This window comes from Pseudorasbora parva, chromosome 7 (assembly GCF_024679245.1).
Source record: "Pseudorasbora parva isolate DD20220531a chromosome 7, ASM2467924v1, whole genome shotgun sequence".
In the NCBI taxonomy this organism is placed as follows: Eukaryota; Metazoa; Chordata; class Actinopteri; order Cypriniformes; family Gobionidae; genus Pseudorasbora; species Pseudorasbora parva.
This window is the reverse complement of record NC_090178.1, coordinates 25,875,896-26,020,074: the sequence shown is the minus strand read 5'-3', so window position 1 is coordinate 26,020,074 and position 144,179 is coordinate 25,875,896. Positions and strand designations below refer to the sequence as shown.

General features: G+C 42.2%; 2 protein-coding genes and 2 long non-coding RNA genes across 4 annotated transcripts; 1 reads left to right on the top strand and 3 right to left on the bottom strand.

Annotated features, from left to right (window-relative positions):
• The first annotated feature begins 15,162 nt into the window (after nt 1-15,162).
• LOC137083915 (uncharacterized) lies at nt 15,163-35,471 on the top strand. The gene is made up of 24 exons (XM_067449853.1): nt 15,163-15,611; nt 18,433-18,553; nt 18,975-19,137; nt 19,414-19,606; nt 19,893-19,964; nt 20,146-20,217; nt 20,397-20,468; nt 20,648-20,719; nt 20,901-20,972; nt 21,152-21,223; nt 21,405-21,476; nt 21,656-21,727; nt 21,907-21,978; nt 22,160-22,231; nt 22,411-22,482; nt 22,664-22,735; nt 24,761-24,866; nt 25,068-25,138; nt 25,225-27,268; nt 27,407-27,496; nt 27,576-27,620; nt 29,439-29,510; nt 31,196-31,294; nt 34,956-35,471. Exons 2-24 carry the CDS (start codon nt 18,436-18,438, stop codon nt 35,204-35,206), a joined length of 4,116 nt encoding a protein of 1,371 aa, XP_067305954.1. The 5' UTR covers nt 15,163-15,611; nt 18,433-18,435; the 3' UTR covers nt 35,207-35,471.
• Nucleotides 35,472-43,261: 7,790 nt separating this feature from the next.
• On the bottom strand, nt 43,262-44,763 carry LOC137083753 (uncharacterized). The gene is made up of 3 exons (XR_010906594.1): nt 44,636-44,763; nt 44,129-44,191; nt 43,262-44,056 (listed from the first exon to the last, which is right to left on the bottom strand). It is a non-coding gene; the product is annotated as an uncharacterized lncRNA (long non-coding RNA).
• Nucleotides 44,764-71,906: 27,143 nt separating this feature from the next.
• On the bottom strand, nt 71,907-133,786 carry LOC137083752 (uncharacterized). The gene is made up of 5 exons (XR_010906593.1): nt 133,686-133,786; nt 77,710-78,039; nt 77,312-77,632; nt 74,645-74,848; nt 71,907-71,955 (listed from the first exon to the last, which is right to left on the bottom strand). It is a non-coding gene; the product is annotated as an uncharacterized lncRNA (long non-coding RNA).
• Nucleotides 99,157-105,469, bottom strand: LOC137083478 (butyrophilin-like protein 2). Its single transcript, XM_067449430.1, has 6 exons — nt 105,378-105,469; nt 104,236-104,565; nt 103,833-104,135; nt 100,181-100,510; nt 99,778-100,080; nt 99,157-99,161 (listed from the first exon to the last, which is right to left on the bottom strand). Exons 1-6 carry the CDS (start codon nt 105,442-105,444, stop codon nt 99,157-99,159), a joined length of 1,338 nt encoding a protein of 445 aa, XP_067305531.1. The 5' UTR covers nt 105,445-105,469.
• Nucleotides 133,787-144,179: the final 10,393 nt, after the last annotated feature.

Sequence of the window (144,179 nt, the reverse complement as noted above, 5' to 3'; positions counted from 1 at the left end):
TTTGGAGTCGCATGAACAGAATCCAAACTTTTACACTCTGAAACCAGAGTAACACAGTAGGACTCATATTATGAACAATATATGGCTCTTCAATGAGGTTAAACCTTTAGGTTAAATTGAGTTGCTTTAAGGCAGTTCAAACCATTGTAGACCTGACAGTCATAAAGGCCATCATCAGATAACCTGATGTCTGTCAGATCAAGTCTAACATTTCCAGCATCATTTCTCACAGACCATCTCTGATGATCTGATGTTGGAGAAGTGTCTGAATACTTTAGGATGTCTGTATCCGGGTCGGTTCTGCGTAGTTTCACTGTCTGAGTCTCCAGCGGGTGGGTTGTGGTTAGGCAAGAAATAGACATATTGTCACCCTGAACATAGTTTATGCTTAACTGATGGACCCGCTTGCAAGCTCTCTCTGTATGAGCTAAGGGAAATTAAACAGAGAAATGAGACATCCTGAGAGAACTGATACATGGATAGGAAACCAGCACAGGGTTTATAGTAAAAAAAAAAAAAAAAAGTAATTTTCTGAAATTATCCTTTTGATTGCTTGTGTGTAAAAATTCATAAATCGACTTGGTAACACTTTACAAGATGTTCCATTTGTTAGCATTAACAGTTAACATGAAGCAACAATGAAAGATGCTTCTAAAGCATTTATTAAATATCATAATTATCATTTAAAAAACATACCAATACATTGTGTGACAAGCGTCCCAAGCGCTCATCAGCGTCGCCCTGGAAACAAGGCGGGCACACCTGCACCCGCTCATCACAGGCTGAGCCGTCACACCTGCAGCTCATCAGCGGGCGGCTTTATAAGCCTGCCCGCCGCCCAGAGAGGTGAGAGATGTCTCCAGAAGACTCGGCTAACTGTTGTCTCCATTTGCCCTCCAGCGAGCAGCATGTGACGGCCAGCACTCACTCTGAGCACGGATCCAGATCACCGCGAGCACCGAGGACGCAAGAGAGAGAGACCACACCGAGCACGGTGCACCCCACTCGACGCACTTTCACTTTTGTCAATAAATCCACCCTTCGGGGAAATTCACCTGCCCTCCTGTGTCGTGTACTTCTTCACCCCGTCACACTGGTGGAGAATGCGGGCAAGAGCGTGAAGAAGTACCGACATCAGGTTCACGTGGAGTGGTTCCCGTTTTCCCGAGACTTTTTCCTGGATTCATTTTTCCCCACACTCATTGATTTTTCCCTCTGTTTCCCCAGGTGGCGCTCCTCCCTGCGACGATGGAGGAACTGTTGAAACACCTCACCGAGGTGAGCATCCGCCAGCAGCAAATTATGGAGCATATGGCCTCTCGACAAGACACTGCAGAGCAGGAGCTGCTCACACTGCGGGCAGCCGCTGCCCAACGCGCTCCGCTGCCTGACCCTCGCGCCCAAGCAACCCAACTCATGCCTCGAATGACTGATCACGACGATGTCGCCATGTACCTCGAGATGTTTGAGACCATCGCAACCCGCGAGGCGTGGCCGGAGGACGAGTGGGCTCGCATCGTCGCCCCGCTGTTGACCGGGGAAGCACAGCGGGCGTACTTCGCGCTTCCCCCTGCACAAAGCACTTCGTATTCGGTGTTAAAGAAAGAGATCCTGGGCCGCATCGGGCTCTCATCGATCAGCGCTGCACAACTCTTCCATGACTGGTCCTATGACCCACGGCGCCCACCCCGACTCCAAGCCGCGGATCTCTCTCGTCAGGCACAACACTGGTTGCTGGCAGAGGGTTCCACCGCCATCCAGGTAGCGGGGCGCGTCGTCATCGACCGCCTCCTGCGCGCGCTCCCGCACCACCTCCGTCAAGCCGTGGGGATGCAGAAACCCACCACCAAGGATGAGCTGGTCGAGGCCATTGAGCTGGCGGATGCCACCTTCCACCGGGAGGTCGGGGAGCGAGCGTCGCCTTTTCCCCGAAGGGTGGTCCAGGAGCGACGCACGCCAGAGGGTACCTCGCAACCAGTAGGCAGGCCGGCAGTTCCCGGGCCTCCGGACGAGCCCATGCCCACCGAAGCCCCGCGATCCCCTGGACGAGCATGGCTGGCAGGCTGCTCAGTGCACACCGAGAACGCGCCCCGGGCGGAGGTGAAGATCAACGGCCGTCCCTTCCTGGCTCTACTGGACTCCGGCAGCGCCATCAGCCACGTACAGGCGGCCATCCGGCCGCCGTGAGTGGATTCGAAGACCTCCGTCCCCATTGTGTGTGTGCACGGCGATACCCGAGAAGTCCCCGCACGTCGCGTGTCCATCGAGGCCGCCCCGGGCACCTGGGCCATCGAAGTTGGAATCGTCAAGGATCTGCCGGTCCCCGTGTTGCTCGGAAGGGACTGGCCGGGGTTCGACCGTCTCCTCACCGCCGCCACTCAGCCTGTCAGCCAGCTCGGGAGCCGCCCAAAGCGCCGGACTGCGCGGAGACCCCACACCCTATGGCAGGCCACCTCGGGGCTCAGAATACCATCCAACGGATCCGAGATCGCTTCCACTGGCCCGGCCTGGAGGCCGAGGTAAAGCGCTTCTGCCAAGCCTGCCCCACCTGCCAGCGGACATCGCCACGAGTTCCTCCCCCCAGCCCGCTGATTCCGCTGCCCATCATAGAGGTACCCTTCGAGCGAATCGGAATGGATCTGGTGGGACCGCTGCCGAAGTCCGCCCGGGGGTACGAACACATCCTCGTCATCGTGGACTATGCCACCCGCTACCCAGAGGCCATTCCCCTCCGGAAAGCCACCACCAAGGCCATCGCCCAGGAGCTCTTCCTTCTGTGTAGCCGGGTAGGCATCCCCGCCCAGATTCTGACTGACCAGGGCACCCCGTTCATGTCCCGGATGATGGCCGATCTCTGCAGGCTCCTGAAGGTCCAACAGCTCCGCACAACGGTGTACCACCCCCAGACCGACGGCCTCGTCGAGCGGTTCAACCAAACCCTCAAACAGATGCTGCGGCGGGTGGCCGCCGAAAACCTGCGGGACTGGGACAAGATGCTGCCCTACGTCCTCTTTGGCATCCGGGAAGTCCCCCAAGCGTCCACCGGCTTCACCCCGTTTGAGCTCCTCTTCGGCCGGCAACCCCGCGGACTGCTCGACGTGGCCAAGGAGGCCTGGGAGCAACAACCGGGGGTACACCGTTCCACAATCGAGCACGTGCGGCATATGCGCGACAGGTTCGACCGCGTGATGCCCATCGTCCGGGAGCACCTGGCCAAAGCCCAGCAGGCCCAACGGAGGCACTTCGACCGGGCCGCCCAACCCCGAGAGTTCCAGCGCGGGGACCACGTCTTGGTCCTGGTCCCGACAGCCGCCATTAAGTTCTTGGCCACCTGGCGCCATTAAGTTCTTCACAGTCGCCGAGAAGGTCGGGCCCGTCACCTACCGGGTCCGGCAGCATGGGAAGAGGAGAGCCGACCAGCTGTACCACATCAACCTCCTGAAGCGCTGGGTCGGGACCGGGCCCCAGCTCTCCGCATTCACGGAGCCCCCACCCGTGATGGTAGATGTAGATGGTCGGCGGCCCAAAAGTCAGAGTTGCAACACCTGGTCAGTCAGTTTTCTGCGGTGTTCTCCCCTCGCCCCGGGCGGACTCACGTCCTGGAGCATGACGTCCGGACGCCCCCAGGAGTCGTCGTTCGGCAGCGGCCCTACCGTGTTCCAGAGGCTCGGCGACACGCCATCGAGGCAGAGGCACAGGAGATGCTGAAGTTAGAGGTCATCGAACCATCACGCAGCCCGTGGTCCAGCCCGATTGTGATGGTCCCAAAGCCCGATGGCACCTTCCACTTCTGCAACGACTTCCGCCGGCTCAACGAGGTCTCGGAGTTCGACGGCTATCCCATGCCCATGTAGATGAGCAGGCTGAGCCGTCACACCTGCAGCTCATCAGCGGGCGGCTTTATAAGCCTGCCCGCCGCCCAGAGAGGTGAGAGATGTCTCCAGAAGACTCGGCTAACTGTTGTCTCCATTTGCCCTCCAGAGAGCAGCGTGTGACGGCCAGCACTCACTCTGAGCACGGATCCAGATCACCGCGAGCACCGAGGACGCAAGAGAGAGAGACCACACCGAGCACGGAGCACCCCACTTGACGCTAGGGATGGGTATCGTTAAGGTTTTAACGGTATTACTACTCTTACCGATACTGCTTATCGGTCCGGTACTTTAACGGTATTCTTATCGGTACTTTTTGAGATTATATATATATATATATATATATATATATATATATATACATACATACATACATACATACATACATACATACACACACACACACACACACACACACACACACACACACACACACACACACAATTAACAAATTTACACAGCCTACACCTGCAGTGCTTTCATTTCAGGAAGAATTCTACTAATCAAATGTAAAATAACACTGTTCATCATAAATAGCCAAATTAATGCTTATTAAAGCTGAAGTTATTCATGCAAGAGCTGTGAGTGATTTTCTCTTTGCATTTGGTTGTTTATTCGCAGTAATTCGTCAGCATGTTTATTTACACTGCTGCCTCTTTAAGACAGACGTGCAGATCTATAGGCGACTGATAATAGGCAGATGGACTATATTTTCTCCTGACTATATCCATAATAACTACGTCCATTTTAGACACAAACTGTGTTGTGTTTAAGAGACTCTCCAAGCCGGTCATTTTGACATAGATGTTTGTGTACATTTGATCGTTTAGACGCGAGTGTGAAACCGAAAGTGTAATTTGCTCGTCTCGTTGCGGCTGTTTCAGAGCGCGCGCGTCGACTTGGGAACAATCTCTTGCGCACATTTTTGTGCATTTAATCGCTCTTTTTATTATTAAACGCGTCCCACAATTTACCAACAGTGGCTAGACTGTATTTTACAACAATCACTGATCGTGCTGAACTGCTGATTCTGTCATTACGTTTTAGTTTTATGGAGAAATGACAGCTTGGCTACTGCTGCAAAGGGAATCAAGTTGGGCTAGACATAAATATTATTATTATAATCTTTGGAAGACAAAATCTAAAATAAAAGCAGACTATCACAGATCTAAAGTGTAACCAGGCTATGTTTGCGGAGCTCTCTCTCTCTCTCTCTCTCTCTCTCTCTCTCTCTCTCTCTCTCTCTCTCTCTCTCTCTCTCTCTCTCTCTCGTCACGTGTATTTTCAAAAGTACCGACAGCAGAACCGATAACGTCCGAGCTTATCGATACAACGGTCTTTCAAAATTCAGCCCCGGGGCCCGTTTAATACCGGTTTTCGGTACCCATCCCTACTTGACGCACTTTCACTTTAGTCAATAAATCCACCCTTCGGGGAAATTCACCTGCCCTCCTGTGTCGTGTACTTCTTCACCCCGTCACAATTGTTAAAATCAACATTTGTATCTGTTAATACTGCTTAATGTACGCGAGCAAACAACAAACAGATGTATTTTTATCAACTCTCACAAAGATGAATATATAGTGTAACAAATGCATAGCTCATTGTTAATTTTAGATAATGCATTAACTAACGTCTCGGTTACGTATGTAACCCTAGTTCCCTGAGGGGAATGAGACGCTAGGTCGAAACACTGTGAGAACGCCTCTGCGTGATTGCGTCGTGAAGTGTGTGTAGAACCAGTCCATTCAGGAGATCGAACGTCATCGACGTGGTGACGTCATCAACCGGAAACTATAAAGCATCCGCGAACACAAACAGAAACTAGCTTCTGAAACAGCCTGAAGTAAGTGATCACGGGCATGCCGGGTGTATGGCCGAGTGACGCAGCATCTCGTTCCCCTCAGGGAACTAGGGTTACATATGTAACCGAGACATTCCCTATCTGGGAACTCGAGCTGCGTCAAAACGCTGTGAGAACGGTTATACCCACATCGCCATGGGACCAAGTGCTCGTATGTGTGAAACCGTAGCGCACACGACTACGATAACACCTGTGCCCCAACTGTAGATGCAAAATCCAATTCGTAGAATCTTACGAAAGTTAGCAGCGAAGACCAGCCTGCCTCGTTACAAATGTCTTGGAGGGAAGCCCCCGACAGAAGTGCTTTAGAAGCAGCCATACCCCTGGTAGAATGCGCCTGGACAGCCAGAGGAGACGGCTCTCCGACCGCTTCATAAGCAAGTGAGATGGCCTCGACCAGCCACTTGCTCATTCTCTGCTTAGACACTGGTGCTCCTTTCTTAGGAGCCCCGAAACAGACAAACAGTTGGTCAGTCTTTCTCCACAGGGCAGCTCTGTGGACATACGCGTCAAGTGCCCTAACCCGGCAAAGCAGATTTAACTTTTCCTGGTCTGACATCACGAAGGGAGGAGGACAGAAGGCTTGCAGAGTGATGGGACCCCTAGGGCTCGTAGGAACCTTGGGGATATATCCTGGTCTGGAGTGAAGGAAAGTCTTTACCATGCCAGGCGCAAACTCTAAACATGAGGGCCCTACCGACAGGGACTGAATGTCCCCAATTCTTTTAAGGGACGAGATGGCCAGTAAAAGATGGTTTTAAGAGTGAGGCATTTCTCTGATATTTCCTCAATTGGTTCAAACGGAGGCTCAGACAGGCCCCGTAAAACAATGGCCAAATCCCAGGTCGGGACCCTCGAATGTACCACCGGCCTCAACCTTAAAGTGCCACAGAGGAAACGTGTAACTAATGGGTGTCTTCCCAAAGACACTCCACCCAAAGGAGTGTGGAAAGCAGCTAAGGCCGCCACGTACACCTTTATTGTGGAGGGGGTCAACCCTGCCGAGAATCTCGAATGCAGGAACTCCAGCACTGACCGGGCAGTTAACTGGGTCCAACTGGCATTCTCTGCACCATGCTGAGAACAATCTCCATTTCAGAGCGTACAGTTTCCTCGTGGATGGAGCTCTGGAGTGAAGGATGGTCTCTACGACCTCAGTCGAGAGACCCTCCTCTAGGAGCCTAGCCCCCTCAGAGGCCAGGCCCACAGTTTCCATAACTCCGGGCGGGGATGAAGGAATCTCCCGCCCGCTTGAGAGAGGAGATCCCTCCTGGTCGGAATCTCCATGGGAGAGCCTTCCAGGAGAGATATTAGGTCCGAGAACCAGATTCTGGTCAGCCAGTACGGAGCCACTAGTAGTACACAGACTCCGTCCCGGCGTACCCTCTCCAGAACTCCCGGAAGCAGAGCAATCGGGGAAAATGCGTAGAGGGGCAGCCTCGGCCACACCTGTACCATGGCGTCCAGCCCCAGTGGGAATTCTCTGCCGAAGCAAACAGGTCTATTTCTGCTTTCCCGAATCTTTGCCAGAGGAGCTCCACCTCCTCGGGGTGGAGTCTCCATTCCCCGGGCCTCGGCCACTGCCTCGACAGGATGTTCGCTTCCTGATTTAGGACCCCCGGGATGTAAACTGCCCTGATGGAACGCAGTTTCCCTTGGGCCCACAGGAGGATCTGACATGCCAGTTTGTATAAGGGACAGGAGCTCAGACCCCCCTGATGGTTTATATAGGTGACCACCGATGTGTTGTCTGTCCTGACTAATACATGATGGCCCCTGAGGTCGGGCAGGAACTGTTTCAATGCAAGAAACACAGCGAGCATCTCTAGCTGATTTATGTGCCATAGCCGCTGATGTTCCTGCCATAGACCCTGGGACGAACGACCACTCATGGTCGCACCCCACCCCGTGAGGGAAGCATCTGTCGTTAGCGTGACGCAACGAACATGAGCTCCCAGCACATGACCAGAGCACGAAGGCATCGCCGCGTGACTTTGATCGTGCAGAGTGGATTTCCCCTCGGGGAGAACCCTTTTGTTCTGAGCCACCACTGTAACGGCCTCATGTTCAGCAGGCCAAAAGGCTTTACAGTGACACCACGGTCTAGCTTCAGTTCTTTGACTGTTACCAGGATCGGTGCTATGCGTGTCGGCGATAATTGCGCCCGCATAATTACCGAATCCTAGTTCACGAATAGAAAGGTGGTTCTCTGAGCCGGAGAAAGCACACTCTTCTTGGCGTTCAATCTCAACCCCAAACTCGACATGTGTGCGAGAACAGCATCTCGATGCCGAACCGCCATCTCCTCGGTGTGAGCTAAAATCAACCTATCATCGATATATTTGAGTATGCGGATGCCCTGCAGACGCAACGGCACCAGAGCTGCATCCACACACTTGGTGAAGGTGCGGGGTGACAGTGCTAGACCGAAGGGAAGTACTCGATATTGTATGCCTCTCCCCCGAAGGCAAACCTCAGAAAATTCCTGTGATGTGGAAGGATGGAGACATGGAAATATGCGTCTTGAAGGTCTATGGTCACAAACCAATCCTCTGACTTGATCTGAGATACAATCTGTCTGAGTGTAAGCATCTTGAACTTGAGCTTCACCACAGAGCGATTTAATAGACGCAGATCTAATATCGGGCGCAACCCCCCATCCTTTTTCGGCACGATGAAGTAACGGCTGTAAAACCCTGACTCCCTGCCAGGAGGAGGAACCCTTTCTATAGCCCCCTTTCGCAGGACCCTCGGGTGGTCCGCGGGGACCATCTGCGCCCCGGCATTGCGGTGGGGTTGGCAGCGTGGCCCCCAGAGGGCACCGCAGGAATACGGGTACCGTGTGCTGAGGTAAGCACCGTCTTCCTGCGGAGGGGACTACCCTTAGCGTCCTGAAGCTTCTGGCGTCAGGAACGCTTCGACGAGGCCTTCTTGCCGATGAGGACTGTCCTCAGATCAGCCCTACCCCTCGAAGGCCTCGTCTGAGAGCGCCGCCCCGCCTCCCAGTCTCTTTGCGGGTGAGTACGGGTGGCGACGCTCTGCCACTGTTGCGCCCTGTGCGAGGAGCTCGTACTCGGTTTGGGCTGCTGTTTCTCAGCTGCAGCCCCAGGGACTTGGATCCGGAGAGGGAGAAACTGCTTTAACGCCGCTGCCTGTTTCTTAGACACGTGGAACCTCTCGGTGACAGATTGTACTGCGTCACCGAAGAGGCCCGCAGGGGACAGCGGCGCATTGAGCAAAAAGCTATTCTCCCTAAGGCTGGGCCTGTCTCAAACCCCTCTGCAAGGTCCATTTGTGAACCCCACGACTGAAGCCGCCACTCTGCCTCGGCAACAGCGGGACCCGAGCCGCAGGGAACACAAGCTGAGGCACCCTCCTCGAAGAGTGCCTGGCTGGAGCGCAGCGTTCTCAATGGAAGCTGCTCACAAGCAGCCCCCTCAAGGGCTGCCTGGGCATGCTGCGCTCCCAAACAGATAACACATGTAACGTGGGCAGGGAGAGACGGATCTCACGAAAATGCGTATAAATAGTACGAGTTTGCAATCTCGTAGAATGAGAGATGCCAAAAATGCCAAAATGAGTTTTGGCGTGCTTATGGTACGTGGTTTTTCGCGTGCATATGATAAGCACTTTATGGCGTATTATGCATACGAACCCCCCACACCCCACCCTAAACCTACCCAAGAGCGTGTCATATGCCCGCCATAAAGTGCGTATCATATGAACACGAAAAACCGCGTACCATACGCACGCCAAAACTCATTTTGGCGTATACATTCCAAGAGATTGCAAACTCGTACTATTTATACGCATGACCATGAGATCGTGTTGGCAGGGATGAACACACCTCTTAAACTGTTCGCTCGCCATTAGATCTCTTTTTTTCTTCTTTTTTTAAATATATATATGGAATATTTATGAAGGGGGGGGGATTTTGAAATCCACTGCCGCTTCAATATACCTGTATATATTTATAGCCTAATTAACTTCATAATCAAAACTTTAATCAATATTTATCCTATATTATTATAATGATTCTATCCAGTTATGATTTTGCTTTGTTTCTTGTTTTCTAAAGTGTGTATTTGGTCTCTGAGGAGTGACTGAGGGTCTGGCCTAGAGATGTGTGATGTGTCACTAAACACTGGCAACAAGGTTATGTGTTTGGATTTGAGGTATCACACACCCCTATCATGTCAGGAGTGCAGTAACAGCGTTTGCTGCTCCGTGAACCATCCAGACCATAGACCGTTAAAAATCCAGACGCAGCTCCTGGACCACTACGTGATATTCTTCCCGTTGTCGGCGCTTTTTCAGGATTTAATGTACTTAACAGCTTCGTGCACCTGTGCAGTGCGCTGACAACAACTACACGGGCAATCGCACTCGCACATACAACCAAAAAAGGCGCTTTTTTGTGTTGTGTTTTGGTCCAAGCGGCAAGTTAATGTGATTGGCTGTTGTCACTATGACGATCGCGTCAGCACCCAGCTTCAGCCACGCCCTCCGTCAAGCGTTAACGCCTACGCCCCATGTGAATGCGGCGTAAGAGATGGGTGGACTTGTTGTTCTGGGCAAGCTGGCACCTGCTCCAGATCTGGAAGGTCACTACGGGCCTGATTCTGGGTGAAAGCGTCAACAAGTGACACGTCAGTGGAAATGTGCATCAGATTAACTGACATGAGTGGAAATTTACCATGACTGTGCATTGTCTCTGAGCCAATCAGAACCATCCACATTGCAGTAATGACGTGGATAAGACCTTGAAAACGGTATAACTGTTGGGACAATTGTATGTACGATAGGGCGAGGCAACGAGACGGTGAGAGAGGGAGCGCGGCCTACGAACTCCTTGTGAGACTTGAAGCTGGCTTCTGCTTTTGAAACTGCAAACTATTCTTAAGTAAATTTTTCTTTTAATTAATTGCAACCCTGACTCTGTCTTCATTTCTTCACTACTGGTCCTGGGTCATAAGCTGTTAACCCCTAACATTTAAAGGGGGGGGTGAAATGCTGTTTCATGCATACTGATCTTTTTACACTGTTAAAGACTTGGAATCCCATACAAAACATGGACAAAGTTTCAAAAGTTAAGGTGGACGTTTGATGGGAGTATTTCTTTGTCAAATATACTACTTCCGGTTAGTCATAAGTTTCGGCAAGTTTTTTTCGATCATGGGTCCACTTGACGTTAATAGGTCGGAATTTCCTTGTATGGGCCTTACGGACAATTCTACCGGAAGAGCGTGAGAGAGAGAGGGAGAGTGCGAAAGCAACAGGCTGTGCCCATCAAAGCGCTGGCTCGTAGGCTGCTGCACAGGTGATGTGACTTCAAGAAATTAACAATGTCACCAAAAAAGTGCGTTTTTGGTTGCCAGACCAAGACAGCCCTGTACAGATTGCCAAAAAAACCAGCGTAAAGGCAACAGTGGATGGAATTTGCTTTTCCGGATCAGCAACTGAGTTGCGCAAAGGTTTATGTCTCTTCACTGCATTTCGGTGCCGACTGTTTCATAAACAAGGCCCAGTTCGACGCCGGATTTTCCGATCGCCTAATGCTGAATGATGGAGCAGTCCCAACGATAAAGGTCCCAACGTTAGAACCGCAGGCGGTGAGTAAGACTGCTTCAAATGTCTGTGTTTTTGCCTACCCATATGAAAAAAACCTATATGGTTCATATATAGCGACCATATATGTTCCTTACTTAAATCAGTCAGAATTATCTTATATGTTTAATGTAAGTCCCATATATGTCATACACAAAATCAGACCGTTTATGGCCCATTTCATACTAAAAAGCACACAGAAAACTTTTGGGTCATGTATGAATACTGCAAAAATCTTATATGAGTTTTACATGTAAACTGTATGCAATGGTATATGGTATTAGTAGAAAACACATGATATTCATATACAAATCATATAAAGTTCTTATACTGAATCATATGCTAGTCATATTAAAGTCATATAGGATTTATTTATATTTTGTGTCATTTGTTTATATGCTTTTTATACAGATTTCATATTTTTTTAATAGGGAAATGGTGTGTTAGCTCTTCAAGTTTATATAATATACATATAAACTACATATAATAATCATACATGATTTCAGCTAATATTACAACATCTCTTCATATACTAACCATATATGATTTCAATCAATGACATGCACAAATTTGGGATGGAAAAACTTATTTCAACACAAAATGAAATAATCAAATTATACTCCACGTGAGTAATTTACAATTCCAACTTGATAGCAAACTGAACTTTGCTCAGGAAAAAAACAAAACCCAAAAAACAACAACAAAATACATTGAACACAGTGTCATGGCCATCAGTCAAAGATAATTAACGGATTAGTTCACCCCAAAATAAAAATTGACTGATAATTTACTCACCCTCATCTCATCCAAGATGTTCATGTCTGGAAAAGAAATTACGTTTCTTGAAGAAAACATTCCAGGATTGTTTATCATATAATGCTTTTCAGTTGCAACCAAAATGTTGAAGGTCCAAATCAACGCCGTTTCAAAGGGCTTCATAGCCTCTGCGTGATCCCAGATGAGGAATAGGGTCTTATCTAGTCAAACGATCAGTCATTTAAAAAAATGAATATACATTTCAACCTTAATTGTTCAACTTGCTCAGCTCTGCGAGGTGCCAAGGATGACGTAATCACGTGTAAATGGTCACATAGATGTAGGCAGAAGTCCTGCCCTCATGTATACAAAGCGCTCCTGTGAAGACTAATAAACGCCCTTTAGCAAAAACACTCAATTTTCAACTTCAAAATCATCCAATATCTTTGTTTTATCTTTTTTTATTGGCTAGAGGGCATTTGTATTAGTCTTCACATGAGCGCTTTGTAAACACGAAGGAGGAACTGCATTGATTTGGACCTTCAGTATTTTGGTTGCAACTAAAAACCATTATATGATGAAAAATCCTGGAATATTTTCTTCAAAAAACTGAATTTCTTTTCGACTGAAGAAAGAAAGACATGAACATCTTGGATGACATAGGGGTAAGTAAATTATCAGGCAATTTAAAAAAAAATATTTTAATAAAGGCCTTCTGAAGAGAAGCTATGCACTTTTTATTAGAAAAATATCCATATTTTTGACTTTAGACTAAAATATCTATCTTCCGGCAGTCAACCGTGCGGGTCTACTTACGCCAAAAAAGAGTGACCTCTGACCTGAAGCATGATGTTTTGACGAATGCGGTTATGCAAAGAATAGAGGAAAACAAAACCCTGGTCACGAATTTGAATTTAAAGAGGATTCGATAAAAGAGAAGCGCTTGATTTTGTTGCCCAGAGACGTTGAAGCTTACGCTACTCCTACATCGCATCACTCAGGTCACTCTCTGGTCGCAAGTCGTCTGCCATGAGCTGGTTATTTTAGTCAATAAGGTTATAAATATGGATATCTATATCAGTATCTATATCAATTACTATATTAACTTATTTCACATAGTAATTATAGTACACATATTAAAGCTTTATCTGTTGTGTTCTGAAAATAAATGAACGTCTTATGGGTTCGGAACGACATGAGGGTCATTTTAACATACATTTTTGGGTGAACTAAACGTTAAAAATTGACAAAGTTTAATAAATACTGTAATAATGTATTGCTCATTGTTAGTTAATACATTACAATAAAGTCTCATTTGTTAACATTAGTTCAAGTCTTACAACTCACATTACATAAACTTCTTCAACACTTCCCCTTCAGAACTGAACCAGTCCTCATGGGATGAAACAGTCTGTGGCTGAACCTGTTCTTCTTGCGTGGTCTTCAAATGTTTTCATGAAGATCTTTCTGTGGAAGAAAAAGAAAATCTTTTTGACCACCACATTTACATACAGGAATATTAGAAACATGTTTCTATATAATATTTTTTTCAGTATAACAATATTCTTATACAGTTACTTACTTTCTATTACAAAATTGTAATATTGTACATCATTTAGATTCATATATTGCAGTTACATGAATGCAAATTATAGAAGTTTATATTTTAGCTATATTTTAACTACATTAGAGCAATTTGCAAACTCAAGTTCCCTAAAACATTAACTCTTTTAAAGTGAATTGGCACAAAATTGACTATTAATGATGAAAAAAGGAATACCGGTAAACAAATCACATTACATTTATTCTAACTTTTTCTTTTTGTCAGTGTCACACAGCTTTCACTGTGTCACACAATCGTTGTATAACGTTATCTATGCAAACCATGAGCTTTAGGGTTTAACTTAGTTATCAAATGACATAGTTAAACAACTAGAATAGTCGTTTTTTACATTTGATAATTTAGCAGATGCTTTTATTCAAAGGGACTAACAAATGAGGAGACCAATCACATAGTTTAATAACTTTAATACAAATATAATCATTTTTCACTTGTTTTTGCACATTAAATACTTGTAATTTAATTTTTGCACGTGTGCAGCATAATTAGGCTTAAAGTTACCTGTACGTTACCTAACACTAAGGCTGTGGCACCGACATGATAACAGAAACGAACAATTTACAAATCTTTTAGCAAATCTTGCCATTAAATAAGTTAACATTTGCATTGAGAACGACATGACAAACACAAATCTTACCTGGAGCTCGACACTTCACGGTCCCGCTGGGAGGCAATCACATCACGGAGACAAATCAGACAATGAACCCGCGATTGATTTCCGCCTGGCCGCGGCGCGTTGACGCATGCGCAGTTTGCGATGACAGAACTAAGGCTATTTTTGAGTGTTTAATTATTATTTTTTAAATATTGCTGATATTACTGTTAACAAATAGTTTGTATGGGTAGAACATTACGAAACAAATATATGGGAATAAACTGAAATTATATGCAAAATAGCCTATATTAAAGGAAATATAAAGGAATAAAGGAAACTAAAGCCTTTTTTGATTTAGCTACTGCAATGTACGCATATTGACTATATTTATAAAATATGGCTATATTTTAACACATGCAATTTTCAGTAATTAAGATATAAATAGTATTACATGTAATATCCATTAAGTTGTATCCTTTATTGTGTAGCCTTACTGTATATTGAATTTCCCATATTAATGTGAATGCATACATGTACACATATAAACACTTTTACAGAATGAGTTACAACAAATTTCTACTTCCCATCATGCTTTACTTCTGATTTAAAGGAGGTTAAATGTTAAAATGATTTGTTACTTCATGTGTTTTTGCTCAATTTAATAGAGTGAGATAGGTTGAAATAGCGGAGATAGTGAGGTTGACTTTTGGCCAAAAAACAATAAAACTGTTACTTTTATTAAAAATAATGTCGGTGCACTTTTCAGCAGTTATAGCTCTTTGCTAAATATTTGAGCATGCCGGTGTGCTTGACTTGTGTTATTGTTAACTGTATGTGTGTGTGTGTGTGTGTGTTTGTACATGTGTATTAGCAGGACAATTGGTCAGAATACACACCACACTAGAAGGACATTTTGTATTAGCAGGACAGGAGCAGTGTCCTGCTAATTTTTTAAAAATTCTAAAGATGTAGAAGTGTTTCTATTGGTCCATTGACCCTAAAAAAAAAAAAAAAAAAAAAGACCATTTAATGCACATAAACCAGATTTTGTGTTAAATCTGTGTATCACCACAGCGCCCCCTTTGACCGGTGGTGTAATAGCAGGACCTCATGAATATTCACACAGTGTGTATTATTCTAAGCCTCTGATTGGTTGTCTGCCGGAACGTCCTGACAATTCTTACACTGTCCTTCTAAATCACTTGTGGCTAAACCAGGAATGCTCGTCCTTTTCTCATACCCCCTGTGGAGTTTTAAATCAACACGTTTTATCCTGCTGTCGCTGTGGAGGATACGGTAAGACCTATACAAAACCTATTACACATTGCATGTATATAAATATTGTCAATTAAGCAAAATGGTATAGTCTACTTGATGACATTAGGATACGAAGCATCTGAGCTCGTGGTTATTAGCAAGCATGCTCGTTAGTGCAGCAGAGTTTAAAGGAGTCATGGTAACTTAGTCTGCTGCACATGCATTAAAAGGACTTGGAGGCATCAAATCTTTGAAAAAAACAACTCTATCAAGCATCAAAGGTACACTATATATGATATTTTTTATTTGTTTTGTGCCGTTCTTAGTGCTAGCATAAATATAGAGACACCACGTGCTTTAACGTTATCTGCCCACATGAGCACATACCAAAGTAACATCACATTTAATATGCCAAACTTTAGTGCTGCTTAAAAATCATCAACGTGTAATTATTCTTTCACTGGCACCAATTATCCTCAAGCTGGATACTAATCCTTGGAAATAAGTTTTTTTTTTTATTGAAAAGTTGTGTGACACTGTACATCAGTGATGGGCAAGTTGGCCTAACCTTAACGTTACGTAACTTCCAAAATGTAATTATTTAATATTATTATTAGTTACTTGTATTTGAAAGTAATACGTTTTTTTAAAGTTTTTTTTTTAAATGTTTTATACATTACCTTAATTCTGTGTAGAGTAATATGTTACTTTTTAATATTTAGTTACTTTCACACTATTAAAGTCTAATGATGTCTATACTGCATCTGCAAGTTGTGGCTACGATGAATAGCTGAATTACAATAATGTATAGGTATAATAGCCACCAGACAGGGCATGTTTTGTAATTAAATATTTTAGAACCTGAGCATATATCCTGCCCTGAAATAGCAGTAATAAAAAAAAAGACCATGAGAACAGCATAAATAATTAATCACATTCAATATTTCAATAAATAGCTCATTTAAGTCAGACTTTGGAACTTATTCTTGCGGAGCTTATTAATATTTTGGTTAGGACCAAACAACAACAAGCCTTAATAAACAAAAAATACATTCAAACTAGGGCTAAATATACAGTACAACTGAGGGAAATATATAGCTGAACTAGGGCTAAATATACAGTACAACTGAGGGAAATATATATCCGCACTAGGGCTAAATATACAGTACAACTGAGGGAAATATATATCCGCACTAGGGCTAAATATACAGTACAACTGAGGGAAATATATATCCGCACTAGGGCTAAATATACAGTACAACTGAGGGAAATATATATCCGCACTAGGGCTAAATATACAGTACAACTGAGAGAAATATATATCCGCACTAGGGCTAAATATACAGTACAACTGAGGGAAATATATATCCGCACTAGGGCTAAATATACAGTACAACTGAGGGAAATATATATCCGCACTAGGGCTAAATATACAGTACAACTGAGGGAAATATATATCCGCACTAGGGCTAAATATACAGTACAACTGAGGGAAATATATATCCGCACTAGGGCTAAATATACAGTACAACTGAGGGAAATATATATCCGCACTAGGGCTAAATATACAGTACAACTGAGGGAAATATATATCCGCACTAGGGCTAAATATACAGTACAACTGAGGGAAATATATATCCGCACTAGGGCTAAATATACAGTACAACTGAGGGAAATATATATCCGCACTAGGGCTAAATATACAGTACAACTGAGGGAAATATATATCCGCACTAGGGCTAAATATACAGTACAACTGAGGGAAATATATATCCGCACTAGGGCTAAATATACAGTACAACTGAGGGAAATATATATCCGAACTAGGGCTAAATATACAGTACAACTGAGGGAAATATATATCCGAACTAGGGCTAAATATACAGTACAACTGAGGGAAATATATATCCGCACTAGGGCTAAATATACAGTACAACTGAGGGAAATATATATCCGAACTAGGGCTAAATATACAGTACAACTGAGGGAAATATATATCCGCACTAGGGCTAAATATACAGTACAACTGAGGGAAATATATATCCGCACTAGGGCTAAATATACAGTACAACTGAGGGAAATATATATCCGCACTAGGGCTAAATATACAGTACAACTGAGGGAAATATATATCCGAACTAGGGCTAAATATACAGTACAACTGAGGGAAATATATATCCGCACTAGGGCTAAATATACAGTACAACTGAGGGAAATATATATCCGCACTAGGGCTAAATATACAGTACAACTGAGGGAAATATATATCCGCACTAGGGCTAAATATACAGTACAACTGAGGGAAATATATATCCGCACTAGGGCTAAATATACAGTACAACTGAGGGAAATATATATCCGCACTAGGGCTAAATATACAGTACAACTGAGGGAAATATATATCCGCACTAGGGCTAAATATACAGTACAACTGAGGGAAATATATATCCGCACTAGGGCTAAATATACAGTACAACTGAGGGAAATATATATCCGCACTAGGGCTAAATATTCAGTACAACTGAGGGAAATATATATCCGCACTAGGGCTAAATATACAGTACAACTGAGGGAATATATAGCTGATCTAGGGCTAAATATACAGTACAACTGAGGGAATATATAGCTGATCTAGGGCTAAATATATCATCTTCCACCGGTTTGCTAGAAAGAGGTCGTTTAGCCGCTAGCTTAAAGTTGCTGTCCACTCTCTCCAAGTATTTCTTGAGGTTACTTGTACTGTTTTTAGCCGTAGACAGTTTTTTTTTCTTTCTCCCCAATATGCATAAGTTTTATCTGTCTATCAAATTGTATACAGTAATGTGTTGTTGCTCAAGTCACTAACATCTGATCTTTGCAGGAGATGGCAGCAACAAGGCCAAAGAGAGCTAAAAGGAATCCGAAACAAGATGCTTCTTATTATTGCTCCTTAGGTGAAGATAAGGAAGGATTTGATGTTAAATATATAAATTCATTTAAAGGTGAGTTGGCAGAGTATATTATGCAATGGTTTCTTTTTTCTTTTTTTACTGCAATTTAGGAACATAGATCATATTCTATGATCATTATCATAGAAAATATTATTGATCCCAAAGCAGCTGCTCAAAATAGAAGCTGTTATGTTGGATCATTCATTTTTTAGGGAGGATAATTCATTGTATATCTACCTAGATACTTTAATTATAATATAAAATGTTCATGGATTAATCCATAGAAATAATTTGGAGAAGCCATTCCACCACCCAATTGACAATTTTTTTTAAATAACCACAAAAAACAAAAACAAAAAAACATTATATTAATTAACTGATCCTAAAAAGTTAATAATTTCATTTGCTACTATTTGACAGCTCTGCATCGTTTAATGTTTATTACTCTCCTGATTATTATGTGTGTCTTTAGGTCGGGGTGTGTTCAGCTGCCGGCCCTTTGAAAAAAGAGATTTCCTCATTGAGTACAGAGGGGAAGTCATTTCTAAAAAGGAACAAGAAAACCGAGTGAAACTGTACCATGACGCACTCAAAGTTTTTATGTTTGATTTCCAGTTCAATGGACAACAGTTATGGTATGTAACAGTTTTAAGGTGTATTTTCTAAATGTGTATATAAACACAGAGATGCAAACTCTGCTACCTCATCACCTCATCATCAGTTAAAGTAGTTTTAAATCATGAAATACAGTGCCAGACAAGCATTTAAATTGTTACTGTTTGAATCATATTTTGAATTGTTGGAGGGATATTCTTCCGACATGCTAACACTAAATATGCTCAATCCGTTCCCTTACAGTACATGGTATCACCTTTGTATACTTATTGTATATTGTATACTTGATATTTTAGTGTTGATGCTGCCAGAGAGGACGGATCACTAGGGAGACTGGTAAATGACGATGAAGTGAACCCAAACAGCAAAATGAAAGTTACAAGAGTGGATGGAAGACCCCATCTGTGTTTATTTGCACTCAGAGATATTGGTCCAGGGGAAGAAATCACTTATAATTATGGTGATTCCGACTGGCCATGGAGAAGCAAGGTAGTCAGAAATAACAGCATAGAGTGCTTAAGAGAGCAGATTTTGCAAGATGAGACTTAATCAGACTTGACTTCAACTTGTTAGAAAATGTTAGAAACTATGACAAGTAAATAGATTTCTGTTGACCTTACCTTTATGAATATAAACTAATATGAGATATATTTTGAAGTGTCTAAACACACAGGTCCTGTGTAATCCTCACCATGTGAGGTTCAGACATTAGCAGGTCTGTTAGTTTTGTGTATTAGAAACAAACCCTCATTGAGTGTTCATCTTTTCATTTTAGACTTCCAAAGAGATGCCGTGTCAGGCTGCTGACATGGACAAAAGCGGTTCCTTTGCAGACATCATACCAGAGGTAATTTTGATCTCCAATGACTTTACTGTAGAAGTATGAACTCATGAGAAGGATGTGAAGTAGTTTTGAGACACACAGGTCCTGTGTAATCCTCACCATGTGAGGTTCAGACATTAGCAGGTCTGTTAGTTTGTGTGTATTAGAAACAAACCCTCATTGAGTGTTCATCTCTTCATTTTAGACTTCCAAAGAGATGTCATGTCAGGCTGCTGACATGGACAAAAGCGGTTCCTTTGCAGACATCATACCAGAGGTAATTTTGATCTCCAATGACTTTACTGTAGAAGTATGAACTCATGAGAAGGATGTGAAGTAGTTTTGAGACACATAGGTCCTGTGTAATCCTCACCATGTGAGGTTCAGACATTAGCAGGTCTGTTAGTTTGTGTGTATTAGAAACAAACTCATTGAGTGTTCATCTTTTCATTTTAGACTTCCAAAGAGATGCCGTGTCAGGCTGCTGACATGGACAAAAGCGGTTCCTTTGCAGACATCATACCAGAGGTAATTTTGATCTCCAATGACTTTACTGTAGAAGTATGAACTCATGAGAAGGATGTGAAGTAGTTTTGAGACACATAGGTCCTGTGTAATCCTCACCATGTGAGGTTCAGACATTAGCAGGTCTGTTAGTTTGTGTGTATTAGAAACAAACTCATTGAGTGTTCATCTTTTCATTTTAGACTTCCAAAGAGATGCCGTGTCAGGCTGCTGACATGGACAAAAGCGGTTCCTTTGCAGACATCATACCAGAGGTAATTTTGATCTCCAATGACTTTACTGTAGAAGTATGAACTCATGAGAAGGATGTGAAGTAGTTTTGAGACACACAGGTCCTGTGTAATCCTCACCATGTGAGGTTCAGACATTAGCAGGTCTGTTAGTTTGTGTGTATTAGAAACAAACCCTCATTGAGTGTTCATCTCTTCATTTTAGACTTCCAAAGAGATGCCGTGTCAGGCTGCTGACATGGACAAAAGCGGTTCCTTTGCAGACATCATACCAGAGGTAATTTTGATCTCCAATGACTTTACTGTAGAAGTATGAACTCATGAGAAGGATGTGAAGTAGTTTTGAGACACATAGGTCCTGTGTAATCCTCACCATGTGAGGTTCAGACATTAGCAGGTCTGTTAGTTTGTGTGTATTAGAAACAAACTCATTGAGTGTTCATCTTTTCATTTTAGACTTCCAAAGAGATGCCGTGTCAGGCTGCTGACATGGACAAAAGCGGTTCCTTTGCAGACATCATACCAGAGGTAATTTTGATCTCCAATGACTTTACTGTAGAAGTATGAACTTATGAGAAGGATGTGAAGTAGTTTTGAGACACACAGGTCCTGTGTAATCCTCACCATGTGAGGTTCAGACATTAGCAGGTCTGTTAGTTTGTGTGTATTAGAAACAAACCCTCATTGAGTGTTCATCTCTTCATTTTAGACTTCCGAAGAGATGTCATGTCAGGCTGCTGACATGGACAAAAGCGGTTCCTTTGCAGACATCATACCAGAGGTAATTTTGATCTCCAATGACTTTACTGTAGAAGTATGAACTCATGAGAAGGATGTGAAGTAGTTTTGAGATACACAGGTCCTGTGTAATCCTCACCATGTGAGGTTCAGACATTAGCAGGTCTGTTAGTTTGTGTGTATTAGAAACAAACTCATTGAGTGTTCATCTCTTCATTTTAGACTTCCAAAGAGATGCCATGTCAGGCTGCTGACATGGACAAATGCGGTTCCTTTGCAGACATCATACCAGAGGTAATTTTGATCTCCAATGACTTGACTGTAGAAGTATGAACTTATGAGAAGGATGTGAAGTAGTTTTGAGACACATAGGTCCTGTGTAATCCTCACCATGTGAGGTTCAGACATTAGCAGGTCTGTTAGTTTGTGTGTATTAGAAACAAACTCATTGAGTGTTCATCTCTTCATTTTAGACTTCCAAAGAGATGTCATGTCAGGCTGCTGACATGGACAAATGCGGTTCCTTTGCAGACATCATACCAGAGGTAATTTTGATCTCCAATGACTTTACTGTAGAAGTATGAACTTATGAGAAGGATGTGAAGTAGTTTTGAGATACACAGGTCCTGTGTAATCCTCACCATGTGAGGTTCAGACATTAGCAGGTCTGTTAGTTTGTGTGTATTAGAAACAAACTCTCATTGAGTGTTCATCTCTTCATTTTAGACTTCCAAAGAGATGCCGTGTCAGGCTGCTGACATGGACAAAAGCGGTTCCTTTGCAGACATCATACCAGAGGTAATTTTGATCTCCAATGACTTGACTGTAGAAGTATGAACTCATGAGAAGGATGTAAAGTAGTTTTGAGACACATAGGTCCTGTGTAATCCTCACCATGTGAGGTTCAGACATTAGCAGGTCTGTTAGTTTGTGTGTATTAGAAACAAACTCATTGAGTGTTCATCTCTTCATTTTAGACTTCCGAAGAGATGTCATGTCAGGCTGCTGACATGGACAAAAGCGGTTCCTTTGCAGACATCATACCAGAGGTAATTTTGATCTCCAATGACTTGACTGTAGAAGTATGAACTCATGAGAAGGATGTGAAGTAGTTTTGAGACACACAGGTCCTGTGTAATCCTCACCATGTGAGGTTCAGACATTAGCAGGTCTGTTAGTTTGTGTGTATTAGAAACAAACTCTCATTGAGTGTTCATCTCTTCATTTTAGACTTCCAAAGAGATGCCGTGTCAGGCTGCTGACGTGTACAAATGCGGTTCCTTTGCAGACATCATACCAGAGGTAATTTTGATCTCCAATGACTTTACTGTAGAAGTATGAACTCATGAGAAGGATGTGAAGTAGTTTTGAGATACACAGGTCCTGTGTAATCCTCACCATGTGAGGTTCAGACATTAGCAGGTCTGTTAGTTTGTGTGTATTAGAAACAAACCCTCATTGAGTGTTCATCTCTTCATTTTAGACTTCCAAAGAGATGCCGTGTCAGGCTGCTGACGTGTACAAAAGCGGTTCCTTTGCAGACATCATACCAGAGGTAATTTTGATCTCCAATGACTTTACTGTAGAAGTATGAACTCATGAGAAGGATGTGAAGTAGTTTTGAGACACATAGGTCCTGTGTAATCCTCACCATGTGAGGTTCAGACATTAGCAGGTCTGTTAGTTTGTGTGTATTAGAAACAAACTCATTGAGTGTTCATCTCTTCATTTTAGACTTCCAAAGAGATGCCGTGTCAGGCTGCTGACATGGACAAAAGCGGTTCCTTTGCAGACATCATACCAGAGGTAATTTTGATCTCCAATGACTTTACTGTAGAAGTATGAACTTATGAGAAGGATGTGAAGTAGTTTTGAGACACATAGGTCCTGTGTAATCCTCACCATGTGAGGTTCAGACATTAGCAGGTCTGTTAGTTTGTGTGTATTAGAAACAAACCCTCATTGAGTGTTCATCTCTTCATTTTAGACTTCCGAAGAGATGCCATGTCAGGCTGCTGACATGGACAAAAGCGGTTCCTTTGCAGACATCATACCAGAGGTAATTTTGATCTCCAATGACTTTACTGTAGAAGTATGAACTCATGAGAAGGATGTGAAGTAGTTTTGAGACACACAGGTCCTGTGTAATCCTCACCATGTGAGGTTCAGACATTAGCAGGTCTGTTAGTTTGTGTGTATTAGAAACAAACTCATTGAGTGTTCATCTCTTCATTTTAGACTTCCAAAGAGATGCCATGTCAGGCTGCTGACATGGACAAATGCGGTTCCTTTGCAGACATCATACCAGAGGTAATTTTGATCTCCAATGACTTTACTGTAGAAGTATGAACTCACGAGAAGGATGTGAAGTAGTTTTGAGACAAATAACAGGCATAATAGCAATTAGAGATGCACCGAAATCTAAATTATTGACTGTGTAACTTTATTAAAAATCAAGGCATTGCAATTGCATAAATTAATATTAAGGTTTCAAATAATAAATCAGTTACGAATTATGCAAATATTTATTTAGCACATTGCACAGTATAAAATAAAATTTAAACTAAAATGTGTAACTTAACCTCACTCGTGTACATTAAATGTACAGGCCACAAAAACCATATACTGTTTATGCCTACTGGCCTGCAGAAAGGAATTGAATAAATGCATATGTAACTGTTTAAATTAAAGATTAATCCTTATTAAACTTACAAAAGCTATTCAATCAAGAGCAGTGAGTGATGTTCTTTTGTTTGACATTAAACAGAGCGGTAAAGGTTACTGCCCCTTTAAGACCTAATCCACGGTTATTTGTCGTCTTTATCGACTGTATAAAGTTCACTTAAGGCATATACTCATCAAGATGGACATGTTGACATACTTTTTGTGTGAGATTGTCTGTTCAAGCGCAAGACTTGGAAGATAACTCAATATGTGGATGATGCACAGAGACAGATCTTCTCATTCACGTCTTCTGGCTCTACACCTGGGTGATAACGGAGATCGGTTTATTTCTTTTATTATCGCTGTTGTTGTGTATCACTGAGGAGCCAGCACGTGGAGGTCGCGGTTTCTGTTTGTCATCATAACATTTCGGCCGTATTGTTTCAATGATAAATGTATTTCGACCGAAAACCGAAAATGCGCTTTCGGGCCATTTTAGGTGGCTGAATATTCTGTGCATTTGTGCATTCCTAATAATAATTTCATCTTTTACTCATTTTCAAAGAATACAAACCATTTATTGGTTTTGATATTTTACCCCACACAAGTGTCAGTTAGGATCAAATTTTTATCTTTTAAATTACACTGTTTTTTGGTCAACAGGACTGTGATCATGATCTTGTCCCTGAAGAAATGTCAAGTTTAGAAAAATGTGTCACATGTGGAGGACCCTTTTCGCCTCTGAAATGGTCAGGTGTGAGGTGTAAAGGTAAATTTTTTTGAGAATGGAAGGGGTATCCATCCATATCTTTTGAACATGATGTCACAGGAACACCTTTTAAAAACTTTTCCATGTGTAACTCTGCTATATGTTCAAGATGAGCCTTTTGCAGCTGCACTTACTTTTTAAGTACTTACCATGACATTATTAACAATCTTCCTTTATTAATTCTTAATTTTCTCTGTCTAGTTTGCTACGAGTCCTGGCACAAAAAGTGTTATTTAAAGCACAAGGTCAACATAACTGAACCTCTGCCAGTGGTAAGTGTTTTAGTATAATTATTTTCAGTGAAATGCTTTCGGGATACACAAAATATAAATGTATTTTTTTTTAAAATTATTATCAGGTCTGTGAAGAACAAAGTTCAAGTGAGGTGGCATCATCAGAAGAGGAATATGTGCCTGATTCCACAGCTGATTCAGACAGCTCATGGGACGGCATAGCAGAGCCTTTAAAAACAAGTCGTAGTCAACATTTAGAATTACAGAATTTTGAGGTGTCCACCAGCAAGTCTGTTTCGAAAAAGAGAAGACGCCATCAAGACATTTTTGTAGAGGAAGAGAGAGAGTCAGTTTCTGAAGCTGCAGAATCATTATCTGAAGATGCAATCAGTGCAAGCCAGCTTGAAGTATCAGGAGTTACTGCCAAAGTAGGAAATACTGATGCTAAAGGCATCATTGTTGATGATAGCGCTGATGCTGGGGCTGAACAGGTCTCAAACACATCCTCCTCTCTCAAAAATAAAACTTACTGCTACATTTGTGGAAAACTGCAGACAAAGTTTACGCGTCACCTAAAACGTCATGAGAAAACACATGCAGATGTTGCTCAAGTTTTAAGTCTTCCCAAGAAGTCCAAACAGCGCCAGAAAATGCTTATAAAGCTACGCAACAAGGGAAACCACATCCATAACTCAGAAGTCTTAGCAAGTGGAGTTGGATCCCTAAAACTAAGACGCACGGCTAAGACAAAATACAATGCCAAAGACTATATTCATTGCATGTACTGCCAGGCATTTTATCTCCGAAGAGATCTGTGGCGACATGTTAAAAAATGTTCTTCAAAACCAGTAGAAGCCAATTCGGAGTTTGGAAGAAAAAAGGTCTTGTCTTTAGCCTCTATGAATGAGTCAGCTCTGTCTCAGCATATATCCCCAGGTGTTTGGAAGATGTTATCTGTTATGAAAGACGACGAGATAACTGCTACTGTACGAAGTGACTATTCCATTCTTCAGCTGGCCCAGTCGTTTTTTAACAAGCATGCACAAGATCCCAACAAATACAACTATATTCGCCAGACACTCCGAGAAAGTGGAAGACTTCTGCTTACGCTTCGCAAGGACTTCTCAATACATACACTAGAGGATGCTGTGAGACCTGCAAATTTTAATGTGGTGATCAAAGCTGTCAAGAAAGTGTCTGGGTACGATGACGAAAAGCACTGCTACCAAACACCGAGCCTTGCATTAAAGTTGGGTCACTCACTGCAGAAAGTCAGTGACATTTTACATTGCAGAGCACTGATGGCACAAGACAGTAACCTGATAAAGTCAACCCAGAGTTTCAAAACCCTCTATGCTACAAAGTGGTCTGAACTCATCTCCCACACCGCTTTAACTACGCTGAATGACCGCCACTTTAACAAGCCTTGTACTCTTCCTTTTACGGAAGATGTTCAGCGTCTTCATAGATATCTGGAGAAGACTACAGAACAAGCATTGAAGGACTTGGAGGACCACAGTTCACCAAAATCATATAGTGAACTTTGTAAGGCCACCATGGCAAATGTAATACTTTTTAACAGGAGAAGAGGGGGAGAAGTTTCAAAGATGACGCTGAATGGCTTTCTGGAGAGAGACACAAGTGCCTTACACAAGGATGTCGCTTTTGGACTGACACAATTTGAAATTCACCTCTGTCAACACTTCAGTCGTGTTGAATTAAAGGGTAAAAGAGGCCGGAAAGTTGCGGTGTTACTTTCACCAGACATGGTGAAGGGCATAACACGCCTCATAGAGAAAAGACAAGACTCTGGTGTTCCGGCAGAAAACCTGTTCCTGTTTGCCAGACCTCATTGTCTGACTCCCTACAGAGGACAGGACTGTTTGAGGCTCTATGCGAGTGAATGTGGGGCTGAAAACCCTGAGCTCCTCAGGTCAACACTATTACGCAAACATGTTGCAACTTTGTCGCAGATCTTGAACCTCAAGAATCATGAGTTAGACCAGGTCGCTGACTTCCTCGGCCATGATATTCGCGTTCATCGCGAATATTACCGGCTTCCAGAGGCTACTACCCAGCTGGCCAAAATCTCAAAACTACTGCTCGCCATGGAGAAAGGGTCTCTCAGAAGCCTTCAAGGCAAAACGCTTGAGGAGATTGAAATCGAAGGTAATGCCATTTAAAATCAAAACTAAAAATCAGAACTGTTTCTAGCAAATTTGTTTTATTAAAATGGAACATAAATTATATGTAGGCAATCTATAGCACTTGAATCTCATTATTCATCAAGGTAATACATTTTCTTAGATAATCTACAGTTGACCGATTCAAGTGCAGAGAGTGAGGTCGATGCAGAGAGTGAGGTTGATGAAGAAAATCTCACAGATCCACAGACTGGTAAGTGCAGTGAGATTTTTTTTTTCTTGAAATTGTTTTATTTATGAAATCACATGACTGATGTTAAACTTTATTACAGATTCTGCAGAGATGAAAAGAACGACACAACCTGTTGAAGCTCCAGGTACGTATTTATTGTCACCAGATGGTTAGACTGTTAGACTGTAACTACTTGCTATGATGTATCCCTAACCAATTGTAATTTCACTGTCAAGTCAGTAACCGTATAATCTATTGTAATTTCGGACACAATTCAAGGGGATGTTAAATTGTGTCTGAAATACAAAAAAAACGTCTCGGTTACGTATGGTAACCCTCCTTCCCTGAGTGAGGAAACGGAGACGTCACGTCTGTAGGAATTACCAACGAATTAGGTCACGCTAGGAAAACCAATTGCCTTTGAGTGAAACTAAAACGAGCCAATGAACATTGGCCTGCAGGATCTGCATTCCGTGCCCCGCCTGCAAGTGCAGGTATAAAGGGGAAGCAAGCAGGCACACATATTGCTTTTCATCGAGGGAAATGACATCTCCAGTTCCCTTACTCAGGGAACGAGGGTTACCATGCTTAACCGAGTGATTTCTCCCATCACTAACAAAACGCCATATTGCTGACCGCTTCTAGCGCCCAGCTAAGCTACCCGCCTGAACAGTTTATTTTCCGCCGTAGAGACCGCTGTAAGAACACCCAGTCTCATAGAAACTCCTAGTGAGCTAATAGACAAATGGGACAGAGAAAAGCCAGGGCTGGGAAGAGGCAAAGATATCTCATTATATTATTATCAGGAGAAACGAGATACGGGGGAGTAAACAATACCATTGTCTAATTTGCACATGGCAAGTTAACCAAACTCATTCTGTAATACTTCTGGGGTCCGTTCTTCATACCTTGCTTAATAAATCTAGAAGATCTGGGATCTGTCAAATCATCTCAATCGTGATAACTGATCTCTGGCTAATTTGGTTCTTCAAACGAATTTGTGGATTGGATTAAAATATTTGGAATAAATTATCTAAGATCACTGTGTGTTTTTGTGTTCACTGAAGAGGGCAGATGATCGATACTCGAAACCACGATCAATAAAGCAGCCAGGTTGGCTGGCGTCAAGACAACGTAATGACATCATATAATTACAAAAGACACCTGGCAGAAAACTTGACAAATTACACATAAAAAACCCCCGCAAATGTATTGCCGTTTTTAAGAAAAACAGTCAAACGACCAAACCAACATAAGTTATAATGGATAAATGATATATATATATTTTTTTAATATTCCAATTATTAATATTCAGATTTATAGTATTTGTACACACTTTATATTTTTATTTTTTTTTAATATTCAGATTTTATAGTATTTGTACACACTTTATATTTTTATTTTTAATGTTGTAATTAGCAATTAATTTAATTTAAGTAAATTGTAAGGATTTCTTAAGCTCCTGCTCTGCATCAAGCCATCCCATAATATCCGTCATCACTGACATTAATGCATGGCTCAGAGTAATGTTACAGCATGTGTGTCCGGCTCCAATAATATTATAAAGTTATTCCATCACAAATAAATCTTTCAATCAAGTGGCTCTGTCTACAGTATAATACACCTTTTACACAACATTAAAATATATTTTTATTTATTATTATTTAAATTATTATTGCCTTTGGTTCAGTGATAAACTCTTGTGATAAAGTAGCAGTGGCTGAGACAGATTTTAAGCATCGCCTCAAGATGCGATCTAATCCTGTTTCCATGATGAGCCTCTCCCGAGCAGGCTTAGGAGTCTATGATGAGCTTTGAAGAACTAAACAATCCAAGATTGTGCCAAATCATCAATAATCAAATCCAGCTAACTGACTTAGTGACATATGAAGAACGGATCCCTGCTCATCTTTTGTTAATTGTGTGTATGCATTTAATTTAAAGTACATTACATTTGATTCAGGTTCTGCAGGACTGCTGATTGCTAGGCAACCTGTCGAGGAACCTCCAGGCATGTCTGCGTCATCATCACAAGGTTAGCCCTAATCCTGAGTCTACTAACATGTCACATTTTTTTGATTGCTTTTAGGTTATGAAATAATGCACAATGCATTAAGACCTCCTTTCATGTGTTTCAATTCCGATCTTTCATGTATTCATGCTCTTGTGTAATCGCCGCACCATCCTAAATAAATCTGTCTCTTCCGGGATACCCTGAAATTTTGAATAATCCGATCTAATATGATTTCTGACCTGTAAGGATGCCAGAATAATAATCATACACGGTGTGTTAATAGGCCAGAGGAGAACTGGCACCCCGACTGAGTCTGGTTTCTCCCAAGGTTTATTTTTCTCCATCATGCCCTGATGGAGTTTTGGTTCCTTGCCACTGTCGCCTTTGGCTTGGCTTGCTCAGTTGGGGACACTAAAAATATGATTAAAGTTATTCAACTTATTATACAAATAAAATATATGAATTAGGTCTTATTTAATTCTATAAACTATAATACTGATCTGCCAACATTGTCTCTCTATGATAGATTAAAATAAGCTGATAACATCACTGTTTACTCCAGAACGACTGTACAGCCAAATCTAATTCTGCTGCAGTATTGTCCTGTTTAACACTGAAGCTGCTCTGACACAATCGGCGCTGGAGAAGAGCGATATAAATAAACTTGATTGATTGAATTTAGTTGTCACAGCAACAATTGAGATAAATGGGAGGCACGTGAGGATCCCAGATCTTTTAATCGTGATAACTGATCTCTAATTTGGAAGGCTAATTTGGTTCTTCAAACGGTTTTGTGGATTGGATTAAAATATCTGAAGTAATTTATCTAAGATTAATGCGTGTTCTTGTGTTCATTAATTCAGACAGTGAGTAAAATCACTGAAATTCTGCTACCCAACAGGCCCAACGTTGCAATATTACAACATTCCCCTAAAAACATACTAAAATGGAGCAAAGTCTTTGGTGGTAAGGATGCAAGTATTTTTTCGCATCTGAAAGTGAGAAGGTTGGAGTGACATCAGCATGGCCTCCACCTCTGTAAGCGTGATTGTCAACTCCTTGAAGTTTAGTGAAATTCTCACCAGGATCCTCTTCAAGCATGTTTTCACCGACCTCACAAGTGTCCCCCAGAAGCTGGCCCACCAAGCAGCTCTTTAAACGATAAACTTCCAGAAGATCCCCTTGTCATTGAAGGACTCCGTAAGCTCTGATCTTTTGAATGCCACTGGATTTGACATACAAGGGCTGTTCATATCTATCCATGTTACTTCAAAGGGAGGGGACCAGAGTGTGGTGGGCTGATCTACTACAGAATGTATTATTTGGTGGAATGTCTCTTTGTTAGTTACTTGGTTTGCTCAGCTGTAGTGCTCTTTCTGCTCTCAACCTCGTTTTGCGAGACCGGATGAGCTGGTTGACTTTCCACTCCCCACTGGAGTCTTGTCAGCTCCGTGTCTTTTGGTAAAAGCTACAGTAGCACTGGACACAGCACACATCCATATGTCACCGTGAACTAAAAGTCCAGACTGTAAATCTGGATTTTACCTTACAAAGACTAAATTCATGATTTAAAGGGTTCATTAGTTGCTTGAACCCATGAAGGAACATCTTCTACTTCACAGTATTAAAGAAATCTACCTACAACAAATAAATGCTTATAGTGACTGTTGTTGTTGTTTTTTAAATCTTTTCTTTCTTCTTTTCAGCGCAAAGTGAAAATGCAGATGGTAAGGGCAAAGAACCCAGCAGAAAACTAATGAAGGACAAAGAGCCCAGCAGAAAAAAGAAAACTAATAAACAATCTGGTAAATGCTGCTACACATACATAAAAGTTACTAAATGCCAAGTTACTTAAACATGAAAGCATAATTGGGTGGGGGTTATGCTACTAGTTCTGTAGACGACATGCGAAACATTGTCGGATAATTTTTATAACTGACATTTCTCTGGGCCAATCGGAATCCTAGCACTTCCACCATTGAATGAGACGCCTGGCTACCACGCGAGTCTGACGGATGGAAGGAAGCAAGCTTATTTTCATAAGCAAGGGGTATTTTCATCCCCCGCTCTTTTACTGGGTCTCCCCGATCCTAGTCGACCCGCTCTGAGCGGGATTCGAACCGGCGTTCCCTGCGCGAGGGCGGGCAAGTTAATAGGGACGCTAAAGACAGCTTTCTCTAACCTCGGTTGATAGCGTGCTTCTTGAGGTCACGGGCAAGTGTATTTATACATAGAAACCAATGTGAATACATCAAGATTTAAATTCAGAGACAAAAAATAATCTATGCACAACCTGTCATTTTATTCGCCTCTAAATATGAGGAGGGCGCTCTCACAGAAAGTCCAAAAGCGGATTCGTAGAAACTTACTTTCGCGCTGGAGCGGCAGCTGAAGGAAAACAATCGTTATGAGCTGAAGCGTGACGACGACAATCAGACGAGTGCGACAATATATGCTTTATGTGTGTTTTTCAAGCCATCTCAATGTAGGCTATTGATTGACAATATTGTAGGCCTATATCATATGAATAATGCAGTGCTAACTGACAGCTTTTGAAATGTTTATCTTCTGCTCACCAAAGCTGCATTTATTTAATCAAAAATACAGTTAAATCAGTAATATTGTGAAATACCATTACAAATGAAAGCAGCCTTTTTCTATGTGAATATAGTAAAGTGTGATTTATTCCTGTTATCAAAGCTGAATTTATCATTATTACTCCAGTCTTCAGTGTCACATGATCCTTCACTAATTACTCTCATATGAGGATTTCATAATCAAGAAACATTTTTGATTATTATTTGTGTTGAAAACAATTGTGCTGCTTTAAAAATGTTTTGAAAACCATGATACATTTTATTTTTCAGGATTCTTTGATGAGAGTTCAATGGACAGCATTTATTTGCATTTATTAAATAAATTATTATCTTTTGTAATATTAAAAATATCACTTGTGATCAATTTAATGTAGCCTATGTCTGATCAACAAAAGTTCTAATTTCTCTCTTTTTTTACTTTTACCACAAATGTGTGAATGGTATGGTGGTTTTCACAAAAATGAAGCAGCATGATCATGAGCAGCAAAACTGTTTTCAACACTGATAATAATCATAAATGTTTGTTGAGCATCACATTTTAATATGAGAATGATTAGAGACACTGAAGACTGGAGTAATGATGATAAATTCAGCTTTGATCACAGAAATAAATGACACTACTATATATTCACGTAGCGAACTGATGATTTACATCATTTCACTATATTACATTTTTACTGCATTTTTAACTAAATAAATGCAGCATATATGACAACTAGACTTAAATTAGACTGTAACCTTTTCTACTCTTAGGAGTTTGCAGGTCTGGTATTCAGCTGTTAAGTTTGATTTTTTAAAGGAGGGTTCTTAACCACATCATCTCCACACTTAGGGAGCGTTCACACTTGTCATGTTTGGTTGGGTTAAAACGAACCCTGGTGTGATTGATCAGTTAGTGCGGTTCATTTGAACATATGTGAACGCTGCCATCCGAACCCTGGTGCGCACCAAACAGGCGGGACCTAGAGCGCTATAAAGATGGGTCTCGGCCCGCTTCCAAACGAACTCTGGTGCGTACAGGACGTAATGTCACAAGATGCGATGCTACAAGCTGGTTTTACGACGCAGAATGATCAGTGTATCCAAAATGAGTAGACGGCAAAGGTGGAGCAACGAGGAGGTAAAGTGCCACATCAATATTTGGTCTGACAAGCATGTCTCTTCACACAACGGAGGAAATCCTGCAGCTGTTTTGAATGTTTTGAACATTTTATGAGCTCTTCATGAGTTCTCAGCTGGTAAAAATAAAACCATATGTACACACATAAAATGATGGCGTTAAATCAGCACACAGCATTGTTTTAAATGTTCTGTAAGCAAGCTCAGTCACAAAATATACGCCATAGAAGCCAGCCAATCAGGTTGTGGCCAAAAACCTATGCCTTTGGTTTCGGTAACTAAGTTTGCTGTTATAAATGCCCGTGTGAACGCTAAGTGGACCAGGAATATGTTTTGTTTTTGGTCTGGACCAAACAAACCAAACTACAAGTGTGAACTTAGACCACAATATAAGGGTGCGTTCACACTTGTAGTTCGGTTAGTTTGGTTTGTTTGGTCCGGACCAAAAAACAAAACATATAGTCCTGGTCCGCTTAGCGTTCACACTGGCATTTTTAACAGAGCACCTAAAGTTACCAAACCAAAGGCATAGGGAGACAGTCACGACCTGATTGGTCGGCTTATATGACTCCGGAGCTGCTTACCGAACACTCAAAACAATGCTGTGTGCTGATTAAACACCATCATTTTATGCGTGTACATGTGGCATTATTTTTACCAGCTGAGAACTCATGAAGAGCTCATAAAACGTTCAAAACAGCTCCATGATTTCCTCCGTTGTGCAGAAAAGAGACGGCCGTTCTGTCGTCTGTACCGACTGATGGGTAGCAGTTCTTCTGATGAGAAGAACCAGGTGTGCTTTTTGTGCATTTTTTGTAGCCTTTTTTTAAACATGCTCGTCAGACAAAATATATTGATGAGGCACTTCCTCGTTGCTCCACGTTTGCCCTCTGACATTAATGTTACTCATTTTGGATACACTGATCTTTCCGCGTCGTCAAATCAGCTGACCTGTAGCGTCTCATCTTGTGACATCACGTCCTGTTTTTGGTTCGTTTGCATGTCTTTGGTCCGTGTTGCGTTCATATATCAATCGAACCGCACCAGAGTTTGGATGGCAGCGTTCACATGTGTTCAAATGAACCGCACTACACCAGGGTTTGTTTAAATCTAACCAAACATGACAAGTGTGAACTAAGTGCCATAGGCAGAATCTGGACCAGACAGGCCCATTTTGGCTGGTTTGGCTACACATGGGCTGGAATCTGAACTTGTTGTGGAACGTTATGTTCAGTGATGAGTCGAGATTCTGCCAATGGCAGTTGGATTGTAGTCAAAGTAAGGAGATGATGTGAAGAGCACTATGCTGATGCTGCACCTGTAGAGAAACATCTTTTGGTGGAGTGAGTTTGAAGGTGCTGAGCGGGATCTCCCTCACTGGAAAAACAAGGCTAGGGACCAGCATGAGGAGCAGGGATTGTCTAATGAATACATTTTTTAATTAACTTTTCTTCAGAATTCAATCATCTAATCAACCAAATTTGCCAAGCAGGAGTCAAAATAAGCTCTTTGGCATTGGCAGAAATTAATCTTCATTGATGCAACCCACATACTCAATTCAGCAGTGTCCCACTAATGTATGTTCTTTATGAATGCACATTTTAAAGGGGGAATAAACCGCCGTTACATCAGTACAAGATTTATAACCAAGAAACAACAAATACATAATTTACCTAACACAAATTTCCTTACTTTAAAAAAGGTTTATTTAAAAGTGTGTTTTCATTGATTTCTTTGTCTTTTTTTCTAGTTTCTCTGGAAAGTGCTAGGAGAGCAAAAAAACATCAATGGTCTCCCATGGAGGTTGCCGCAGTCATGAGACATTTTGGCGAACACGTCAAAAAAGGAAAACTTGCCACTATGATTGAATGCCAGCAATGCAAGGAGGCAGAAGATCCTGTTCTGGCTGGTCGCTCTATTCTAAATATAAGAGACTTCGTAAGAAATCGTGGTGTGACTTTGAAAAGAAAAGAAAATCCTGGCTTAAATATGGAAATGTGATGAATTGTCACCAGATAAAGATAGGTGTTTGTCTCTTGAGTTCTTCAAGAAGACGCGTTAGTTTTATTTAATTTTTTTCAAGCCAGACACGTGTTGACATGCATAATATTATTTTGCCATTCATTTTAATTTCTGTTCACAAATAGTGTGGATTATGTTCACCCAAAAATGTAAATCCTGTCATTAATTCCTCCTGTGGTTCATCTTCAGTCACAGATGAAGAATATTAGTGTTGAAATCCTAAAGACGTCGTTACAAAGGCCATCTCACTACAGTGGCTCTACAATCATTTTACGAAGAGACGAGAATAGTTTTTGTGCGCAAATAAAAACAAGAAATAACAACTTATGTAGCGATGGCTGATCTCAAAACAGCTGATTTGGAGTGTTATGAATCAACCACCAAACTGCTGAAATAACGTGACAGGCGATCTGAACAGCTGATTCGGTACACTGATCCGATACGCTCCGAATCGGCTGTTTTGAGATCAGCCATCACTATATAAGTCGTTATTTAGTGTTTTTGCGCACTAACTCTATTCTGGCCTCTTCATCAATGATTGTAGAGCCGCTGTAGTGAGATGGGCTTTGTAACGACGTCTTTAGTGCCTTTATGGGTCTTGAGAGAGGAAATGACATTGGTGTCAATGAAGGCCTTTCTGAGCCATCGGATTTCAACACTAATATCTTCATCTGTGTGTGAAGATGAGCGGAGGTCTGACGGCTGGCCAACCACAGGAGGAATTAATCACAGAGTTTACACTTTTGGCTGAACTAACGCTTTAAGAGAAGGCACTGTATCACAAAGTCCACTTGTGTCTAAAGATCCATTTATTCATGTTTGACCCTTTAATACACAGAGCTTACATGTTTGTGTATGTGTATGGTCATGGTCCTGACAAATAAAGTTGGCCCTGGTAATTACTATTTGTGTCATGGGCGGAGCTAAGTACCTCATTATCGTTTGTCCTTTTAATACACCATGGTCTCAGGTTCTTGTATTTTGAGTTCTGATGTGTTTATTCAGATTTTTAAGTGAGATTTGGGTTGTATAGCTCAAATTGGATTTTTTAAGATTTACTACATCTTTTTAGCACAAGTGGAAAGGGGTGACTGTTTAGTGTTGCAAAAAACTGGTTTGAAAAAATAGTCCTCTTAATTAACAAAAACCAGTATGTGTGTGTGTGTGTGTGTGTATATATATATATATATATATATATATATATATATATATATATATATATATATATATATATATATATATATATAATAGCACTTTCTCAGTAACTGTAACGGACTACAGTTCCTTTTATTTTGTAATATATATATTATTTTGTTAAATATATTTTTGGGAATATCATCACATGCACATCAAATAAAATTACATACATTATGATATATAAGTAAATATATTGTCACATATTTTTCTAATTGAAAGCAGCAATTCCTCATGTATTATTAAATATTGTAATATATTTATCCTGTATATTTTTAATATGCAGTTAAATAATTTAATATATTTATCATTCACATATATAAGGAAATATTTTCTTTGTGTTAGGGTTACCCATTTTTATTCGTTTTACTTGCTAATTAATTTACTAAAGTAAAATCTCACTGATTTGCAGGGGTTGTATTTAACACAATCCAGCATTTTTTTTTTTTTTACAGTGTAGGACATATATGATTGAAAATACATGAATATTGTACAATTTGTATATGTGGTTTTTGCAGCATATATGATCCTTATAGTTTTCTGTTGGAACATATAAGAATCACACATGTTTTTAGCGAGACTTTTCCATATGGGTATGCCCATCAAGTAGCCCAAACATGATCACGTATAGTTAATTGATCAATGGAGCATGTGTAGTGCGTGTACATTTGTTTAGCTGGCCACTAACGTTATATGTGTAACTTTATGTTTGTGTATTGTAAAAGCGCTCCAAACAACAATACACAAAGAGTGGGGAAAAATGATATACTAAATAAGCGCGCTTCTTCATTCAAATGCGCTACTATTCCATGTCTTTCTATGTAAACACTAGCCTGCCGTGCAAAACCAGTCCGCTTACTACAATTGTCTACACAAACCACGCGTAAACACACACACACACACACACACACACACACACACACACACACACACACACACACACACACACACACACACACACACACACACACACACGTGCACAACTGCACTTCCCACATGTACACCTTCAAAGAAAAAAAATACGATGATATAATTCAAGTATAAATATGTAAATAACACAAGCCGCTAAGCATATTAGTGTATAACTTGTAACACATAGAGACGTCCTGCTCTAGTCGTTTTTGCTGCTGCTCCTGTTCAACTTCAGCCTCTGGGTCTGATTCCGGATCATAGATGTATGGCTGTATCTGATTAAAAGCCATATTTTTATTTTGAATAAAGTTTTTCCCGCTGTTAGGGATGACCCCAGCTAACAATTTTAGGTTATAAGAACGTTTCCCTAACGTTCCCATTAAGTTCTAAAAACGTTTTTGAACGTTCTAGGAACGTTGAAATGTCCAGTTTGTGGAACGTTGTATTAACGTTCTCATTAGGTTCTAAGAACGTTAAATAACGTTCTAATAAGGGTGTGGAGTATGAGCAAATAAAATATTCCTGTTTTCTCCTTTAATGTACTTGCTTTTGTTTATTGACATCTTATTCTTTCTTTAAAAAAGCTAAAACCACTTTTATAATTGACTTTTATATTTATATTACATTTATATTTAATACATAATTAGTTTACTAGATTTTTCTTCTGATTGTAAAAAAATAAATATATACACGAAAATAGCATTTAAGTGTCATTAAGTTGTCTCTGGATATACAAATTATGTATCTGAAGTTTGAGAAAAAAAGCTGTATGACTAATTTGTAATGACTAATACTTTTTTAATATAGTAACGTTTTTAAAACGTTCCACTAACAATGTAAGAATAACGTTTTATAGCTAACGTTTTTAGAACGTTTCTCAATAGCAAATAACGTTGGAACAACGTTCTAATAACGTTACTGGAAGAACGTTTTTTGATAACTTTGAGAGAACTTTCAGATAACGTTAGCCAACGTTCTGAGAACGTTCCCTGTTAGCTGGGACACAGCTTTACGACGCACTCAACACCATGACAGCGGCGCGCACACGTCATTATTTAGCTCCGCTCACACAATACGCCCCCACCCGCTCGGCTTTTTTCGGAAAGACTCGGAACAGCGCATCTTTCTTATATAATTATAAAAAAAATAAAGACTTTTCGGAGATATGCAGGATGCAATGCTACTCTATAGGTACTCAAGATTGACATGACACTGACTGAAAGTGATTTTTTCACCCCCCCTTTAACAAAGGGTGGAAAAATTCTCTCTCATAGAAAGACAAAAACACCAAATAGACAGACAGGTTCACACAGATCGCTTACTAAAGGCACAGAAGCTAGTTTCTGCCCATCCTAAACATAGACAAAGTTTCAAAAACTAATGTTGGACGTTTGATGGAGTATTTCTGTGTCAAAAATACTCCTTCCGGTTTCTCACAAGTTTCGGAGAGTTTTTTTCGAGTATGGGTCGACTTGACGTTAAAGGGGTACTTCAGCGCTGGGAAGATGAATCTGTATTTAACCTGGATCATCAATGCAGTAGAAATGTGAAATTATTTTTGAATTTGGTGTCTTCTAGACTGAGAAAAGACAGAGAATGTATTTTTGTCCCATGGGGATGAAAGACTACAATTCCCAGAATGCTTCGCTGCCCTGTGCCATTCCCAACGCCACCAACTTGATTACAGTGACTGAGTTAGAGAAGACATTACAATTAAAAACTGAACGTGTGTGTTCAATATAATGAGTGAGTCACCGCGCGAGTCTCACAGCACTGAGCACTAACTGCACGAGTGATGAGAGCTGAGGTAATCGCGACTACACTCGCGGCATACATTCAAAACGCGAGTTCAGTCTGGCGCGTTTCAGTTCATGCCTTTGCAAGCTTAACTTTCATAGAAATGAATTTGAGAACCATAGCTCCGTTTAAATGAGTGCCTGCCAGCTGAGCTCTCCCTGCAAGCTGAGTGTTATCTCCCATCCCCCATGCGCAGATTCAAAACATGCGGAAATGGCTCCCTCTGCTGGCTGTAGTCTTTAGCCTCTGGGCAAACATTCCTCCTATGATGCAAAAATCGTCAATTTGCATCATAGGAGGAATTTTTCCAGAAATAAAATGCATAAATCTCTTGTCTCAGGGAGATATGAGGGGGGAAAGCACATTAATTTGAATATACTCCAGGGTTTCTACTGATACAAAGCCATATGCTAATCGCTGAAGTAACCCTTTAATAGAACGGAAGGTCCTTGTATGGGACGTACGGGCTCTTCTCCCGGTAGGGTGCGCGCGCCCGTGACTAGAGGGAGAGAGGCAATGCACGGCCGTAAACACTCTCTCAGCTGCAGTTCCAGTCTTCCGTGAACACGCCGGTTATAGTCCGCGCCGCGCTCCACTTCATTCCTCCACTTTGACATCAAGCGACTTCAACGCTTCAGCACAGCATTCCGGGAAGGCAGCGCTGCATTTGAACCGATTTGAACGCAGAAATGACGGGAAGCTTCACAACATCGATTCAGTCGCATCGCAAAGTGGATCTCCACACTCCAAGAAGTGTGTTTTTGACGGAGTGGTCCCAGCAATAAAGGTTCGGTCCTGCTTTGGAAGCAGCCGGTGAGTAAAACTGCTTCAAATGTCTATGTTGTTGGCTATCGTCACGTGAGTAAACTTCAGTAAACGACACGATCGCGTGCTTCGTCATTCAAATGCGCTAACGGACTCTATTGTTGTTCTCTGTATAACGTTACACTAGTCTGACGTGCAAAACCGTTTTGCTTGCTACTGCTAAGGTTTAGTCGCATACAATAGTCCATAAACCGAATCATGTCCTCATAAACTGCGAGTAAAGACACACAAATGTTGACAGGCCACTAAATACAGTACATACCACAGAGACAGACGTCCTGATGTTGCTGTTTCTCCTTTTCAATTTATTTCAGCCTCCGGATCTGATTCTGGATCATATCTATTAGCTGAGATCAATAGCAAGGGTTTCTCCACGCTTGAGGACGTCATCGCTTTGCGTCATCAATTCTTCATTCTTTAGCTCCGCCCACACGATACGCCTCCAGAAAGACTCGGTACAGCCCATATTTCTTTTAGAAATATAATAAAACTAAAGACTTTTCGGAGATATGAAGGATGCAATACTACTCTATAGGTACTCAAGATTGACATGAGATTGACTGAAACTGAGTGTTTCACCCCCCCCCCCTTTAAAGTGACATGTTATTTCCCCATTTTATTGATTTATACAGTAGTTTCACTTCAGACTTTATTGAATAATGATTGCTATTATTTTAGTTAATGTGGCGTAGCAGTTAAAGCTCAAGGGAGGAAACAAGAAAAGTTGGAGATTCAGTAACTATTATTTATTTTAGAGTTACTCTGTATCCAGGAATGAAGCTCCAATTATTTTTCTTGTATGCATTTAATCAACAGCTCTTATTCACACCCATTCCACAGATAAGATTCATCTCTCGGCTTCAGCAGCAACTTGTCTGCAAATTGCTCTTGGTGAGGATGGAGGTTAGGCTGGAATGATCATACAATCCATCATCATTATCATCCTCACATATAGTGGGTATGGAAAGTATTCAGACCCCCTTACATTTTTCACTATTTGTTATATTGAATTGGTTTTATTTCTCATAAATGTACACACAGCACCCCATATTGACAGAAAAACACAGAATGTTGACATTTTTGCAAATTTATTTAAAAAGAAAAACTGAAATATCACATGGTCCTAAGTATTCAGACCCTTTGCTGTGACACTCATATATTTAACTCAGGTGCTGCCCATTTCTTCTGATCATCCTGATATGGTTCTACACCTTTATTTGAGTCCAGCTGTGTTAGATTATGCTGATTGGACTTGATTAGGAAAGCCACACAACTGTCTATGTAAGACCTTACAGCTCACAGTTCATGTCAGAGCAAATGAGAATCATGAGGTCAAAGGAACTGCCTGAAGAGCTCAGAGACAAAATTGTAGCAAGGCACAGATTTGGCCAAGGTTACAAAAAATTCTGCTGCACTTAAGGTTCCTAAGAGCACAGTGGCCTCCATAATCCTTAAATGGAAGATGTTTGGGATGACCAGAACCCTTCCTAAAGCTGAACTGAGCTATTGGGAGAGAAGAGCCTTGGTGAGAGAGGTAAAGAAGAACTCAAAGATCACTGTGGCTGAGCTCCAGAGATGCAGTCGGGAGATGGAAGAGCATCACTACAGCCCTTCACCAGTCGGGGCTTTATGGCAGAGTTGCCCGACGGAAGTCTCTCCACAGTGCAATACACATGAAAGCCTGCATGGAGTTTGCTAAAAAAAAAAAAAAAACACCTAAAGGACTCCAAGATTGTAAGAAATACGATTCTCTGGTCTGATGAGACCAAGATATAACTTTTTGGCCTTAATTCTAAGCGGTATGTGTGGAAAAAAAACAGGCACTGCTCATCACCTGTCCAATACAGTCCCAAAAGTAAAGCATGGTGGTGGCAGCATCATGCTGTGGGGGTGTTTTTGAATGTGGTCAAGTACAGGGATATCCTGAACGAAAACTTTCCCCAGAGTGCTCAAGACCTCAGACTGGTCCGAAGGTCCCCCCTTCCAACAAGACAATGACCCTAAGCACACAGCTAAAATAACTAAGGAGTGGCTTTTACCGTAACGTTTACCATCCAACCTGACAGAACTGGAGAGGATCTGTAAGGAGGAATGGCAGAGGATCCCCAAATCCATGTGTGAAAAACTTGTTGCATCTTTCTCAAAAAGACTCATGGCTGTATTAGATCAAAAGGGTGCTTTTACTAAATACTGAGCAAAGGGTCTGAATACTTAGGACCATGTGATATATATAAATGACAAACAGGATGCGACATTGATTTTTTCACCCTATAGCAGGGATGAGCAATGTGTGTGAGCTTATTTGAGGAAAGATCATTTGTGAGTGAGGTTTGGAAAGCCAAAGACTTCAAGAGATTAGAGATTTGAGCAGTCTGGTCAAGCCAGTATTTTAAGAGGAAAACAATGCCCTCTGCAGGCCTCAGTGAGCATTATCTTATTGGCATTATTCTGAATATTGCACAAAAAAAAAAAAAAAAAAAAAACAACATAGTAAGCCTTAATTACTTTCTATTTTAAAAATTAAGTATTCCAAACATTAAATTTTATTTATATGATAAAAAAACATGAAATACTTGACCATTATCACTTATGACTTATCTCTCAGTCAAACACACTCTTACTCTGTTATTGTTGTTAAAACAGGGTTAGTTAACTCACTATATATATATATATATATATATATATATATATATATATATATATATATATATATATATATATATAATGCTGTCAATTACTCAACATCATGTTTTTCCAAACCCGTAAGATTAGTTTTGCCATCATTTTCAGAACACAAATTAAGATATTTTTTCTGAGATTTCAGTGCATCCGCTGAATTTCCACTTTACCAAACTTTTTATAAAGTTTATAAAGAAAGAAATGTATATGTATCAAGTGATTTAATCCAAATTTCTGAAGAGACAAATTACTTTGATGAACAAATGTAATTTAGGCTTTTATTTACATATAATCAACAGTAGTCAACACACATAGAAATAATCAAATATGGCAAGCAAACACATTTAAAGGTTTAGTTGACCAAAAACGAAAATGTACTCAAGTCATGTGTATATGAGAATCTTTGTACAGACAAATATAGGGTTAATAAAGGCCTTTTGAAGTGAATCGATGCGTTTGTGTAAGAAAAATATCCATATTTAAAACTTTATAAAGTAAATTATCTAGGTTACGGCCGATTGTCACTTATATTCACTTTCGAGTGTAGTGTCTCTCTTAGTTCAAAATGCTTACACTACATGGGACGACATTGCACACCAGTTACTCTCATCAGACTATATAGCGTAAGCATTTTAAACTGAAGAGGCACTACACTTTTTCCATAAGTTAAATACGAAAGGACTTTATTAACCCCCAGAGCCTTGTGGAGCACTTTATATGACAGACAGATGCACTTTTATGGACTTTTAAAACAGAGTAACAATCACTGCCATTATAAAGCTTGCATTAGCCAGGTTTTTTTTAAATATAACTCAAATAATTGTATCCATCTAAAAGAAGAATGTCATATACACCTAGGATTTGAGGGTGAGTAAATCATGGGCTAATTTTCATTTTTAGATGAACTAACCCTTTAAGCTTCTGTTTACCAAATTTAATGTGCTTATGTAAGTTCATAAATGACATGACTCACTAAAAAAGTTTGCATGCAGTAGCCTCTGTTTGCTCACACTAACTGTTGTGCCATAAAAGAAAAAAGAAAAAAAGCTAACAATCAAAAAATAGTTTGAATCATCCACATTTATGAAGGCATACTGCATTGATATGTGTGGCCATGCAATGAAGTGAGATACATTCTTTGAAACTCAGCAATGCAAGCTAAATACAGCATATCCTGTCAATTGTTTTGTAGAATTATTTCAGTGTAGACTGAAAAGGACAAGCAGTATACATTTAGCACATTTCACATGTGTTATGAGTGTGTTTATATGAACTGCCTAAAATATTGTTTTTGTGATGCATGTAAATTAGTCCAAACCAACTGGATGTATTTGTGTAGTTCAGAAAAGTTGTGTATTATATTCAACTACAGGGTCATGATTCATGTACGTTGAATGAAAGAATACAATGGGACATCGAACCCTGCAAGAGAAAGACTTTTATTAAAAACACTATTAAAAAACATATTTTATTACATATTTTGTATGGACTTACCATGAATGTCACTACCTCCTGAAATTTCGGAATAATACGCGGAATACCTGCAGTTCAGTTCAACTACAAGAAACAAAAATAAGTACTTTAGCGTCTGATCAACACAATGTTGGCCTGATAAGCTGTATTTCACATCTCATTTCAACACACTCAGAAGACGTAAAGCATTAAAATCCTACTCTGCGTTTAGTTCTGGTTGCTTTCCCTTTCAACACACTGACATAGTAACATCACATTTTACAAATGTATAAAGAATGTCAATTCGGTGTCAGTTGTTTGAAGAAAAAAAAAACATCTGCAAAATGAACAAATGTGCAAAAAGACTCTGCAGTGCAACTGAGACAGATTTTTGTTTGAAAAACTGGTCTGTAGAGTAGATGACAAATGATCTGGTGACACACTCTATTTCTTTACTTTACAATAAGCCATTAATATGACTTAAAACATGCTGTTCAGGAACAATTCAACAGTGTTAAACTTTTTAGAACCCCATTATTGTGGACTTACTTTGGCTGTTGATTGTGCTCCTTCGTTTTTTGAAATAAAGAATCAGACAGATGATCAGCGATATGAGGACACACAGAGACACTATTGTGGCCATCACTGCTGCGGTCAGATTAGTGGTCACTACTGCACTCTGGTCAGTGTTGCCTTCAGTCTGAACAACAGGACTGTCAGCTGAGGTTGGAGCATCTGTGGTCACTAGAGAAACTTAAATAAACATCATCATATGGGTCAGTTTGATTTAGCTATTTTAATCACTCTTCAATATGCACTTGCCTACCCGTGGCTAACAATATTTTGGAGATTTCATTTTTAAGTGGTTTTATTTTTTCCACATTTTGTTGTTTTATCCTTATGCTAAAATTCATTTATTCCTCTTTTTCACATCAATCTATACTCCATACCCCATGATGATACTGAAATAATGTTGCATGTTTTGTGATGTAAATTTATTAAAAATAATAAAACTGAAATGTCACATTGCACAAGTATTCGTACACTAAACTCAGTACTTAGCACCTCTGGCAGCAGTTGCAGCCTAAAATAACCATAATCTTTTTGGTTAGATTGGAGCAAGATTTGCACTCTAGGGGCCTCGTTTACAAAATGTTGTGTAGAAACCGACGAAATTACGATCATTTCTCAAATGTGCGTATGTGTGATTCATAGAATGAACGTAATCGTCTGAAACACAAATGATCTTGAACAGTTGTTTGATGGACTGGAAGAGAGGGAAAAAAGACGGTAAGCCCGAATGAAAAGTTAACAAGCCAGTAAAATGCTAATGTGTTGTGCTATCGATATCTTAAAAGCGATCTATGCCAGATTAATACAATAGACAATATCAGATATAGGGTAATGAGTAAGTTACACCGATCGGCATATGACCACCCTATGTTATTATGAAGTCACGTGTGGAGCGAAGGCTGGCCAATGTGGTCCAATTAAACAAACAAACTACTGTAGCTCAAATTGCTCAAGAAGTTCACTGAACATAGGAACTGGACCACAGAGCAATGGAAGAAGGTGGCCTGGTCTGATGAATCATGTTTTCTTTTTCCAGGTACATGTTGCTTACCCAGGAACACATATGGCACCAGAGTGCACTATGGGAAGAAGGCAAGCCGGTGGATTCAATGTAATGCTTTGGGCAATGTTCTGCTGGGAATCCTTGGGTCCTCCCATCCATATGGATGTTACTTTGACACGTACTCCCTACCTAAGCATTATTGCAGACCATGTACACCCTTTCTTGGAAACTGTATTCTCTGGTGGCTGTGGACTCTTTCAGCAGGAGAATGTGTCCTGCCACAAAGCAAAAATGGTTCAGGAATGGTTTCAGAAGCACATCAACGGGTTTGAGGTGTTGACTTTTCATCCAAATTCCCCAAATCTCAATCCAGTTGAGTATCTGTGGGATGTGCTGAACAAACTTCTGATCAACGGAGCCCATACTGTCCTCCTCTGAAAAACGACGTTTGTGCATGCAGCATATTAGGACCTATAGTTATGTTTTAAAAGTAAGCTCCCTCTAGCAGTCTGATAAATAACGTGTGTCATAAGGTGTCATCAACAAACGAACTTTAACCATCGCTGTCAATAAAAAATGTGATGAGACGAAGGAGAGTCCCTGAACCTCATAATCCAGGTGGGTTTTATTTTGTTCTTTTTAAGTTATCGTTCTGATTGTCTGCAGGTCATGTGTAAGAATGTTTGCAAATTTACTTATAATCGAGGGTGCGCATAACCGGTGTGTTGGTGTGCATGCATGGTAAAAAATAACCAATGCACAGCAGAAACAGTGAAGGGAAGCGATTTTGAGTACCAATATTTTTGGGGACAGGGATACGTTAACTTACTGGAGTAGGAATTTTCTTCACATCTTTGGTAAGATAGAAATCCAAAAGATAAGTGTGTTCATTAAATATTAGGGTTGCAATGGATTCAGCACGGTTCAGCACGGATGTTATTTGCAGATTAACTGCTAAGTTTAACCATCACATGATTTTAAACGCCGCAGAAAGAAGAGGCGAAAATCGGGACTAGCACACTGTTATGTGAGCACAACCTCATACACCTGCGGGCGCACACACACATACACACATACAGAGAGAGAGAGAGAGAGAGAGAGAGAGAGAGAGAGAGAGAGAGAGAGAGAGAGAGAGAGAGAGAGAGAGAGAGAGAGAGAGAGATTACACACAGCACTTGAACACCGAAATGGATTCCTCTTTCCCGCTTACTTGCACTTGAATGGGCACATACATACAAAATTGTCAAATTACCCATCTCGGCAAGTATTCTCTCGATGATATCATAAGTGAACTGTTGGGAAAGAAACTGGATGTATGGCAGTATGTCTGTGCATTCAGTCTTAAAGTGACAGCAACCTAATATTCCTGCTACTGTCTGTGTCATTAATGTTATAAAAACATTAAATACAAAATTAAATAAAAACATTTTTATCATCATCTGCTATGTTTGAGAGAAAATAAGATAGTGAGGAGAGCAGTCCAGAGGAAAGTGATGATGTCAGCTTGTAGGATAAGTGTGGTGCGTAAAGTTTGAGTACCAAGCAGCATCGCTGGAGCTCCATTGAAAACCAGACCAAAAAAGTTATGTGCCCCCTGCTTATGGTCAGTAGATTGTTTGTTAGGGAAACATAGTCTTTCTGGATATTAAGCAGACAGTCTGATAATACTCTGATGTGAGTTAGTTGACATGTAGGTGCAATGTTACTTATAGTCAACAGAATGTCAAATAAGGACCATCAAAATAAAGTGTTACCCAAATCACTTTTTTTTTTTTTTTGCTTTGACATATGAGGTATTGAGTGTAGATTGATGTGGGGAATTTTTGTAAAAGCTTTTTAGCATAAGGTCGCAAGTTCGCCACACAACAAAATGTGGAAAAAATTGAAAGGGTTTGAACACGACCATTAATATGACCCTTCTAAAAGCTTGTTTAAACATTCACATACTGTATTACCAAACAGATATTACAAAAACATGCTATAATCACGATATTGTGACTTAATTTGAATCCATAATCAAAAATTATAAACTTTAACCCAAGCATAATTCACTATATTTATATTATCTGTTATATTTATTGTGATCCAAAAATAGTTTTGACCGACCCATTGCCACGTCACATTTTAATATAGCTTTACTTAAAATTGTTAAATGTCAATGTTTGTCAAAGAGTATGCATTGAGACTTTAGGGTTAGAAATATTGCATTGATAACACAAACCTTTTATCACCAGTCTGACATCATAGCAGGTTTTTTCACTCACTCGGCACTGATACCATGATTCATCAGTGTCCACAGTATCCCTTATAAGCAGAGATCCGTTTGGTAGTATTCTCACTCTCTCATACAGAGGCCTCGGTTCTCTCTCTGTGCTGTCTGAGGGCTTGTGTGGAGGACGGTATTGGTCTATTTCTGTTGGTGTGTGACCTGTTATGATTTTCCAAGTGACTTGTCCAGTTTTGTGCTGTAGAGGATGTTCAGAGCATGGCAGCAACACGGAAGAGTCTAGAGTCAATTGGACAGGATCCAACGTTTTACACTCTGAAACATGAGTAACATATGTTAAACTATGTTTGGGGATTATTTGTTTTATTTGTTTCAGAAATTGTCATTCTCACCTTTGACCTTCAGGTTAAAAAGAGTTGTATTAAGGCAGTCTGAATCTTTGTAGACTTCACATTCATATCGTCCTTGATCAGATAACCTAATGTCTGTCAGAACAAGTGTAACATTTCCAGCATCATTTCTCCCAGACCATCTCTGATGTTCTGATGTTGGAGAAGTGTCTGAATACTTTAGGATGTCTGTATCCGGGTCAGTTCTGCGTAGTTTTACTGTCAGAGTCTCCAGCGGGTGGGTTGTGGTTAGACAAGAAATAGACATATTGTCACCCTGAACATAGTTTATGTTTAACTGATGGACCCGCTTGCAGGGTCTCTGAGTCGCCACTGAAAGGAAATAAAGAGCAAAACGAGACATACTGAGAGAGCCAAGACATGGAAACCACAGCATTAATAAACAGCCTTTACTTTTTACCAAGTAAATGTATTATGACATATTACAAAAAAAAAAAAAAAAAAAAAAAAAAAAACAACAACCTCACAACCTGGAGAACTACTGTCAGTATTTCCTGAAAGTGTCCTTTTGAAAGTCAGTGTATACATTTTTTTTAAAATAAAAACATAAATAAACTTTGGAAACACTTTACAATAAGGGACCATTTGTTAATGTTAAAGCATTAACGAGGAATACATTTGTTTCCATATTTATTTAACTCTGTTAACTCTTAACAACTCTTAACAATAAGGTTGCATTAGTTAAAATGAACTAACCATAAACAATACCTGTAGCTTTACTGTTTTTGTTAGATTATCTTACAGTACATATTTATATTAGTTTACGTAGCAGTTGACACACACTAAGGCTGAACATTTCTAACTCCCCATCTCACTCTAAAGGTAAAAATGCTTTTACTTATCAACATTATTTTATTAAGCCATTGATTTTGGGCTGTAAACATAATTCCAAAGTAGAAACTATCTGAATATCAATGATAAGTTGTTCATGTTTATACACACTAAAATGTACACAACATTACCTGATGTGTTAGTAACATTTGTAGACTTTTATTAAAATTACTTTTAATTACCAAATAATTTATTATTATTTATTGCTTTGTAATTAACCTATAAATGTTAACACATCGGTTAATGTTGAAATAGTTTACACTTGATAATAAGTGTATATAGTGTAATAATAAGTTCATAAGTTTCTCAAAAACCATTAATACATGATTTGTTTAATAATGTTGATAAGGTACACAACAGCATTTTAACCTTTAGAGTGAGATGGCGAATTAGAAATGTTTATCCTCAGTGTGTGTCAACTGCTACGTAAACTAATGTAAATATGTACAGTAAGATTATCTTACAAAAGCACTAAAGCTACAGGTATTGTTTGTGGTTAGTTCATGTTAATTAATGCATTTACTTATGTTAACTAATTGCACTGTTAAAGTGAATAGATGCATTAATATATGTGTGAGAAGATTAATGCTGAAGAGGTGTTGTTAGTTATTAAAATTATTTAGAAAAAACGTTTCCTGCGGTTGTCTTAAAATTTTGAGTTCATTGAAGTTATAATTTTGAGTTAATACAATGAACATTTTTTTTGAGATTCGAAAACCTTTATTAAAATATTATTAAAAGTATAATATAATATAATGAATTATTTTATGTGGTTCAGATACAATAATATTTTTCTATTTATTAAAACAAATTTCCTTCATTGTATCAACTACATTACTTTTTTAAGTAAAACCAACAAAAAACAACATTTTTTTTTTAACAGTGTGTTATATAATGCAGTAACTAATGTTAACTACAACCTTATTGTAAAGTGTTACCAAATAGGGTAACATCAATTGAATCAGAAAGCCACGGTAAGAAGTTGTATATACATCTGCAAATGTAATTGCCTGAATTCCTTTTGAACCAAATCAACTGCGGTTGTCAGTGAAATCATAATTCATTGGTTGAGTCAACCTTTGCAAACCAACATTTACTGTGGCCTCAGTTAAATATTTTATATTTATTTAAAAAGGGAAATTCTTGCATATTTTTACACAAATCAAAACAAACACGTTAACATTTTCAAATTGAACACCATCAAAACAATTACAGCAATATTTTTCTATAAAGATGATTTAAAACCATATCCTCTGCGAAAAGTGCTATATAAATGAAAGACACTTGGCTTGACATTGATCATTATGCATGTTACACCTATGCCACATTTACACACAAAACATGATTATGCATATTATGCATTTCTCTCATTTGTTTGTTTGTTAAAGGAATTTGATTTAATTTAATGACACTTACCTTTGCATTCTAATAAAGCTGCTATTAGAAAAAAAAGAAGTTGAACAAATGAAGGCTGAAATCTCCCCATCATATACAGATGCTCACTGCAGGACAGCTGAACTCTATATGAGCAAAGGCCACATCACTTCATGTTCGTTGAGTTGTTTTCAGTTGCTCTAAATTTACCACGGAAGTTAATAAGCTCGAATCCTGTGCTCAGGCCAACAGTGAGATCTGTATGAGATCGTTTTTAGCTGTCAGACTTGCAAACATTTAAATATTCTAATAGCAGCTGAATTAGAAAGCTGCTAGAAGATTTAGTAGTTGGAAATATGAAGCATATAAATAAAAATAACTCCATCGCATCGACAGTTTAAAGCAGCTCACTACAAAATGACTGAATAGGACCACAAGTCACAAGACTTTTTTCCATTTACTCAGTTCATTTCAAACTGTCAAAGTAGGAAATGTGATCTATGCAAAATTTCAGAGAAAATTTCTAATGTTTATTATGTGTTTACTGTTGATTTGGTTGTAAGAGTCATATTAGAGTTCAGTCCAGCAGGCACCCATAGCAACTTTATAGGAAGATCCAGTATCCAGCAATTAATAAACTAACTTTTCCACTAATACACTTTTGGTGGAAACAGAAAAACTGGTTGTGGTTTCATCTGAAAAATATTCAGCATCAGGCGTAGTGGTTGGCAGGAAGACAAAGACAGGCAGGTTCACAATCAAAATGAGACTTTAATATCAATGTTGCTCAGGTGAGCTATAACAGAGTTTTCTCAACAAATGAATAGCATGGTACAGACAAAGACTGGGGAAACAGGGAAAGCTAAATAGGGCACCCAAATGAGAATGATGACACAGCGGGGAGGGAATAAACTCATAATGACGGTGACCAAACAGATGAGAGGCGGGAAACAGAACAAAGAATCAAGTGACAAATGAAAACACATTGAAAGTTCATGAATAAAACATAACTGTGACATACAGTCTATCTTTATCTATCAATCTAGAAAATCTCTGTATTATAACTTTAAATGACATTACAGGTGAACTTGAAGCTCATTCAAGTTATTTGTTTGTGTGGAACAATGAAGCAGCTAAAATGTAAATGTCTTAATTGTGATTATGTTGTTGTTATAGATTGCATTTTAACATCACTAATGCATCTGTGTTGATTCACAGATTAACAAAGAATGTTTTGTGAAAATTACAAGACCCATGATAAATTTTATATAGTGCATTATGTCTGAGAAAACACACACGCTGCCCCCAAAGACTTTTACAGTAATACAAAAATATAACAGACAAAGTCTTAAGTCTGGAAGGACAAATTGTGTCAAAATTGGGTGTAAATGCTGTGAGTTCTTTTAGTTGTCCATGGTTATAAAATTCACTAACAATTAAAGTTGTATTTACATTGTTTATTTGTTAAAATTATGTGTAGGAAAAGCATTTTTATATAATATTAAGCCATTCTAGACTGGGTAAACCCAGCCTGATCTGTCGGCGATTTGATTTCGCCCGGCAACTCAGTCTGGAAACCTGTACGTTAATTTCTACTGCTTCTGTTACACTTTTGCAGGAACCAATCACAGACCGGCTTATCCACCTGGCGCGCTACTGGCAGGTGTAACATGAGGACAGAATAGAGAAACGATGGGTCATTGCCCGTTGATCACGTCTCTTGTGGTCTGATTGTTTTAAGGACTAACCATTTACATACCGAGTCATTTGAACTATGCCCATTGATCACGCCTCTTGTGCAGTAGAAAATACAGAGCAGACTCCCCAGACCAATGTTCAATCTTAAATTGAGCTTGGTCTGATAATAGCCAGACAAAAACCATTCATGAAATTAAAATTAAAATACACAAAAAACAAAAATAAACAAACAAACAAAAACAGTTATGCATTAATACAGTAGCAATTTGACATAGATATTAAGCAATAATTTGCTTGGATGGATCCCTGTGTGTGGATTCTGACTTCTCATTGTCTGCTATGATAAAAAGATAAAGAAAAAAAAAGATAAAGTATGATTAAAAGTTCAGATAATCATAATAAATAAAAAATAAAAAACACACATTACACAATAAGATTATCAACCCCCAAAACAAAAAATGTATAACTGATTTTCCCCTGTAATATAATTTGTGACAGATGGCTAAATTACTAAATTAAACTAAATTACTAGAAAAAAAAACAGTGATTATTAATTAATTTATATCATCATACTTCTCATCTGGTTTGCATGCAGAATCTTCTGTTTGTTCAGACCAACTGTTAGAAGATAAAGTTCAAAAATGAATTTGAAGTAAATGTATCCATTGAATTGTGTGCACATTTGCAGATGCGTGCATATCTCGTTTATATGTGCGGCTGTGTTATGAAGTGAGTTAAAAGTTTACAAAAATGGCTATTGAAGCTACATTCAGCATATCTTGAGACGTGATTTACAAAATTGCACCAGTCATCATGTGTTGCAGTAACTTACAGGTGGTCGAGTATAGCATGTGACATCAAACCCTGCAAGAGAAAGACTTTTATTAAGTACACTTCATAAGTACATTGTAGATATTTTGGACTTACTATAAATATCACCTACCTCCTGAAATTTCAGAATAAGATACAGAAGTCCAGCAGTCCAAATCAACTACAAGATACAAATATAAGTAGTACTGAGCAACTTCTATATTTGCATTTACACACTCAGAAGACTCAGTTTCTGTTTGGATTGCTGGTAAGCAGAGTATGACATTATAAACATAAAATGTACGGTATGTTCGGGTTCTCTTCTTTCCAATAAGCCAAAATGATTTAAAACATGCTGTTCAAGAACAATTCAACAGGGTTAAACTTGTCAAGACCTCAGTTGTGGACTTACTTTGGCTGTTGCTTTTGCGCTTGCTCCTTCCTTTTTTGAAATAAAGAATCAGACAGATGATCAGCGATATGAGGACACACAGAGACACTATTGTGGCCATCACTACTGCGGTCAGATTAGCTGTTACTTCTCCAGGACTGTCAGCTGGGGTTGGAGCAGCTATGATCACTAGAGAAAAGATAAACTTAAATCAACATAAGTCAGTTTGGGTTATTTTTATCACACACCTTTACTGTATTTGCATATGTCTTGCGCTGTGGTGAACAATATTGTATTGAAAGTAATGTTAATATTGTAGCTGAATAAAATTATAATTTTTACAACATGAAATGTATTTAGTTCTGAATTTAAACATAAATTTCAACCCACTTTTTCCAGCTGGCATTAAAAATGAACGTTTATAAAGCTTGTTTAAACATTAACACTGTATTACCAAACAGATATTACAAAAACCTGCTATAATCCCCACAACATGACGACATTTTAATCTATACCGTTACCCAAGTGTATTTAATCATATTTATGACCATAATTAACTCATTATCACAACTCCAATGGAGTTACGAGGTTTAGCCACAAGCTTTTTTAATACTGTTCATTGGTTAGATATTTGTAAAACCCACAAATAAACATACAGGGTATACAATAATGAGGATTTATGAAGATAAATTATGAAAAAAGGAGATACGAGGTTTCCACCCCATATGAATAGCACAGTTTAACTTAAAATGTTTAAATGTGAATGTTTGGCAGAACGTCTGCATTGAGGTTTAGAAATATTGCATTTAAACACACCTTTTATCACCAGCTTGACATCATAGCAGGTTTTTTCACTCACTCGGCACTGATACCATGATTCATCAGTGTTCACAGTATCCCTTATAAGCAGAGATCCGTTTGGTAGTATTCTCATTCTCTCATACAGAGGCCTCGGTTCTCTCTTTGTGCTGTCTGAGGGCTTGTGTGGAGGACGGTATTGGGCTATTTCTGTTGGTGTGTGACCTGCTTTGATTTTCCAAGTGACTTGTCCAGTTTTGTGCTGTAGAGGATGTTCAGAGCATGGCAGCAACACGGAAGATTCTGGACTCGCATGGACAGGATCCAACGCTTTACACTCTGAAACCAGATAAGCAAATTTATTACAATAGTTTTCAAGACGATCATTTGCTTGTTTCAGAAATTGTCATTCTCACCTTTGACCCTCAGGTTAAAAAGAGTTGCATTAAGGCAGTCTGAATCTTTGTAGACTTCACATTCATAATGGCCATCATCAGATAACCTAATGTCTGTCAGAACAAGTGTAACATTTCCAGCATCATTTCTCCCAGACCATCTCTGATGTTCTGATGTTGGAGAAGTGTCTGAATACTTTAGGATGTCTGTATCCGGGTCAGTTCTGCGTAGTTTTACTGTCAGAGTCTCCAGCGGGTGGGTTGTGGTTAGACAAGAAATAGACATATTGTCACCCTGAACATAGTTTATGTTTAACTGATGGACCCGCTTGCAGGGTCTCTGAGTCGCCACTGAAAGGAAATAAAGAGCAAAATAAAAGAGATGAGACATGGAAACCACAGCGCTCAAAATAATAAACAGCATTTACAGTTTACCAAGTGGTTCTACCTCTAAATTTATTAATATCTTGTAAGAAATGAAAACCCAAAAAATTCACAACCTAGTGAACTACTGTCAGTATTTCCTGAAATTATCCTTTTGAAAGTCAGTGTATAAAAATATAAAATTTGCTGCAGTTTTTATTCAACTTAAATACAACTGTTCCTTGCTAGTTCATGTCAGCTCAGGTCCAATTAATTATATTAAAGATACAGAACAACTTATTTTTTAGAATGTAGGTAAATATTAAATTTAATTATCTAAAAATTAACTAAACATATCTGGTAACACTTTAAAATAAGTTTGCATTAGTTAACATTAGTTAATGTGAACTAACCACGGACAACACCTCTGTTATCTTTCAGTCGGTCACGTTCGACGTACGTCTCCGTTCCCTTCTTCAGGGAACGAGGGTTACATACATAACAGACGTTCAGCATTAGTTCGTCTTTGTTAAAGTTAACTCATATATATTTATGCATTCATTCACATTAAAAATGCAATTAGTTAACATTAGTTAATGCATTAATTAACATGAACTAACCACAAACAATACCTGTAGCTTTAATGCTTTTGTAAGATTATCTTACTGTACATATTTACATTAGTTTACATAGCAGTGGACACACACTAAGGATGAACATTTCTAATTCGCCATCTCACTCTAAAGGTTAAAATGCTGTTGTGTACCTTATCAACATTATTAAACAAATCATGTATTAATGGTTTTTGAGAAACTTATTATCAAGTGTGCACTATTTCAACATTAACTTAGGTGGTAACATTAGTAGGTTCATTACAAAGCAATAAATAATTATACATGCTTTGTTAATGGTAATAAAGAGTTTAGAAAGGTTAGTAACACATTAATTAATGTTGAAATTGTACACTTACAATAAGGTTCTCAAAAACCATTAATGCACGCATTTTTTTGTTGGTAAGTCATGTTAATAAAGAGTACAAATGTTAATTTGTAAATGTTAGTTAATGTTGAAATAGTGCACACTTAACAATAAGGTTCACACATTTCAATAATACATGCGTTGTTAATGGTAAGTCATGTTCATAAAGAGTAACACATCAGCTAGAGTTCTCAAAAACCCTTAATACATGCTTTATTAATGGTAACTCATGTTAATAAAAGTTTACAAATGTTAGTAACACATTAGTTAATTTTTAAATTAACAAATGTTTTGTTAAATGTAAGTAATGGTAGTAAAGTGTGTATAAACATGAACAAATGGTTTCCACTTTAGAATTATGTTTACAGCCCAAAATCAATGGCTTATTAAATAATGTTGATAAGGTAAAAAACAGCATTTTTACCTTTAGAGTGAGATGGTGAGTTAGAAATGTTCAGCCTTAGTTTGTGTCAACTTCTACGTAAACTAATGTAAATATGTACAGTAAGATAATCTTACAAATGCACTAAAGCTACAGGCATTGTTTGTGGTTAGTTAATGTTAACTAATGCATTAACTAATGTTAACTGTGCTGTTAACGTGAATAGCTGAATTAATATGTGAGTTAAGATTCTGAACAGAGGTGTTGTTCATGGTTAGTTCATGTTAACTAATGCATTAACCAATGTTACCTAATACAACCTTATTGTTAAGTGTTACCAGTTAACTAATAAAATAAAATAAAATAAAATAAAATAAAATAAAATAAAATAAAATAAAATAAAATAAAATAAAATAAAATAAAATAAAACATGCTTTAGAAGTATTATTTATTGTTATAGTTCATGTTAACTGCGTAAACTATTGTTAGCCAATTGAACCTTATTATAAAGTGTTACTTAGACTTTTATGTATGTTTTCTACAAATGTATTGTCTGGAGTAATGCAATTTAATCTTTGCACACCAAAGTTTATTAAAACTGTCCATCATGATTTCCAAATTGTCTAATATGTAAACCACGAATGACAACATGCAAATTATTATTACTGCAGTATTTGTCTATAAAGCTGCTTTTAAACAATGTCCACTGTGAAAAGTGCCAGTTAAATACAATGCGCTTGACTTGACATTGATCACATGCATGTCACTTATGCCACATTTACACACACAAAGTACACTGATATTATTCATATCTCCTGTTTGTTTGTTGGTTAAAGTATTTTTGATTTCATAAAAGATACTTACATTTGCATTCTAATAAAGCTGCTATTAGAACAAAAAGAATTTGGAGATATGAAGGCTGAAATCTCCCCATCATATACAGATGCTCACTGCAGGACAGCTGAACTCTATATGAGCACATAAGTCCACATCACTTCACGTTCACTGCGTTGTCTTCAGTTGCACTAAATCTAATACGGAAATAAGATCGAATCCTGTGCTCATTCTGGGGCCTTTAGTGATATTCTGTATGTGATGGGGAGTTTTCATCATATTTGCAACTTTTGAATCTTCTATAGTTGCAGCGCTAAAAAGCTGCCACAAAGCTGCTATTAGTAGATATAGAAGTTGGAAACATGAAGGCTGAAAATTCAGCATTGCATTAATAGTTTAAAGCAGCTCACTGCAGAATGACAGAATATGAGCACAAGCCACAAGACATTTTATTTTCACACAGTTGTGTTCCATTGTCAAGTGGTTCCATTCTCATGAATCAGATGTGGTGTGCATATTGTAGATGATTGATGAGAAAGGCAGCTTGCTTAGAGATGTCAATTATCTGTCTTTTGTCCCTGCCAGTTAACAATTAAGAATGGGTTATGTCTTCATCTTAAAAATACACACCAGTTGCATAACAGAAAAGACAGAATTTCAGAGTGCAGTTGAGTAAGAAAGGCTCTGCTAGAGTTGGAGACTGAAATGACTGAGAATGAAATACAAACACATTCTTGATACTAAAACTGAGCTCTATATTTCTTTACGCCCTGACAAAATTTACCAATTCACAAGATTAACGGAATGCATAGCTGATATCAAAAATTGGATGACTAGAAATGTCCTGCAACTTAATTCAGAAAAAAAAAAAGAATGTTTAATTAATGGACAAAAAAGCTCTACAAGTAACGGCTCGGGTTATGTATATAACCGTGAACGAGCACTGCGTCGAAACGACGATTTGGGGATACTCCCTAAGCATGAACGCGTCTGAAGTATGAATGAAACTAGTCCAATCCTTATTGGTCCTACGTCATGACGTAGATGTGACGGCATACCCGGAAGCTATAAAGGGGAGCGCATTGTAGCGTCAATTATCGCGATGAAGCATAACGCTCTCAGGCGATACGCGGTGTGGCGACGAGACGCAGTGCTCGTTCCCTCTCAGGGAACAAGGGTTATATACATAACTCGAGCCGTTCCCTATATCGAGGGAACTTCGCACTGCGTCGAAACGACGATTTGGGGAACGAGTGTCCACTAGGCCACACCAACAATACGCCTGCCCTATTGTGAGCTGGAGACCAGGCACAATTAGGACTGGAGTACCCTGCCACCGGGGGTCACAGGGAGGTGTAAGCTGTAAAATCTTATGAATGTGTGCTGAGTAGCCCAGCCGGCCGCTTCACAGATGTCCTGCATAGGGACTCCGGACAGAAGGGCCACCGAGGAGGCCATGCCTCTAGTCGAGTGGGCTCTCAAGGCAATAGGTGAAGGCAGATTGAACACCTGATATGCCAAAGCTATTGCCTGCACAATCCAATTACTAATAGTAGGGGTTGATGCAGGCAGCCCTTTTTTGGGTGAGCCAAAACACACTAACAGCTGGTCTGATTTCCTCCACTGAGCTGACCTTTCCAGATAAATCTTTAGGGCCCGAACTGGACACAAAAGGAACAATCTCCCTTCTTCCGCCGTCACATGGGGCGGAGGATGAAATGCCTGAAGAACCAACGATCTGACCGTGCTGGACGGAACCTTAGGCACATAACCTGGCCTAGGGTGCAGTACAGCCTTTTCTCCTCCCAGGGCAAACTCCAAGCAGGTTGGCGTGATGGCCAAGGCTTGAAGATCTCCCACTCTCCTGAGAGAGGTAATAGCTAGGAGGAACTCTCCTAGCTGAAATCTCACTTAAGCATGAGATTTTTAGGTTCTGCTGCCTCTAGTGGTTCAAAGGGGGCCTCGGCCAGGCCTTCGAGAACCACTGCAGATCCCAGGTTGGTATGCACTACAGGTCTCATTCTACGTGCCCCACGAAGGAAACGTACAACCAAATGGTGCCTACCCAAAGGCCCATCACCAAACGGAGCGTGGAAAGCTCCAATAGCTGCCACATACACCTTAAGTGTGGACGGGGTAAGCCCTGCAGAGAAACGATTTTGGAGGAACTCCAATACTGAAGCCACTGGGCAGTTAACTGGGTCCACCTCACGCTCTCTACACCAAGTGACGAAGACATTCCACTTGAGGTTGTACAATCTCCTAGTAGACGGGGCCCTAGAGCTAAGTAAGGTCTCTATAACATCCACTGGCAATCCCTCTTCTCTGTAACTGGCCCCCTCAGGGGCCAGACCCAGAGGTTCCAAATTTCGCATAATAGCATAATTGCTATTATGTCCGAGAACCATACTCGAGTCGGCCAACGAGGAGCTACCAGAAGGAGACCGACTCCTTGTTGCCGAACCCTCTCCAGGACCCCTGGGAGCAGAGCGACAGGGGGAAATGCATACAGAAGCCCCCTCGGCCACGTCTGTACCATGGCGTCCAACCCCAGCGGGCCTGGGTGCATGAGGGAGAAGCACAGTAGACAGTGGGACGTCACTCGAGACGCAAACAGATCCACTTCCACTGGGCCGACTCTCCTGACAATCGCCTCCACCACCTCTGGGTGGAGCCGCCATTCTCCGGGGCTCAGCCCCTGTCTCGATAGTATATCTGCCCCCTGATTCTGTATCCCTGGGATATACATTGCCCTAAGGGATAACAGTTTGTCTTGTGACCAGCGAAGAATAAGATGCGCCAGTTTGCATAGTGGGCACGATCTCGACCCCGCCTGGTGGTTTAAGAATGCCACGACTGCCGTATTGTCTGTACGGACTAGAACGTGGTGCCCGCGAAGCTCCGGGAGGAAACTCCTGAGAGCCCTGTAAACCGCCATCATTTCCAGGCAGTTTATGTGCCAGGTCGAATGACGGTCCTCCCATGGACCCCTCGCAAAGCGGCCTTTCATGACCGCGCCCCAGCCAGTAAGGGAGGCATCTGTTGAAACGGTTTTCCGGCAACATGATGCTCCCAAGACTGACCCTTGGGACAGAAACCAAGCTTTCTTCCATATACCTAGAGCCCGAAGGCATTTGCGCGTGACTCTGATCATACGGAATGGGTTCCCTCTGGGGGAAAACCCCTTGGTCTTCAGCCACCACTGTAAGGCTCTCATATGTAGCAGCCGAACGGAATAATGTTTGACGCTGCTGCTAGATGCCCTCACACTATCTGAAAGTGTTTCACAGTGATACTTTGGCCCAGCTTTATCCTTGAGACTATCGCCAGAACGGTCTTGATTCGTGCGGGGGAAAGTTGCGCCCGCATCGACACCGAATCCCATATTACTCCCAGAAAACTCGCTTTCTGAGCTGGCGTCAACACGCTCTTTTTCGAGTTGAGCCTCAACCCCAAGTGTTGGATATGTGCTAGAACTACATCTCGATGTTGAACTGCCATCTCGAACGACTGAGCTAGTATTAGCCAGTCGTCGATATAATTTAGTACCCGGATGCCCTGAAGTCTCAATGGAGCCAGAGCTGCATCCATGCATTTGGTAAATGTGCGAGGGGAAAGAGCTAGACCGAAGGGAAGCACTCGATATTGGTACGCTTCGCCCCCGAAAGCGAACCTCAGAAACTTCCTGTGGCATGGAAGGATGGAGACATGAAAATAGGCGTCTTTTAAATCTATCGTGACGAACCAGTCCTTGGGCTGGATCTGACTCACGATGGTGGGGATGGTCAACATCTTGAACCTGAATCTCCTAAAAGACCGGTTCAGATACCTCAGATCTAAAATCGGCCGAAGCCCTCCATCCTTTTTTGGAACTATAAAGTACTGGCTGTAGAACCCGGCCTCCTTCTCCGACGGCGGGACCCACTCTATGGCCCCCTTTGCCAGCAAGGATTTTACTTCTTGTTCCATTACCCGAACCCACTCTGGCACCTCTGTAGTCCATGTCACCCCATTGATCTTTGGCGGGGGGTGATCGAACTGCAGTCTGTACCCTATTTCTACAGTACACAGGACCCACGTGGATATATTCGGAAGGCATTTCCATGCACCGAGATAATCTACGAAGGGAATCAGCCTCTTGAGGCTGGTCTCGGGTGTTACTTGAGTCTCGTTTTTCGATCCCTGAAGCGGATGCCCGGCAGGGAACGAAATACGTTTTTCGGTATTTGGACACTCGTCCCGCCCAGTCGCAGGTCTTACTCGAGGCGACTGGAACGTGACGTGTCCGAGGGAAAACGATGTGGCCCGAAGCGTCTGTGACGGTGGGCTTACCACATCGTTTTCCCTTCGAGAGCGTCGCGCGAGAGACAACCTCGGTTGTTCTCGCTCGAAGGGGACCACTCTCAGAAGTCCTACCGCAGCTAGGACTTCTTCCCAGCAGCCTTCTTAGCAAGAAGGACGTTCCTTAGATCGCCCTTCTGCACAGAAGCCTGCTGGTGAGAGCGCCGCCTCTGTTGCCAGGCTCCCGGAGGAGGGGCTCTAGAGGTGACGCTCTCTTTTTGCACCTGGCGGTGCGAGAAGCTGGCTGACGGCTGAGGCTGCCCACTAGTGGCAGCCTTTCCTGATTTTGGCCGATGGTGGAGGAACTGTCGGAAGGCCGCTGACTGTTTCCTCGCCTCCTGAAACCTGTCGATGACCGAATTAACGGTGTCGCCGAACAGGCCAGAAGGCGAGAACGGGGAGTCTAGGAGAAATGTTTTATCTTTCTCCTTCATCCCCGACAGATTTAGCCATAGGTGTCTCTCCACCGTCACCATTGAGGCCATGGAGCAGCCGATGGCACGGGCCGTCTCCTTGGTGACGCGGAGAGACAGATCAGCAGCCTTCCTGAGCTCTAAGATATCCTCAGGGGAGGGACCCTCTCCCTCGTCTAACTCTTTTAGGAGGTCGGCCTGGTACGCCTGCAGAATCGAAAGTGTGTGCAGAGAGCTACCAGCCCGACCCGCCGCCATATAAGCCCTGCCCACCAATGCTGATGTGTCCTTGCATGGTTTAGTGGGCAGTACCGGGGCTTTTAGGGACGATGCCGATTCGGGTGACAGATAGCTCGCGAGAGCATCTTCCACCCGCGGCATCGTCCCGTAGCCGGCCTCACGCGCACCCACAACATTTGCATAATCTAATACTGGGGGGTTGGATATGTGCACGGAGTATGGTCTGTTCCAGGACCAGGAGGCAACTGAGCCCGGCGCGAGAGAAACCGATCGTCCAGCCTACTGGATGGCTGGACTTCCTGTCTCTCTTGTGGCCAATCGATGTTTAACTTGGCCACGGCATGAGTCAGCACCTCAATAAGCTCCTCTTGGGAGGGTGGATGCGGTGGTGACATATATGCGGCTCCACCCTGGGGGAAGAAGCCGCTTCGCGGGCTTCTGCGCGAGGTGGAAGAACCTCTGAACTATCAGAGGAAGATTGAGAAAGTGCCTCGGCAGTCTCAATCTCCGCTGATAAGTCCAGCCCCATGATCTGCGACGCCGTGCCGCCTCGGCGGATGCAGGCCCAGAACCCCGGGGCTCGCGTGGTTGGCCGGCCTCATCAAAGAACGCCAACCGAGACCTTAGTACCCTGAGCGTCAGCAGCTCGCAATGATTGCAGGCGGCTCCCTCGAGAGCCGACTGAGCATGCTGAACGCCCAGGCACTGAACACATAGAGAGTGCATGTCCGCTCCCGAGATGTAGCGGGGACACGGATGCACGCACCTCTTAAACTCGGTATTCGACATTTTACTTTCTTTCTTTATATGTACGAATACTAGGTCTCTTTTACTGAATATATTTATTTTCTTTGGGACAGACAACAATAAATAGTCAGACAATGTTCAAACACACACAGAGCGTTATGCTGAAGAGCGATAACTGATGCTACAATGCGCCGGGCTCCCCTTTATAGCTTCCGGGTATGCCGTCACATCTACGTCATGACGTAGGACCAATAAGGATTGGACTAGTTTCATTCATACTTCAGACGCGTTCATGCTTAGGGAGTATCCCCAAATCGTCGTTTCGACGCAGTGCGAAGTTCCCTCGATATAGGGAACCTAGAATACGGTCTAACACTCGATGGCTTCTCTGTCAAGACATCGTCTTCAGTTAGGAACCTTGGTGGGCTCTTTGATACCAATCTTTCATTTGAAAGCCACATTTCTAGCATCTGTAAAACAGCATTCTACCGTCTTAAAGGGGTAAGTTCACCCAAAAATGAAAATGCTCTCATTAATTACCCTAATGTCGTTCAACACCCATAAGACCGGCGTTCATCTTCGGAACACAAATGAAGTTATTTTTTTTATGAATTTCGATGGCTCAGAAAGGCCTTCATTGACACAAATGTCATTTCATCTCTCGAGACCCATAAAAGGCACTAAAGATGTCGTTACAAAGCCCATCTCAGTTCACTACAATCATTTTACAAAGCGACGAGAATAGTTTTTGTGCGCAAAAAAAAAATTTAAATAATGAATTATATAGTGATGGGCCGATTTCAAAACAAAGTTTCGAACATTATGAATCAGTGCATTGATTCATGATTCGGATCGCCAGTGTCACGTGATTTCAGCAGTTTTGCAGTTTGCCACGCGATTGAATCATGAAGCGATATGCTGATTCATAACCGTTTGAAACTTTGTTTTGATATCGGCCCATCACTATATAAGCCGTTATTTAGTTTTTTACGCACAAAAGCTATTCTCGTCGCTTCATAAAATGATTGTAGAGCCACTGTAGTGAGATGGACTTTGTATCCACGTCTTTAGTGCCTTTTATGGGTATTGCGAAAGGAAATGACATTGGTGTCAATGAAGGTCTTTCTGAGCCATCAGATTTCAACAAAAATATCTTCATTTGTGTTCTGAAGATGAACAGAGGTCTTTTAGGTGTCGAACGACATTAGGGTAAGTAATTAATGACAGAATTTTCATTTTTGGGTGAACTGACCCTTTAAAAATATATAAAAATTTTGGCACATGTTTTCAATGCAAAATGCTGAACAGTTAGTGTTCATGATCTCAAGGCTAGATTATTGTAATGACCTATGGGTGGTTGCCCTGCTTGCTTAATAAACAAACTCCATCTGCTCCAAAACACAGCAGCTTGAGTTCTTACTAGAACCAGGAAAAATGACCATATCAGCCTGGTTCTTTCAACACTGCACTGGCTCCCTATTAAACATTGCATACATTTTAAAGGTGTCATGAACTGGCTTTTTACATTTTTTTATACTGTTGTTTGAGGTCAACTAATGGTGTTTGTGTGTTTTTTTACATTCAAAAACATCATAACTAATAAGTAATAGGCTATTTTCTACACTGGTTTTGAGGCTCTCTCCAAAACGCTGGGTTTTGATGGGTGTGCAGCACTGGAGACTTGAGCCCCTTTTACACTGCACGTCGGACCCGCAATATTCCCGGAACATTGCCGGGTCGCCTTCTGTGTGAAAGCAACCACGTCCCGGGATTGATTACCAAATTCGACCCGGGTCGGGGACCTAGTAATATTGCAGGATTCGACCCGGGACGAGCACCGTGTGAACAAAAGCCGAAACTAATGCCGCAACGTGTACGTATTTATCGTGCGACTCCTAGAGCTTGTTTTTTCAATAATACAACCCTGCAGTGCCAGAAGAGCTAGTCGGTCTTTTAAACGCAGAGAGTGTTCGTATACAAAAGAAACTAAAATTAAGCAGAAATGTGTGCAAACTGGACCCAAGTCGAGACCACGGAGCTCCTTACTATCCGCGCTGAAGCTGAGATCTTCCGCCATTATACGTCACATCTGGATGTCATGTGTCAACTCGATCCGAGACCGTTAAGCGTTGTGTGTGAAAGCGCACATATTACGGTATTTCGCTGGCAGTGTGGATGGACCAAATCTAGCGGCCCAGGAACAAATGCCGGGTCGCATTATCCGTGTATTTGCCGGAATCGCAGTGTGAAAGGGGCTTTGGAGGTAAATGCCCACGGCTAGGATTGGAGAAGATTTGCCTATTTAATGAGCTTAAGCTCCCCTGTCAGTTCAGGGAGAGGAGAGAGTGAGGGAAAAGCAGCAACCAGAATGATTCTCTCGATCACAGGGCTCGTAAACGTCTTTATCAAACAAACACAATGATTTATTTCTCATCAACCTGCGATTAATTGAACTATTATTTTTATATCAACATCGCAACATCAGACTATATAAGCATGAACCGCACACACACACACATACACGTTCGTTACGTGCGCCGTTCTTCAGATGTCAAAACACATTTCTTTACTATGCATACACATAGAACATTGTCAATTTCTATTTTTCAAATCAGTTAAATGATTGTTAGGCTGCAATTACTAGGTCAGCCAGAACCGGGAACACTTCCCATAATATCTGATGTACTGTTCCATTATAAAAACAGTGGCATCTATATGCTAATGTTAGTCTCTCTGTTTATCTCGAGGTTCACTGCATTTCCTTCACTTAATTTCTCCTCTCCTCTCCACACGCTGAGATCACCAGGAATTTAAAAAAAAGCGTGCTTCTGTAGCCAGATCAGCCCGTAATTTATTTCTTAGGTGTCAGGTATACATCTTTTACTCTTTATTTCTGAGCAATATTTTATGTTTTGAATTAATTAGCTTCCTTTTGATTATAAAGCATTTACCTGACTAATAAACAATTGTTACATTTAAATTTATTCTGGGCTTGTTATGGACCAGATGCCCATCTGGTGTGATTCCCTCTTAGTAATCCCATATGTGTATTTGTAATGATAAATAGGAAGGAAGCAAATGCAGTGCAAAAAGGCAATGTTTATTGAACAGATACTCAAATAGTAATGAAAGATCGTAGCACAAACGCTCCTGCACAAAAGCAGTAGAGTTGGAACACAGACAGCAGGAGAACGTGACACAGGGACTGAGATGGGATCCTGAAGACTGTGTGACGGTGAAGGTAAATCCATGGTGAGATTGACGAATGAAGAGTCCCAAATCCAGAGTCCACAGTACACAAGGAAACACCAGGAACAGGCACGCGACATGTGAGACTCAAACAACGATCTGACAACATGGAGAGGGAGAGAAGGCATTAAGTAGGCTGATAAGATGATGTGCAGCTGCCGCTGATCAGGCTAATAAGTGACCACACCCGTTAGAACAAACAACGTAACGAGATGCACCCACACAACATACACCAGCACCACACACACACACACACACAAGACTAGAATGAGACACCGGATTTACCAACCGTGACAGTATTCTTCCATGCATGGTACGGTTTCCCTGTTGGTAAACCTGTGTCTTTCCTTGGGCAGATTCTGATCTGCCCCATCTCTGTGTCGGTATAGTAGTTCCATTCCTGTCTCAGCAAGACCTACCACAGAGATCATCCATATCTAGCACTGCCCCATATCAGTCTGCATGGGAGACCAACTGGGAAACTAGGTAGCTACTGGTAGAGGTGTTAGTGAGGCCAGCATTGGGTGCTCACTCTGTGGTCTGTGTGGGTCCTAACATCCCAGTATAGTGATGGGGACACTGTACTGTAACAAGCACTGTCCTTCAGATGAGACGTTAAACCGAGGTCCTGACTCTCTGTGGTCATTCAAAATCCCAGGATGTCCTTCGGGGAAAAAAAAGTAGGGTGTAACCCCAGCATCCTGGCCAAATTTGCCCATTGGCCTCTGTCCATCAGGGCCTCCTAATGATCCCTTACTGATACTTATATAAATCATCCTAAGTGCACATTGGTGGTGGTTGAGGAGATTCCCCCCCCCCCCCCCCCCTTCCATGTAAATCACTTTGAGTGCCTTAAAAAAGTGCTATATAAATGTAACAAATTATTATTATTATTATTATTAGTAGTAGTAGTAGTAGTAGTACACTCTAAAAAATGCTGGGTTAAAAACAACCCAAATTGGGTTGGGCATGGACAAACCAGGAAATTGGGTTGTGAATGGAACCATTCCAATGCACCCAGTGAATGGAACCATTCAAACAACCCAATTTCTGGGTTTGTCCATTTCCAACCCAACTTGGGTTGTTTTAAACCCAGCATTTTTTTTGAATGTAGTAGTAGTAGTAATGACAGAAATAACTTATTATAATAAGTTATAATATTATAATATTATATATTATAATAATATTATTAGAAATAACAGCAACTATGACCATCTCCATGGTAAGCCTTGACCCTTCCATCCCAGTGGAGGACTTGGGTTTATGCTGGGTAGGTTTTGGCTCTATGAGGGCAGTTGCCAAAGGGGCATGCTATGGCTTCCCAGTATCTGCTCGTAACACATTTCAGTGGCCGTGGTGCTTTTCATTGGGACCCCAATACATCAGTATCGATGTAACATTGAACGTGACTGACTGAATGGGAATTCCCGTGTTCATGTGGGTTTCACATTACTTCTACGATGTAGATTTTGTTGTCTATAATATCTACTGTATTATTTACTGTTCTACTGTTTTTCTATATGTGTGTGTTCATGTGTGTTCTTGGTATTCCCTAGGTTATTACTAGTATAAGAGCCATTATTTGAATAATTAAATTTAATATTAAAGTTAGAAATGCATGAATAAGATTTTAGGTTTAGATTTTAAAGTGTTTGGATTTATATAACACCCCCTATATTTATTCTGTAATGGTTTGCTCCGTTTTATTATTGGACTGGTTGAACCGCTTCGGCGCCTTTTGTTTGCGCCCCTTAGTAAGAAAGAAAGAAAGACGGAGTTTTTTGACTGGAGTTTTATTTCTGTTTATTGTACAAGAACATTCAGTAAAACATTGAAATTTGAACGAAGACCCAAAGTCAATTCTTTGCCCATGAACAACACAGATTATTGCTATTACAACTAGTATAGTAATACTAGTAAATTGTTACCTTGTGGGGAAACATGAGAAGTTTATAAATCATATGATCTTTTTTGAAAATCTAAAATGGTGTAAGGGGATAGAATATGCAGTATAAAAACCATATCACCTTTGGAATGTCCCTATAAAACATGGAACCCCAACATGTGTGTGTATGTGTATGTTTATATTTCTTGCACTTCTTTAGAAGTTGATACTTTCTTTTGTATTCTGGTTAGATGTTAACTTTTTTCATTGGCTTTGCATTCATACTTTGCTTAATGACAATAAAGTTGAATTAAACAGTGTAACTTGATGTCATGATGGAACACAATTCTAAGTACAAGTCTGTTAAATTGTTTACTGCAATAAAAACAAATTAAAGTATGAGTAGGAAAAAAGAAGGAAAGTCATTCAACAATACAGCTGAGTGTATTGGGTGTAAATACAGCAAGTTCTTTTAGCGGTCTATGGCTATAAAATTCACTGACAATTTGAGTTGCATTTAAGTTGATTTATTTGTTAAAATTATACAAATATACAAAGGAAAAGAATTTTCAAAGTCATTGTTACGTCCAGAGTCGTAAGGTTCTTTTGTTGGGCAAAACTCTGCATTTGTTGTTTCTCTTCATGTCTTTCACCTACTTATACTTCGTCCTAAAAGTAATATGGTAATAGCTAAGTATAAACCACATATAGCTAGCTAATCGATTGCAATGTATTTAGCTATATCAGTATAACAAGTTACCGGCTCACTCATTAAAACAGTGAATCTCTGCCACCTACTGGCGGTTTCAATACTTGATTTCTTTTTTTTTATAATCTCTACTATGTTAGAATTTTATGAATGATTACACAAATTTCATAAGGTTATGAGGTGTATAATCTCTTAACATGTTTTTAACATGTTTTTTTCAACAGATTCGAGGTAAATATACCAGCAAGCAGGGTAGAAAAGTCAGCAGAGGGAGATCGGAGCAGGTGATCAGGTAAAGAAAAACAGCAGCTTTGTAAAGTTAGGCTGTACGTATGTATGTACGTACAGACAGACAGACAGACAGACAGACAGACAGACAGATAACAGGCAGCATACCAACGTTCAACCCCCCCAATGTTCAAACCAAATCTACGCCCTTGGGCTGAGGTCTTGTCTTCATCACCAGACTGGCTTTGGCTGTGATCAAGCTTTTAGTTTGATCTGGTGTATCTGTCTCCATTGTGTTGGGCCTAAGTAGAACCTCTGTCCGTTGTCTTATTGCTTACATCTATGATTGCTATTTCAAAGAGAGAAGTGACCCTTAATTTGAGTTGTCTAAGGTAAATACTGATCTAGCCTTATTAAACGATGACTCTGTTTTCTTTTCCTTTGTTGGGGTTAGTAGGAAGGTGGGTGCCATTTTGTTTTGTATTACCTCTTTTCAGTTTGGCCTTCTGTATTTTGTAGCAGTTAGTTGATTTTTAGGTATGTGTTAGCTTTAATGTTTGTTGTTTTGGCCTTGTCCCCTTCTGAAGCTGATACCCTTTTTATTATTATTTTGCTTGTTTAATTATGTAAATAAACTTATCTTATGTTACACCTGACTGGTTGTTGGGGCTTATTGTAGTCATTCTGGGCCTGGAGATGGGGTTTTCTTTTCTGCACATTCATTTACCACCAACCATATCTATTTCTGCTGCGATCCGCCCCTAGACCAATTGGGTTCGTAATAGTCATACTATGCCAATCATGAAAATAAAGATAAAATGCAAATAGTTTTAGCCATTTGTACATTGCATCAGTTTGACAGTTGATATTAAACAATATTTTTTCCCAAATTTAGGAAAGATCAGTGATTTACACCATTGGCCCTATTTTAACAATCTGAGCTAAAGCGTATGGCGGAGATGCACTTAATCACAGAAAAAATGTTCTGCATGCCAGTCGCATGGTCTAAAAGGGTTGTACCTAGTCTCTTTAATGAGTCATGGGTTTGTTTTGGGCATAACGTGCAATAAACCAATCAGAGTCTCATCTATTCATCATCTCATTTAAAAGCCAGTTGCGCGTGCGTCATGGCGGATTAAAAACACAAACGTTTTTGAATTTAGAGGTGTCATGAACTGATAATTTTTTGACATATAAGATTGACATATACTGGTTGCCATTTTTCAACATCAGATGTTTTCAAAGCAATTCCTGTTTCAAAAAGAGAGTCATAAACACAAAGGACAATAGCCTATTACTTCTAAATTCTGATGTTTTTTATGTACAAATTTTGCTAACATAAGTGAACCTCAAAGAACATCATATAATATAAAAAAATACGTAAATGACCTCTTTAAAGAGTGCTTAATATATTTATAATTCATAAAGTATGATTAAAAAGTTTACATGGAATCATATCTAAAAACATCACACAGAGTAATACCCAAAACATTTGTATATAACTGACTTTCTCAAAGATTCATTTATATCATCATACATCTCATCTGGTTTGCATGCAGAAGCTTCTCTTTGTTCAGACCAACCGTTAGAAATAACATCAAAAAATGATTTGGTAAAAAAATTAAAAACCCTGTAAATGTATTATTTTGAATCGTGTACATATTTGCAGATGTCTGCATGCATTTATTTGTGCAGCCATGTTATGAAGTGAGTTAATAAAAGTTGGAAGCTTTTCTGAAGCATATATTTTGATTTGATTTACAAAATTACACCTTTCATCATGTGATGCAGTAACTAACAGCAGGTCATGATTTATGCATTACGTTTATCTGAAGGAATGAATGGGACATCAAACCCTGCAAGAGAAAGACTATAATTAAAAACACTTGATCAAGTATACATTTGTTGTATATATTTTGTATGGACTTCAGGCTTGTGCAACATTCAGAATTTCAGAATTGGCCACCATTCGATTCATGAATTGGAATTTGAATTGAATTGACTCCGCCCCACAGGAAGTTTGAGGTCAAAACTTCAACAAACAGAAATTGTTTCAAATGTCAAACATAAATGAATATTATAAATGAGCAGATGTTTCCCTTCACTCAAAAACACATTAAACAACACTTCATTTGAATATTTCCAGCCATATGCAAAGCATGCTGGGAACTAACTATGGTGTCTCTAAATAAAACTGCACAATTTAGCTAATTCTCTTCATATAAAGAAGTAACCTTATTTTCCTTAATTTTATCAGCTTAATCGGTTCCTCAATTCAAGCCTTAAAATTGATTACATTTCCTTAAAAAAACTATGAAAGTGTATCTCTTGGTTTTATTTATATTCAACGCCGAACCACAATTTTCTTAAGAAAATATACACACTATTTTTAATGATCAGCCCATGATTTGTTTTTTTTTACAGTGTACTCCTCAGCCCTGCTTACCTTTTGTTCTAAAATATAGATAATGATCAATTTAAATAAATTGCCCCATCAATGTTGTTGAATTAGTTTTGTTCCAATGTTATTTTAATTTCAAAGCAATCAAATAACACAAAGTTGTTGTAAATGCAGTTATCATTAATTCCTGTGCAAAACTCACTGAGCAACACTGAAGCATCTAATTCTCGATCACTCCTCAAAAGTTTTATCATTGAGTCTGCAGCGTTCTGGTCTGAAGATTTTTCCTGCAACACTAAAGATTCTCTCAACACGTGCAGAGGAAGCTGCTGGACATGTATATGAATTTTCTTGTTTTTTTCCCCTCAATTTTAATTCTGCTTACTTTAATTCAAATTCAATTTGTAATTCTAGATCCTGTTTTTGACATCAATTCAAATTCAATTCAAATTCAAGAATTAAATTGGAATTTAGGAGTCATTCTCAATTGAATTCTGAATTGTGCACAAGCCTGATGGACTTACGCATGAATATCACTTACCTTCTGAGATTTCAAAATAATATACAGAAGACCAGCAGTTCAATTCAACTACAAGATACAAAAGTAAGAACTTTACCATCTGATCAACTTCTAACATCAGGATATGGCATAAAAGTTACAATATAGTTTTTCTTTTCAACATGAAGATTTTCATCATTTTGGCATAATATGGGCTGTAAATCACGTCTCATTTCAACACATTAAAATCATAAATACATTTACTTTGCTTTCCCTTTCTGATACAGTAACAGCAAATCTTGCAATAAGAATATATTTAAATTCACTCATAAAAAAACACTGCAAAATAAACAAATGTAAGTTCAGTGTAGCAGATCTATATCTTTATAATTTGGACCACATGTGTGTTTAGCCTCTCGTCTTTCCAATAAACTATAGCAATAGATGCTTATTTACACCAAGTGCAAATAACGTTTTTTCTTAGCAATAGATGATATTTACACTAAGTGCAAATCATTGTTTATGCTATTTACTAAGTGAAAATAGTGATACATTCTATTTACACCCTGTAAAAGTGTTTGCAATATGTTTAAATAGTAATTAAATGCTTTATTTGGACAGATACACTATTACACAGATACACAGACATACTATTTGCACCTCACTATTGTTGTACATAAACAGGATAAAATAGTGTAAATGATTATATTTATTCAAATTATTAAATAGATGCCGCCTTAATGGGACAATAAAAGCCCTCCCTACACCTACCCATATACCCAAAATATGCTTTTATTATTATTAAACATTTCGTTTGGCACTTTATTTCCATTTTTAGAACATTTTCTTAATTTTTGTTGAAAGTAAATGCCTTTCTGATGTGATATGTAGCGAGCTCTGCAAATGCGGATTCGATCACATCAAGAATATCTTATGCTTTACTCACTACGCCACTGAAACATTAAACAGCACTTGCCAACAAGACATGCTATTTGCACTTGGTGTAAATATATGGTCCGTAAACTATTAGTATGACTTAAATTATGCTGTTTAAGAACAATTCAACAGTGTTAAAGGGATCCCCTGGTGTTGAGACTTGTATGGCTTAATATAACATAAATGATGTCTCTTACTGAATTATGTAGTAGAAAACCCATGGAAGATCTACGTTATTTAAAAAATAGATTTTATATTTGGACCATGGGCGGCGCCATTTTGTTTGCGTTCTAGGTTGATGACGTAGATTGGTTGAACTCCTCAATCAGCTGGCGTTACCCGTAGCTATTTTTACCACAACGCAACTCGAAAATTGTTTCAGAGTTTAAACAAAACCAATTAATTGCTTTGTAATTGTACTTAAAACACACTCAAACATACATGTGCACACAAACTCACCTACACAAACAGATCGGCGTCCGGGCACACACACTGACAGACTGCGTTGTCTCAATCGAGATGTTGGGCTGCTCAGTCTCCATGACAGGGGCTGAATCCGAAATCGACCCCCTATACCCTGAAATAGGGCATTATTTGAAGGGACGGCCATTTGTAGTGTTGTCCGACACCATAGTGGACATGTTCGAGTGCAGTCATTCAGTCTCACGTTGCACCGCAGTGTACAGCCGATTTACAACAGCTGTCCGACTTCACGCACCCAAACATACATGTGGACACAAACTCTCTCGCTCACACAGACTCACACACACCCCAAAAGATCGGCGCGAACACACACACACACACACACACACACACACACACACACACACACACACACACACACACACACACACACACACACACACACACACACACACATATGAGGCGCGAACAGATCGGCGCGAACACACACGCACTGCGTGCGCGCATACATCACTATTCCCTGTGTTGATATCATAGATAGACTGTTGATATGCAGTAGATTAACTGTAATGCCTAATGTATCCAGCAGAGGGAAATATCTAGGTAGGATGATGGGATAAGTTAACGTGAGGAAGAGAGGCAGGATGTTTTTGGTGATGATGCATGGGATTGGTTTGTGCATTAAAGTTTGAGCACGCTCAGTGAATTAACCTCAATCTTTAAACTTTCACTTTTAAGACACAAATTACTTTCGCTACTTTTGTTCACTAATACAACTTGAAGGAGTGAATGAAGACGATCGAGTGCGTGAAGTCGGACAGCTGTTGTGTGTAAAACGGCTGTACACTCGTTATTGCGGTGAACTTGAGACTGAATGACTGCACTCGAACATGTCCCTATGGTGTCGGACAACACTACAAATGGCCGTCCCTTCAAATAATGCCCTATTTCAAGGTATAGGGGGTCGATTTCGGATTCAGCCCCTGTCGTGGAGACTGAGCAGCCCAACATCTCGATTGAGACAGCGCAGTCTGTCAGGTGTGTGTGCGCGCCCGCCGATCTGTTTGTGACTTTGTGTGCACATGTATGTTTGAGTGTGTTTTAAGTACAATTACAAAGCAATTCATTGGTTTTGTTTAACTCTGAAACAATTTTCGAGTTGCGTTGTGGTAAAAATAGCTACGGGTAACGCCAGCTGATTGAGGAGTTCAACCAATCTACGTCATCAACCTAGAACACAAACAAAATGGCGCCGCCCATGGTCCAAATATAAAATCGATTTTTTAAAATAACGTAGATCTTTCATGGGTTTTCTACTACATAATTCAGTAAGAGACATCATTTATGTTATATTAAGCCATACAAGTCTCAACACCAGGGGATCCCTTTAAACTTTTCAGGCCTCGAACTGTGGACTTACTTTGGCTGTTGATTGTGCTCCTTTGTTTTTTGAAATAAAGAATCAGACAGATGATCAGCGATATGAGGACACACAGAGACACTATTGTGGCCATCACTACTGCGGTCAGATTAGTGGTCACTGCTGCACTCGGGTCAATGTTGCCTTCAGTCTGGACAACAGGACTGTCAGATGAGGTTGGAGCATCTGTGGTCACTAGAGAAACTTAAATAAACATCATTTCTGTCAGGTTTATTATGTTATTTTCTATCACTTTATTTTATTCCTCTTTTTTTCTACATCAATCCATACTCCATGCCCCATAAGGACATTGAGAAAACAATTTTGTGATATATTTGTAATAAAAAATAATAAAACTCAAATATCACAATGTCACATTGCATAAGTATTCATATACTAAACTCAGTACTTAGCACCTCTGGCAGCAATTGCAGCCTCAAATCTTTTTGGTTAGAGTGAAGCAAGATTTAACTGCCATGTTCAATGTTTTGTTTCCTGGTTGTCATATGATTCCCATGCCTTTATGTCATTGCAAGCCTGATTTTGTTTCACTTCATGCCTGCCCTGCAACAGCCTGTCCACGTTCAGAGCCAAGCAACGTCTCCAGCCTGTGACCAGCATCCATAGATGGCTCCAGACCATGACCCTATATTTCCGCCCAAGAAATATATTTGGGGGGCAGTGGGTACCTTGATAAGGCCACGAAAGCCATGCATCTGTGGCCTCCTGAACTGCACGAGCTGCCATGGCTCCATGTAATGTCTGCACTGGCAGGAGGGACAGCCCAGGGCGGGACAGACAAGAAAGGAACAGACAAGAAAGGGGTAAACAAGGGAGGGAAAGCAAAAAGTTCAGGCGACAAAGATGGCTTGCAGAGTTGAGGTTGCCAGGGTGGTGCGGTCAAAGCAGGGCGCCGGAGTGGCACATCTGGCACAGTAGAGTCCACCGGCACAGGGACCACCGGAACTAGATCCACCGGAATTTAGACGCTTGGAACGGTCCCGGGTGGAGCCTTCCTTCTCCTTCTCCGTTTCGAGACCATGGGAACGGAGTCCCTCGGAACTGGGACCACCAGAACCGGCACCACCGGAAAGCGATCCATCGGAACTGGGACCACCGGAACACAATCCACCGGAACTTGGACCACCAGATTATGATCCAACACAAGGAACCGGAAGACGTAGACAGTACAACAATCTGACAAAGGCTGACAAACACAAGGAGCTTATAAAAGGGAACAATGAGGCAGGGAATGAGGGAACACAGGTGGGGCAAATTAAACCAATAATGAAATAACAAGGGGGCAGGGATCAAACAATGACAGAAGCACAATGGCCATTCTGACAAAACCCACATGTGCACACAAGACAGGACAGGCATGTGACATTACCCCCTCCTTAAGGAGCGGCTACCAGACGCTCCACTAGGGACGGGAAGGACAGACCAGGGAGGGACAGGAGGGACAGACCAGGGAGGGGTAAACAAGGGAGGAACAGGGGAAACAAAAAGTTCAGACAGCCCAGGTGGCTCACAGATTTCAGGTTGCCAGGGTGGCACAGTCAGAACAGGATGCTGGGATGGCGCGGTCAGAGCAGGGCGCCGGGCCGGCGCGGCGTGGACAGAGCAGGGTGCCGGGGCGGCACAATCAGAGTAGGGTGCTGGAGTGGCACATCCAGCACAGCAAAGTCCACCAGCACAAAGTCCACCGGCACTGGGACCACCGGCACTGGGACCACTGGGACCCTCGGAACTGAGACGCCCGGAATGGTCAAGGTGGAGCCTTCCTTCTCCTTCTCCGTTTCGAGACCACGGGAATGGAGTCGCTCAGAACCACCGGAACACGATCCATCAGAACTGGGACCACCGGAACACGATCCACCAGAACTGGGACCACCGGAACACGATCCACCAGAACTGGGACCACCGGAACACGATCCACCAGAACTGGGACCACCGGAACACGATCCACCGGAACTGGGACCACCGGAACACGATCAACCGGAACTGGGGCCACCACACAGGGACCTCCGGAACTGGGACCACTGGAACACTGTCCTCCGGATCTAAGACCACCGGAACACGGATCCATCACCGAAGGAGCCCTCCTTCTCTTCCTCCTCCTTCTCTTCCTCCTCCTTCTCTTCCTCCTCCTTCTCTTCCTTCTCCTTCTCCCCGACGAGGTCATCGGAGGACTGTGGACCTGGCAGTCTGTGAGGATAAGTGGAGGAAGACCAAGAGGAGGAAGACCACCCTTCCATTACTCTCCTCCACTACCACAATTGTACATGTATCCCACAAACTGCCAGAATGATAAAATGATAACTCACATGCAGAAAATGATAATTTATTATTACCAAATAAAACATAAACACAAAACAAAACCCACGAGGTTGAAAAACATAAACTAGAAAACCATAAAACTGAAAACATACCAACATTCCACAGGCCATAATCACCACAATCATCTAAACTTTAACCTAAGCATAATTCACTTTTATGTTATTTGTTATATTCATTGTGATCCAAAAATACTTTTGACTGACAAATCACCATGCACATCTCATATTTTATTAGCATAGCTTTACTTAAAATCTTTAAAAATGAATGTTTGTCAAAGAGTATGCATTGAGACTTTAGGGTTAGAAATATGGCATTAGAAACACAAACCTTTTATCCCTAGTTTGACTTCATAGCAGGTTTTTTCACTCACTCGGCACTGATACCATGATTCATCAGTGTCCACAGTATCCCTTATAAACAGAGATCCGTTTGCTAGTATTCTCACTCTGTCATACAGAGGCCTCGGTTCTCTCTCTGTGCTGTCTGAGGGCTTGTGTGGAGGAAGGTATTTGTCTATTTCTGTTGGTTCGTGACCTGTTATGATTTTCCAAGTGACTTGTCCAGTTTTGTGCTGTAGAGGATGTTCAGAGCATGGCAGCAACACGGAAGAGTCTAGAGTCAATTGGACAGGATCCAATGTTTTACACTCTGAAACATGAGTAACATTTGTTAAACTATGTTTGGGGATTATTTTTTTTATTTGTTTCAGAAATTGTCATTCTCACCTTTGACCTTCAGATTAATAAGAGTTGCATTAAGGCAGTCTGAATCTTTGTAGACTTGATATTCATATCGTCCTTGATCAGATAACCTGATGTCTGTCAGATCAAGTGTAACTCTTCCAGCATCATTTCTCACAGACCATCTCTGATGTTCTGATGTTGGAGAAGTGTCTGAATACTTTAGGATGTCTGTATCCGTGTTATTTATGCGTAGTTTCACTGTCAGAGTCTCCAGCGGGTGGGTTGTGGTTAGACAAGAAATAGACATATTGTCACCCTGAACATAGTTTATGTTTAACTGATGGACCCGCTTGCAGGGTCTCTGTGTCGCCACTGAAAGGAAATAAAGAGCAAAATAAAAGAGACATGGAAACCGCAGCGCTTAAAGTAATAAACCGCATCTACAGTTTACCAAGTGATTCTACTTTTAAATGTATTAAACACTTTACGGAGAGAGGACAAAAAACCTCAAAGAACTAGTATTTCCTGAAATTATCCTTTTGAAAGTCAGCATATAAAACAAATGTTTATATATATATATATAGAGTTTATAAAAATACAACTAAACATATCAGCTCAGGTCCAATGAATAATATCAAAGATACAGAACAACTTGTGATTTTAAGAATCTGTAAGTAAATGTAGACATTTAAATGGTCTACATTTGTCATTAACTAAGATTAATAAATGCTTTAATAGTGTTGTTCATTGTTAGTTCATGTTAATTGATGCAGTAAACTAACGAATAGAACCTTATTGTGTAGTGTTTTTTATATACATTTTCTGCAAAATTACAGTATGGATTCCTTTTCAACCAAATCAACTGCAGGTGTCAATGAAATCATAATTAATGCTGTTTAACCTTTGCAAACCAACATTTACTGTGGCCTCAGTTAAATATTTTATCTTTCTTTAAAAAAAGACATCCTTACATATATTTATACAAAACAACAACAACAACAACACAAAAACCAACCCGTAACATTTTTAAATTGACCATCCACTAGCAAAACATTGTTATACAGTAATATTTTTCTATAAAGATGCTTTAAAACAATGTCAACTGTGACAAGTGCTATATAAATAAAACACTATTGACTTACCATTGATCATTTGCATGTTACACCTATATGCCACATTTACACACACGGCACAAATATTATTAATATCTCCTGTTTGTTTGTTGGTTAAATATTTTTGATTTCATATAATGAGACTTACCTTTGCATTCTAATAAAGCTGCTATTAGAACAAAAAGAAAATATGAAGGCTGAAAACTCCTCATCATATACAGATGCTCACTGCAGGACAGCTGAACTCTCTATATATGAGCAAAGACCACATCACTTCACTTTCGTTGAGTTGTGTTCAGTTGCTCTAAATCTTATGCGGAAGTAATCTTATAATGTGCTCATTTAGAGGCCTTCAGTGAGATTTTGTATGTAATAGGGAGTTTTTAGCTGTCGTATTTGAAACATTTAAATATTATAATAGCAGCTGAATTAGAAATGATATTTCTTAATATTTGGAAATATAAAACATAAATAAAAATAAAAACCCCATCCCGTCAGCTCACTAAAAATGTCTGAATATGACCACAAGCCACAAGACTTTTTTTATTCACACAGTTCATTTCAAACTGTCAAAGTAGAAAATGTGATCTGTGCAAAATGGCAGACAAAATGTTAAATGTTTGTGAGGTGTTTACTGTTTCTGTAAGATTCATGTTAGAGATCAGTCCAGCAGTATTACCTATATAAGGAAGAAGACATAGCTCCAGCAATTAATAAAAACAAACAAACTACTGAAGTACTTCTCCTAAAGGCAGTTTGAAATGCCAGTGATCTATTTTTTGTTTTTTTTTTGCCTGTCATTTAACAATTAACTTTTGATGGAAGCAGAAAAATTGGTTGTGCTTTCATCTTATATATATATTATCATGTCATATCATTATATGACATTAGCTACAGGTAAGTAAGCATTGAAATTGAAGCTCATTCAAGTTAATTGTTGGTATGGAAGCAAACAATGAAGCATCTGAAATGTAAATGTCTCGATTGTGAAATGCTGTTGTTATAAACTATATTTTAACATCAATAATGCATCTGTGTAGATTCAATCTTTAATACCTAGAACTTTTTTGCCTTTTTCTTAAACATACGGAAATAAGCATATAAAGAGCTGAAGTATAAGCAGAGAATGACATATTACATCTTTATTGATACTAAGCCTTGATTTCTCTCTTTCTCACCTTTCAGAACTGTAAAACAGAAACACACATGATGCATCTTTTTTGGATGCATGATTTTAAAATGCATTTCCCTTTGTGTTGACATTGTTATACTACACCGTAACAAAAATTTTAATCTTAATAATAATGTCCCTTTAGAAAGGGAACTCTTGCTGCATCCCTTACAGGGCGCTATGGGGAATGACTCTGGCATGACTGGTGTCTGAAGCATATGTCTAAACAAGACACTTTGCCCAACATTTTATGAAGCACTTTGCATCTGGTGCAGTTTTTGCATGAGTGAGGAGAATGCGTCTTTAGCCCTTGATGGAGCTGAGTGTGCACGTTGCAAAGTTCCCTTTCGAAAGGAACTCGCGCTGCGTCAGCTGACGCTACGGGAGAACGCCTTCAGTGTGACAGGTTTCTGAACTACTATCGAATCACGGCAATCCTATTAGTTCAGTGGGACCGCCGTCCTGCGTTTGAACAAATTCAAGCAGTTCAACACCGACTGGATGCTCTCCTCGGTGAGGCGCGCTGTCAGGGCGACTGATCCAGCTCTATCCTGAGAAAAGAGAACCTCTGCGTCGGGCAGGGTTTGCTCTTCTCCCAGTTGACCCGAAGCCCCCACTGGCTGAGGCACCATGAGTGCCTACGCCCGTGTGAGGGCTGCTGCTGGACTGCAGCGGGAGCAGTGGCGGCGGCCGGCGGGCACCCTCAGCGACGGGCAGAGGGAGGTGCTGCCGCCGGAGGCAGGGTGGAGGCAGCAGCGGGCCACAGGAGCAGGATGTGCCAGATGGCGTACCTCTGCTTCTGGGCGGCTGAGAACTGCTGGGCAAAGCTCTCGACCGTGTCGCCGATCAACCCAGCCGACAAAATAGGGGAGTCCAGGAACCGGGTCTTATAGGTCTCCCTCATATCGGCCAGGTTGAGCCAGAGATGCCGCTCCTGGACCACCAAGGTGGACATCGCCTGGCCAATTGTACGGGCGGCGGTTTTCGCCGCCCGGAGTGCGAGGTCCGTCGCTGTACGGAGCTCCCGGAGGATCTATGGGCCAGGACTACCCTCGTGCATGTCCATGAGTGCCTGTGCTTGATGCACCTGAAGCAATGCCATGGCATGCAGGGCGGACACGGCCTGGCAACAGGACCTGTAGGCCTTTGCGGTCAGACCGGAAGAGACTCTACAGGCCCTGGACTGGAGCTTCGGGTCCCCGCGCCAGCTAGAGGCAGACGTCGGACACAGTTGCATCGCGACGGCCTGATCAACTGGCGGGAGAACCTCATACCCCCTGGCCTGCCTGACGTCAAGGGTAGTGAGGGGGGAGGAGCCACAAGGTCACCCGCGGGCGCTAAACGGTGCTTTCCACGACATAGTCAGCTCCTCATGCACCTCCAGGAAGAAAGGCAACAGGGTGGGATGCTAAGAACTAGCGCGACACCCCGAGAAACCAATCGTCCAACCTAGAAGGTTCGGGACATGGTGGAGGGTTCCACTCAAGCCCAACCTTTTTGGCAGCCCGGGAAAAGCGGTCAACTCCGGGTCCGACTTGACTGTTGCCACTCTCCCAGAGGGTGGCAGTACAGCCGAATCTTCATCTCCAGAGGACTGAAACTCCCCCTTGATGCAGTGATCGACATCTGCTCGTCCGCGGGTGGCCCAAAAAACACAGTCGGCCGCGCATATGGGGGGCCGACGGGATACTCCGGAAGCACCATCGGTTGCGGCGCTTGTGAGGGATTAGGGTCCCGCTGAGGCTCACTCGACGGGTTTGCCCTAACAGTGATCCTCAGGTCACCCCGGCCATCCGTCAAAGTAGGTCTATTCTGCTGGGCAGGAATAAACCTAAATCGAGCTATGGGTAGAGGTACTCCACCTTCCCGAAGGTAGGCGGGTCTCGACCTAAGCGCCGAGATAGTCATGTTCCCGCAGTGAGAACACGAGCTATCCACAAACGCAGGCACGTGATACAGCGGTTGTGACCATCAGCGGGCGACAGGTAACGACCGCATCCAGAAACGCACGGGTGGAAAGACATCCTGAAAAGGACGTCACGTGTAGCTATTTTTGTGAGGAAAATTTGCTCTTTTAGTGCTGAAGCACCCAGGAATCGACCGTGGCAGAATAACAGGTTTTGTGTGCAGCCTGTTTCTGCTCTCACCAGAAAAGGAAGATGCCCACCGTATCAACTGTGTGGTGTGTAGTGCAATTTGCTCAGTTTCTCAGTTTGCCGTAAAAACAGCAGCTCTCTCAGCAGCAGTGAGATCGCGGTTGCGATGTCTTGTGCCGTCTGGCCAACACAAGAGCAATTTCCCCTGGCACACGCTTTCTCTCTCTCTCTCTCGCTAGATAGAAGGCAGTCAGATTCTTCATCAACACCGTTCGGCTCCGAAGTGAATGACAACAGTGCGTGGTGATCACTTCCGCTTTATACCCGCGCAGCGGGGCGGGGTGTGATATGCAAAGCACACACGCCAATGTTCATTGGCCCATTTTCTATATCTCGAAGCTGATAGGGGCTCCCAGAAGTGATCCCAATTTGTCGGTACGACGTACGTCGTAGTGACCGACTGAAAGGGAACACCCTTTTCATCACCTGTGACAATATTTATGTAATATTTAAAAAAAAAATTACTGAACGAATCAGTGAACGAATCTGAACGAATCATTTTGGTGAATGAACTGAAAATGAACGATTCTCTTAAAAGAATCAAAATTCTCACCACTAAGGCCCTGTCCCAAATGGCACACTTCATGTGCACTTTCGTTCTTGTGGACTTACAATGACCACTGCGTGCGCGTGTCCGTATTGTCCACGAGACCGCAGCATGTCCCATTTGTCATTTTATGTCTCAGAAGTGTCCCTATTGCAACCGTTATGCGCCCTCGATGCACACTTCTGCCGAGCCCACACTGGTGCGAGCTACGCAGAGGACTTCTTCCCGGCAGTCAAAGTGGCATTACGTTGTGAAAGTGCGGACTCAGAGGAAGACCGTGAGGGTTAAGGGTGCCATTTGGGACAGGGCCTAAATCCTTTGACCGGCAACAGCCTATGATGTCATTAAGGTGCGACCAGGAAGTATATAAGGGCGCCTTGCAAACATGACACCAGCTTTTTCGTCTTCAGGGACTGTTTTGTCTGAATGCTTCAAGTCAAAAGGTAATCCATAATCATTTGTTTTCTGCCTGGGATTAAGAGCGTGCACAGACAAGCTCGTTATGGAGTTGTTTGTTTGTTTGTGTGCAATGTGAGCGGTTTTTCAATCAGAGATCGTTACGCACTTGTCTGACTCTCCTCTTCCTGAGAGAAGAGGATTTTGCATCTGAGACTAGTGATGTGGTCTCGCTCACGCCAAGGTTGAGCGTGGACGCACGTCATGGTTTCCTTGGATGGGCTCGCCAATCGTCACAAGAAGGCGTTTCCCTTCAGCGATCTGGCAACTGATGATATCTATCGAAAGTGCTCTTAGGGATGGCTGGTGAGAAGGGAAATTAGTTTCTCAGCCATCCTGACCATATTATGCGGATCTGATGAATGTTATGGAACACTGCAAGCAGGCTGCGGCTGCTATGTGGGCGCGTTAGAGGAGAGATCGCTCGAATTAGACTGAATGATCGATTTCTCCCCGGCCATAAAACCATCGGCTCAGTTGAGCTTTCCATTCCTTCCTGATGTCCTTAAAGAGATTGAGAGGGCATTGAAGAACCAATATTCAGTGTATTCTCTGACATCAGCGGGTTGTAAACGCTGATGTTGGGAGGATGGGTGGATATGGGTATGTGTTCTCACCACGAATTACCATTAAAGAGTAATCTCAGATCCGGGTAAGCAGGGACACAGAGGGTGCTTTCACACCTGCCTCATTTAGTTTGTTTGAATCGTACTAGAGTTCGTTTCCCTCTTTGGTGCGGTTCGTTTGGTCAGGTCTGAAAGCAGCAATAGCACTCGGGTGCGCACCAAAAGCGGACCAAACAAGCGTACCGAGACCTCCTTGAAGAGCTGGTCTCGGTACGATTTCAAACGAACTCTGGAGCGGTTCGTTTGTGGTGAGAATGTGATCCGACCTCGAACAGAACCAACTGCAAAAGTACTGATCATTTTTGGACTGAACCAGCTGCCGTAGTTAGCTGTGCTGACATTGTGTGCATGATATTATTACCTGATAGATCGTTGGCAATATTTTCGGAAGATGAGCATGTCAAGAGTTAATAATTAATGCACGCCTCCGCTTGAAGTGACGAGCGATGCGCGGTCGCCGTCTGCAGTGCATTAGAACGTTGTTTTCACGTCGCATCCGCGCTTCATTATAGAAAGGTATTTGCATACTGTTGTAAATACACACAGTGTAGTAGATTATGGCCAGGGAACAAAACCAGCCCGCGCAGTCGTCTCTTCATAGTGTTATAGTTTGCTGGCTTTGCCTCTTCTGTTGGAATTTTCCCACTCCAAAAATTCTGACCAATCAAAAAGCAGTTTAGGAAATACGCCATGGCCAATGAGTGATGTGGATGTTGTCACGTGCTTGCGTTTTGGTTCGTTTCAACTGGTTCGTACCAAAGCAATCAGTGTGGTGTGAAAAGGAACCAAAAAAGCTGAAAAATGCAACAATGTATAATTGTTTGCCCTTGGTTCGGACCAAATGAACCGAGCTATATACCATGTCGGTGTTACAAGCGTACTAGGAGGGATCTCAATCAGAGGGATGAAAAAAAATGCCCCTGATGCAGACTGTGCCACAAACAAGCCAAGCGATAGCGGGGCCCGAGGGCCAGCATCGCAAATGCCACAGGCACCCACATACCACTGAGATCCCAGTCCCAGGCAGGCGGGAGGCATCACGGTCATAAGACTGGTGACGGGGCCGAGGGCCAACATAGCCTCTCATACGCCCCCGTGGTCAATGGAAAGAAGTGGTCACCCTGGGCCCTCTTCTTGAATATTGCAGGGCTTTTTTTCTATTTACATCCCTAGTCAGCCTCTTCTTATTTTAGAGTTTTCCGGCCAATGAACGCCTCCTTCTCTGCTTTATGGGGTTTGTTTAGTAATGCAGGTTGGTGTGAAGCTGAATGGATAGCGACTTTGCCGGTAGTGAGGTGGGGTTAGGCGTCTCCACTTGTGTGCAGTTAGACTATAGATTTGCTAAACCCTGCCTCCCAGGGATTATTGTGGCCGCTACTTTTGGGCGGCCCCTGGCCTCATTCTGGAAGTAACAGCCAGTTGGTAGTATGTGTTGATTACTTCACCTCTTGCTCTGGGTCTTCTGCTCCACATTTTAGGGCTCGGATTGAGCTGTACTTTGCAACCTTATGCTCCGTGAGCGTTTGGTCGGATGCTCCCCTGAAGCCGAAGAATTGCCATGGATGACACCCTCGCACATATGGCAGGCCGCTGGATAAGCAGATGGCCGCCCTGAAGGCAGGTGACGTAAGTTGTACTCCCCTCGCTTCGGAGGGTTCAGGGCATTCTTTTGCAGAGTACATTGCTATTGGCAATGTGTTTTAGGTCCATGCTTGTAGGCACTGCCAGTGAGACTATGCCATCGCACAGAGGGCTCTATGGGCCTCTGGGATGGACCTGCCTCAGGAGGGGCTCAAGAAGGCCAGCTTAAGCAGCCAGCTTGGGCAGTCCGGGCAGTTGACTCCAGGACAGGTGGTAGGCCTCAGCAGGCCTCCTTGCTAGAGAGTCCCCATGTCATGGCCCATGTGTGCCGTGGAGGGTTCTCCCCAACGATGTTGGCTGCAGCAGAAACCTCTTCAACTAGTAGGCCCTTTATGGCTCGCTATCAGGTAGTAGGCCTCATTTGGCTTCCCTAAAGGGGTTTTGCCGTAGGGTAGCAGGCATTACCTGGCCTACCCTGAGGAGACGTTCCTGGTATTCAGTCACTGGACTCCTTGCAATGGTCTGCTAGCAGGTAGGCTTCACCAGGCCTCCCTGAAAACTTGCTATTGGGTGGTAGGCTTCTGATAATTAGGTGGTAGTCCCCTGATTGGTAAGTCACCTCTGATAGTTCACACAAATTGCTAGTGATCCATATAAGGCCTCCCTGAAGGAGAGTTCCCAGGTCCCAGTCTCTGTGACAAATTAGCATTGACTGCTAACACGCAGTAGGCCTCTCTAGGCTTGCCTGAAGCCTTACTGTCAGGTAATAGGCCTCGCCAGGCCACCCTGTAAATGAGCCCTGGGATGCTCGGGCAGCTAGCTTTGACTGTTGTCAGGCAGTAGGCCTCACCAGGCCTCCCTGAGAACAAGCTCCTCTATATGGACATTCGAGCAGCTAGCATGGATGGTTATCAGGTGGCAGGCCTCCCTGAGGGACCGAGTTCCGGTTCTCTGCTGCCGTAACAGTCATAGTTATATATTATATTTTATATATATATATATATATATATATATATATATATATATATATATATATATATATATATATATATATATTACCACACATGTTAAAATGAATGCTGAAAATGATAGTTAACCCAAAAATGAAAATTAGCCCATGATATACTCACCATCAAGTCATCCTAGGTGCATATGGCATTCTTCTTTCAGACAAATAAAATCAGAGATATATTTATAAAGTCCTGGTTAATCCAAGCATCATAATGGAAGTAGTTGTAGCTCTGTTTTTATGGCTATAAAACATGCAGCTGTCTGTCAAATAACATGCACCATACTGCTCCAGGGAGTTAATAAGGCCTTTTACTTTACTTTATAGTTTTAAATGTGGATATTTTTCTCACGCAAACGCATTGATTCGCTTCAAAAGGCCTTTATTAACCCACCAGAGCCATGTGGAGCAGTTATATGATGGTTATATGCACTTTTATGGACTTCAAAAACAGAGCAGCAATCACTACCATTATAAAGCTTGGATTAGCCAGGACTTTTTTTAATATTTTATTCGTCTGAAAGAAGAATGTCATATACAACTAGGATGACTCGAGGGTGAGTAAATCATATGCTAATTTTCATTTTTGTGTGAACTCCTTGAAGTCTTCCGTTGTAACCCGTTGTGGTTAACGTTAAAAACTTCAGCGATTAGCATATGGCTTTGTATCAGTAGAAACCCTGGAGTATATTCAAATGATTGTGCTTCCCCCCTTCATATAGGTGGGTGAAGTGGGTGAGGTGAAGCATTGATTGACTGATAGACAACTACTGTGTAAGTGTTTGTAACTTTTCTCATTTTTGATTGTTTGTTCATTTGTTGTTGGATAAGTGTGTCTGTGTGGTGCAGTGGTGTGTATTAGTAGTTTTGGTGTATTGTGGTGGTGTGTGTGGGAGTTAGCATTTGTTGAGTTAGCATTTGTTTGGTCTTTGCCACGTTGGGAGTCAGTTTGTTGGGGGCGTGGCCAGCAAGGTATTAAAAGCCTCGTGTGTTTGTTAGCAGCTGGTTAGAGGTGAAGCATTGACTGACTGATAGACAACTACTGTGTAAGTGTTTGTAACTTTTCTCATTTTTGATTGTTTGTTCATTTGTTGTTGGATAAGTGTGTCTGTGTGGTGCAGTGGTGTGTATTAGTAGTTTTGGTGTATTGTGGTGGTGTGTGTGGGAGTTAGCATTTGTTGAGTTAGCATTTGTTTGGTCTTTGCCACGTTGGGAGTCAGTTTGTTGGGGGCGTTCCCAGCTGCTTTCAATAACGATACTCAAGTGAGTATAAATAGCGTGATAGTCCGCGGCAGCGGAAGCGGCAGTGTGAAGCCCTCCTTGTGTGAAGACTGACGAGTGTAAAGACTTCAACTCTTCCCTGTGCAAGACCGACGAGTGTAAAGACTTCAACTCTTCCCTGTGCAAGACCGACGAGTGTAAAGACTTCAACTCTTCCCTGTGCAACTCCTCTCGAGCAAGGACCTCGACAAGCCACTTGAGTATCATCTTCCTTTCATTATTTGTGTTCGGCTCTTTTCTAATTCCGATCTGGCCTTTTCTCTAATCTGTATTCACCATGTGCTTCCAAATCTCAACTATAACTACTAGCACTCGTAATTCACGCGCTGTACGCATGAGACGCCGCAATCCTAATAATTTGCGCTATATCCTAACATCCTCTGCTACTTTACTCTCTATTCCAATTGGTCTCTGGAATTGCCAGTCGGCTGTAAACAAAGCAGACTTCATTTCATCTATTGGGACTCATTCTCAGCTCAGCCTCATGGCCCTAACTGAGACCTGGATCAAACCAGAGGACACTGCCACTCCTGCAGCCCTTTCAACCAATTTAACTTTTTCACACACTCCTCGGCCTATTGGGAGGGGTGGGGGTACTGGTTTGCTTATCTCAAATGATTGGAAATTTGATCCATTACCATCTCTACCGGCCAGTTCATTTGAATCGCACTCAATCACTGTTACTCACCCTGTTAAAATCCATGTGGTAGTGGTCTATCGTCCTCCAGGTCACCTCGGTAATTTTGTGGAGGAGTTGGATGTGTTACTTTCTAGCTTCCCTGAGGATGGCACTCCACTGATTCTGCTTGGTGACTTCAACATCCATCTTGATAAACACCTAGCTGCAGACTTCAGCACTCTACTGACTTCATTTGACCTTAAGTTAGTATCTACTACGGCTACTCACAGATCAGGTAACCAATTAGACCTTGTATACACACGCAACTGCTCCACGGACAACACTTTAGTTACTCCATTACACACCTCAGACCACTTTCTCATCACTCTTAACCTCATACTGACTCCTGATACAACACGCACTCCAACACAGATCACCTTTCGGCGTAATCTACGCTCCCTCTCTCCCTCTCGCCTATCCACTATGGTATCATCTTCACTCCCTCCACCTGCTCAGTTCTCAGCACTGGACACTAACAGTGCTACCGACACTCTTTGCTCCACTCTAACATCCTCCTTAGACAGTTTTTGCCCCCTCTCATCCAGACCAGCCCGCCCCACCCCATCTGCCCCCTGGCTGTCTGATGTTCTCCGTGAACATCGCTCTGGACTCAGGGCGGCAGAGAGGAAATGGCGGAAATCTAAAAACTATACTGACCTTACCTTGTATCAGTCACTTCTCTCTTCTTTCTCTACAAATGTCTCCACTGCTAAAACAACATACTACCACAACAAAATCAACAAATGCTCTGACTCTCGCAAACTCTTTAAAACATTCTCCTCTCTCCTTTGTCCTCCTCCTCCCCCTCCTTCATCAACTCTTACAGCTGATGACTTTGCATCATTTTTTACAAACAAAACATGCCTCATCAGCAAACACTTCTCCTCATCACAAACTGACAAACACATCTCAACAACTAACACGAACACGCTTCCATCCTTCTCTCCGCTCTCCGAGGCAGATATTTCTAAACTCATCCTTTCCAATCACCCTACTACCTGTCCACTTGATTCTATACCCACTCACCTCCTTCAGGCCATTTCTTCTTCAATCACTCCTGCACTCACTCACATTGTCAACACTTCTCTTCATACGGGAACCTTTCCCACAGCATTTAAGCAGGCTCGGGTAACCCCACTGCTTAAGAAACCCTCTCTGAATCCAGCACTTTTAGAAAACTACCGACCGGTATCCCTTCTGCCTTTCATTGCAAAGACCCTTGAGCGAGTTGTGTTCAATCAACTCTCTATGTTTCTTGAAAGGGACAACCTCCTAGACAACAACCAATCCGGCTTCAAAAGCGGCCATTCGACTGAGACTGCCTTGCTCTCGGTAACTGAGGCACTGAGACTGGCAAAAGCAGCTTCCAAATCCTCAGTGCTCATTCTGCTGGATCTGTCTGCTGCTTTTGACACAGTTAACCACCAGATCCTCCTGTCAACACTTAAGACGATGGGTATCTCAGGAACTGCCCTCCAGTGGTTCAGGTCTTACCTCTCTGGTAGGTCCTACAGGGTGTCATGGAGAGGTGTAGTGTCTACTGCCGTGCAAAGGCAAAAGGCCGTAACTTCGTTTTTGGTCGAAAATGAGTTATTGACATTTTTGGGACATTCAAGACCTCCTTTATCATGTGGATAAATATCGTTAGTCAATTATGTTGTTTTTTCGAGAAAATTATGGATTGTCTTAACAGTAACTTCCAAAAGCCCAGGAGAAACCAAGGCAGAACACCGTAACAGCAGTTACGGCTCTTTGCCTTTGTTTTGGAACGCTCAAACTGAGTTACGGTCCTCTGCCTTTGTTTAGCCATGCGTCTAAATTAAGTTACGGTGGCGACATGCAGTTATGGTGTCCCGCCTTTGTTTTACTGTCTATTAAAGTTTGCCGCGTTTAAGTTACAGTGTAGCCTGTGTACTGTCATACATGTTTTCATAATGCAGAATATTCACTCAGCGCGCTGTCAGGCAGTCTGGGGCTGCCCACTGCACGAGTGTGTGTAGGCTACTCGAATGTCGTGACAGTGTGCGATCACGTATACAATCAGTAGTAACAGTTCGCAATTATATCCATATATCCTACCTTTTCTTGTAAACCCGATAAAATCCATGGCAATGACCGTCATCGGAGATGTTTAATCCACAAGCATTCTGAGAATTATTCCTACTTGTCGTTCACATCAATCTAAAAGTTGTCCTTTTAGGCTAGGCGATTTTCATTCATAGATGTAAAAGTATAAGCTATGTAGCCTATTGTATCATTTTTTTACTAGATAAAAACATTAAAAACATATTGCAATAAATGATTACTCTGTTTAGCGAATGGGCAATCCGATCCAGTCAGCGCTGTCATTAGAGCGTGATAGCCAAACTTAACCCTTGATTAACCAGCGGCACTATTTGCTATTTATCTTATTCCAATCCCATGCATTTTTACAAGATTTTTTATTTGTTCTATTTTTTATATCTTTGCATTATATATGCAAATGTTTACTCATTAGAAATAATCTTATCTTGTTCATATAATTCAGTGTCACCTATCAACCTGTAAGTTTTGCTGCACACCAATGAAGATACTCTTTACTAGAGGTATTGTGTCCTTAATAATAAGAAGATGGCTATAATTAATTGTAAATCATCCAAAATAAATGCCATGATCATTAGATTTTATAAAGGTGTTACTATATTGATTTTGCAAATGGTGATCAGCAACCAAATATTGATAATATGGAAGTTACTGCCTTTTGCCTTGGCATGACTCCACATTTTTTGCAAACAATACAAAGGCAGAGTGCAGTAACTTCAAAATAGGGGTCAAAAGTCAAGTTTGAGTTAAAAAAAAGTGTATGTAGATAATTGTCATTATTAAAACATCTAAATGCCAGATTTCCAGTGTCCTACCTATAACTAATTTGGCTGGACAAAAAAAAATCTTTAAAGTCATTTTTCTCAGTTCCACACTCCAGTGAGTTAAGGTCTTTTGCCTTTGTAGGGCAGTCTAAGTCACATCATCTAGCTACTGGGGTTCCCCAGGGCTCAGTCCTTGGACCACTTCTCTTCTCCATCTACATGTCATCATTAGGTTCCGTCATTCAGAAACATGGCTTTTCCTATCACTGCTATGCTGATGACACTCAACTCTACTTCTCATTTCAACCAGATGATCCTACAGTCAGTGTTCGTATCGCTGCCTGTCTGACAGACATTTCTGACTGGATGAAAGAGCATCATCTTAAACTCAATCTTGCAAAGACAGAATTACTTGTTTTCTCAACCAACCCAGCACTTCATCAAAATTTCTCCATTCAGCTTGGTTCATCGACCATAACTCCATCAAGGACAGCCAGGAACCTTGGAGTTGTGATTGATGACCAGTTAAACTTCACTGACCACATTACTGCAACAGCCCGGTCCTGCAGATTTGCTTTATACAACATTAGAAAGATTAGACCCTTCCTATCAGAACAGGCTGCACAACTCCTGGTTCAAGCTCTTGTTCTCTCCAGACTGGATTATTGTAATGCTCTTCTGGCTGGGCTTCCAGCATGCACTATCAAACCCTTGCAGCTGATCCAGAATGCAGCGGCGAGAGTGGTCTTTAATGAGCCGAAGAGAACGCATGTTACGCCTCTCTTCATCAAACTGCACTGGTTGCCAATGGCTGCTCGCATCAAATTCAAGGCTCTAGTTCTCGCCTACAAAACAACCACTGGTTCTGCACCATTATACCTAAACTCAATTGTTCAGACTTACACACCCTCCAGAAGCTTGCGTTCTGCGAATGAGCGGCGCCTCGTGGTTCCTTCCCAAAGAGGCATGAAATCGCTCTCACGGACATTTTCCTGGACCGTTCCCACCTGGTGGAATGACCTGCCGATCTCAATTCGTGCTGCCGAGTCTGTAGCCATTTTTAAAAAACATCTTAAGACACATCTTTTCCAATTGCACTTTTCCTATTGCACTTGACCAATACAGAATAGCACTTACTGATCATATCTACGTCTCTCATCCGGATTTGTGCCTTCAGGCGGGTATGTTACATAGTTATCATAGCTACCAAAACCCAGTGTTCTGTATTTTGCGTACGTGAGTTTTTGCTGTCGATGGCTATTGCTGTCGATGGCTATTGCTGCGCGTTTAGCTAGAATGCCATACAAAACCAACCCATTGGGCCACTGAATCCGCATTAACGACAACAGTTGGGGCATCAGCCTTAGTCCTAATGGGTTGTTATCTTAGCTATCCAAATCCAGTGTTCTGTATTTTCCGTACGTGAGTATTTGTTGTAGCTGGCTATAAAAAAAAAAAAAAAAAAAAAAAAAAAAAAAATTGTGTCCTCTGCTAATTAATTGAGATTTCTTACAGCTCTTACAGGTTGTTGGCTTTGTTTGTTTCGTTGCTTCTATTGCTCTACCCTTTTTTTGTAAGTCGCTTTGGATAAAAGCGTCTGCTAAATGATTAAATGTAAATGTAAATATACCCCTGACACAAGAAATTTTTGCATTTTATTTCTGGAAAAATTCCTCAGATGACGCAAATTGACGATATTTGCATCATCAGAGGAATTTTTGGCCAAAGGCTACAGCCAGCAGAGGGAGCTATTTCCAGGTTTGCAACCCATTTATAGGGGGTGGGGTCGCACTCACAGCTCAGCTCGCAGCTGCAGACATTTATTTAAACTGAGCTATGCGAAGCAAAGTAAGTGTTTTAACCATAGACTGTAAAAATAAATATAGACGTAGTGTCCGTGACGTCACCCATGGGACTCTGATAAGCCGTTCTGAAGCTTAAAGTAGAGTCAAGCTGGGTGGTGCCATCTTGCGAGCGTGTCATCACGTGTCACTCCTGGATAACAGACAATGGGCAAAAAGGCGGGATGTGGCCGGAGCTTAGGTGACGCAATGACTACAGACGGCAGATAAATGGCCATCCACCTGTCAATCAAAGTAACCACACCCTTAATTATGCACAACTTTAAGGCTTTATATAACCTTATTACACGGCTCTGTGAAATACTTGATTCTGATTGGTCAATCGCGCATTCCAGCGGTATGTTATTTCCAGATAACAACCGCTCATACGGGTACTACAAAGTTATCTTGACCGGTACTACTTCTATGCTTAACGCTGGCGCCATCTTGTGGCTGTTAAATACTTAAACAGCTATGGCTACAATGGAAGACTTCAAGGCGGGTTTCCTTTATAAAGTTTTAAATATGGATATTTTTCTTACACAACCGCATCAATTCGAATCAGAAGGCTCTATTAACCCATCGGAGCCGCGCGGAGCACATTATTTGACGGACAGCTGCATTTTTTATGGACTTCAAAAACAGCTAACGCTACAACTACTGCTTGGATTAACGTTAGCCTGGACTTTTTAAATATAACTCCGATTGTAATTGTCTGAAAGAAGAATGTCATATACACCTATAATGCTTGAGGGTGAGTAAATCATAGGCTTGGTTTAATTTTTGGGTGAACTAACCCTTTCAGCATTCATTTTCAACATTTAGCAGCAATAGATAAAGGCTTAAAGCAGTTTGGAACGTTTTTTCTTAGCGGAAGCTTTGCGTAAGAGCTAATAAAATATTTAATCTCAAGACAATATTTTGTGTCTAATTTATTTGAGACTAGTAGCTGTGTAATAAGCGGGATAATGTACACCCAGCCGGTTGTTATAGCAGAATAAACCCCTTCAGAGTGATGCAAGACCCTTCCGCTTTGCGTCGGGGTCCTGATCACTCTGTCGGGGTTTATTCTGCGATAACAACCGACTGGGTGTACATGATCCCTTACTAAAAGAATGAGTTATAAAAAAAATCACCCCCCTCACAGTTGTCATGAAGTTCAAAATTAGCCGTATATATAGACCAAAACCACAATTTGTACCAGGCTGTAAACAGGTTTTCTTCTGCTGTAAAGTTGGGAATTTTAACATGGGGCTCAATGAGATTCTGCTCCCTTCTGGAGCCTGTCCCTAGCGGCCAGTCGATGATTTGCAATTTACATTACTTCTGTATTGGCTTCAAGAGAGATCGCAGGAGGTTGCCGCTTGGTTTTAACATCTCAAATTAATTATTTATGAAAGTTAAGCTTCCAAAGGCATGAACTGAAAACGCGCCAGACTGAACACGCATTGTGAATGTATGCTGCGAGCGCGGTCGCGATTACCTCCGCTCTCATCACGAGAGCTCATTCATGACAGTAATTGTAATATGACTTCTGCAGCGTTATTGCTGTGACACTTGCGTGGTGACTCACTCATTATATTGAACAGACACCATCATTATTTAATTGTAGTGTCTTCTAGAGAGGAGCAATTCAATTGACTGATAGACAACACCTCTGTAAGTGTTTGTAACTTTTCTCATTTGATTGTTTGTTCATTTGTTGTTGGATAAGTGTGTCTGTGTAGTGCTGAGGTGTGTATTATTAGTTTTGGTATATTCTCTCGGTGTGTGTGGGAGTTAGCATTTGTTGAGTTAGCATTTGTTTGGTCATTGCCACATTGGGAAAAGCGAGTTTGTTGGGGGCGTGGTCAGCGAGGTATTAAAAGCCTTGTGTGTTTGAAACATTTTGGCTAGAGAGGAGCAATTCAATTGACTGATAGACAACTACTCTGTAAGTGTTTGTAACTTTTCTCATTTGATTGTTTGTTCATTTGTTGTTGGATAAGTGTGTCTGTGTAGTGCTGACGTGTGTATTATTAGTTTTGGTATATTCTCTCGGTGTGTGTGGGAGTTAGCATTTGTTGAGTTAGCATTTGTTTGGTCATTGCCACGTTGGGAAAAGCGAGTTTGTTGGGGGCGTGGCCAGCGAGGTACTAAAAGCCTTGTGTGTTTGAAACATTTTGGCTAGAGAGGAGCAATTCAATTGACTGATAGACAACTACTCTGTAAGTGTTTGTAACTTTTCTCATTTGATTGTTTGTTCATTTGTTGTTGGATAAGTGTGTCTGTGTAGTGCTGAGGTGTGTATTATTAGTTTTGGTATATTCTCTCGGTGTGTGTGGGAGTTAGCATTTGTTGAGTTAGCATTTGTTTGGTCATTGCCACGTTGGGAAAAGCGAGTTTGTTGGGGGCGTTCCCAGCTGCTTTCAATAACGATACTCAAGTGAGTATAAATAGCGTGATAGTCCGCGGCAGCGGAAGCGGCAGTGTGAAGCCCTCCTTGTGTGAAGACCGACGAGTGTAAAGACTTCAACTCTTCCCAGTGCAACTCCTCCCGAGCAAGGACCCCGGCAAGGCACTTGAGTATCATCTTCCTTTTCATTATTTGTGTTCGGCTCTAATTCCTATCTGGCCTTTTCACCATGTGCTTTCAAATCTCAACTATAACTACTAGCACTCGTAAATCACGCTCCGTACGCACGAGACGCCGTAATCCTAATAATTTGCGCTATATCCTAACATCCTCTGCTACTTTACACTTTATTCCAATTGGTCTCTGGAATTGCCAGTCGGCTGTAAACAAAGCAGACTTTATTTCATCTATTGGCACTCATTCTCAGCTTAGCCTCATGGCCCTAACTGAGACCTGGATCAAACCAGAGGACACTGCCACTCCTGCAGCCCTCTCAAGCAATTATACTTTTTCACACACTCCTCGGCCTATTGGGAGGGGTGGGGGTACTGGTTTGCTTATCTCAAATGATTGGAAATTTGATCCATTACCGTCTCTACCGGCCAATTCATTTAAATCGCACTCAATCACTATTACTCACCCTGTTAAAATCCATGTGGTAGTGGTCTATCGTCCTCCAGGTCACCTCGGTAACTTTGTGGAGGAGTTGGATGTGTTACTTTCTAGCTTCCCTGAGGATGGCACTCCACTGATTCTGCTTGGCGACTTCAACATCCATCTTGATAAACACCTAGCTGCAGACTTCAGCACTCTACTGACTTCATTTGACCTTAAGTTAGTATCTACTACGGCTACTCACAGATCAGGTAACCAATTAGACCTGGTCTACACACGCAACTGCTCCACAGACAACACTTTAGTTACTCCATTACACACCTCAGACCACTTTCTCATCACTCTTAACCTCATACTGACTCCTGATACAAAACGTACTCCTACACAGATTACCTTTCGGCGTAATCTACGCTCACTCTCTCCCTCTCGCCTATCCACTATGGTTTCATCTTCACTCCCTCCACCTGCTCAGTTCTCAGCACTGGACACTAACAGTGCTACCGACACTCTTTGCTCCACTCTAACATCCTCCTTAGACAGTTTTTGCCCCCTTTCATCCAGACCAGCCCGCCCCACCCCATCTGCCCCCTGGCTGTCTGAAGTTCTCTGTGAACATCGCTCTGGACTCAGGGCGGCAGAGAGGAAATGGCATAAATCTAAAAACAATACTGACCTTGCCTTTTATCAGTCTCTTCTCTCTTCTTTCTCTACAAATGTCTCCACTGCTAAAACAACATACTACCACAACAAAATCAACAATTGCTCTGACTCTCGCCAACTCTTTAAAACATTCTCCTCTCTCCTTTGTCCACCTCCTCCCCCTCCTTCATCAACTCTTACAGCTGATGACTTTGCATCATTTTTCACCAACAAAACAGCTCTCATTAGCAAACAGTTCTCCTCATCACTAACTGACACGCACATCTCAACAACTAACACGAACACGCTTCCATCCTTCTCTCCACTCTCCGAGGCAGATATTTCTAAACTCATCCTTTCCAATCACCCTACTACCTGTCCACTTGATCCTATTCCCACTCACCTCCTTCAAGCTATTTCTTCTTCAATCACTCCTGCACTCACTCACATTGTCAACACTTCTCTTCACACGGGCACCTTTCCAACAGCATTTAAGCAGGCTCGGGTAACCCCACTGCTTAAGAAACCCTCTCTGAATCCAGCACTTTTAGAAAACTACCGACCGGTATCCCTTCTGCCTTTCATTGCAAAGACCCTTGAGTGAGTTGTGTTCAATCAACTCTCTATGTTTCTTGAACGGGACAACCTCCTAGACAACAACCAATCCGGCTTCAAAAGCGGCCATTCGACTGAGACTGCCTTGCTCTCGGTAACTGAGGCACTGAGACTGGCAAAAGCAGCTTCCAAATCCTCAGTGCTCATTCTGCTGGATCTGTCTGCTGCTTTTGACACAGTTAACCACCAGATCCTCCTGTCAACACTTAAGAAGACGGGGATCTCAGGATCTGCTCTCCAGTGGTTCAGGTCTTACCTCTCTGGTAGGTCCTACAGGGTGTCATGGAGAGGTGAAGTGTCTAAGTCTCATAATCTAGCTACTGGGGTTCCACAGGGCTCAGTCCTTGGACCACTTCTCTTCTCCATCTACATGTCATCATTAGGTTCTGTCATTCAGAAACACGGCTTCTCCTATCACTGCTATGCGGATGACACTCAACTCTACTTCTCATTTCAACCAGATGATCCTACAGTCAGTGTTCGTATCGCTGCCTGTCTGACAGACATTTCTGACTGGATGAAAGAGCATCATCTTAAACTCAATCTTGCAAAGACAGAATTACTTGTTTTCTCAACCAACCCAGCATTTCATCAAAATTTCTCCATTCAGCTTGGTTCATCGACCATAACTCCATCAAGGACAGCAAGAAACCTTGGAGTTGTGATTGATGACCAGTTAAACTTCACTGACCACATTACTGCAACAGCCCGGTCCTGCAGATTTGCTTTATACAACATTAGAAAGATTAGACCCTTCCTATCAGAACAGGCTGCACAACTCCTGGTTCAAGCTCTTGTTCTCTCCAGACTGGATTATTGTAATGCTCTTCTGGCTGGGCTTCCAGCATGCACTATCAAACCCTTGCAGCTGATCCAGAATGCAGCGGCGAGAGTGGTCTTTAATGAGCCGAAGAGAGCGCATGTTACGCCTCTCTTCATCAAACTGCACTGGTTGCCAATGGCTGCTCGCATCAAATTCAAGGCACTAGTTATCGCCTACAAAACAACCTCTGGCTCTGCACCAATATACCTAAATTCACTTGCTCAGACTTACACACCCTCCAGAAGCTTGCGTTCTGCGAGCGAGCGGCGCCTCGTGGTTCCATCCCAAAGAGGCATGAAATCGCTCTCACGGACATTTTCCTGGACCGTTCCTACCTGGTGGAATGACCTGCCGATCTCAATTCGTGCTGCCGAGTCTGTAGCCATTCTTAAAAAACATCTTAAGACACATCTTTTCCATTTGCACTTGACCAATACAGAATAGCACTTACTGATCACCACAGCAACGACCAAAAGCGCACACTCCTGGATCATATCTACGTCTCTCATCCGGATTTGTGCCTTCAGGCGGGTATGTTACATAGTTATCATAACTATCAGAATCCAGTGTTCTGTATATTGCGTACGTGAGTTTTTGTTGTAGATGGCTATTGCTGCGCGTTTAGCTAGAATACAAAACCAACCCATTGGGCCACTGAATCTGCATTAACGACAACAGCTGGGGCAACAGCCTTAGTCCTAATGGGTTGTAGCTATCTTAGCTATCAAAATCCAGTGTTCGGCACTTTGCGGACGTGAGTTTTTGTTGTAGATGTCTGTCTTAAAAAAAAAAAAAAAAAAAAAAAAAAAAAAAATTGTTGTGTATTGTGCTAATTAATTGAGATTTCTTACAGCTCTTACAGGTTTTTGGCCTTGTCTGTTCCGTTGCTTCTATTACTCTCCCCTTTTTTGTAAGTCGCTTTGGATAAAAGCGTCTGCTAAATGATTAAATGTAAATGTAAATGTAAATGTCTTCTCCAACTCAGTCACAGTAATCTAGTAGCGGTGGCTTTGGGAGCAGCCTCACAGGGCAGCGAAGAATTCTGAGAATTGTTGTCTTTCATCCCCATGAGACAAAAATACATTTTCTGTCTTTGGTCAGTCTAGAAGACACCAAATTCAAAAATAAGATCACATTTCTACTACATTAATGACCCAGTTTAAATACAGATTCATCTTCCCAGTGCTGGTGTACCCCTTTAAGTGTTTTTCAGTCACAAGATGGCACCAGACAGTCAATGACAGCGGAGTGACACTTTAAGCATATAAGCAGTACCGGTCAAGATAACTCGTACCCACATGAGCGGTGTGTTATTCACTTTGGCGGTTGTTATCTGAACATACTGCTGGAATGCGCGATTGACCAATCAGAATCAAGCTGTGTAATACTTTGAATTATTCACCTAATCAATTCATTGAAACTATTATTCATTCTGGAACCAAACACCACTGATGTGTTGCTCATGGACACAATGTTTACTCTGCTTTAAGCTTGTTTGGCACTTTATCTTTGGTGACGCAACATTTTACCACCTAAAAAGTTTGTGCTTAAATATGTATTTAGTAAAATCGAAATTGACTTGTTTATTGATCTGTCATGTAAAAGCAATATCACGGCCATGCCATTGATATAAATGTTAGTGCAGCTGTGAAATTTAGAACAACAGCACTTTAGTCTGTGTAATATTGAGATTAAATGATATTGGATCGAAAACACACCTTTCATCACCAGCTTCACCTCATAGCAGGCTGTTTCACTCACTTGGCACTGATACCATGATCCATCAGCTATCACTGCATCCCTTATAAGCAGAGATCCATTTGCTAGTATTCTCCCTCTCTCATACAGAGGCTTGTTTGGTGATTTGTGCGGAGTGTAATATTTGCTTATCTCTATTGATTGGTGACCAATAACGATTTTCCACGTAACTTGATCAGTTCTGTTTTGCAGTGGATGTTTGGGGCACGGCAGCAACACTGACATATTTGGAGTCGCATGAACAGAGTCCAAACTTTTACACTCTGAAACCAGAGAAAAACAGTAGGACTCATATTATGAACAATATATGGCTCTTCAATGAGGATTATTAGCTTGATTGAAAAAGAAAAAAGGCATTCTTACTTATAACCTTTAGGTTAAATTGAGTTGCTTTAAGGCAGTCTGAACCATTGTAGACCTGACAGTCATAAAGGCCATCATCAGATAACCTGATGTCTTTCAGATCAAGTGTCACATGTCCAGCATCATTTCTCACAGACCATCTCTGATGTTCTGATGTTGGAGAAGTGTCTGAATACTTTAGGATGTCTGTATCCGGGTCAGTTCTGCGTAGTTTCACTGTCTGAGTCTCCAGCGGGTGGGTTGTGGTTAGACAAGAAATAGACATATTGTCACCCTGAACATAGTTTATGTTTAACTGATGGTCCTGCTTGCAAGCTCTCTCTGTATGAGCTAAAGGGAAATTAAACAGAGAAACGAGACATCCTGAGAGAACTGATACATGGATAGGAAACTGGCACAGGGTTTATAGTACAATTAAAATAAAATAAAAGTAATTTTCTGAAATTATCCTTTTGATTGCTTGTGTATAAAAATCCATAAATCGACTTGGTAACACTTTACAAGATGTTCCATTTGTTAGCATTAACAGTTAACATGAAGCAACAATGAAAGATGCTTCTAAAGCATCATAATGGAAGTAGTTGTAGCTCTGTTTTTATGGCTATATAACATGCAGCTGTCTGTCAAATAAAATGCACCATACTGCTCCAGGGAGTTAATAAGGCCTTTTACTTTACTTTATAGTTTTAAATGTGGATATTTTTCTCACGCAAACGCATTGATTCGCTTCAAAAGGCCTTTATTAACCCACCAGAGCAATGTGGAGCAGTTATATGATGGTTATATGCACTTTTATGGACTTCAAAAACAGAGCAGCAATCACTACCATTATAAAGCTTGGATTAGCAAGGACTTTTTTTTATATTTTATTCATCTGAAAGAAGAATGTCATATACAACTAGGATGACTCGAGGGTGAGTAAATCATAGGCTAATTTTCATTTTTGTGTGAACTCCTTGAAGTCTTCCGTTGTAACCCGTTGTGGTTAACGTTAAAAACTTCAGCGATTAGCATATGGCTTTGTATCAGTAGAAACCCTGGAGTATATTCAAATGATTGTGCTTCCCCCCTTCATATACCCCTGACACAAGAAATTTTTGCATTTTATTTCTGGAAAAATTCCTCAGGTGACGCAAATTGACGATATTTGCATCATCAGAGGAATTTTTGGCCAAAGGCTACAACCAGCAGAGGGAGCTATTTCCAGGTTTGCAACCCATTTATAGGGGGTGGGGTCGCACTCACAGCTCAGCTCGCAGCTGCAGACATTTATTTAAACTGAGCTATGCGAAGCAAAGTAAGTGTTTTAACCATAGACTGTAAAAATAAATATAGACGTAGTGTCCGTGACGTCACCCATGGGACTCTGATAAGCCGTTCTGAAGCTTAAAGTAGAGTCAAGCTGGGTGGTGCCATCTTGCGAGCGTGTCATCACGTGTCACTCCTGAATAACAGACAATGGGCAAAAAGGCGGGATGTGGCCGGAGCTTAGGTGACGCAATGACTACAGACGGCAGATAAATGGCCATCCACCTGTCAATCAAAGTAACCACACCCTTAATTATGCACAACTTTAAGGCTTTTTATAACCTTATTACACGGCTCTGTGAAATACTTGATTCTGATTGGTCAATCGCGCATTCCAGCGGTATGTTATTTCCAGATAACAACCGCTCATACGGGTACTACAAAGTTATCTTGACCGGTACTACTTCTATGCTTAACGCTGGCGCCATCTTGTGGCTGTTAAATACTTAAACAGCTATGGCTACAATGGAAGACTTCAAGGCGGGTTTCCTTTATAAAGTTTTAAATATGGATATTTTTCTTACACAACCGCATCAATTCGAATCAGAAGGCTCTATTAACCCATCGGAGCCGCGTGGAGCACATTATTTGACGGACAGCTGCATTTTTTATGGACTTCAAAAACAGCTAACGCTACAACTACTGCTTGGATTGACGTTAGCCTGGACTTTTTAAATATAACTCCGATTGTAATTGTCTGAAAGAAGAATGTCATATACACCTATAATGCTTGAGGGTGAGTAAATCATAGGCTTGGTTTAATTTTTGGGTGAACTAACCCTTTCAGCATTCATTTTCAACATTTAGCAGCAATAGATAAAGGCTTAAAGCAGTTTGGAACGTTTTTTCTTAGCGGAAGCTTTGCGTAAGAGCTAATAAAATATTTAATCTCAAGACAATATTTTGTGTCTAATTTATTTGAGACTAGTAGCTGTGTAATAAGTGAGATAATGTACACCCAGCCGGTTGTTATAGCAGAATAAACCCCTTCAGAGTGATGCAAGACCCTTCCGCTTTGCGTCGGGGTCCTGATCACTCTGTCGGGGTTTATTCTGCGATAACAACCGACTGGGTGTACATGATCCCTTACTAAAAGAATGAGTTATAAAAAAAATCACCCCCCTCACAGTTGTCATGAAGTTCAAAATTAGCCGTATATATAGACCAAAACCACAATTTGTACCAGGCTGTAAACAGGTTTTCTTCTGCTGTAAAGTTGGGAATTTTAACATGGGGCTCAATGAGATTCTGCTCCCTTCTGGAGCCTGTCCCTAGCGGCCAGTCGATGATTTGCAATTTACATTACTTCTGTATTGGCTTCAAGAGAGATCGCAGGAGGTTGCCGCTTGGTTTTAACATCTCAAATTAATTATTTATGAAAGTTAAGCTTCCAAAGGCATGAACTGAAAACTCGCCAGACTGAACACGCATTGTGAATGTATGCTGCGAGCGCGGTCGCGATTACCTCCGCTCTCATCACGAAAGCTCATTCATGACAGTAATTGTAATATGACTTCTGCAGCGTTATTGCTGTGACACTTGCGTGGTGACTCACTCATTATATTGAACAGACACCATCATTATTTAATTGTAGTGTCTTCTCCAACTCAGTCACAGTAATCTAGTAGCGGTGGCTTTGGGAGCAGCCTCACAGGGCAGCGAAGCATTCTGGGAATTGTTGTCTTTCATCCCCATGAGACAAAAATACATTTTCTGTCTTTGGTCAGTCTAGAAGACACCAAATTCAAAAATAAGATCACATTTCTTCTACATTAATGACCCAGTTTAAATACAGATTCATCTTTCCAGTGCTGATGTACCCCTTTAAGTGTTTTTCAGTCACAAGATGGCACCAGACAGTCAATGACAGCGGAGTGACACTTTAAGCATATAAGCAGTACCGGTCAAGATAACTCGTACCCAGATGAGCGGTGTGTTATTCACTTTGGCGGTTGTTATCTGAACATACTGCTGGAATGCGGGATTGACCAATCAAAATCAAGCTGTGTAATACTTTGAATTATTCACCTAATCAATTCATTGAAACTATTATTCATTCTGGAACCAAACACCACTGATGTGTTGCTCATGGACACAATGTTTACTCTGCTTTAAGCTTGTTTGGCACTTTATCTTTGGTGACGCAACATTTTACCACCTAAAAAGTGTGTGCTTAAAAATGTATTTAGTAAAATCTAAATTGACTTGTTTATTGATCTGTCATGTAAAAGCAATATCACGGCCATGCCATTGATATAAATGTTAGTGCAGCTGTGAAATTTAGAACAACAGCACTTTAGTCTGTGTAATATTGAGATTAAATGATATTGGATCGAAAACACACCTTTCATCACCAGCTTCACCTCATAGCAGGCTGTTTCACTCACTCGGCACTGATACCATGATCCATCAGCTATCACTGCATCCCTTATAAGCAGAGATCCATTTGCTAGTATTCTCCCTCTCTCATACAGAGGCTTGTTTGGTGATTTGTGCGGAGTGTAATATTTGCTTATCTCTATTGATTGGTGACCAATAACGATTTTCCACGTAACTTGATCAGTTCTGTTTTGCAGTGGATGTTTGGGGCACGGCAGCAACACTGACGTATTTGGAGTCGCATGAACAGAGTCCAAACTTTTACACTCTGAAACCAGAGAAAAACAGTAGGACTCATATTATGAACAATATATGGCTCTTCAATGAGGATTATTAGCTTGATTGAAAAAGAAAAAAGGCATTCTTACTTATAACCTTTAGGTTAAATTGAGTTGCTTTAAGGCAGTCTGAACCATTGTAGACCTGACAGTCATAAAGGCCATCATCAGATAACCTGATGTCTTTCAGATCAAGTGTCACATGTCCAGCATCATTTCTCACAGACCATCTCTGATGTTCTGATGTTGGAGAAGTGTCTGAATACATTAGGATGTCTGTATCCGGGTCAGTTCTGCGTAGTTTCACTGTCTGAGTCTCCAGCGGGTGGGTTGTGGTTAGACAAGAAATAGACATATCGTCCCCCTGAACATAGTTTATGTTTAACTGATGGTCCTGCTTGCAAGCTCTCTCTGTATGAGCTAAAGGGAAATTAAACAGAGAAACGAGACATCCTGAGAGAACTGATACATGGATAGGAAACTGGCACAGGGTTTATAGTAAAATTAAAATAAAATAAAAGTAATTTTCTGAAATTATCCTTTTGATTGCTTGTGTATAAAAATCCATAAATCGACTTGGTAACACTTTACAAGATGTTCCATTTGTTAGCATTAACAGTTAACATGAAGCAACAATGAAAGATGCTTCTAAAGCATTTATTAATTATCATAATTATCATTTAAAAACATACCAATACATTATTAAAATCAACATTTGTATCTGTTAATATTGCTTAACGTACCCGAGCAAACAACGAACAGATGTATTTTTATCAACTCTCACAAAGATGAATATATACTGTAACAAATGCATAGCTCATCGTTAATGTTAGATAATGCATTAACTAACTTATGTTAACTTATGGAGTGTTACCATTGACTTTTATATACATTTTATATACATTTATTGTTTTTGTACACCAAAATTGTTTTATATAAAAAAGACAAAGTCATAAAACACTTTCTTGCTTTAAAACTGTACATACTAGCTTAAAAAGCTATTTTTAGCACAACAAATAAGAATTGTGGTCAACAAAAATGTCCAAACAAATAGTTTCTTATGTGGACCTTTCTGTTGACCTCAATTCTTATTTTTTTGTACGTAGCCTATAAATGACCTTGATAAAATGAATGTCACACCTGCTGCCTTTACACACTAAAAGCATATTAATATTATGCATATCTCTCGTTTCTATGGTTTAAGGAATTTCACTTCATATACGGACACTTACCTTTGTATTCTAATGATATTAGCATATACAAAAGGTGGAGATATGAAGGCTGAAAACTCCTCATCATATTCGGATGCAGTGCAGGACAGCTGAAGTCTATATGAGCACGAGTCCACATCACTTCACTTTACTGTCACTGCAGTTGCTCTAAAATGTATGAGGAAGTGAATAATATTGAATCCTGTGCCAATAAAGGCCTTAAGTGAGATTCTGTCTGAACTATGGGAGTTTTGCTTACAGAAAAAAAAATACAAACATTTGATTTGATCAGTGATTGAAGCAAATTATATTACAAATAAATAAAAATCTACTTTGAAACAAGAACAAAATTACACACACACACACACACGCACACACACACGCACGCACGCACGCACACACACACACACACACACAAAATAAGAGACCACTTTTCATTGATAATATATGAAGTGTTCAGATGCAAAAGCCTCTAAAAGCCACTTTGGTCAAAAATGAGATAATGATACTGAGTGAATGATTGATGTGGAATGTCGTCCTGAGTTGCCCCTGGGGGTGATTGCTGGCTGCAAGACTGAAATAGATTGGGCTACATTCACAAATGACGAACTCTTGGCATACTGTATGGAAATATAATCACTAAGTGAATTGCTCTTGGTGTGGATGGAGGTTATGCCTACCACCTCACGGTAAAGTGTGTGTGGCGGCAGGTCAGGCTGGTGGTGTGCTGCACATAATTGCAGGCATACCAAGTCAACTTGCTATAGGGGCCAGGGGTAAGGATTGTTGCCCGAGGTGGTTGCTGATCTTCTAATCTAATGACTCAGGGGAGCTTCCCCTGTGATTCCATTTGGGGTTTAAAGTCCAGTGAATGAGAGTTTACGGAGTTATATTGTAATATGCATTAATTTTCCATTTCCAAATGATTAATTTCTCTCTTTTGTTGAGCTATTCCGGAGGGGCATTCCACCTCTTTGGATGGTGGCGTTACTGAAGGTTGTAGCCTGCCCTTCTCAGTACTTTCCAGTCAACTATCAACTGAAGTGAGTAAAGTGTGCATGCTCCCTTTGTTTGACTGCTCCCTATGATCCTCTTAGGCCACAAAATGTTCTTTCTTGGAGCACTGGCTTTAGGAAACAGACCCACTGTGCAGCTTTCTGCACAAGTCCCATAGGATGTGCTTAGGTCTTGATACACTATTGGCTCTGGCTAGTTATGTACTTGGACAATCTAGTGTGCAGGTATTTCCTCAGCATGGCATTGTGGCTAATGTGTTCCCCAAAGCCTAAAGACCAAGATGCAGTGTCTCATTCCCTTTCCCATGTATGGGTTGCATAAGCATGCTAAGTAAAAAAAAAAATTACTTTACAAAAACAGTCTGTTATGTTGCAAACTGGTATTTGTATCTTATTATTTTAATTTATGACAATCATTCAGGGATGTAACAGAAGAAATGCTATAAAGGAAATAACATCAGTCAAATACTGGAACACCATTCTGCTATTCGTGTCTCATGTATGTGTATAAATAAAAAAATGCATCACAACCCTGTTATCTTTTTTAAACAGCATTAAAACAGTATTCTATGAATCTATAAAACTTTTTTTTAATAATCACATCATCATTCTTTCAAGAAACACAATCACATTGATGAACAGATTTCATTTAGGCTTTTATTTACATATAAACATTAATCAACACACAAAACTCATAAAATATGGCAAGCACGTTTGAGCTTCCAGGTACCAAATTTGCTGTGCTTAATGTATGTACGATAATAAATGGCAGTACATTTTGGAACATTTCACAATGCAATGAAAAAAGCTGTATTTTTACAGACTAGTAAGTACTACAGAGTGTGTTAAAATCTGTTTAATAGCTGTCCACAATAACATTTAAATGTAAATATTTTTATTTGGTAAAATGATACATGGAAACAAAATTTTCATTGTAATACTAAATAATTTATAAAAATTTGTCAGAGCCATTACAGTCTCAGTAAATATTAAAAATAAAGTTAAATACAGCGATTAATTTCACAGGGTTATATTGTCATCTGGTTTCCATTCAGAACATTTTGTTTATTCATCTCATTTTGTTTATTCAACTTGAATCATGCACAATGCCAAATATATATTACATCTATATGTGTGGCCATGCTATGAAGCGAGATAATTAACTCGGCAAGCTAAATGCAAGCTTTATCAATGTTTTTGTGTAGTTCAGGACAGATGTAAAATATTTTTTTGAACTTAATGATTATTCTATTTATTATATGATTACAATGGAATGATTATTGTGTTGTAGTAACCTAAAGGGTAATGATTCATATACGATGAACTACGGAATACAAGAGGAACTCATCAGCAACCCCTGCAAGAGAAGAACTTTTTTTATTATAAAAAACACACTATTAAAAACACTTATTGTGCATATTTTGTATGGCCTTACCATGAATGCCATTACCTCATGAAATATCGGAATAATACGCGGAATATCTGCAGTTCAATTCAGCTACAAGATAAAAAATAAGTACAAGATAAAAAATAAGTACTTTACCATCTGATCATCTTCTAGCATAATAAAGCATAGGTTACAGTATAGCGTAATGTCTTTCTTCCCGACGCTACACAATGATGGCCTGATATGTGCTGTATTTCACATCTCATTTCAACACACTCAGAATGCTTAAAACATTAAAATCTGCATTTAGTTCTGGTTGCTTTCCCTTTTTAACATACTGAAATTGTAACATCACATCTTACAACTGAATAAAGAATATCAATTCAGTTTCAGTCATTTGAAAGAAAACATCTGCAAAATGAACAAATGTGCAAAAGGACTCTGCAGTGCAACTGAGACAGATTTTTGTTTGAAACTGGTCAGTAGAGTAGATGACATATTACATTCCTTCCAAACCCCCCACCCCCACCACCACCACCACCCACCCACACACACACATTTATCACATCAAAATCTACTGGAATCTCTCTTCACTTTCCAATAAGCCATTATTAATATGATTTGAAATATGCTGAATTTCAGCATTTCAGCTTTATTAAACCCTTCAGAACTACAGTTGTGGACTTACTTTGGCTGTTGATTGTGCTCCTTTGTTTTTTGAAATAAAGAATCAGACAGATGATCAGCGATATGAGGACACACAGAGACACTATTGTGGCCATCACTACTGTGGTCAGATTAGCTGTTACTTCTCCAGGACTGTCAGCTGGGGTTGTAGCAGCTATGATCACTAGAGAAAAGATAAACTTAAATCAACATAAGTCAGTTTGGGTTATTTTTATCACACAACTTTACTGTATAGGCATTGTCTTTCCTGTGGCGAACAATATTGTGGAAAGTAATGTTAACCCACATTTTCAGTTGGTATAAAAACTTTAACCTTCAAAAAGCTTAACACATTAACATACTGTATTACCAAACAGATAATCACATGCTATAATCAACAGAACCTGACTTAATTTTAATATAAACCTTTACCCAAGCATATTTAATCATATTTATGAACATGAAAAAAAAAATGTTTTTATTATTTGTTTTTTTTTTAAACCCATTATCACAATTCCAAGGAAGTTATGAGGTTTAGTCGCAAGCTTTTTTTAATACTTTTCATTGGTTAGATATTTTCAAAACCCCCAAATAAACATACAGGGTATACAATAATGAGGATTTATGAAGATAAATTATGAAACAAAGGAGATACGAGGTTTCCACCCGACACATTTTAACTTCAAATCTTTAAATGTGAATGTGTGGCAGAGCAACAGTCTGCATTGAACTATTGGTTTAGAAATATTGCATTTAAACACACCTTTTATCCCTAGTTTGACTTCATAGCAGGTTTTTTCACTCACTCGGCACTGATACCATGATCCATCAGTGTTCACAGTATCCCTTATAAACAGAGATCCGTTTAGTATTCTCGCTCTCTCATACAGAGGCCTCGGTTCTCTCTCTGTGCTGTCTGAGGCCTTGTGTGGAGGACGGTATTGGTCTATTTCTATTGGTTCGTGACCTGCTATGATTTTCCAAGTGACTTGTCCAGCTTTTAGCTGTAGAGGATGTTCAGAGCATGGCAGCAACACGGAAGAGTCTGGAGTCGCATGGACAGAATTCAATGTTTTACACTCTGAAACCAGATAAGCATATTTATTACAATAGTTTTCAAGACGATCATTTGCTTATTTCAGAAATTGTCATTCTCACCTCTGACCCTCAGGTTAAAAAGAGTTGCATTAAGGCAGTCTGAATCTTTGTAGACTTGACATTCATAATGGCCATCATCAGATAACCTGATGTCTTTCAGATCAAGTGTAACATTTCCAGCATCATTTCTCACAGACCATCTCTGATGTTCTGATGTTGGAGAAGTGTCTGAATACTTTAGGATGTCTGTATCCGGGTCAGTTCTGCGTAGTTTTACTGTCAGAGCCTCCAGAGGGTGTGTTGTGGTTAGACAAGAAATAGACATATTGTCACCCTGAACATAGTTTATGTTTAACTGATGGACCGGCTTGCAGGGTCTCTGTGTCGCCACTGAAAGGAAATAAAGAGCAAAATAAAAGAGATGAGACATGGAAACCACAGCGCACAAAATAATATATAGCATTAATGTTGACCAAGTGGTTCTACCTCTAAATGTATTAATACATTGTATAAAATGAAAACCAAAAAATTCAGAACCCAGTGAACTGCTGTCAGTATTTCCTGAAACTATCCTTTTGAAAGTGTACAAAAAATATAGAATTCTTAAATAGACTTTGGAAACACTTACAATAAGGTCCCATTTGTTATTTAATGCATTAACATCATCAAACAATGAGCAATATTTAGCACTTTAGTTTAAGGTGTCATTGTTACAGTGTAATTATATATTTAAGTACTGAGTAATATGAATTAACTACATGTAATTACTTAACACGTTTAGTGTAGGATCAGGGTTTGGTTGAGGATTATGTACATGTAATTATGCATAATTTACTGTTATTACTATTACATGTAACATTAAGTAACTATTAATGTTTAAAGCACATATTAATGGACACTGTAAAATAAAGTGTTACCAATATTTGTTACAGGTTTTATTCAACTATTTTAATGTTAGTTAAAAAAGTACAACTGCTTATTGTTAGTTCATGTTAGCTCAGGTCTAATAAATTATATTTAATATACAGAACAACTTATTTTTAGAATGTTAGTAAATGTTGAAATTCATTACAATAAGGTTGTATTAGTTAACATTAGTTACTGCATTAGTTAACATAAACTAACCATTAACAACATCTCTATATCAATAATCTTAAGTCACACATATATTAATGCATCTATTCATGTTACCAATTAATTAACATTAATTAATAAACCATAAACAGTACCTGTAGCCTTAATGCTTCTGTGAGATAATCTTACTGTACATATTTACATTAGTTTACGTAGCAGTTGACACACACTATGGCTGAACATTTCTAACTCACCATCTCACTCTCACTCAGGTAAAAATGCTGAAAATGTACATTTTCTATAAATATATTGCCTGGAGTAATGCAATCTTTCACAAAGTTTATTAAAACTGTCCATCATGATTTTAAAATTGAACGTCCAATTTGTAAAACATGAAATGACAACATGCAAATTATTATTACTGCAGTATTTGTCTATAAAGCTGCTTTTAAACAATGTCCACTGTGAAAAGTGCCAGTTAAATACAATGCACTTGACTTTATATTGATCATTTCTTGTATGCCCCATTTACACACACAAAGTACACTGTCTTCATAGTACAATATCTCCTGTTTGTTTGTTGGTTAAAGTATTTTTGATTTCATATAATGAGACTTACCATTGCATTCTAATAAAGCTGCTATTAGAACAAATAGAAGTTGAACATATGAAGGCTGAAAACTCCTCATCATATACAGATGCTCACTGCAGGACAGCTGAACTGTACATGAGAAAAGACCACATCCCTTCACTTTCACTGAGTCGTTTTCAGTTGCTCTGAATCTTATGCGGAAGTAAATAAGATCGAATCCAGTGCTCATTCTGAGGCCTTACTTCCTGCTTCGCTACTGTTCGGACACTCTTGCTTCCTGCTTCACGCTTTTATCTATCGCTTCTATATTTTACCTCATAATTTCAACTTCAGCAAATCAACACAGTGCTCAAACAAACTGGTGACTGGATTACTACAAAAAAGCGGAATATTTCATCTGACTAGCCTCCCACTGCCATCAGTTTACACAGCTGCCTACTTTCAAAAGGATAAGAAAATGCCTCTTATAGTTCAAGAAGCTTCTTGCTGCAGAAACTGCCATAGACTTACAAAGAATTGCAGTTCTTGAAACAAAGTTATTTGAGGAGCCACCAAACCAGACAAATTACGCAGCAGAGCTTCATCATGAATGCCCTCTGCAGCACACCAGTCATGCGCGGGTCAATGTATAAACAAACCGCACCCGACCAGCGTTTTCAGATAACCCGCCCGCAATTCGGACCACAAAAAAGAAAATATTGTACCGTTTCCCGACCCGCATTTTCAAAAAGTATTAAATGCTCCCTGACATAATATCCATTAATCCAGCCTGCGAAGGAGAAATTTCAGGCCCTGATGTGCGCTTAGAGGTGCGGAGGCGAGAGAGCAGGCAGTTCTTGAGGCGGGCCATCATTGTCCATTTCAGTTGTCTAGATGAATATTATTGATGAACGTGATGTTTATGTTTCGACCCTGCTTAGTGAATTCATCAGCAGGTCAACTGAGAGAGAGCCCACTATTGGAAAAATGTGAAAGCCCTTAGGACCGCAAAGTCGCAAACGTCCCCGGTTACGACTGTAACCTTAGTTCCCTGAGAACAGGGAACGAGACGCTGCGTCAGCTGACACTACGGGGGAACGCCTCCAGCGTGACCGGTGTCTGAACTACTATCAAATCATGGCAATACTACTGACCGGCGACAGCCTATGATGTCATCAAGGTGCGACCAGGAAGTATATAAGGGCGCCTTGCAAACATGACACTAGCTTCTTCGTCTGAAGGGACTGTTTGGCAGGCAGGCCTTGAAGCATGGCAAACTGACGCAACGTCTCGTTCCCTGTTCTCAGGGAACTAAGGTTACAGTCGTAACCGGGAACGTTCCCTTTCGAAAGGGAACTCGAACTGCGTCAGCTGACGCTATGGGGAACGATAAACCCACGCCGCCATCCTGAGGGGAGTGCATGCCCCTTACTAGCAGTGACCACTGCCTGGACAAGAGTTTGAAAAGGAAAGTCTGAACCACTCACCCCTCTGGTCACACTAGGCTGTCAGTGACAGCATTCCCTATGGTCATAGCCCAAGCTATATGCCTAAGAGAGGACCTTATTAAGTTTTTATCAGAGGTCTCTTACCCTCGGCTGCTCAAAGGCCTGGGACCAACTACTTCAACAGAAGGGGTCCCTTTAAGGGAATGTGGCAAGGGGGCCCAAGGGCGCCGCAGCCGGTCACTATTCGGGAAAACCTTCACAGAATGCCACCAGGGAGGCCTGACCTAGCATCACTTATGTGGCCAACCCTGTCTGTTTAGAAACAGAGCCTCCAGACTTTGCTTACTCATGAGCATCCAGACTGAGGGACAGCAAACTGGCAGTGTCCTCCTCAAACCGGAACTCGGAGACGGGAATCCTGGAGAGCAGTACTCAGCATAGTGCTTCTTACCCTTGCCAGCGAGGGGAGTCTCTTCTGCTCGATCCTAGAATCTACTGAACACATATATTACAGGGGTGCTCAGGAGGCCAGACAGGCCTATGGGCTGATCTAACCATGGTCTGATCAGGCTCAGGCGGCCGTAAGCTCGCAGACGACCCTCAGTGAGGGGAGCTCTTAAGCCTGCCTGGTAGGTAAACCATGCTGTAGGCTGGCCGGTCCCTGTCCTGAAGGAAATGGAAATGGCATCTCGTCGTGCTAGGGCATGAGCCCACCCTCAGGTATTGCCGGCTAAGGCCGGGACCCGACAGCGGGCAACCACTAGCTGTCAGCATAAAACCAGTTATGTGTTCCCGTTCAAGGGACTCGTTCCCCCCCAGGGAGGCCTGAAGGAGCCTTTACCTGGCACCGTTGAGGCTAGCTGTTAAAGGCCACAGGGAGGTGGCTTTACTGGTCCCCTTAGGGAGGCCCATGAGGCCATCAACACCAGAAGCCACCCATGCTAGCTGCTCGAGTGTCCAAACAGTGGAGTTCGCCCTCAGGAAGGCCTGGCGAGGCCTACTACCTGGCCGTAAGGCCTGCTAATGACTAGCTTGTCACCGAGACCGGATCCGGGAATTCCTTCCCAGGGAGGCCCAGAGGAGCCTACCACCTGACAGCATATTACACTGGCTAACCGAGCGTCCGAACTTGGGGGCTCACCCTCAGGACGGCCTGGAGAGGCCGCTACCTGCTAGCCAGACGTGCAAACTGTCGGAAGTTACTGTTTTTTGTTCCCAGAGCTCGCCTCGTCGAGTGTTTAGGGTGGCCTGGAGAGGCCTATTGCCAAATGGCAGCTCCCTGTTAGAGGCCTGGTGACAGACGGTGCTTATCAAATGGCAAATCCCACCGGGAAACCCCGCAGGGCTGGGGAACGACATCAGGAAGGCCTGGTGAGGCCTGCCACCTGATAGCAGAACATGCTAGCTGCATTGGCTAGCAACCGTGCTCACTGTCATAGGAACTGGGAACCGGGGCTCACCCTCCATGAGGCCTAGGGAGGCCTAGTTCCTGTCACTCAATGGCCGAGGCCCTGGACCACCCCCTCAGGGGAAGTCAGATGAGGCCTGCTGTAACCCAGCAAGCCCTCAGGGAGGTCTGGTGCGGCCTGCTACCTGCCATCTGGTGACTGCCATCAGCCGGCCCTCAGGGAGGCCTAGGGAGGCCTACTACCTGGGTTTGTGGCCATGCCAGCGACGAATGCTCGCTGGCAGGTTGGATGAATGCTGGCCGTTTCAAGTCGGGCTGACAGTGGCTTGTCTGCTGGCTGACGAAGAACTGGACATCCAGCAACCACCTGGGGACTCATCCCCAGGGAGGCCATAAGGGGCCTGATTTGACGAGGTTTCTGCTGCAGCCGACATCGTTGGGGAGAACCCTCCCCGGCTCACATGGGCCACAATGTCGGAACTCACTTGCAGGGAGGCCTACTGAGGCCTAACTCCTGTCCTGGAGTTAACTGCCCGGACTGCCTCGGCTGGCATCTCCCTGCCAACCGGCCTTCTACAGTCGGTACGTCCCAGCAGCCCGTAAGGCCCTCTGTGCAACGGCACAGTCTCCCAGGCAGCGCCTACCAGCGTGGACCTAAAACACAATGCCAACAGCAGTGCACTCAGCATAAAATGCCTTGAACCCTCTAAAGCGAGGGGAGTACAACTTACGTCACCTGCCTCCAGGGCGGACGTCTGGTCGTCCACGCAAGGGCATCAGCCGTGGCAGTGTTTCGGCTCCAGGGGAGCATCCTACCAACCCATGCTAAGCCGATGGTTGCGAAGTACAGCTCGACCCGAGCCCTAAAGGTGGAGCAGAAGACACAGAGCAAGAAGTGAAGTATTTAACACACACTACCAACCGGCCGTCCCTCCCAGAACAAGGCCAGGGGCCGCCCAGAAGTGGCGGCCACAATAAGCTCTGGGGGTGGGGTTAGCAAAGCTAGTCTAACTGCGCACAAGCGAAGAGACACCTACCCCTCCCCACGACCACTGGCAAAGTCGCAATCCATTCTGCTACACACCATTCTGCATTATAACAGCGCCCAAACGCAGAAAAAGGGGGGTGGGCATTGGCCGGACGACCCTGAACTGAGGGGAGGCCGGGTAGGGATATAAGCTCCTGCAAATCTACTGACAGGAGCCCGGGGCAACTGCCAGGGCGATATGCCACCGCGAGACACCACCGCCATCCCATCAACAGCCTAGGCCAACTTGATGCACTAGCATCGGTCTGATAGAACCCCATAAACAAAGGCCCTAAAAAGGGCTGGGACAGACCTTACTGCAGTTCATGCGTCAGCCTGACCTCACATATTCATCTAGACATTTCACTAGCAGAGGTGCCAACGCTACCCAGAGGTGGCTACGGCTAAAAAGTTTGCTAGGAGAACGCACGTCAGTTTACATCGCCGCTCCATGCCCGCGGGCATGCGCGGTGGCCTCAACTGCTCATATTTACACATATCCAGAAGAGAAGCTGCCTTCATAAACCACAGCGCTACGCTATTAAACGTACAGCCTACATAAACACTCTGTGTTTATCACAAGCATCGTTCTAGCCACCCCACCGGGGAACTACAGGTTCTTTTCTTTATCCACATCCATCATCCCACAAAACCCCTCAGGGAGGCATAGAGTCCAAACATACGGGAAAGAAAGAATGTTTGCCCTATAAAGGGGACTCACCCGCTCTCCTCCGGTGCCTCACCGCTTTCATGTAACATGCATGCTTCGGCACACCAAACCTGAGGGTGGCGCTTCTCACATACCTGCCAGGCGGGACCTAGAGTATCATCGCTTTATGGCCCCACCACAGGCTGATTGCAAGAAGTACCTGGGAAGATGCTGAAGAAGAGGAGAAAAAGTCAGTTGTAATTCTTAACCCATATTTTCATCCATATCACCAACCGCTTTGTGATAAACCTTCCCTCTTCTCTGGGAGTCCGCCTCTTTACGCCCCGCCCTCAACCACGGGGCGCACGAGAGGCACGCCTCCCGCCTGCCTGGGACCGGGATCTGAGCGGCGTGCGGGTCCTCAGACACCACCGCACACGCTTTCTCGATGCTGGCCCTCGGGCCCTGCTAACGCTTGAGTGGCGCATGTCCGCCGCCCTGCATCAGGGTTTTTTGTTTATTTTATTTTATTTTACTCCCTGAATGAGATCCCTCAGCAGACCTTCCCAGTATACTTGTAGCACCGACATTGTGTATAAAGTAGCACCGGGCTAACCCGCTGCCGTGTATGCCCTGCCATCTAAGAAATGTATCGTTAAAAAAGCTTAGATGGCAGGGTTGGAGCTTTCAGTGTTCAAACTGGACATGGGTTCTTCCATGCCCTCCCAAACTCAGTAAGGAGATGGAAAGCTCAACTGAGCCGATGATTTTATGGCAGGGAGAAATCGATCGTAAGTCTAATATGAGTGATCTCTCCTCTAACGCGCCCACATGGCAGCCGCAGCCCTTGCAGAGCGTACATAACATTCATCGGCTCCGCATACACGTTCAGGATGGCTGCTAACTAGTTTACCTTCTTCCCAGCCATCCCTAAGAGCATTTCTCATAGATCTCGTCAGCCGCCAGATCGCCAGAGGGAACGCCCTCTTGAGACGATCGGCAAGCCCCATCCAAGGAAACATGACGTGCGTCCACGCTCAGCCTCTGCGTGAGTGGGACTATGTCACTTAGTCTCAGATGCAACCATCCTCTTCCCTCAGGAAGAGAGTTAGACGAGAGCGGAGCGATCTCATACTGTGTTTAACAAACGCTCCCGTTGCACACAAACAAACAACTCCATAAGAGCTTGCCTGTGCAGGCTTTTAATCCCAGGAAGAAATCAAATTAATTCGGATTACCTTGACTTGAAGCATTCAGACAAAAACAGTCCCTGAAGACGAAAAGCTAGTGTCATCCCTGCGTCCCAATTCGCATACTATCCATCCTAAATAGTACTCGAAAATAGAATTAGTATGTCCCAAATCGTAGTATGTTGAAAAGAGTATTCCAAAGATTCCCGGATGGTTTACTATTTCCGGTCCGAATTCACAGTGTGGATCGATGGGCACTATAACGGCTGATATTGCCCACAACCCATTGCGAGTTGGACGAGGATTCGATTAGAACTACAAACGCGGATAAAACGTGTTAAAAAACTACAAACGACGGATGTGCGAGTTCGACGGTTAAGTAGAGAAGTTTAGATAAAGCGGTTTGGGTAACTGTTACGTCCTTGGACGTAATTTTTCAATAGGTGCTTTGAAAATGTTTTTATTCAGTTGTGAATATACCTGTGTGGTGAGATATTGTAATGCCTTGTGGCCGTGTCTCTCTCTCTCTCTCCTTTCTCGCTCCTCACCGGCAGGATGACGTACACCTGGAGCACGTTATGCCAGCGTGTTTATCGGCTGAGAGTGGAGCTTATAAGGCCATTTGGAGGTGTGCTGCGGTGGAACACACTTCTCTCCTGGTCCAGACTGAAAATGGTGTAATTGTGGGTTAAGAGGTTGAGATTCTCCTGTGTTAAGTTAGCAAGTGGCTAAGTGTACGGTGGTGATCAAGAGTTTTATCTTTTTCGTCTCAATTATTTTTGTTTCCTGTTAAAGATTGTTGTAAACCTAAAAGGGAAGCGTAGGGGGAGAGTGCCTTTTTTTGTTGACTACCATTTCATCCCTGTTTTTGGTACAGTTAAGGAGGTAAGGGAAGTTATGTTGTTTATTTTCCCCTTTTCTTTTGAGTATTTAGGTAAGTTAGCTGCCCCAAAAATTAGTTAGTGATCGTTTTATTTGTTATTTTAGGTCTTGCTCTCCCCTGAGCCAGTGCTCCCAAAGATTTCTCTGTTAATTTCTGTTTCTTTTGTTGTAAATAAATTCCTACTTTTTCTGCAATTTAGCAGACTCGAGTTGTGAATTCCTTCACTCTGGGACAGGAGACTGAAGTGTTACCCTTTAATTTTATTATTAATAATTAATTTTCTTTGTTACTTCCCCTGACCAACCCCTAGAAAAGAGGGGGTCGTAACAAGTGGGGGCTCGTCCGTTCGTTTTTAGAAACGACTACGTTGATTTGGTGAGTACAATTTCTCTTTTCTCTCTTAAAAACGTGTTCTCTCTGTCTTTGCTTTAGGTGAAGGGGAGAGTCTCTGTGGTAGTAAAAATGGAGTTTGATTTATTGGCATTCACGCTATCACCTACCACAGAGGTCTTCCAAAAGTGTAGGAAGAAGGATCTGATTTCGATTGCAGATTTATTTAATATAGATGTCCCGAAAGAAGAAAGAAAGCAGATAATTAAGGATTTACTGTTTGAGCAGCTCGTCTACAATGGTATCTTACCAGAGGTTGAAGAACAACCTGCAGTTATGAAAAAGACAATGACTGAGGAGGTTGTTTCTGGTTTTGATACCATTGAAAGTACTAACTTTGATCCGGCCTTAGCCATCCGTCTTAAAGAATTAGATCTTGACATAAAGCAGCAGGAAAATGAAAATTTACGTTTAAAGCTCAGAGTAGTAGAGGCGGAAAGTGATAGAGATGTTAAAATTCACACGTTGAAGTTAAAATCTGAGGAGGTGAGACGACAACCTATTCCTCCTCCACGCTCTAGACCTCCCTCTGCTTCTGTTTCTTCTCCTACGTCTACTCCTGCTACGCCGGCTACCTCAAATAGGGAAGGAGATGCTCAAGGGTTTGATGTTAGTAAATACATCAAACTTGTGCCTCCCTTCCGAGAGTCAGAGGTTGACGCATACTTTGTTGCTTTCGAACGCATCGCAGGTAAGCTTAAATGGCCGACTGATTTGTGGGCACTGTTACTACAGTGTAGTTTAACAGGTAAAGCTCAAGAAATCTGTGCGTCATTGCCCATTGAACAGTCCCTAGATTATGACATGGTCAAAGCCGCTGTTCTGCGCGCATACGAGCTTGTCCCGGAAGCGTATCGCCAAAAGTTCAGAGGACATGCAAAGTCAGAGAGACAGACTTATGTAGAGTTTTCCAGAGACAAAAGAGTATTGTTTGAGAAGTGGTGTCTCTCCAGTAAGGTTACTACTTTTGAGCAGGTGCAAGAGTTAATCTTACTGGAGGATTTTAAAAGTTGTCTTCCAGAGGGTATTGTTGTTCACCTAAATGAGCATAAAGTAACGGCGTTGTCAGATGCTGCTGTAGTGGCGGACTAATTTGTTTTGACGCACCGAAATGTTTTTCCATTTCACCGTTTCGTCAAACATGCCGCCTGCTAGTAGAAATACGGCGCAAGGTTTTTCACGTGTGCCTTTGCACACGTTGAAAAGTAATGGTAATCGAGATAGGAAACCTGTCTCTTCCATGGGAAGAGATGGACGTTCCTGTTTTTACTGTCTTGATCAAGGACATCTGATTGCGGAGTGTCAGGCCTGGAAAAAGAAAAATGCTGAAGCCAAAAGTAAAAAAACTGCTTTGGTGCACGCAATGGCTATGGATAAGAATGAGTCTATGCAACCGTTTCTCTTTCCTGGCTTAGTTTCCTTGTCTGACACTGCACATCAGCCTGTCGTGATCTTGCGAGATACCGGCTTGGCGCAATCCTTCATTTTAAAAGAGGTACTACCCTTCTCACAAAATTCATACACGGGCACAAATGTTTTAATTCGTGGTATTGAGATGGGGTGTGATAGTGTTCCTCTCTATCGGGTACACTTAAATTCTGATCTTGTGAATGGATTAGTTAATCTGGGAGTGCGTGAACAGTTACCATTTGATGGCGTAGGTCTCGTGTTAGGAAATGATTTAGCAGGTGGTCAAGTTTTCCCAAGACCGGTCGTGACAAATAAGGGTGAAACTGATGAAACTTGTACTATTTCCCAAGAGTTCTCATCTACCTTTCCTGTGTGTGCAGTCACTCGAGCACAGTCCAAAAAGTTTGAAGATGTTGTAAGTCTTACTGACTCGTTCTTCCAAATCTCCTCTGAACCTCTCCAATGTGACTTAACAATAAAGCCTGAGCTTAGGGAGCGGATGGAGGTAAACAGCCCCCATGAGACTCTTAGTGTTGATAGAGATCATTTAGTTGCTGCACAAAAGACAGACCTATCCCTTGTTCCTTGTGTTGAGGCAGCCCTCAGCGGTAAAAATGGTCCTGATAGGAGAATTGGCTATTACTATGATAGTGGAGTATTAATGAGGAAATGGAAGCCAGAGGATGATGATTCTGATTGCCGTGAAGTTCATCAAATAGTTCTCCCTGCTGATTATCGCCCACAGGTTCTGAAGCTTGCCCACGAAAATCTACTTGCTGGACATTTAGGGGTCAATAAAACTTTTCACCGGGTAACCAAATATTTCTTCTGGCCCGGTTGCAAGTCTTCAGTAGCAGAGTTTTGCCGAACTTGCCCTATATGTCAAAGGTCTGGCAAGCCTAATCAGAAAATCCCTGTTGCTCCTCTACATCCCGTGCCAGTTATGGCTGAACCATTTGAGCGGTTGGTATTAGACTGTGTAGGCCCCCTTCCCAAAACCAAAAGTGGTTACCAGTATGTACTGACTATAATGTGCACCGCAACTAGGTTCCCTGAGGCAGTTCCCCACGCACAATTAAGTCCCCAGCTGTAATCAAAGCTCTTGTAAAGTTTTGCACCACCTTTGGATTGCCCAAAGAAATCCAAACAGACCAAGGGTCGAACTTTACTTTGAAGAAGTTCACACAAACATTGGGTGCATTGGGCGTGTCACACCGGATGTCATCTGCATACCATCCTGAATCACAAGGTGCCCTGGAACGCTATCATCAGACCCTAAAAGCAATGATACGTGCATACTGTGTTGAAACTGGAAGAGACTGGGATGAGGGACTTCCTTTTCTTCTGTTTGCCACCCGTGAGTCTGTGCAGGAATCAACTGGGTTTAGTCCTGCTGACCTTGTGTTTGGCCACACGATTCGCGGGCCCTTGAAGATGCTAAAGGTGAACAGCTATTGTCTGTGAGTAATTCACCTAAACCAGTGGCAGAATATGTCAGTTCTTTTAGGAAGCGTTTGCATGCTGCCTGGAACATTGCCCAAAAGCATTTGGGTGCTACTCAAGTAAAAATGAAGTCCCGCTTTGATAAGAAGAGTGTTGACCGTGAGTTCCGACCTGGTGATCAGGTTCTGGTCCTTCTGCCAATTCCGGGCTCTGTGTTTGCTGCAAAGTTCTTCGGGCCATATACAGTTATACAAAAACTGAGTGACACTAACTACGTGATTGCCACTCCTGACAGACAGAGACGCAAACGTGTCTGTCATGTTAATATGTTGAAACGTTATTTAAAACGTCAAGAGACAACCTCTTCCACTACTGCAAGGGTTGCCCCCGCAGCTACTGTCTCTAGTGCCAGCTATTGTCTTGCTGAGGATGGCTTGGTAGACAAGGTCCCTGCAAGCTCCGGTGGAAAGCTTAAAAATTCAATGATTCTGAAGGACTTGCCTAACAGTCTTGCCTACCTAACAGGCTGCCAACGACAAGAACTTCTTCAGCTGATATACAAGTACCCTACCCTATTTGCAGATGTGCCTGGCAGAACTTCAGTGTTAACCCATGATATTGATGTAAGTGACTCTCTGCCAATCAAACAACATGCCTATAGAGTTAATCCAAAAAAACGGGCTATAATGAAAGAGGAGGTTGAGTACATGGTACATCACAATATTGCCATACCCAGTCATTGCCCGTGGAGCTCCCCCTGTATACTTGTGCCCAAACCTGATTCATCTTTTCGATTCTGTACAGACTACCGTAAGGTGAACAAACTCACTAAAGCTGACTCTTTTCCGTTACCACGAATGGAGGATTGTGTGGACCGGGTGGGCTCTGCTAACTTTGTCTCAAAATTAGATCTCCTTAAGGGCTACTGGCAGGTCCCCCTCACTCCTCGTGCCTCTGAAATTTCTGCATTTGTGACGCTAGATCATTTTATGCAATACCAGGTTCTAGCTTTTGGGATGCGGAATGCTCCTGCTACATTCCAACGCCTGATGCAGAAAGTCCTGGCAGGAGTCAGAAATTGCGAAGTCTACATTGATGATGTGGTTGTCTATTCAAATTCCTGGGAAGAGCATGTGAAAACACTGGAAAATGTGTTCAGGAAGTTGGCTACAGCCTCGCTAACTTTGAATGCTGCCAAATGTGAGTTCGGTAAAGCTGTAGTCACTTATTTGGGAAAACAAGTGGGACAGGGATGTGTGAGACCTGTTGAGGCCAAAGTGGAGGCGATCCTACAGCTCCCTACCCCCAGCAATAAACGAGAGCTACGGCGGTTTCTTGGAATGACAGGCTACTACCGCGGTTTCTGCAGAAACTTTACCGCTGTAGTATCCCTGCACACTGATCTTTTAAGTAGTAAGCTAATGTTCGTCTGGGACAGCGACTGTTCGCTAGCTTTTGAGGCAGCAAAGGACCTGTTGTTTAACGCTCCTGTGCTCGCTGCCCCTAACTTTGAAAAAACATTCAAACTGCAAGTGGATGCCAGTGCCACGGGGGCAGGCGCTGTATTATTACAAGAAGATGAACATGGTGTTGACCATCCCGTCTCCTATTTTTCAAAGAAGTTCACGTCTTACCAGAAGTGCTATAGTACTGTTGAGAAGGAAGCTCTTGCTCTCTTACTTGCACTTCAACACTTCGATGTTTATGTAGGAGGTCATGCAGCTCCTCTTCTGGTGTACACCGATCACAACCCCTTAACTTTTCTGGCCCAGATGTCAAATTCTAATCAACGATTAATGCAGTGGGCTTTAATTATACAAGAGTATAATCTTGATATTCATCATCTAAGAGGGTCTGAAAATGTGATTGCTGATGCTTTGTCCAGGGCAAATAAGATTGAAACCTAAACAGAGGTGTGTTAATTTTTCTTTTTTTTTGTCCTCCTTTTTTGCATTGGAGTTAAATTCAAAAGAATACAAAAAAAAAAAAAACACTTAGTGGTGGGGGTGTTACGTCCTTGGACGTAATTTTTCAATAGGTGCTTTGAAATTGTTTTTATTCAGTTGTGAATATACCTGTGTGGTGAGATATTGTAATGCCTTGTGACCGTGTCTCTCTCTCTCTCTCTCTCTCTCTCTCTCTCTCTCTCTCTCTCGGCTCCTCACCGGCAGGATGACGTACACCTGGAGCTTGTTATGCCAGCGTGTTTATCGGCTGAGAGTGGAGCTTATAAGGCCATTTGGAGGTGTGCTGCGGTGGAACACACTTCTCTTCTGGTCCAGACTGAAAATGGTGTAATTGTGGGTTAAGAGGTTGAGATTCTCCTGTGTTAAGTTAGCAAGTGGCTAAGTGTACGGTGGTGATCAAGAGTTTTATCTTTTTCGTCTCAATTATTTTTGTTTCCTGTTAAAGATTGTTGTAAACCTAAAAGGGAAGCATAGGGGGAGAGTGCCTTTTTTTTGTTGACTACCATTTCATCCCTGTTTTTGGTACAGTTAAGGAGGTAAGGGAAGTTTTATGTTGTTTATTTTCCCCTTTTCTTTTGAGTATTTAGGTAAGTTAGCTGCCCCAAAAAGTTAGTGATCGTTTTGTTTGTTATTTTAGGCCTTGCTCTCCCCTGAGCCAGTGCTCCCAAAGATTTCTCTGTTAATTTCTGTTTCTTTTGTTGTAAATAAATTCCTACTTTTTCTGCAATTTAGCAGACTCGAGTTGTGAATTCCTTCACTCTGGGACAGGAGACTGAAGTGTTACCCTTTAATTTTATTATTAATAATTAATTTTCTTTGTTACTTCCCATGACCAACCCCTAGAAAAGAGGGGGTCGTAACAGTGACCAACTATCAATATTTAACCTGACAAAAATATATTTATTCAGTGTTGTCACATTATATTTCACCCGCAGCAGCATTGAGAACTTTTGAAATGACACGTTTGGCCATTAACTTTTAAATGCATCATTATATTTAAACTGTAAATACATGAGGAGAGTCTTTGCATTAAAGACACACACATGGCAGATCAACGAGCGGCTACATTTCTCTCCGATACGGTAGGAGATTAAACTGAATGTGAAGGATTTGAATTGTGACGAATCTGACGATGATTGACAGGGCAGATAAACGGTGACGGGATGCACGTAACTAAGCGACAGAGTCCGTTAAAGATGGCGAAGTAGTATGTCCCGAAGCTTGCATACTTTTCTGCTACACACTTAAAAGTATATACTTTTTCTTCACAAAAAGAGTACATACTTTTAGGACGTAGTATAAGTAGGCGAATTGGGACGCAGCAATGTTTGCAAGCACCCTTATATACTTCCTGGTCGCACCTTGATGACATCATAGGCTGTCGCCGGTCAGTAGGATTGCCATGATTTGATAGTAGCTCAGACACCGGTCACGCTGGAGGCGTTCCCCCGTAGCGTCAGCCGACGCAGCTCGAGTTCCCTTTCAAAAGGGAACTGTTATTTTTTGAATGCTGTATGATATAGTGTTGTGTAATAAAGGCTTGAGCACTTATTTCGTTTTCTTAACAATTAAGATTCTGCATGCGTTTATCCAGTCAAATCGAAGTGTGCGTCTCTCCCACGACTTTCCCAACAAAAATCCCGCCCTGGAATGTATACGCCAAAATTAGTTTTTGCATGGTTTTTCGTGTGCATATGATACGCACTTTACTCTTAACTCATTTTGGCATATACCTTCCACAAGATTGCACACTCGTACTATTGATACGCATTACCATGTGATTGTGTTGGACATTACTGAGCTAGGCCATATGCGTTTAAAAAAGGATAGCCTGTTAAAATTGCTCAGTTCAACATGTTGGGAAATCTGGCATTTTGTCCTGCCTAATCTTTATTTCAAACGACCTTACCGAACGCGACCCGAATATCATTAAAAACAATTTTGGAAGACCCATAACCGTGGGTGACCGCAGGCACCCACTCATTTTGGATCAACCCGTGCATCACTGCTGCACACAGCCGGTGAGTCCCATAAATTTAGTTCTACTCATCAACAGGTAGAGAAACAAGTAACTAATCAACACACTAATCAATGGCATAAACAGGGGGCAAGACCCAAAGGCACTCGAGACATCAGATTGTCAAAAGCTTCATATATGTGACAAGTCACGGAAACCAACCAGAAGTCGGCAGCACTACTTTCGAGCAAAAAGAGAAAGAAGCTGAAAAATATGGTTTTTTTTGGGTTGGTCACATGCTCTACCCCAGACACAAGGATTGCAAACACTGAATTCCTACCACCGCCTATACATCTTGAAAACAGATTTGAAGTATTACTGAATGTGGTTGAGGAATCCCCAAACGTGATGTATGTGATCCAACACAGACTGAATCAGCACGCAGCTAACACTGATGCTAACAGGCGCTCAAGGTCAAGCAGACGGCTCAGAGCGTAGACGAGCCCAGGACTCTGATAGTGGGTGACTCTGCAGTCAGAAACATTAACCGCAGGGATACAACTACATGCTGCCTTCAACAAGCAACAATTTCTGATGTAAACAGGGAAATTCAGAACATCCTGACAAATACAAACATAAGAAACATAAGACTGCAAATCGACTAATCAGTCATGTGGGGAAGAACGATATTCAGAGAGAGCAGTCAGAACTCATCTAGTCAAACTTTTTGAAACACTTAGAAAACTGAAAGTTCAGCCGTTCATAAGTGGACAACTGCCAGCAAAATGAATAAATAGATTCTCACGGTTGCTTTGGCTTAATACATGGCTGCAAAAATCCTGTAACATGAATGGAGTGAACTTCATCGACAACTTTAATCTCTTCTGGAGTCAGAGACAACTGTTTACATCAAATGGCCTCCACCCAAACAAACCTGGCGCTAAAGGACAATATTTATTTTTCCCTTCATCAGCTGTGTGTTCCAACCCACTCAACCTGGTACAGAGTAAAGGCGACCACAGGATTTCGTTTCAGCACCTGAATGGACATGCGTTTGACACCCCACAAGGTAAATGATTACACCATGCAGCCACAACAAGAATCTGCACAATTACAGTATTAGTCATTGTACATAACACATTATATGTCAAGTTACCATAGTTATAGGAAATACAAGCTTAGTATATCATTTAGAATATGCAAAAATATATCTACATTAAAAGACAATAATCTTTATATTTCTATACTGTAACTGCAGTTATTTTATACATGTACAATTACATTTTATCCAAAGCAACTTACAAGTGAAGAGTATGGATGCAGCAATAAGTGCAGTGACAATTTCTAGTTAGTCTAGCAATTTTTTTTTTTGTTAAACCGCAAATATCTAGATTTTAAGGGGCAAGTGTTCACAAAAAGATGCCTCTTTAGCGGTCTCCTGAAATGGCTGGAGTTAGTCAGGTTATTCCACCAGCATGGAACAGTCCAGGTAAAGGTCTAGCATGACTACAGCCCCATTGATTCCCTGTACAAATGCACTGATGAAGTTAACAAATGGATGTGACTATCTTCAGTTAAACAAAGACAAAACATCTATGGTTATGACTGTAACCTTAGTTTCCTGAGAACAGGGAACGAGACACTGCGTCAGCTTGATGCCACGGGGAACACCTCCAGCGTGACAGGTGTTTGAACTACTATCGAATCTCAGCAATCCTATTGATCGGCGACAGCCTATGATGTCATCAAGTTGCGACCAGGAAGTATATAAGGGTGCCTTGCAAACATAACACCAGCTTCTTCGTCTGAAGGGACTGTTCGAAAGGAAGGCCCCGAGGCATGGCAACGCGAGGCAGCGTCTCACTCCCTGTTCTCAGGGAACTAAGGTTACAGTCGTAACCAGAGGCGTTCCTCTTTCAAAAGTTTCACAACATCCCAACCAGTCACTATTCGGGAAAAACTTTACCGAATGCCACCAGGGAGGCCTGACCTGGCATCACTATATGGGACGCTTCCGTCGGCCAACCCCGTCTGTTGAAAAACAGAGCCTCTGGAAACTCGCCTCTGGAGAGGCATCCAGCTGATTGACTGTAAAAACTGGCAGTGTCCGCCTCAGGCCGAACCTCAGAGACAGGCTATCCTGGAGAACAGCGTTCAGCGTAGTGCTTTCTGACCCTTGCTAGCGATGGGGAGTCAGCTGCTCGATCCTATGATCTACTGAGCACATACATTAGAGAGGTGCTCAGGAGGCCTGAGAAGGCCTACGGGCTGATGTCACAGGGAGGCCCCGCGGTGCCTACGACCGGCTGACCAGGCCCAGGCAGCTGTAAGCTCACAGACGACCATTATAAGAGGGGAGCTCTTAAGCCTGCCTGGTAGGTACTATTCTGTAGGCAACCTATGCAGGTCCCCGTCCTGTAGGGGACACATAGCAGCAGTGTCATCTCTTCGTGCTTGGGTATGCAACCGCCGTCAAGTGCTGCCGGCTAGGACCGAAACCTGATGGCAGGAAACCACTAGCTGTCAGCGTGAGCCATTTATGTGTCTCCGTCCAAGGAACTCATTCCCCCCAGGGAGAACCGAAGGAGACTCTATTGGGCACCATTGAGGTTAGCTTTTTAAGGCCTCAGGGAAGCAAGGTTATACTATAACTATAAGTTATAGTTTTGTTTTTTGAAATTAGTTTTTATTTTATTATCGTTTTCAATTTTGCTACAAATTTCAGTTTAGTTTTAGTTAGTTTTACAAATGGTTTTGCTAGTTTTAGTTTAGTTTTTATTCTGCAAATACATTTCTATTTAGTTTTTATTTATTTAGTTTCAGTTTTAGTTTTAGTAATTATAGTTTAGCAGAGTTAGCATAATGAAGTATAGAGACCAAATCAAGGTTTTTAATTTCAGCAAAGTTTAATGTTTGCACAGATTAGAGTTTAATCTTACTAAACATCCTTAAGTGAAATCACTTGATAAACGAGCATTATTGTTTAAACCCAGGCCGGTCTTAAAAAACATGCATAAAGTTGGGTCTTCACCTTTGAGCAAAAAAGCTTGAGTCAAACTATGACCTATACAAACAACCCTATCTTAAAGAACAAAATAAATGCAAAGTAAAATATAAAAGTAAAAATTATAAATTCCAGACAAACTCATTCATAACAAAGATGAAATATTGTTAAACAATTAAAAGCTTATTTTAATTTCTTCAGTAGTACAACAATGTAGGCTAGCAGTGTAAGACCACAGCTAAAGTCATCTGAATACAGCCAACACACACTGTTGTGCTCTGTGTGTGTGTGTGTGTGTGTGTGTGTGTGTGTGTGTGTGTGTGTGTGTGTGTGTGTGTTGTGCTATAATTGTAAAGGGGGCCAATGTCTTCACTTATCTAGTAAAATATTATGATAACTGACTAATAAGGACATTTGACTGGTCCTCACTAGTTAAAAAGGCTTATAAATCGGCCAAAACATGTTTTTATTTAAATCTATTGTTTTGCACGTTCTTGGGATGGGTAGGTTTAGGGATAGGGATTGGGTTAGGGGATAGAAAATATCATTAACCTGATATAAAATCAATGGAAGTCTATGCAATGTCCTCACTTATATAGTGAAACAAACTTGTGTGTGTGTGTATCCTGGTATTCCCTACTTTGTGGGGAAATGTCTCCACACAGATAATAATATAATATAATGTAAATGATTATGATAACACCTTTGAACCTGTCAATATTATGCAAACATGAAATCTCAAACGCACAGTAGGCTAGTAACGTTACTTGCTACTATGTGCTGACTTTTGCGCCCGCGTCTCTCGTCGCGTAAGAAACGGCATTCTAAAAAAGTGAGCTTAAGTTAAAAGAAGTTCAACGTGCATCTCATTACCTTGTGTTATTTCCCGTTTCACTGCCACGGATGCATTGATTCTTTGTGAACTCCCGTTTAGCGATGTGTTGCCTGTCTGCACGCGTCCGTCACTCAGATCACTTCACACGCAGTAGCGCAATACAGACACTCCCTCAACCGCCACAGTCAGATTTTCCACCACATTAAAGAGAGCTTATTAATAACGAAAACGAATATTTATTTTTGCTAATTATTATTTTATTTCAGTTAGTTTTTTAGTAAGAGTAGTTAGTTTCGTTTAGTTTTAGTTTTTTATTTATTCAGATTTTTTAATTTTATTTCAGTTTACGAAAATGTTTTTTGACCAATAGTTTTAGTCTTAGTTTCAGTTTTCGTTTACGAAAATAACCTTGCAGGGAAGTGGCTTAACTAGTCCCCTCAGGGAGGCCCATAAGGACATCAACACCAGAAGCCACCCATGCTAGCTGCGCAAGTGTCCAAACAGTGGAGCTCGCCCTAAGGGAGGCCTGGCGAGGCCTACTACCTGGCAGCAAGGCCTCCCGCACATTAACGAGTCTTAGGGCGGCCTGGAGAGGCCTATTGCCGAATGGCAACCCAGTGTTAGAGGCCCGGTGACAGGCGGTGCTACCCAATGGCAAATCCCCCAGGGAGGCCCAGCAGGGCCTACTACCTGCCAGCTACTCGTAGCCGGCCTACTACCTGTCATACAGCGCTGAGGCCCTGGAGCTCCCCCTCAGGGGAAGCCAGACGAGGCCTACTGCTACCATAACAGGCCCTCAGGGAGGCCCTGCGAGGCCTACTACTTGTCATCCAGTGACTGAAGCCCAGGAACACCCCCTCGGGGGAAGCCAGAAGAGGCCTACTGCTACCACAGGAGGCACTCAGGGAGGCCTGGTGAGGCCTACTACCTGCCGTCCAACACATAAAAGCCAGGGAATACCCCCTCAAGGGAAGCCCGGCAAGGCCTGTTGCACCCCAGCAGGCCCTCAGGAAGGCCTAGTGAGGCCTAATAACTGGGCTTGCAGCAGACATGGGGACTTGAGACTTGGTGACTTGGACTCGAGTCGTCTCGAGTCACTATTTTTATGACTTGACAAATAGAAAATACTTGAGACTTGACTCGGACTTGGAAGTTAAAGACTTGGGACTTGACTTGAGACACGATGACTTGAATGACTTGAGTGTTAATCACATCATGTTTTCAGTTTGAATATAAAATATATAAATGATTTAATAAACATAAAGTTGGCCCAGCTGGAGCGCAGACTGAGAACAGCGCTGTCATGACTGGATCACGACACTATCATCAGTCATGCCCTCTCGTACCTTACGCACACCACGCCCACTTAGATCAGATATCACATCAACATGTCAGCCAGAGGGAAACCGTGCGGGGGTCATCATTGCTTTCGGCTTCAACAATTATTCGCAAGATGGCAAAAGACGAACGTTATACGAACGTTGTGTGTTGCAAGACATGCAACATTAAAATCACGGACGGACAGCCAGACGACAACCTCCAATATCATCCGTCATTTGAAGAGCCAGTCTGCCTAAAAAGGTTAGTTGGTAGTTAGCTAATGTATAGCTAAAGTAACCACTAGCCATTAACCCTCGATTTATTTTTATAAAATACTTCCCCTGATCTGAGCGGGAGACTTTGACTTTGTGTGTGTGTGTGTGTGTGTGTCTGTGTGTGTGTGTGTGTCTGAGTGAGTGAGTGAGTGAGTGAGTGTGTGTGTGTGTGTGTGTGTGTGTGTGTGTGTGTGTGTGTGTGTCTGAGTGAGTGAGTGAGTGAGTGAGAGAGAGAGAGAGAGAGAGAGAGAGAGAGAGAGAGAGAGAGAGAGAGAGAGAGAGAGAGAGAGAGAGCGTGTGTGTGTGGGCTGGTAATCACAACATTATGGGGACAAAATGTCCCCACAAAGATGGCAGTATCCGAAATCCTTGTCCTTGTGGGGACATTTTTTGGTCCCCATAAGGAAAACATCTTATAAATCATACAGAAAGATTTTTTTTTTTTTTTTTTGTATGTGTGTGTGTGTGTGTGTGTGAGCCTGTTTATGTGGTTTATGAGGACACAAATTTGTATAACTACATGGGTATTACACTGGTATTACTCTATAAATGTGGTTTATGAGGACATATCAAATGTCCCCATAATTCAAATGGCCTTAAAAACATACTAAATGAAAATGCAGCATGTTTCCTGTGATGGGTAGGTTTAGGGGCAGGGGCAGTGTAAGGGGATAGAAAATACGGTTTGTACAGTATAAAAACCATTACGCCTATGGAGAGTCCCTGTAAACCACATAGACCAACATGTGTGTGTGTGTGTGTGTGTGTGTGTGTGTGTGTGTGTGTGTGAGAAAGAGAGAGAGAGAGAAAGAACAAATGTAACAAAGTTTAATGTTGTATGTAAACTGTGTTTTAGAGGGAGAGAGAAGAAGGTGTTCAGAGAGTAGTTTTTTGGATGTTAAGCTGCTATTTGCTTTATGGACTCTTAAATTTAAAACATTTCAAACTGTTGGCAGAATTGAAAAATAAATAATTTTATGAAGTTACAATTCTGTTTGATTCTATAATTGTATTTTACTGAACATGAGTATTTACAAATTATTTTAATTTACTGACAGTTACTTATATATTGTCTTTTCACTTTATTAAAGGTCCTGTTCTTCATGATTCCATCTTTAGTTAGTGTGAAATGTTGCTGTTAGAGCATAAATAATACCTGTAAAATGATAAAGCTCAAAGTTCAATGCCAAGCGAGATATTTTATTTAACAGAAGTTCCCTTTCAAAGCCTACAACGAACGGCCGGTTTGGACTACACACCTGCACTTCCTTCAGGAATGACGTCACTAGAACCATTTGTTGACTAACCCTCTGCCCACAAGAACACGCAAAATAGGGGGCGTGGTCTTGTTGCTCTCTCACGTGGAGAAGAGCGCGGATTCAGCGCTTGCATCTCCCCGTTATGGTAAGAGGCGGGACCTTTCCTGGCAAAGTGCGCTAAGCTGCTGTCCAGTCACAACACGGGAAGCGCTGGCCCAATCAGAACTCGTTACGTGTTTCTGAAGGAGGGACTTCATAGAACAAGGAAATCATCAGGCCGTTTTTAGGACAGAGGAAACAGCGCTGTACAGATAAGTCAACTGTGTGAAAAATACTGTTTTTTTACACGCGAAACATGAACTCATGTTATATTGCACACTGTAAACATAATCAAAGCTTCGAAAACACGTGAAGAACAGGACCTTTAAGATCAGATTCTGCAGGTAAAATTACAAAAATAAGGTGACTTGACTTGGACTTGACTTGACCTACTACAGGACTTGACTTGACTTGACTTGGCATACCCTGTCACTTGACTTGACTTGACTTGCCTAGGAAAAAAATACTTGGGACTTACTTGAGACTTGAAGGTTAAGACTTGAGACTTACTTGAGACTTGCACATGTGTGACTTGGTCCCATCTCTGGCTTGCAGCCATGCCAGCTACGAATGGTACAGACCTAGCTGGCAGGTTGGATGAATGCTGGCCTCTCCGAGTCGGGCTGACAGTGGCTGTCTGCTTGGCTGACGAAGAACTAGACATCCAATTACCACCTGTGAACTCATCCCCAGGGACCTTTCAACGAGGTTCTGCTGATTCCTGCCAGGCACACATGGGCCCTGATGTCGCGACTCCCCCGCAAGGAGGCCTGCTGAGGCCTCCTGCTCAGAGTCCACTGCCTGGACTGCCCAAGCTGGCTGCTCACAGCCAGCTGGCAACACATGCCCCTCCCGGGGCTGGCATCATCCCAGAGGCTCACAGGGTCCTACATGCAATGGCACAGTCCCAGCCGGCAGTGCCTATGAACATAGACCTAAACACATTGCCAATAGCAGTGTACTCAGCAGAAAGTGCCTTAAACCCTCTAAGCGAGGGGAGTACAACTTACGTCACCTGCGTTGGGGTGGCCACTCTTCCCTCATGCTGCGGCCTGCCGTTCATGCTAGGGCGTCAGCCATGGCAATGTTTCAGCTTCCAGGGAAGCATCCAACCGAACCATCACAAAGCACGCAGGCTGAGAAGTGCAGCTCAACCCGAGCCCTAAAAGGTGGAGCAGAAGATCCAGAGCAGAGGGCAAAAATTATTCACAAAAGTATGCTACCCACTGGCCACAACATCCTCCAGGATAGGGCCAGGGGCCACCAGAAGGTGCGGCCACAACAAGCTCTGGAATTTACACCCTTCAGCTCTTCAGCAAAACTAGCCCGCCTGCGTGCAAGCGTGGGACGCCAACCCCGCCCCACAAACACTGGCTAAGTCGCTGTTCATTCTGCTTCACACCAACCTGCATTACTAAGAACCTCAGAAAGCAGAGAAGGTGGCAGACTCTAAGGTAAGAGGAGGCTGACTAGGGATAAAAAATAGAAAAAGCCCTGCAATGAGTATTATTCGAGGCTCGGGGAAGCGAAAAAAACCTCAGGAATACTCCATCTGAGCCCTGCGAGGCTGGACCTAAATCTGTAGATTGCGCGTCAGCCTGAACTCACCCTCCCGTCTATAAAATTCCACGAGGGGCAACGCTAACCACTATACCCTGGGGTGGCTAAGAGGTTTCCTGTTTAACTAGGAGAAACACACTCACCTAATACAATTCCACATTCCCGCGGAATGTTCACACAGCTGTACACACAATGTCGGCTATTCTCTACTAGCAAAGCTAGCTCTAAACAGACCACATAATGGCATCCCAGAAATCGTTCTAGCCACCGAACAGGGGAACTACAGGGCCCTATGTTGTCCTCTACGATCCCGTGATCCCCAAACCCTAGGTGGGGAGCATGAAGTCTCACACAACATAAAAAATAAATGTTTTCCTCACAAGGGGGACTTACCAGCTTGCCTCCGGTGTGCTACGATATCCACGCATAAGCTTTACCCACAGCATGCATGCTTAGGAGTGCAACCGCCTGAGGGGGCGCTTCTCACAGACCAGCCAGGCGGGACCTAGAGTATCATCGTCACGGCCCCACCCCGGGCCGAAGAAGCGCCTGGGGAGACGATGACTTTTGTGGTGATCGGCGACCCCATCCGAGGAACCGTGACGCGCATCCGCGCTCAGCCTCGGCGTGAGCGGGACCACATTACTAATCTCAGATGCAAAACGCTCTTCACTCAGGAAGAGCGCCAGATGAGAGCAGAGCGATCTCGGATTGAAAAACCGCTCACATTGCACACAATCGAACAAACAACTCCATAAAAGCTTGATTGTGCATGCTCTTAATCCCAGGCAGAAAACAAATGAATATGGATTACCTTTGATTTGAAGCATTCAGACTAAACATTCCTTGAAGACGAAGAAGCTGGTGTCATGTTTGCAAGGCGCCCTTATATACTTCCTGGTCGCACCTTGATGACATCATAGGCTGTTGCCACTCAATAGGATTGCTGTGATTCGATAGTAGTTCAGACAGCTGTCACGCTGGAGGCTTTCCCTGTAGCGTCAAGCTGACGCAGTGCGAGTTTCCTTTCGAAAGGGAACTGAAATCACTACATTTGGAAACAAAGATGAAATTCTCAAGGTGAACGCGTATATCTTGGGGCTAAAGGTCTAATAACAAGAAATCAAGTCAGGAATCTTGGTGTGATTTTGAAGTCAGACCTGGGCTTCCGTAATTTCAAAGCAATAACTAAATCGGCATACTATAATCTGAAAAAATATATAAAGAATTAGATGCTTTGTTTCCAGGCAAGACTTTCATCACCAGCAGGGTAGACTATTGTAATGGTCTTCTTACCGGCCTTCCCAAAACGTCCCCGGTTACGTATGTAACCTTAGTTCCCTGAGAACAGGGAACGAGACGCTGCGTCAGCTGACGCTACGGGGAACGCCTTCAGCGTGACAGGTGTCTGAAATCACTATCAAATCACAATCCTACTGACCGTCGGCAGCTGGTGATGTCATCACCGTGCGACCAGGAAGTATAAAAAGGCACCGTGCCAACATGACAACATCCGCTTCGTCTGAAGGGACTGTGGGCAGGCACACTTTGAAGCATGGCCATGTGACGCAGCGTCTCGTTCCCTGTTCTCAGGGAACTAAGGTTACATACGTAACCGGGGACGTTCCCTTTCGAAAGGGAACTCGCGCTGAATCAGCTGACGCTACGGGGAACGATATACCCACGCCGCCATGCTGAGGGGAGTGCACGCCCCTTACTGGCAGTGAGAACTGCCTGGACGAGTGTTCGCAGAAAGTCTGAACCACTCCCCCTCTAGCCACACAGGCTGCCAGTGACATCATTCCCTACGGTCATAGCCCAAGCTATATGCCTAAGAGAGAACCTAAACAAGTTTTAACTGAGGTTTCCTACTCTCGGCTTGCTCGAGGGCCTGGGACCTACTACTTCGAAGGAAGGAGTCCCTTAAGGGAATGTGGCTAGGGGACCCGAGGGCGCCCCAGCCCGTCACTTTATTCGAGAAAACCTTCACCGAATGCCACCAGGGAGGCCTCACCTGGCATCACTTCTGTGGGACACCCCAGCTTGGCCAACCCTGTCTGTCAAAACAGAGCCTCCGGACATCGCTCTTACTCATGAGCATCCAGACTGAGGGACTGCAAACTGGCAATATCCTCCTCAGACCGGAACTCGGAGACGGGAATCCTGGAGAGCAGTACTCAGCTTAGTGCTTCTTACCCTTGCCATCGAGGGGAGTCTCTTCTGCTCGATCCTAGGATCTACTGAGCACATTTATTACAGGGGTGCTCAGGAGGCCTAAACAAGGCCTATGGACTGATCTACCCGGGAGGCCCCGAGGGGGGCCTGCCCGTCTGATCAGACTCAAGCGGCCGTAAGCTCGCAGACGACCCTCAATGAGGGGAGCTCTTAAGCCAGCTTGGTAGGTAACCCATGCTGTAGGCTAGCCAGTCCCCTGTCCTGAAGGGACTGCGCAGCAGAAACGGAGTCTCGTTGTGCTAGGGCATGAGCCCGCCCTTGATTTATACCGGCTCAGGCCGGGACCCACCGGCGGGCAGCCGCTAGCTGTCAGCCCAAAGCCAGTTATACGTTCCCATTCCAAGGAACCGTTTCCCCTCCAGGGAGGCCATGAGGCGCCTCCACCTAGCACCGTTAGTGTTTGCTGTTAGCTGTTAGCTGTTAAGAGCCGCAGGAAGGTGGCTTTACTGGTTCCTCAGGGGGCTCATGAGGCTATACCGCCAGAAGCCACCCATGCTAATGGCTAGCTTGTCACCGAGACCTTGGTCCGGGAATCCTCTCCCAAAAAGGCCCAAAGAGGCCTGACAGCATAATACACTGGCCTAACGAGCGTCCCAGCTCGGGGCTCACCCTCAGGCGGCCTGCAGGCAGGCGGCTTTACTGGTTCCTCAGGAGGCTCATGAGGCTATAACGCCAGAAGCCACCCATGCTAATAGCTAGCTTGTCACCGAGACCTGGTCCGGGAATCCCTCCCAAAAAGGCCCAAAAAGGCCTGACAGCCTAATACACTGGCCTACCAAGCGTCCCAGCTCGGGGGCTCACCCTCAGGCGGCCTAGAGCGGCCTACTTCCTGCCAGCCAACGTGCAAACTGTTGGGAGCTGTTGTGTTCCCGGGGCTCGCCTCCAGGGAGGCCTGTTTGACGCCTACGTACAGTCCGGTCTTTTTAGGGCGGCCCGGAGAGGCCTATTACCGAATGGCAGTTCCCTATTAGATTGGTGACATACGGTGCTTATCCGATGGCAAATCCCACCGGAAACCCCGCAGGGCCAGGAAACGACCATAGGACGGCCTGAAGCGGCCCGTCTCTGATAGCAGACTATGCTAGCCGCCTGGCTAGCACCCACGCACACTGTTGCAAGACCTGGGAACCGGGGCTCACCCTACAGGAGGCCTAAAGCGGCCTAGATCCTGTCAACCAATGGTCGGAACCCTAGGTCACCCCCTCAGGGGATGCCATATGAGGCGTGCTGAAACTCAGCGAGCCCTTAAAGTCGGGCTGACAGTGGCTGTCTGCTGGCTGATGAGGACTGGGTATCCAGTCACTACCTGGGGACTCATCCCCAGGGAGGCCGTTAGGGGCCTACTTATGACGAGGTTTCTACTGCAGCCAACATCGTTGGGGAGAACCCTCCCCGCTCACATGGGCCACGATGTCAGAACTCACCCGCAGGGAGGCCTACTGAGGCCTACCACCTGACCTAGAGTTAACTGCCCGGACTGGCTCGGCTGGCGTCTCCCGCCAGCCAGCCTTCTATATTCGGTCCGCCCCAGCGGCCCATAGCAGCCTTCTGCGACGGCGCAGTCTCCCAGGCAGCGCCTACCAGCGTGGACCTAAAACACAATGCCCACAGCAGTGCACTCAGCATAAAATGCCTTGCACCCTCTAAAGCGAGGGGAGTACAACTTACGCCACCTGCCTCCAGGGCGGCCGTCTGGTCGTCCAGCGGTCCGCCGTCCGCACAAGGGCGTCAGCCGTGACAGTGTTTCGACTCCAGGGGAGCATCCTACCAACCGATGCTTTCAGATGGTTGCGAAGTACAGCTCGACCCGAGCCTAAAAGGTGAAGCAGAAGACACAGAGCAAAAGTGAAAGATATTGAACACACACAACCGGCCATTTCCTGAACCAAGCCGGGGGGCCGCCCAGAAGTGGCGGCCGCACTAGCTCTGGGGGGCGGGGCTAGCAAAACCAGTCTGACTGCGCACCGCGAAGAGACGCCTACCCCGTCCCCACGACCACTGGCTGAGTCGCGATTCATTCTGCTATACACCTTTTTGCATTAATAACAACCCCCAAATGCAGAAGGGGGGTGGGCATTGGCCGGACGACCCTACTGCGGGGAGGCCGGGTAGGGATACAAAGCTCCAGCAGGGATACCGACAGGAGCCCGGGGCAACTGCCAGGGCGATATGCCACCGCGAGACGCCACCGTCATCCCATCAACAGCCTAGGCCAACTTGATGCACTAGCATCGGTCTGATAATCCCACCACAACGGCCCTACAAAGGACTGGGACAGACCTTACTGCAGTTCATGCGCTAGCCTAACCTCACAAATTCATCTAGGTATTTCACTAGCAGAGGTGCCAACGCTACCCAGAGGTGGCTACAGCTAAAAAAGTTCGCCAGGAGAACATACGTCAGTTTATATCGCCGCTACATGCCCGCGGCATGTGCGGTGGCCTCAACTGCTCATATTACACATATCCAGAAGAGAAAACAGCCTTGTAAACTACTGTTGCTACACTAGCAAACATACAGCCTACATAAACACACTGTGTTTATACAAACATCGTTCTTTACCGGGGAACTACAGGCCCACTTCTCCAACTGTTACACTTTTCTTCATCTTTTGTAGACAAAATATCCCTCAGGGAAGCATAGAGTCCAAACATACGGCATTAAAAAGAAGAATGTTTGCCCTAAAAGGGGACTCACCCGCTGTCTTCAGTGCCTCATCGCTTCATGTAACATGCATGCTTCGGCGCACTAACCTGAGGGTGGGGCGCTTTATTCTCAAATGTAAGGCCGAGGAGGCGGCCGCGAAATCCCGCTTTTCCCAGAGACGATACACTGTGTGCGGGCAGAGCACACACCGGCCTGGCAGGCCGTCAGAGTCTCACATCCGCTCATCATCGGCCCGCGCGGCCTGGTGTGAAGCGCGCCCGGGGAGAGAAAAGAAACACAACAGAAAAACAAAGGAGGGGACACATTTACATCACTTCCGCGCCCTCGGGGGCGGAGACTCACCACCCCGCTTCCGGCGCTGGAAGCGGCTCTTCTCCCCGATGTCCCTCCTCCTGTTGCGGGTGTCCCGCCCCTTCTGCGTCCTATTCCTCCACGGAGGGGGCGCCCTTTTGAATCTTCTAATTGCTGCGTTGGCCCAATCGATGATCCTCGGATCTCGAAGGGCCAGGGACACCCTCCTGCCTGGGCGGAATACACATTCTATATGCCGCATACAATACACGTTCTATATGCCGCTGAGCGCGCCCTCGCCTCTCTGAACTTTCCCACCACCGCCTCGACAGAGGTGCCGAAAAGCTCAGAGGGCCAGACCGGGGCATCGAGGAGAAAAGCCTTTTCTTTCCCCCCGGTGTCCGCCAGGTTCAGCCACAGATGCCTCTCCGTGGCGACCATAGCCGCCATCGACCGTCCGATGGCGGCTGCTGTGTGTTTGGCCGCCCGGAGAGAGAGATCTGTGGTGCGGCGCAACTCAGCCATCGCATCAGGGGGTAGGCCCTCCCCCTGATCGAGGTCCCTCAGCAGATCGGCTTGATAGGCCTGCAACACCACCATTGTGTGCAAGGCCGCCGCCGCCTGACCCGCCGACGTGTATGCCCTGCCGTTCAGATGCGAAGTCGTCTTTAATGGTTTAGACGGCAGGGCTGGAGCTCTTAGTGTCGATGGCCGCCCGGATGCGAGATAGTTCGCGAACGTCTCGTCGATGGGCGGCATCGACACATACCCTGCCTCGGCCAATCCCTCGACATCAGCGAAGTTAAAACTCTGATGCCGATGGATTCGCGCCGAGTAGGGTTTCTTCCATGCCCCCACGACCTGCTCGTGAAGGTCGGGGAGGAATGGAAGGCTCCCGGGAGCTGGGCGGCTATGGTCGGGGAGAAACCGATCGCCCAATCTGTCTGGGCGGGCGGCCTCTCCCCTGGCTCTCTGCCACAGCAGCTGAAGTCTCAGCGCCGCGCGCCCCATTACATCTAGCAGCTCCCCATACATGGGGCAGGATGGCTGGGAGGATTCAGCCTCAGCTTCATTTTCCCCCTCATCCACAGCCATCCTCTGATCGACCGGAAGAGCATGGGCTGAAGACGAGGAGGAGTCTCCATCCGACTCCTCCTCCGTCAGCCTGCTCTCGCGACCTGGCTGATCATCCGTGAGAACTGTACTCTCCAGACGATGAGCCAGGTCCATCTGGGAGCCCCAGGACAGACGGCGCCGCTCAGCCTCAGCTTGAGCGGGACCGCTCCCAGATGCTGGCTCTTCTTCCCTCGAGAAGAAGGCCAGGCGAGAGCGGAGCGTCCTCAATGGAAAACGCTCGCAGTTCGCGCAGGAGGCCCCCTCGAGAACCTCCCGCACGTGCTCTTCCCCCAGGCAGAGCACACAAAGGGTGTGTGTGTCCTCAGGCGTAAGAAACCTGGGACACGGATCAGCGCACTTCCTGCACACTCCCTTAACCTTGCGTGTGCACTTCATTTTAAGACTTTCCAGCGAACCAGACAAAACAGTCCCTGAAGACGAAAGGATGTTGTCATGTTGGCACGGTGCCTTTTTATACTTCCTGGTCGCATGGTGATGACATCACCAGCTGCCGACGGTCAGTAGGATTGTGATTTGATAGCGATTTCAGACACCTGTCACGCTGAAGGCGTTCCCCGTAGCGTCAGCTGACGCAGCGCGAGTTCCCTTTCGAAAGGGAAATACCATTAGACAGCTGCAGCTAATACAGAACACTGCTGCCAGGATTCTGAGCAGAACCAGAAAATATGACCATATCACTCCAGTCCTCAGGTCTTTACACTGGCTTCCAGTTACATTTACGATCGATTTTAAAGTACTATTACTTGTTTTTAAATCACTCAATGACCTAGGACCTCAATATATTGCAGATATGCTGATTAAATACAAACCCAACAGATCACTCAGATCAGCAGGATCAAATCAGCTAGAAATACCAAGAGTTCACTCAAAGCAAGGAGAGTCTACTTTTAGCTATTATGGCAGCCGCAGTTGGAACCAGCTTCCTGAACAGATCAGATGTGCTCCAACAGTAGCCACATTCAAATCCAGATTCAAAACACATCTGTTTAGCTTTGCATTTACTGAATGAGCACTGTACCACTGTATATCCGACTGATTGCACCTTATCTTATACATCATCTTTTTAATATTTTATAACTGCTTTAGTTTACCTTTGTTCTTATCTTTGGTTATCATCATTTTATTATTTTTTTAATTTTCTTTACAAATGTATATTTCTATTTCTTATACATCTGTTGATTATTATTTTTCAGGGCTGTCTGACTGGAAGAGATTGAAACAGGAGAGCAGTGTGCTTTGCTTTATTCTGCTTGTGGTAGCAGACAGTGTAAAGAAGGACTCAAGAAAGGGGAGGCCCTGCAGGGCATAGGTAACATCCCCTACAGAAGCCCATCTTGGACCCGCTTGTAAGGTCCAGGAGACTTTGCAAACCTGCTCTTTAAAATTCTCTTTACAACTGTTTCTATTTTTAAACATGGTATTCTTTTTCTTATGATGTGGTATCACTATTTGAATTTATTTCTATGTAAAGCACTTTGAATTGCCATTGTGTATGAAATGTGCAATAAACTTGCCTTGCCTTCAGTGATATTCTTTATGTGATGGGGTGTTTTCATCATATTTGCAACTTTTGAATCTTCTAATTGCAGCTCTAGAAAGCTGCCACAAAGCTGCTATTAGAAGATATAGAAGTTGGAAACCTGAAGGCTGAAAATTCAGCATCGCATTAAGCAGCTCACTGCAGAACGACAGAGTAAGTATCTTATTCTTTATATCTGAGCATTATTTTATTTTTTGTATTGATTATCTTCGTGATTGATTATGTAACATTTACCTGACTAATTTGTTACATTTGAATTTATTCTGGGCTTGTACTGGGCCAGATGCCCATCTGGTGTGATTCCCTCTTGGTAATCCCATATGTGTATACTTCCATGCATGGTACGGTTTCCCTGTTGGTAAACCTGTGTCTTTCCTTGGGCAGATTCTGTTCTGTTTTGTCTCTGTGTCAGTAGTTCCCTTCCTGTCTCAGCAAGACCTACTACAGAGATCATCCATGTCTAGAACTGCCCCATAGGTCAGTCCATATGTGTGCCTCCGTAGCGTCCCTCTCAATATACACTTGCCCAGCGTTAAAAACACGGGTCATGCCTAAAAAAAAAACTTAAAAAAACAAGGGAATAGAGACCCAAAGCACTCGTCCTGTGTAATGACATGTAAAAAAAAAACCAGCAACTATGACCATCTCCATGGTAAAAAGAAGAAAAGTCATTCAACAATACAGCTGAGTGTATTGGGTGTAAATACAGCAAATTCTTTTAGTGGTCTATAAAATTCACTGACAATTTGAGTTGCATTTAAGTTGTTTTATTTGTTAAAATTATACATAGGAAAAGCAGTTTCAAAGTGATACTATTAGCCATTTATGAAAATAGAGATAAAATACAAATAGTTTTAGCCATACACTCCCTGACAAAAGTCTTGTCGCTTGTGTACAAATTGACCCAAAGTGCCGCTGAAATATATTTCTAATCAAGATTTTTTTACAAGAAATGGCTCATTTTAATCCCACCAGCTTTTGTGATAATGTTTCAGTGAAAAACTAAACTTTCAAAAAGTATTCTAATATTCACAGCTTGGTAAAGCCCATTGAGTCAATTTTTGCAAAGACATAAGTGTTGTCACCTTGTCATATGAGCTTCACCTGTGACTAATAATGGATCAATTAGGTCTCAAGTGTGTATAAAAAGAACCCCAGTACGCTAGACCTTCACATCAACTGCAACTAGGCCTCTGCAAACATGCCTAAGATTCACCCTGAGACTAAAGTTTTGATTATCACGAGGATGAAGACCAGATCCACTGCTGATGTGGCAGACACCTTCAATGTGTCTCAGTGTCAAGTACAGAGGATAAAAAAAAGATTTGAAGAGACTGGAGATGTTTTTGACAAGCCCAGGTCAGGCAGACCCCGCAAGACAACTGCTCGAGAGGACCGTTTGTTGGCTCGAAAATCCAAGGCCAGCCCATTTTCTACTGCAGCAGAGCTCCACGAGACCTGGTCACCTGAAGTCCCTGTGTCAACCAGAACAGTTTGTCGGATTCTGTCTCGAAATGGCCTCCATGGTCGAATCAGTGCCCAGAAGCCAGCACTAAACAAAAGACAATTGAAAAACCGTGTGGCATTTGCCAAGGCCCACAGCCTGCTAAAAGGATGGATGCTGGAAAAGTGGAATCTTCTGTTGAATTACACCACAGTCGCCGCAAATATTGCAGGAGACCTACTGGTGCCCGAATGGATCCGAGATTCACCCAGAAAACAGTGAAGTTTGGTGGCGGAAAAATCATGGTCTGGGGTTACATCCAGTATGGGGGTGTGCGAGAGATCTGCAGGGTGGAAGGCAACATCAATAGTCTAAAATACCAAGAAATCTTAGCTACCTCTAATATTCCCAACGATAAAAGAGGCCAAATTCTGCAGCAGGACGGTGCTCCATCGCATACTTCCATCTCTACATCAAAGTTCCTCAGGCGAAGAAGATCAAGATGCTCCAGGATTGGCCAGCCCAGTCACCAGACATGAACATCATTGAGCATATGTGGGGTATGATGAAAGAGGACGCATGGAAGACGAAACCAAAGAATACTGATGCACTCTGGGAGGCATGCAAGACTGCTTTCTTAGCTATTCCTGATGACTTCATCAATAAATTGTATGAATCCTTGCCAAACCGCATGGATGCAGTCCTTCAAGCTCATGGAAGTCATACAAGATATTAAATTTGGATCTCACAGCACCATAACTTAATTTGCTAACATATTTTTGTATTTGCAGTAAATTTGTTCCATTTCTGTATAGGCGACAAAACTTTTGTCTTGCCAAAATTTGACCTTTCTGTCTTGATTAAATGATAAATATTTTTTCTGTGAAAATTATTTATTTCAGTGCATTAAACATCATTTGGGAGGGTTTTAGCTTTTCATATGAGCTATTTCTAACACCAATGAATGAATTAAAAGTCAGGTTAATATCAGGTATTTCTAGAAAATAGATAAGCGACAAGACTTTTGTCAGGGACTGTATAATACATTGCAGCAGTTTGACAGTTGATATTAAGTGATCATTTTGCACAAATATAGGAAGGATCAGTGATATTAAATACTGTTGGCCCTATTTTAACAATCTGAGTGTATGGTCTGAAGCACATCGCGGAGGTGCACTTTTTGCTAGTTTAATTACACACACACACAAAAAATGCTTGGATGCCCAGGGGTAAGCAGATAAACATCACGTTTAAATTTTTGGGTGAACTGTCCCTTTAATGAGTCATGGGTTTGTTTTAACGTGCAATAAACCAATCAGAATCCCATCTCCCATTCCCTTTAAAAGCAAGTTGCGCATGCTCCATTGCAGATTAAAAACACAAACGTTTTTCAATTTAAAGGTGTCATGAATTGAGAATCGAGACAATTCCTGTTTCAAAAAGAGGGTTATAAACAGTCATAATTTAGGATTCTAAATTATTTTAGAAGTTTGTTTATGTAAAAGTTTTGCTAACATAAGTTAACCTCAAAGAATATCACAGAATTAAAGTTCATGACCTCTTTAAAGAGTGC

Excerpts from the sequence above, each read along its gene's own strand:
- LOC137083915 (XM_067449853.1), top strand. The coding sequence starts at position 18,436 with ATGGCAGCAACAAGGCCAAAGAGAGCTAAAAGGAATCCGAAACAAGAT. Across the intron at positions 20,218-20,396 it reads TTGCAGACATCATACCAGAG|ACTTCCAAAGAGATGCCGTG; the intron begins GTAATTTTGATC and ends TTTTCATTTTAG. Across the intron at positions 27,497-27,575 it reads TCTCACAGATCCACAGACTG|ATTCTGCAGAGATGAAAAGA; the intron begins GTAAGTGCAGTG and ends ACTTTATTACAG.
- LOC137083478 (XM_067449430.1), bottom strand. The coding sequence starts at position 105,444 with ATGATGAGGAGTTTTCAGCCTTCATATCTCCACCTTTTGTATATGCTA. Across the intron at positions 104,566-105,377 it reads AATATCATTAGAATACAAAG|CTCATACAGAGAGAGCTTGC; the intron begins GTAAGTGTCCGT and ends ATTTCCCTTTAG. Across the intron at positions 104,136-104,235 it reads ATTTAACCTAAAGGTTATAA|AGTGTAAAAGTTTGGACTCT; the intron begins GTAAGAATGCCT and ends CTCTGGTTTCAG.